Source organism: Euleptes europaea, chromosome 5 (genome assembly GCF_029931775.1).
Source record: "Euleptes europaea isolate rEulEur1 chromosome 5, rEulEur1.hap1, whole genome shotgun sequence".
In the NCBI taxonomy this organism is placed as follows: Eukaryota; Metazoa; Chordata; class Lepidosauria; order Squamata; family Sphaerodactylidae; genus Euleptes; species Euleptes europaea.
In genome coordinates, this window is record NC_079316.1 from 38,148,956 (window position 1) to 38,277,136 (window position 128,181).

At 42.6% G+C, this 128,181-nt stretch overlaps 3 protein-coding genes across 4 annotated transcripts; 1 reads left to right on the forward strand and 2 right to left on the reverse strand.

Annotated features, from left to right (window-relative positions):
- Window positions 1-19,467: 19,467 nt before the first annotated feature.
- On the reverse strand, window positions 19,468-38,450 carry MOGAT1 (monoacylglycerol O-acyltransferase 1). Its single transcript, XM_056849804.1, has 6 exons — window positions 38,331-38,450; window positions 30,088-30,266; window positions 28,922-29,126; window positions 25,428-25,602; window positions 21,816-22,015; window positions 19,468-19,636 (listed from the first exon to the last, which is right to left on the reverse strand). Exons 1-6 carry the CDS (start codon window positions 38,422-38,424, stop codon window positions 19,482-19,484), a joined length of 1,008 nt encoding a protein of 335 aa, XP_056705782.1. The 5' UTR covers window positions 38,425-38,450; the 3' UTR covers window positions 19,468-19,481.
- Window positions 38,451-42,344: 3,894 nt separating this feature from the next.
- FARSB (phenylalanyl-tRNA synthetase subunit beta) lies at window positions 42,345-76,449 on the forward strand. The gene is made up of 17 exons (XM_056849926.1): window positions 42,345-42,425; window positions 44,026-44,081; window positions 45,474-45,628; window positions 47,243-47,315; window positions 47,779-47,894; window positions 49,298-49,448; window positions 51,182-51,290; window positions 53,840-53,910; window positions 54,383-54,444; window positions 54,534-54,585; window positions 56,139-56,200; window positions 58,129-58,336; window positions 58,711-58,791; window positions 60,895-60,987; window positions 61,689-61,806; window positions 63,913-64,065; window positions 76,225-76,449. The coding sequence occupies exons 1-17, from the start codon at window positions 42,368-42,370 to the stop codon at window positions 76,374-76,376; spliced, it is 1,770 nt and encodes a 589-aa protein (XP_056705904.1). The 5' UTR covers window positions 42,345-42,367; the 3' UTR covers window positions 76,377-76,449.
- A 4,508-nt stretch (window positions 76,450-80,957) lies between these two features.
- On the reverse strand, window positions 80,958-102,791 carry SGPP2 (sphingosine-1-phosphate phosphatase 2). Of its 2 annotated transcripts, XM_056849928.1 has the most exons (6): window positions 102,699-102,791; window positions 98,285-98,290; window positions 92,845-92,988; window positions 87,331-87,510; window positions 86,094-86,183; window positions 80,958-81,491 (listed from the first exon to the last, which is right to left on the reverse strand). In XM_056849928.1, the coding sequence occupies exons 1-6, from the start codon at window positions 102,789-102,791 to the stop codon at window positions 80,958-80,960; spliced, it is 1,047 nt and encodes a 348-aa protein (XP_056705906.1). The 2 variants fall into 2 exon arrangements, with proteins under 2 accessions (XP_056705906.1, XP_056705905.1); XM_056849927.1 differs by lacking the exon at window positions 98,285-98,290 and having other exon boundaries at window positions 92,845-93,003.
- Between the last annotated feature and the right edge of the window lie 25,390 nt (window positions 102,792-128,181).

The window sequence follows — 128,181 nt, forward strand, 5'->3', positions numbered from 1 at the left end:
ACAGAAAACTCTGTGGTCAACTGTGTAATTATTTTAATAGTTCTTTTCTGATTGCACTACCCAATGTGCTGTTTGCAGAAAGGTGAGTTTTACATTTAACTTTTAAAAGCTTTGTGTGTGTTTTATTTATACTAGCAAAACGCCCATGACATAGAACGCCTCTCATCTGTTGTGAAGTTTCTCTGTGTGCTCGGCATGCATTGTCCCTCTGCCCCATGAGATTAGGAAACTATGCCAAACCTTATCATGGTTTGTGACAGAAAATGGTGAACTATTAAATTACTTTGCAATCGACAAACTAGTTATTCTAAAATTGACCAGATTTTGGAAAATGTATCCTTAGTGATGGAAAGAAAGCTATATTAATTTTATTACGCAACCATTCTTCTAGGACAGTGATGGCGAACCTTTTAGAGACCGAGTGCCCAAACTGCAACCCAAAACCCACTTATTTATCGCCAAGTGCCAATACGGCAATTTAACCTGAATACTGAGGTTTTAGTTTAGAAAAAACAACTCATACATTCACATAGTTTGCGTCAAAAGAAAACCACAATAACAGAGCTTTCAGTGATGCAAACTTTTACCTTTCAATAAAAAGTTGTTTGTATTTGGCATGCATCTCTCCAGGACTCGTCCTCTGCTCAGCCACCGGACATTATTGCTAGGGTTGCCAGGTCTCCAGCCACCACCTGGAGGTTGGCAGCCCTAGTAGAGAAAGAGAAGGGGGAGGGATGGAGAAAGGAAGGAACTGGGAAAGGAAAGAGAATGAAGGAACTGGGGAGGGAAGGAAGGAAGAAAGAAAGGGGGAGGGACGGAGAAAAAGAAAGAAAGAAAGAAAGAAAGAAAGAAAGAAAGAAAGAAAGAAAGAAAGAGAAAGAAAGAAAGAAAGAAAGAAAGAAAGAAAGAAAGCCTGGAGGAGGAGGCCCCGACTCGTTGCTGCTGGCCTCCCCGGCGCCTGTCAGCTGTTGCGGGGCAAGAGGGGGGGAAGAGGAAGAAGCCAGCCGCGTGTGTGCAATGCAGGAAGCTGATGCGCCGACGCATGCACGGTGGGGGGAGCTCAGCTGAGAGAGGGAGGGGCACAGACGACCCGGGAGGCCTTTTGGAGCCCACCCGCACGTGCCGGCAGAGAGGGCTACGCGTGCCGGAAGTGGCACGCGTGCCATAGGTTCGCCAACATGGTTCTAGGAGTTCCTTCATTTGACAAATGAGTCATCCCTAGAGATAGCTACTAAAAATTGACAAGCCATTTCCATTCTTCTCCAGAGGTGGGATAAAGAAAGAGAGAGCACAACAGGGATAGTTGCGCGTTTTAGTAGAATTCATGGCTTTGCTTCTTCACCCTTTGACCTTTCACCTCTGTCTCTTGGTTATGCCCTGGGAACACGTGAAGCTGCCTTATATAGTCTGTTGGCACCACTATTGTCTGCAGTGCCCAAGGCCTTACCTTTTAGACCACCTGCTATGATATCCTTTTAACTGGAGATGCTGGGGACTGAACCTGAGACCTTCTGCATGCAAAGGTGATGTTCTACAACTGAGCCTCGGCCCCACTCATAACACCACTAATGTCGTTCCTGGATTAGTCAGCTCTGAGCTAGTGTCTGCCATCTAAGGGGTCTTCCTCTTACCAGCTCTGTGCCTTCCAAGAGTTGGCAAGACTAGCTACATTTGCCTAAAGGCTAGGGTTGGCAACCTCCAGGTACTTGCTGGAGATCTCCTGATATTTCAACTGATCTCCAGCCAATAGAGATCAGTTCACCTGGAGAAAATGTCTGCTCTGCCAATTGGACTCTATGGCATTGAAGTCCCACCCCAAACCCCACCCATCTCAGGCTCCACCCCAAAAACCTCCCACCGGTGGCAAAGAGGGACCTGGCAACCCTACTAAAGGCTCACATCTGTGTGTTGTTCTCTAGGGTTAGTATTCACCACCAGCAGCATAAATTCAGCATGGATGCACTGCTTTTGGTCCCTATTGGTTTTACAGCAGTGGTTCCCAACCTTTTTTTGACCAGGGACCACTAGGACTTTTTAGTTCGGTGCAGGGACCCCAAGGTTCAAAATAAAAATTCTGAGAATTTTAAAATAAACTTTAATCATAACTGTTAGTTAAACATTAAACTTAGAATAATATTTGAATATATATATTTTATAATAGAGAACTTTTAATTGAAAATATTAATTTATTAAGGGTTTATAACTTTCTTTCACGGACCTTAATTTAGTTCTCGCGGACCCCTGGTTGGGAACCAGTGTTTTACAGGGTGGACTCTGATCTGGAGAACTGTTTGATTCCCCACTCCTCCGCATGAGTGGCAGAGGCTAATCTGGTGTATTGGATTTGTTTCCCCACTCCTACAGTTGAAGCCAGAGCTAGGTGACCTTGGGCTAGTCACATACTCTCAGCCCCACCTACCTCACAGGGTGTCTGTTGTGGGGAGGGGAAGGGAAGGTGATTGTAAGCCGGTTTGATTCTTCCTTAAGTGGTGGAGAAAGTCAGCATATAAAAACTAACTCTTCTTCAGGGTGGGGTTTATTTTTTTTTTAAAGATGCTCCTTCATGTCTTGGGGATCCCTCCTACCAGCTGTTACACTGAATTCATCTTCTTTGCTAATAAGAGGAGTGATGAAACAATAAAATTACAAATTTTGCATAACATGAAACAAACAGAGCACTGGTGAAACATCAAGTTTTCAAACTTGATTCTGTTTGTAGTACAGAATAGGTGATGGCTTACTCCTAAATGAAGACGGTTTGTTTGTGTCCATGCATGCATATATATGTGGTACACATGCACATGGGCTAGAAGGCAAAATGACCTCATTCCTGCCTTCACTATCAAATGACCCCAGGGTGCAAGGGCAATCTTGACTTTACAGAAAATTTAACTGTCAAATAGCAGTAAATCAAATAACAATATTTCATCGAGTAATTCTTGTAACCTTTCATCCATCAATTGGCCAGAAACCTGTGGGTAACTTTACATTCAGCAGCAGGATCTCCCCCTGAACATGGACTGCCACAAAGGATTACCAGATGAGTGTTTTCCATTTCAGTTGTTTGTATTGTCAGCAACTGTTTATTTCATGAAAAGTTTGCCTATTGCCTTGTGTGTATATATATTTAAAGTAAAAATGTGTGTTGTGTTAAGTGCCGTCAAGTCACAGCCGACTTATGGCGACCCCTTTTTGGGGTTTTCATGGCAAGAGACTAACAGAGGTGGTTTGCCAGTGCCTTCCTCTGCACAGCAACCCTGGTATTCCTTGGTGGTCTCCCATCCAAATACTAACCAGGGCTGACCCTGCTTAGCTTCTGAGATCTGGCGAGATCAGGCTAGCCTGGGCCATCCAGGTCAGGGCTAAAGTAAAAATAATCTATAATTAAATAAAATAACATACCAAGGCCCATTGTGAGACAGATTCCCACTGCATTTTTGGAAACGGTTGTTTTCAGCTGTCTGTGGTCTGTTGTTATGATGTATGTTTTTGTGCTGGGATGAGGTTTTTTAATGTTGGCTTTTAACTGATAACTTTTAATGTTCTGTTTTTATTATCTTTATTTTACAAGCCACCTTGGGCAGGTACCTGGAGAGGTGATATAAAAATGTTGTAAATAACGGACATAAAAATGTTATAAATCAGTAAATAAAGAATAAATACGTTTTCTGAGTATAGTTTAGCCCAGATGCTTATCAATGAGGCTTCTGCATGAAGGCAGAAACCAGATATATGTGAGGGAGCTGGAATTTCTACTCTAATATATCAGTGGGGAAATTTCACTCTAACTCAAGGCATACATGAGGGGCCATTGATTCGGCACTATATGGCCACACTCTGCATAATAGGGATAAGGAAAAGCAGTGATTTTATATGACATAAAAAGGAGTAACTCTAGGTCATATTAATGAATTACAGAGAGGCATTCATCAAGAGATTAGGAAACTGCTGAACCTCAACAGGGTTTATGTCAGCAGATCTCAAACCAATAAATGACTCATGATTGTAATCTATGAACTAGCTGTTCCGAAATGGACCAGAGTAAGCAATTTGAAAAATGTATCAGTGATTGAAAGAAAGCTGCTATATTTATCACAGTACCACCCTGCTTGCAGATTCGTCACTTGACAAGTGAGCAGAGAGATCTCATTGGAAACTGACAACTTGGCTTGGGTTATAGCAGCACCTTAGTCCTATAGTAACAACAAGAGGTTTCTTTTAAGAGACTGAGACATGATATTCATCCAAGATGGCAGCATAACTCCTGAAGTTCAAAAGATAATAACCGAGAAGAAGAGAATGGTCCCGTTCTGCTCCAGGTGGCAGGATGCCGGAGTGGAATGCACCTGGAACAGCACTCTGATTGCATGTTCAGCCATGGAACTGTCCTACCCCCAGGCAGAATTGGGGCTTGGTTTCAAAAGCAAGCACTGGTGGTTAATTAGCAGATCAAAGCAAAGCACCTGAACCAGCAACAACCTTCCCTAGGACTGAGGTTGAAGTTTAAATATCCTAGAGAGAAACAGCCTCACCCACAGTATGTATTGATGCTGGGACATCAAGCTGCGATTACTTTGGGTCCTGATCCTGCAAGAGGCTATAACTGCAAGGGCAGCAGCATGGGCTGCAAGCGCGACACTTTTCCTTCGTATGGCTATGTCTTCATAAGCCTGTCATCTCTGACAATCAAGTTGCTCAGGAAGGGAGCCAGGGGAGCTTTTGGTTTGAAGTCTGGCCCTACATAGCCAAGGGGAAGCTGATCCTGGGACTGGAAGTTCACCTGATCCCTCTGTCAGAGTTCCTCTTGCAGCAGATTCCTCCACTGAGGACTTCAGTTTAGTGGGGTGGATATGTTCCAAGCCCCCAGGGTGTTCATGGGAGTTCCCGGGACATCCTGGTTTTTTTCAGATTATAAGTGTACTCCAGGATCCAGCCCTGGTGGTAGGGTTGCAAGGTCCCTCTTCACCGCCGGCGGGAGGTTTTTAGGATGGAGCCTGAGGAGGGTGGGGTTTGGGGAAGGGAGGGACTTCAATGCCATAGAGTCCAATAGCCAAAGTGGCCATTTTCTCCAGAGGAACTGATCTCTGTCAGCTGCAGATCTCCAGCTAGTACTTGGTTGGCAACCCTATCTGCATCCATGCCTGGGGCCTGACACAGAAAGAGAGGTTGGCCCAAGGTAGAAGCATATATGGGCCTGCAGTGCGGGAAAATATGGTTTCAATGAGCACCCTGAGGCACCAGTTTGGAAGATGAAGGGGTAACCCTCAAACCAGAAGCCTGGGGCCTCAGGGCCTTCAGGGCCCTGGGCAGAAACCCCTTTGGGGGTGCCACTAACCTTGACCTATAGACCTTGTGGCTTGGGGGATTGGACGTGGCTCACCTCCCTCAAGCACCACAGAAGGGCAGGAAAGGTAACGAGCTGTACTCATGTGACAGCTCAGGTCTCTAAGCCAGTGTGGCATCGCCCTAAGACCAGTGATACACAAAACACAGGAGGCCTGACTGTTCTGCATCCCACCAATTGCCCCCACTGCAATTAGCTCTGGGTTTTGGGCTGTGTGTGCTGCAGACCCCTCTTGAGCAATGAAAATAAAGTTGGCCCTTTGATTATCCCAGTTTTGGTGTCGGCTGACCTTATTCGTCATCAGCAGACCACATGATTTAGCTGATGTGTGGCAAAATATAATCCAACTCTATGACATTTACACGTTTTATTCCACTGATTATTATAAATCCTTCCTTCCTCTTAACATTGACAAACTAGATCACAAGCAGGTTTGGGGTTGATTGATTCCATTCCACACAGCTGGGGTGTACATCCCCACAACCTAACATTAACTTAACATGAAGATTAACTGAAGTCGTTATTCAGAACCACTGGAATAGACAGGGTTAGGCAAGAATGACTATTTTCAAGAAAATTTAATGCGATGTTTAGCTTTCTAGGATACCATGATTGTGGTTATCCATGGTTTCTTGATTATAGAATCTAGCATAGGAGCAATAATGAAAAATGGGGAGGGGGCAGAGGAAAGATGTTGCACCATCTCCACAATTAGGTAGACTTTTTCAGTGCACTTACAGGGTTCAGTTACTAGTTGGCTCATTCTTCATATAACAATTCTAGCACAGAGCCTCTGCCTGGAAAAGACTTGACAACACTAATGCATTAAAAATGTATGACCAGCACAATCCTATGTAAAGTTATTCCAGTCTGAACTCAGTGAAATCAATACGTTCATAGAGTGGCTTCCATTCAGATGCAGCGATACAAGTTCATAATCATTCAGGTTGCTAAAATCGAAATGAAGTAAAGGGCAGCGACAGCGGATTAGTTAGTTAATAATATTTGTACATGGAACCAAGGTGAGTCCCAAATTCAATAAAAAGAATCCATCAAACTAAAGCAGACCTAAAACACTAAACTTCTAATTGAACCTCAAATCCCTTATTATACAAACATTAAAAAAAACATTGATTAACACCCTTTCCCACTTTTCCATTTCTCATAGTGCCATATTCTTTCTGTTGGGAGAAATGTGAGTGTTTAAGTTCATAATTAAAAATGGCCATACTGAATTTAACACTTTTTAAAATGATTATTGGCCTGTAGTCCATCAACTGTTTACTCCAAAGCGGTGCTTGAACATTCACATAAACTTCAGTCTGGGAGTGCAAGGAGACCACAGCTTCAGAATAGTAAAAACAATAATAATACAAGAAAAGACTCAGAAATATGAAAATTAATTAAATAATAGCCACACAGTCCCAAACTAAAGCCCAAACCATCCTACCCCATCCAATGAAACCATGGTTAAAAGCCTGTATAAAAAGGAACATTTTGTCTAGATGCCTATAACTAGCATGACTAAGCAGCAAGAGAACCCCTACTGGGAAAGAGCTCCAAAATGACAGCAATTGAATGTTAGTTGATCAGCTTTTGAAGTCGGGAATAATCTTTCTGGTTAAAGCATGGAGAGAGGGACACATTACAATTAAATATACCGTATGTCTGTCATTAGCAGGTTTAGTGGATCTTAGACCTCTTGCCATGAAAATTAAAAAGATTTGTTTAATATCACAATGTTTCCAAAGCACTAACCACATTTTAAGGATGGGAAACGAATCATTATTGGGCTCCATGACAGAATACTGTGTGTGTGTATACACATATATATGTCAGGGCCACAGCTCAGCGGTACAACATCTGCTTTGCATGCAGAAGGTCCCAGGTTCAGTCCCTGACATCTCCAGCTAAAGGGACCAAGCAGTAGGGGATGTAAAAGACCTCTGTCTAAGACCCTGGAGAGCCGCTGCCAGTCTAAATTGACAATACTGACTTTGGTGGACCAAGGGTCTGATTCAGTATAAGGCAGCTTCATATATTCACGTTTAAAGTTGCCGACTAACACTGCACAACCACTTTCAAATAATTAATGGCAGTCTCTTTGATCAAATCTGTTTTGAATTTGGCTGTAAAACTGATTTTTAACAAGTGTATAATATGCAGAAATGTCATGTTTTACCTATGCTTCTGGTCTCTAACTGATGAGCCTGAAATGCCACGGAGACAATATAAGAATTATTCTTGAATTTATCAGTGGGGCGTATTAAAGGTACATTTGTACTTTTCATTAAGTCAAATCTGATCTCGCAGGGTTGGCTCCTGTGCACCACCAGCAGAAGGTGCTGATGGAGGCAAAGCTTTCCTGTCTTCACTTTCTCCAAGAGGTTGCCTGTAAGCATCAAAAAGAGATGTGTGGGCTGGGAGGCGGGGGCTTGCATTCACTAAAAAGCCATGCAAAATCAGTGGCTGCAGTGAGGAGGAGGAAGTGGTTGAACTCACCCTACCTCTTGTGCAAGCGCAGCCTCTAATGCCGGCAGAAGAGTTCTTATGACATCAGAAAGGAGGAACAGGATCTAACTCACTGTCCCCCCCACCCCACCCACAAGCCCCGACATTCTGGCACATGACTTAGAACTTTGGATCATAGCCATGTCGATTAAGCTGCAGTTAAGAACCATTTCCTATATTTTGTGGAGATGATTTACTCTCAGAAGTCGGGAAAACTGTTGGATCTTGCAGCAGGTGGGACTAGGATGGAATTTAGAAACGTTTTTTTGCTGTCAAGTCACAGCTGACTTATAGCAGCCCCTGGTGGGCTTTTGAAGGCCAGAGGCTTCGGAGGTGGTTTCCCATTGCCGGCCTCCACGTCACAACCCTGGTATTCCTTGGAGGTCTCCCATCCAAATACTAGCCAGGGCTGAGAGTGTGTGACTAGCCCAAGGTTACCCAGCAAGCTTTCATGGCGCAAGTGGGGATTTGAACCTGGGTTTCCCAGGTCCTAGTCCAACACCTTAACCACTACACCACGTTGGCTCTCAGAAACATGTTGCAGTTATATATTACATACAGAAGAAGTAGGGTTTTTTTTTTTAAAAAAAATCACATACTATCCCATGCAAGATTAGAAACAGCTGTTCATATGCTCGCGCAGAGAACAGCTGCCTGCTTCTTCTCCCAGACTGTCATCCCGATGAGCCCTTTAATTTCATTGCTTTAGAACATTTCAGTACACAGTTTTTATTCTGCTCAGTGTTTGCGAATGGTTCTAGAGAAGAACACTAACAACAAAGACAGTACAGATTTTTTGCCATAACAGATAGTAACAACAATGTCCTGCGTGGTTTGCTAGAATTTCTATAATGTTATACTGGTACTCTAAAAGGGCAATCCTAAACAGGTCTACTCAGAAGACCAGTTTGTTCAGTGGGGCTTACTCCCAGCAAAGTGTTCATAGTATTTCAGCCTAAACTGCAGTGAATATGCATGAGATGTTTCCCCAGAACTCTGTAAAATTTCTTAAGCTCTGACTGTTCCTGATAACTTTCATCTGTTACAGGCAGTTCCTCTTTCTGTTGTGAACAGAGAATCAAAGAAATGCAAAAGCACTGGTAGTTCTGAAAGATATAAAACCATGAGGTACAAATATGCAGATGTGTATATTGCATCGTAAAAAAATGTAAGAAAATGTGCATCATTAAATCTTCATTTGAAGACTTACCTGGAAAGATTATGTAATCACAGGGCAGTTCTTCCATTTGGTATACAGTACGGGCCAATCTCATATAAGGACACTATTTGTGTGTGTGTGTGTGTGTGTGTGTGTGTGTGTATGAGAGAGAATCTAAACACTTCTGTTGTGTTGAAATAATGTACTGTTAGATTATTTTAAATTCACACCCTGAATTTTGGTTCTTTTCACAATAGCATGGACACAACCGTGATGTGCCTAAGGTTTGAGTTTGTCAGGAAGATATGTTCACAGGGTTCTTGGGAGTTGGTTGTGGCAGATTTAGAAAGAAAAAAAAACCCGGAAAAAGGCCTCTCAGTAGCATTTAGACAGTATGGATTTGTGTTTACTTCTGAGAGACAAAGTTCATTGACAGTTCATAAGGAAACAGGGCAGTTTATCTTGTGAATTTAAGTATGGCCTCTTCCCCATTAACTGTAAGTGAACACTCTTGGGATCAAATGGTCTCATTCCCTAAAACATGGGAACTTCTTTCAACATTACATATATTTGGATTCAAGCAGCATGAAGTGGAATTGTGCTAAGTGTTGGGTTCAGGAGGCACAAGCTCCTCAGATGGAAAGCAGGTTTGGTTTCGGAAGCAGGAAATATCTGAATTTGTTAATCTGCTATTATCAATTAAAATCTGTTTTGCCCAGAGGATTTTGTTTGCTTGCTTCTCTCTTGGTGGGAATTTAATCCTCATTTTCCTTCTTCTACCTCAGCATGCTGCCTGCTTTTATATATTCATTACATCATAACATAAAGAATGCATAGGAGTTCCAAGTGCCCCATGTTGCTAAAGAGCTTATGCAACTAAATTACGGTGCCTGGCTAATCCTACATAATACAGATTAGCACTGTCAAATATTGCTCCGATCAGCCTGCTGTCAGTCTGCTCTTTTAAATAAGACATCCTTCTATCACATCAGTTCTCCCACAAGGCTGATCATACTGCAACAGAAAAACTATAGGAGTTAGAGAAACTGTGATTCAAGCCAGCATATGAATTAGAATTGCCAGCTCTGGGTTGGGAAATATCTGGAGATTTGGGGGCGGAGCCTGAGGAGGTTGGGGTTTGGGGAAGGGAAGGACTTCAATGCCATAGAGTCCAATTGCCAAAGCGACCATTTTCTCCAGGAGAACTGATTCTGTCAGTTGGAGATCAGTTGTAACGGCAGGAGATCTCCAGCTAGCACCTGGAGATTGTGCAACCAAGAAACTGAAAGAAAGTGCTGTAATAGCAGCCAAGCAACGAAACAATACAGCACTAGGCTCTTGCATAGAAAACCATATATTATACAATCCCACTTAAGGTACCAATTACAGGATGCTGTGACAGCACCTATAAAGTGAAAACAAACAAACAAACAAATCCCTCCCGTCAAAGGCAAAGCAAAAGTCTTAAAGGCAATACTGAAAAAACTTGCAGCTTAAGCGTGTAGGGGAATGAAAGAATAGTCCTGGGTAACACAACCCTGCTTGCAGCTGCAGGCTGGTCATGCGCAGTGTGCAGTATCAAACGGAGAAAATTCAATCTCAGTCTTGCCCAAGAAGAGGTTGGTCATGCGCAGTGTGCGTCTCAACTGGAGAAATGTCAATTATGGTTTTGCCAAAAAAATAGAGAGTGGAGTAGGGGAAATCCAAGGTAGGTACGTGGGATCTAGATAACTTCCAACACGTTTCGCTAGAAGGCTTCATCAGCCTGAAAATAGGATGTGCACAACACAAAGAATGAAAATACATATGAATGTAAGGGAACATAGCACGATATACATAGAAATATAAGAATAAATATAAAAGGAGAGAACTTCAGCCGACATATACAAGCTTATACAAACTTACCCATGATTCAGTTAAAGTTACTTAGACTGTGCTAGTTCACAGTGGACCCGCAGGTTCAAACCGCCATTTCTAGGAAATCTGGAAAACTTAGTAAAATTAACTGCTTTTAATGGAAACCATGAACATCCACAGGTGAAACAGATCAAACAACCTTAGAAGTAATTACAAGAGTTAAAGGGACACTTTCGAACCTGACTTCCTTTATAGAGGACACTGTATGTACTTTTCGAATGTAAATGACAGGATTAAAGGAAGCAAGATAGGTCTAATTCAGTATTTAGCCCTTGTGGAGCTAACATTTTACATAAAAATATGAATTTACATTCTTGCTGTAAAAGGCAGCGTTGGATATCTACCCGATTAAATGGATGTGGTTTAAACTGCCAAAGGACGAAAAAGGAAAGATCATTTTCGCTATGGCCCTTCTCCAAAATATTAAGCACGATCCTGGCTGAAACAGGGAATAAAGGAGGCTAAAGCGACCATGCGCTTTCGCCCATACTGGTTTTGAAATCAAGCAGGATAATAATTTTGTTTCACTATTGGCTCTGTGTGTGTGTGTGTCTTGTCTTAAGCCAGTATAATAGCCCCAGGCTACTGTTCACTGACTGAAGAGTTTGCACAGAACACTGAATCAGAGATTTGCATTGCCTTGCTTCGTGACTGCTGAGGATTGCATAACAAATGGATTTTCCACTTTCCAGCACTCCCTAGGCGAGTTGTTTTCCTTCCATCAACTGATGAGCAATGAAAAGATGATGAAAAGGAGAGGTGCCATCTAGTGGAGGTAAAGAAACATGAAGCTGGTATGTTCTGCCGGTAATGGTAGGGAATAGCTCTCTCCTGCATTACTAAGCAAAGTCTACTTGGGGGGAAAACGCATGGTCGCTTTAGCCTCTTTTATTCCCTGTCTCAGTCAGGATTCAGTCAGGATCGAACGCATGCGTTTCCGCTGAACGTGCGTTCGATCCTGGCTGAATCCTGGCTGAAACAGGGAATAAAGGAGGCTAAAGCTACTGTGTGTTTTCGCCCAGAGTCTCTTGTGCACTGTTGCACAACACAGAGAAAATTATACAAAGCCCCAGTTGTAACCAGGTATCTATTCCCCCACTGCAACAGCCACCAGCATCTGCAAGGGCTTCTGCAGAGGGAAGTCTTGTCTCAACAACCTTTCGCAGTTCTTTGAGAAAGTGAACAAACATGTAGATAACATAGACATTATAGACATTATATACTTGAACTTTTGACAAGGTACCTCACCAAAGACTCCTAGTAAACTTAGCAGTCATGGAATAAGAGGACAGGTTCTCTTATGGATTAAAAATGGGTTAAATGGCAGGAAGCAGAGTAGGAATAAATGCATAGTTCTCACAAAGGAGGGAAGTAAGCAGTGGGGTCCAATGACATTGAGTCCACCCTCCAAATCAGTCATTTTTCTCCAGGGGAACTGTAGTCTGGAGATCAACTGTAATATCAGGAGATCTCCAGGCCCCACCTGGAGGTTGACAACCCTTGGGGTGGCCTTGTCCTCTATGCCCTGTTGTTTTCCCTCCAGAGGAACTGTTTGGCCACAGTTGTGAGACAGGATGCTGGACTAGATGGACCACTGGTCTGATCCAGCAGGGCTCTTATGTCCTTATCCTTTGTACATATTACATTTCCGTATATATTACATTGTGTTCGGTGTTTAAGCACCCAAAATAAGACATACCGGTAAGAACTTAAGAAAGGCCCTGCTGGATCAGACCAAGGCCCATCAAGTCCAGCAGTCTGCTCACACAGTGGCCAACCAGGTGCCTCTAGGAAGCCACTAACAAGACAACTGCAGCAGCACCATCCTGCCTGTGTTCCACCGCACCCAAAATAATAGGCATGCTCCTCTGATACTAGAGAGAACAGGTATGCATGACCAGCATCCATTCCAACTAATAGCTATGAATACCCCTTTCCTCCATGAACATGTCCACTCCCCTCTTAAAGCCCTGCAAGCTGGCAGCCATCACCACATCCTGGGGCAGGGAGTTCCACAATTTAACTATGCGTTGTGTGAAAAAATACTTCCTTTTATCTGTTTTGAATCTGTCACCCTCCAGCTTTCGCAGATGACCCCATGTTCTAGTATTATGGGAGAGGGAGAAAAACGTCTCCCTGTCCACTCTCTCCAAACCATGCATAATTTTATAGACCTCTATCATGTCTTCCCTTAGCCGCCTTCTTTCCAAGCTAAACTGCCCTAAGCGTCCTAACCGCTCCCCATAGGACAGTTGCTCTAGTCCCCTAAAGACACCTTTACAAGTTGAATGCATGCATTGTGATGCCTACTAAATCATACCCAACATTTCCACAATGACATTCCACTTTCCCCATTCAATGTATCCTGCACTTAATTTTCAGTGGAATTCTCTCTTATTTATGGAAATATAACAACAGTTAGGATATGAAAAGTGTGTTTCTGCTAACAGTAGGATTTCTGTCCACGGATGATTACTTCCTTACCTCCCTTCTTTTGCTGCAGCCCCAAATACCCCATTGGAAGGAGGTGATGAGGAAATCATTTTCCACAGACGGAGATCCTTCTTTCAGAGGAAATGCTCTATGGTATTCAACCACTGAGTCTCACTCCCTGTCAGTACCAACTACAAGGACAACCTTTATCCAGGACAGCAAGAAATGCATCTATAATAAGGCCACTGCACTTTTTAAGAGTGCATATTTCACAGCAACTGATAGCTATTTGCAAGGTGGAAACGTTTTGTATTATGTTTTCCCTATAAGGGGATACAGCTGAACAGTTTTATGTATATACTACCTGACTTTACCAGGTAGCATTAAATCCACATAATGGGTGGAGAGAGGCTTTTCCAATATTGTGGGTATGTTTGCTGAATGACAACAACCATAGAGGTTTCTAGACCCCAATTCAGGCAAGAATTGATTGATATTCACACCTAATAATATGTATTTCTTTATTACCTTTATTTATATGCCCACCTTTCTCCCAATCGGGACTCAAGACAATTTACATTGTTCGCCTCTCCTCCGTTTTATCCTCACAATAACCCTGTGAGGTAGCTTAGGTTTGTAACTGGCCTAAGGTCAGTAAGAAGGTTTCCTTGGTAGAGTGGGGATTCAAACTGGCATGTCCCAGATTCTAGCCTGACACTCTAACCACTTTGCATGTTGATCCAATTGTTTCCTCGAATGGACTCTTATGTATATTTTGTATCAATTTCATATGATATCAATGTAAAGAGGCCAGATAATAGATGATGATATAACCACTAAAGACCTGAACCACTTGGGTCTAAGATATCTAGTAGACCTCTCTTATGCTCTGAGGTTGGCCAAGGGAACTTTACTGCAGGAACTCCTGATTAGGGAAACCCAAATGGTGGGAATTTATAGAAGAGTTTTCCTGACTCTATGGAGCTTGTTCCCCCATGCAGTGTGAGTGGTTTCCTCACAGGAGATGTTCTGGCATCCTCTGAGAGCACTTTTATTCTGAAAGGCCTTTTTAAGTTAAATGCTTCCCTGGTGTTTTTAAAATGTTTTTAAGATGCTGTGAATTGATTGCTAATCTCATTTTAAATTGAGCTCTTTGTATTATTTTTTACATTTTTCTTTGGTTAGACTCCTTGAGCATTTATTTCGAATGGAAAGCCAGGATATAAATATTCTAAAAATTAATATAATAAAATATATAAAAGGATGGATGGATGTGATATCAATACAAGATAGCTAAAATAATAGATCGACAACCTTCACAACAGCCTTTACTAGATAAGGAAAAGAATCTTCTTGAATAATATTATCAACTCTCACTTCGACAGAAGCACAAAAATGCCATTGAGAACATCAGTTAGTTTACATCTCAGTCATTCAACCAGTCTCTCATTGCAAGTGTATATCATAGTCACCCATGAGACATGAAACATTTTCAGGCCTGCATCCCTCGAGCGAAAGGAGAACCAAGTCCTCATGCTACTTCATAATTGTGTGTGGAACAGGAGAGCAAGCTCCAGTGCTTTTAAGGAATCTTCTTTCTATGTAATATCCTTAGGGCTAAAATGCATGAGATTTGCAATACAAACCTAACCAGAGTTATACCCCTCTAAGTCCATTTAAGTCAATGGGCTTAGAATGGTGTAACACTGCTAGGGATTACACTGTTGGAGTCTAGCACCTGGACTTTTTCTGAATCAAATCAATTTTATTCCATTGCATATACCACAGGATGATTTAACTGATAAGCCTCAGACAACTGTGTTTTCTTTTCAATATTTTCAAAATATTGAGCTACAATAGGAGGATGATACTATGCCACATATTTAAGACTACTTTGAAAGTAGAAAATGTTAATAGCCTTTATCATCTCCTTCCTGTTTTCCAAAATAATAATTCACTTCTTCTACTTCCACAGTAACCAGCTACAATGTTAATCTCCCAATATTAAATTTGAGGGTGCTGTACTACAAACCAGCTGTTCTTTTCATTCATTCTACAAAAAAGACAATATTGCATTATGACCTATGATGGGGCATTCTTCCTGTGTTTTGCTGATTTAGTTTCTCTCAGAATGCTGCATGTATTTCACAAAATAAATACTAGCATTACCAACTCCCAGTTCTTTTGAATAGAACTGAGTTTTATGAAGTGTCTGCAGATTAGCCCATTTGAATGACTGGCAATACAAACAGTATTTCATGGATATCATGTTAAAACTATCATGAAGAGGCACCAACTTCTGGCCTGTCATAGTTTAATCAACCAGTTGCGGAAGAAATAATAACACACAAAGAAAATTCAGTACATGTGAACTATGTTGCTATTCAAGTATTTATTGCTCCTAACCTTCCATTTCTCAGTCATAAATCTGTTGTTGTTTTTTTAAAAAAACATACTATAGTAACCAGGGCTGAAATGAAAGTGAGAAAGACTTTCACAAGACTAAACAGGCTGCAGAAGTGTCCAAACATTAGATGATCCCGAATCTGTTTGGCTGCATCCTGTTGTGACATCATCATGTCTACTGTGTGATCCCTGGCAAAGGGGAAAAAATCCACTAAAGGGGTCTGGGAAAGTTCAGACTTTGAAAGTTGTTGCTTCATAGCAAAAACATTCCACTCAGCCATAAGAGAAACTAAAATTCACATGAACGTTGACTTTTTCTCCAGGGGATCAGAAGTGGAATTATAGCTATGACATGGGTAAGGCTGCAATCCTATGTGTCATTACTTTAAGCCATTGAACTTAATGAGACTTATTTCTGGGTAAGCATGCGTGTATAAGTGGGATGCAAATGATTGCTCAAACATTCATTCTTTTTCCAAGATAGATTTGTGCCAGATATATGATAAACCACATAGGAAACTGTGGACATATCATTTTCTCCCTAAAGAAGTGAGGCATAATGTAGATTCCTTGATATGCGGGGGTTTTCCCCCTTAAGGTTTAAACCTGAATTATAATTACTGAATAAAAATTAAACAAGAACAATTTTACTACTCGGATCAACTAATAATACCACCAAGTATATTCCTGCTGTTGATCCTACAGCTGTTCAGGGAATTGTAGGCATATGGGATAATAGCTGCCCAATGGTGTCCAGAATTCCTATTCTGTCTGTCTGCTTAAACATGTTGAAGAATTGGAGACAGCATACTTGATCGATGCAGAAAAAAATATCCTTCAAAGCTAGTGGTCTCTCCCTTTCGCTCTCCTCTTTCATGGGAAGAAGGAGAGAGTGTCCTAAGGTGGGTTGTTCTTCTTCGGCAGCTTTCAAGAAAAGATTGGGTAAGTATATCAGGGATAACTGTTAGCTGAAGGGTTTACTGCCTGGTGGCAATGAGTGGGCCTATATGACACATGCCCCAGTATCCAAACCATCTCTTGTTCTTGTATGTGCATACTCCTTGAGTACATGGGGAAATAATGTCATGGAATTACCAGAGCTGACATTGACACAAGAGCCAAGAAAGTGGTTTTAAAGAAGGAACTAGGTAGAGAAAAATAAATGCTGATAGTGAGCCAACCTTCTGCACAGAGGAAGAACTGATGCTAGAACATCAGGTCTTAGTTAGCATAACCCTCAGCAAGGTTTCTTTCATCAGCAAAAAAATAAAAATCCAATGTGGATTGGATCAGTGTGCATTCTCTTTCCTTCTCTCTCTCCTGGAGCAGTCCATTCCTGGAGGGAAATAATTGGCATAATTTATTATTTCCACCTTGTTTTTCTTCCTGTCTTGTTTAACATCACAACTTGTGCATGAAAAGTGCAGTCCTAAGCAGAGTGGCATTCTTCTAAACTCATTGACTTCAATGGACTTAGAAAGCTGTAACTTTGCTTAGAATTGCACTGCAAATCTCCTAAACTTAGCAGATGTTCAAATTGCACTGGAATTTCTCCAGATCCAGCCTAACTTCACGAAGCATGCTCCAGCTGTGCGAGACTGGAATTCAAATGACTGGATGGTTAGCTAGTGAGGTTTTCAGCAGCTGTAATTAGGAATTTAGGTTTGTGAAGAAGAAAAAATCCCAAGCTGCTAAATTCTATTGATAGAACACATGACTGATACACAGTCTCTTACATTTGCTTACTTTTCAGGCATTGCTCTAATCATTCTTCCCCCACCCCGCTTTTATGATAGCAAAAAATGTGTTGGGGAGGGGAAGCTAAGATTCTTTAGCTACCACAGCTACCAGAGTCTATGTTTAAAAGATTGTATCTTACAGCTCATACTGTAATCATGACCCATACAATTTGATACCCCTCTCCTTATTAAGACAATTATTTCCTTCCTCCTCAACACTGCTAGATAGCTAAATCTGGCTGGTTATGTGATGATGTCACTAATAATAGGAAGAAAGGATATTTTTAAATGGAAAAAAATGGTGCCAAAGCAAAATCCAATTGGGAAGCCGAAGAATATATCATTGTCTGAATGTTCATGCAACAAACCCCTTTGGGAAGGGGGCAACAGTAGAGCACCTGCTTAGTATGCAGAAAGTCACCAATTCAATCTTTGCCATCTCCAGTTGTGATCTTGGGTAGCAAGTGTCGCGAAAGACCATTCTCTGACAGAGACCCCAGAGAACCTCTGCCAGGCAGTCAACAATACTGACTCATTCAGTATAATACAACTTGTTTTATCTCAGCCCTAACTCCTTTTCTTGACCTTCTCACAAATAGGAAGACGAAGGAAACAGTTCGGGTCTCAGCTGTGTAATTCCTAAACAATTTAATCAAATGTATTAGTAGGCTTCTCGGAGAATGGACCATGCTGGCCAAACATAGTAGCTTTTCCACAGGCTCGACTTACTCCTGATTTTTCTTGGCAGTTGATCCACAAGCATTCAGATTGGTTTTAGCACAGTTCTTCTGTACATCCCTTGGATGCTGCTGTTTGTTTACCATATTTTTCCTCTACTGCTGCTTTATTCTCCTTCCTGCATTAGTCATTTGGATGATCCTAACCAATGAAGGCTTGAAAATGATGAAATCACAACACTATGTAGTCAATCAGATTTAGCTATGTAATTATGATCTTGTGAATAATTGAGAATGAAAGCAGTACTTCCTGTGCAATTCATATTGATGTCCAACACACCACGGATGTACTGCTGATTTCAATCGCCTCCCAGACTTGGAGGGCATATGTAGTACTAAGGCCGGGGTTCCAGGAAAATTCTAGCAGCCTGAAGGCACTTCTCACATGTGAATAGAGAAGCAGATGATTGCCTTCCAGGAGACCTTTTCTGCACAATCATATCTAATAACCTAATGCGCAGAAAGACCTGTCAGGTAATCACCTTTATCATAAACCCATCAACTTCCACAGACATGGCCATAAAACATTCCAAGCCTTTTGTCCTCTAAGGTCTCCACGCGAGCAAGTGAGGAAAATGAGAATGCAGAAAAGCCCAGAGAAAATCCTTCTAAGGGTTAAACTACATGTTACAATTTCTAACAAGTCAGGTCCAGGTTTCCACACAACAGCTCGGAGGAAAGGCCTTTTAAAAGACAGCAGAAGCTTGACTCATCTCAGGGGGAGCAGGGCTCCTGCCTCCCCACCATGCCATTTTCCTGACCCAAAATGGCCTGTGGGGGAGTTATTTGCCCCATTTTAATGGAATAGAATTATTGGAACCAATGTTGTAGAAGGGCATCATTGGATCAACCATGAAAGACGAAGGCATTTTCTAGAAGAGTTTTTCATTCATATATTATCTTATTCAGACTCAAAACAGAAAGCATAATAGTAAAATTTCCAGGGCTGTTTCTAAAGTTTGCGGTATTTTTCAGCACAACAACATTGATTTAGAAAATGAGGGGGGGAAATCTGGATCATGAGCATATACGAGTCCATAAGATCAATTTCATACAAAAAGGAACCACATTTCAAGTATCATCATTGTGGAAACTCTTAGGACTTTTCTTAGCACACATTGAGTCCACTGCACAAGAGAGTCACTCCTGTAAGTTTTTGAAAGGGGAGGGAAGGACAAACGGTTCCTTTAGTCATCAAGGAGTTCTCTTACACCAGATTCTTCCTGTACTTGCATTTAGTCAAAGGTAAGAGATTCATGCTCTGGTATCCCATATTTTTCTTTGTTGCTGTCAAATAGCTTCTGTAGTTCCTGTAGGTATTTTTCATGCAGCTGATCAATCTCTTCAAGGGTGGGATTCAGATTCTGTTTCACAGTGATAGGCTCCCCAACTATAAAGAAATTTTTAATAATGATATAACAGCTATAGTATCATAATATAAGTGTTCTGTTGCAAAGTCAACACTTCAAAATTTTGTTGAAATTGGAATGTTCAGCATTTGTTTTCTGTTGCCTCTTCCACAAAAAACATGTAAACAACAGTCCGTGTTTAAAACCCCCCCCCCCATAACTGGAGGCTTCCAGAACTGCAAGGAACTCCAAGCACTATCCAAAATCTAACTTCTATGCATTGGCAGGACAAAAGTGGACACTGTGAATATAAACCTGCACTTTTCGGTGCCAGTCATGCTGATGCACCCATTTAGATATTATGTTCTGGGCTGAGATTAATACAGAAGAGATTCATTTTTAAATGGTTCCATGTGATCTTTGCACTGTAGAACCACGGAGATGTCCAAGTAACAAAGCTGGCACTGATGCAACTCTGGAAACACTGTAGGGATCAGGGTCACCAATGGATCAGGAGCCATTAACAAAGGAGAGCCGAGTCTATTCAAAAAATACAACACGGCTCCCTGTGATACTTTATTATGCAAATTGGTTTGAAATGCAATATTAATTTGCAAGCAAAGCCAGGCAAGGTCAACAGGGTTTCCAAACTGACTCGCTCAGCTCAAAACAAATTATTTTGCACAGGGAAACCCATTTTTCAAAGAGATTAGTGCTCAGTACATCCCAGGAAACCAAATTCACAAATGTAAAGTACTCCTGATACAGCTGGACTAGAGGTAATTGCCTATTAAGGCTTGAAAGCATTTTACTCGACTAGTAAAACAGGCACAGTTCATTAATAACTCATATCAAGGAAACGTTGCCATCTAAGATTCTTACTTATTCACTGACTGTATGTGTCCATCCGTGTGCTTTTGTAGTTGTGTTTATAAAACAACAGCTTCAATGAAATTTTTGAATCTATTCCACCCTAAAAGGCACTTGGTTGGTTAGTGCCAAAGAAACACATGCATTCCTACTTTTCAGATGCTGATCTTTTGTGATAGCACTCATCCTCTGTTTTACCCCTTGTTCTCCAAGTGCTTTATCCCTATCAATGAAGTTAAACTTTTGTTGCTGTCATATTTTAACAATGATGCAACAGGGTAGATTCTAATTGCTGGAAACGTAGCCTTTCCTTTAATCAAAAGTAGAGTCAATCATTTTTCAGTCTTCCATCCCTTCACTTTTGGCAAATGTCACCAGTCTCCCCCCACAATGCCATTTACATTTAAAAATTATTTACGTAACGGCTTTAGAAAGCCTCAGCTACAAACCTTGCTTGAAAACTGAAAAGAGCACAAGGGAGGGAAGAGTAGGGACACAAGCTTAAGATAAGACACAGTACCTAAAAAAACGTCAGCATTCTCAGACATTATCCCACTAATGCAAGGTCCAGTTCCGACATTACTTTTCCCTCCTCATGGCAGTGCCCTCTCTGGCAAGTTTACTGAAGTAGTACTGAACCAAAAGCAGAGAAAAGGCATTCCATGTTTGCACAGTGGCACCCGGGGAACAGAGGGGGGTGGTATTGGAAAGGGCAACCAGCCATCCCCAGTGCATCACATTAAAGAAAGAGTAGAATTCTACAAAAATCTATGGAAACAAAATACTTCCAGATGTCAGAAGGCTACCAGAGCACTGGATTATAAAAGACTATTATTATTATTATTATTATTGTTGTTGTTGTTGTTATATGACATTAGTTTGTCCCTTCTCATGTTTCAAGGGCATGCCCACTTGGGCTCTATAACGAGTTTAGTGGCTAAGTGGGGATGTGAAGGCTGAAGGCAGCGAGTATCGTCCTCTGTGTAACCCTAGCTCTATAGCAGAGTTATACAGGTAATAAAACATGCATGGAGGTGCATTGTATAAGATGTTCACAACTCAGAACCATCTCAGATGTCAAGAGCTAAATGTAATCACAAAAGCCAAAAATGAGAAAAGGAGGGAGCAGAAGAAATCCACCAAATAGAAGACTAAAAAAAGAGAAACACATTCATTTCAAACATCTTTCTCTTCTAACTTTGGTGTCTAGCCAGTGGTTTCTGCTACAGGCAATGGCTAGTTTGTAGCCACAGATTTGTATATTAGCAGTGCAATTACTCCAGTGTTAGTCCATTGACATCAACAGACATAAGACATGTAGGAAATCAAATGCTGCAGAAAAGAACTTACCAACAGTGTTAATAGGTTTCCTGTAAGGCATCAAGCCAAAGCTATACTGGAAAATGCCTCTGCCGTGAAAGAGAGGCAAAGTAAACCCCACCAGCTTTCGCAGACTCTCCTGCAATGCCCTGAGTCGTGATCCTTTAGGATTTGCGATCTGTTTGAACAGTTCGTTTTCACCAAAAGAAAACACCGGGACAAGTTCAGCCCTGCGGGGGGAGGGGGGAGGGAGGAGAAGCAAATAGTAATGAATCCCCACAGATGCAGCTCACGTAATGTCTTGACAAATATATCAAGTTGAGGTAGCTAAACCTCATTGTTATGTACCGTAATACTTAGTTGCACAAAATTCATAAAATTACATTATTCATATTTCAACATTGTGTCAAACAGTACATTTAAGACTCAGGCCAATCAAAAGAGTAGCAAATCCAGGGCACTCACAAACAAGTCAGGGGCTTCTAGACATTTTGAAGTCTCCCCAGGTATGCAGAAAAGTGTCTTCAAAATTAACTAAAATGAAAGGACCTTCCCTACAGAAAAACAACTTGTCTAATGAAGACAGCATGCCGTGAAAGGCAGTCGAAAGTCAAAAACTGAATCCTGGAGGGGGAGACAGATGTGTGTGTGTATGTGTTTCCGAATCATTTATCCTTCCTCCCTTTGATTTCTCACAGGCTCCCAGTTTGTTTCATTATAATGTCCAACAGGTTGTTTTGTTTAATTCGAGAAGCAACATACTGACTTCCAGGAAGAGCTCAACAGGCAGGTTGACTAGGGCATCCGTTCATACAACTGATTTGCTACATAAGTGCACTATATTTACTGTATAAGATAACATCTCTATAAAATAAAAATCTATGCATGATTAAAATCTCTTGCATCTGTTCTGACTTGGACTCTACGTTAGAAGTAACAAGGTCGGATGGTGCCAGGGTGCTGACTGGGATACTTTTCAGTGTATTCAACCTGAGGATATGGACAGGATCCTTGCAAGTTTGAGGCCTACCACCCATTTGTATGACCCTTGAAATCTGCTTTGGGGGGAGGGGTCTGGCTGATTTGGTCCGAGAGGTAATTAATGGTTCCTTAAGAGCCTTGAAACAGGCTGTGGTGCATTCACTTCTAAAGAAGCCTACCTTGGAACCAGGATATGGTCAGCAATGACTAACCAGTCTGACCACTGTGGTGCACGTCCTGGTTAGATCTAGATTACTGCAATGCAGGTTACGTGGGGCTACTCTTGAAAAATGTCCATAAACTTCACTAGCTGCTGATGCCCAGCTACATCTGTTGATGGAGGGCTGCCCAAATGCTGCCCCAGATGATCTGGCCAGCTGTCTGGAGGCCATGGTGGGGTGGCTGAAACAGAGCCCACTGAAGTTAGATCCATCAAAGATGGAGGTCCTGTGGCTCCACCCACATTCTGAAAAGCTCAGCAGGTGCCAGGGAAAGTAGTGGTGGACGCTGCTATAAAGTCTTTTTCTGGGGAAAGGATGAAGCTTGCTGAAATGAAGAACTAGCCTGGCAGTTTGTTAAAACAATAGAAAATTCAATTCAAGACACTAAATTATAACAGATATTTATTAACAAATAGTTGTCCATAAAATAAGCCCTTCATTAATCATAAAAATCAGTCTTGGATTGTTACACAGACTAACATGTCATCTTGATAGCCTTTTTTCACCCAGAAGGGTGGAATAAATTCAAGAACCAATACATTTTGAAATCAGAAGCAAACAATACACACAGGAAGGAAAAGGTGTGTAGCACTACTATTGGCTAACAGCATTTGTACGTATTACAAATACATAGCAAAGAAGTCAACAAAGAGGAAGTTACAACATACACAGTTTCAAAATGTTGCTTTGCTACTGCAGCATGAAGAAGATCTAATCAGAACGGTTTTTCTAATGGAAGGACCTCTGCTTTCACAGCTCTACCCACATGGAATCGCTTATTTTTATATATGTACAAGCTGAAAGCCACAGAGTTTAAAAGAGTGCTTGAGGGGACTAGAGCTGTTAGATTATCCCCTGTTGAACTACCCCTTGTTAAAGTTGGCAGAGTTTGTCCAGTTCCTTCCAATTGCTTACAGAGGGGATAATTTACAAGGTACATGGGCAGCTTTGTAGAGAACTTCATGGTTTTGACGTTTTGTTCATGGCCATGCCTCTTCAGCTAACTGAGCTCCTTACTCTCCAGTAAGGCCAGTATTGGCAACCTCCACTCCAGCATGCTCCTCACCAGCTAGACTTGGGCCTGTCTGTGTCCTTCCTTTCATCTGCTTTCAGGCACTCGTGCTGTGGTACTGGGCCCCATGAAATGGACTGTGTTTGGTGCTCCTCCCCTTCTGAGAATTGTTTTGAGCATTTCTTTCAGGTATTTCTTCTCATGGGTTTCTGGCAAGTAAGCCAGTTTCTCTCTCTGTCTCTCCCACTCTCACACACATGTGCATACACACCCCGCACACAAAGACTTGCATCGCAACTTTTAATTCCCGTACACGTCTCCCTCAAATTGGAATTCAAAAGTTGGCTTCAATGGGGCATGCTCAGGAACCATCTCGAGCTGCGTCTATACACTGAACACAGAAGGATCTTTGGACCCTTTGTGGGGCCATTTCCCCCCATATGCATATACAGAGTTCCATTTAAGCCCTAGTCTTTGATAAGCACCTTAATTTCTCATGTATTCCTCTCTTCCTTGAGGAAGCTCAGGGTGGCTTACATTTGGCAGATACTTGTCTAGCTTTTATGCTGTAGCAGCAGTATCCACCACCCCCCATTTTAATATTTGGAAATTAATGGAAATATCAGAATCCAGTGACTATCAAAGGTCACTCTCTAGAAAAGGAAGCTATATTTCAAAAAGGATAATTTGTATCTAAATTTCAATATACATGTTCTGTCCAGTTACTAAGACAAGGAGCACTAAGTAAACCACAGATGAACATTTTGTTTGGAGGACAGGAAAGATACACGGGGGAAACAGTAGCATCTGTACGAGACCAGAAAAGACCTCTGTCTTGGGACAAAAGCAAAACTAACTGGTTACAGCTTAGAAAATAAGGTCAGGTGTCACAACTTGCCTTAATCATCACATCCATATACAATCATTATGAATCGTTGGGTTCATTATTAGGATACAGTTTTGTGATCTAGTTGTTATTCTGGACATCTGCATGCCTCCCATTTAGTTCAAACATGATTTCTTCAGGTTCCCAGTTAATATTCTGCGTTAATGTCCCATTTTTCTTAAAATGTGCTGTCATAGGGACATATGACACTACCTTATACCAAGCCAGACCGCTGGAATATCTAGCTGCCCTTTGGCTACTCTGACTGGAACACATCTCCGGGATCTCAGGGAGTGGCAGACCTTTCCCAACACCTGCTGTCTCAGGATCCTTTAACAAGACATACGAAGACAGCAGTCCTAAGTAGCTCTTCTCAAAATCCCACTGACCCCTGTTAAATGGGGCTTAATGTTCTTAGGTTTAGAATTGCAGGGATTGTACCTGGGACAATATGCATACAAAGAATGCGCTCTACCAGTAAGTCACAGTCCCTCTCTACTGCTAAACCACAGCCCTCATCACTAATGTGGTGTGAGACTTACCCATGTTTCAAAGCAATCTCAATGAAACCTTTCTTCTTGAGGATATTAAGAGTTAAGCTTCCAGGACGAGCATCCAAAGATTCTCTTGCCCCTCCAATTACAATCACAGCAATATTTCCTCCTTTTTTATTGCTCAGTACATGTGACACACTCTTCTTAGATGCAGAAACCAGCCCTGAAAAATATTTTTTAAAAGAAGAAGAGTTGGTTTTTGTATTCCTCTACTACTTAAGGCAGAATCAAACTGGCTTACAATCACCTTCTCTTCCCCTCCCACAACAGACACCCTGAGAGAACTCTACAGAGCTTTGACCAGCCCAAGATCACCCAGTTGGCTTCACATGTAGGAGTGGGGAAACCAACCTGGTTCACCAGATTAGCATCTGCCACTCATGTGGAGGAGTGGGGAATTGAACATGGTTCTCCAGATTAGAGTCTACCACTCCAAACCACCACTCTTAACCACTACACCATGCTGGCTCTCTACTACAACACACTGCCATAGCACAACTAACCTCTGTTAAGTAGTGCCTTATATCTATTAATATAAATTATTGCCGACATGCAAATTTTCATAAATATGTCATCAATCTTCAAGTTGAGCATTTGGGCATATCCAGTAAGATTCAGAGTCTAGGCATGACATGACACCTTGATTGCACCACTGAAAACTTGACACACACACCTCCCAAAACCTGCCTGATGAATTCATGTGTTATGGCTGTAAAACCTACAAACAATCTGGAAATGTTTTCACACTATAATTTACTCTTGAAATTTAAAATTTGTCATCTGGGTTTTCTCCCCCAGTTTAGCAGGCAAATCAGAAAGTTTGTGGGGTCGTGGATTTTGTATCCCATTATGCATATTTTACATTGTTTGTTCGCTCTACAAAACTGTGTGAGAACTGAGAACGAATTAAAATGTATCTAAAATCGTGGACAGCCTTCTAGATACAAAAACATTTCTCTAGACATTCAAACTCTCCTAACAGATGGTGAGTTAGTATATTTTGATATGATAGCCTCAGAACTGTCAGTTCCTGATCATGTTCACATTCATTCACTGCTCACAAGTAGAACAATTACTCATTTGTGTCAGGGCAGCAGGAAAATATAGAAACACAGTTCTGTGGTGAGCTATATTTAGACTGTGGAAAATGTTCTGTCAACATAGATGATTAAGTTTCCATCAATGCCAATCCATCTACTTACTGAAAGAACACAACAGTGAAATGTCCATGAAATGCTGGTGGCAGGAAATTTCCTTTTCAATTATTATCCATTTCAGTGAGGTTGATCTTCAGCTTGTTTCTATTTTTATTACAGTCAAGGATGTTCACGTTCAGGGCTGGTTGGTGCTTACACTGGTCCCCATACAAATGTCTCAAGAGCACACTAAGATCATGGCCAGGCAGAGTTAATGCAGAAGAACTATTTGGGAGAACCTCTATGTGAAATCTGTTCCTGTGGCACCATGATTGGTTCACACCAAAATCACTTTTTGAAGTCACTGTGATCATGAAATCACAATAGTTGTGCAAAGACCCCAATGGAGGCTCTGGTTTTCATAACTCTAAGCACTTTCCAGCTGTGAGTCTAGCATAAACTTCAATAGAGTCAAAAGGAACTTTCCTGGAAACCCACATACTTATGATCTACTCCGTATGTAGAAATCTTTACCTCTGATTCTACATTGTGCAATCTTGGTGAGGTGCATGTTCCTAAAAACCACAGGTTTCACTATAGAACAACAAAAGCATGACCCCATGTGGCAAGAAATGAGATTTATTATACGGTGGAGAATTTTAGAGCTCTGTGGATTTGCTGGACAATGTATATCCTAGATCTTACCAAGCTGGAGACATTTGGAAAACATATCCATTGCAAGAGGGGACCCGCAAGAAACTTGCAGGAACAGATATCCCATTCCCTCCGCCTTTGTTTCCCCCTTACTTCTCTCAGTCTCTTACTCTTTCTCCCTCCTGCCACCCCTTTTCTTACTCTCCTCTATGCCTGTCACTTTCTCTTTCTGCCCCATCATTCTTTCTCTTTCTGCCCCCATCACCCTCTCAGCCTCCCACCTGCTTCCTCTCCCCCTCCCATAGCAGCAGCAACAGGAGATCCATTGTAATTCCGGGTGATTTTTAGCCCTCACCTGGAGGTTGGCAACCTTGGTTCCCATGGAGGAAATGGCTACTTTGAAGGGTAGAGTCCATGGCATTATGTGTTTTTGAGGTTTTCCCCTCTTCAAACCCCACCCTCCCCAGGCTCCACCTCTCAAATCTCCGGGAATTTCCCAACCTGGAGTTTGCAACCCTATCTACTTCCCACCCAACCACCAACCTACCTTTATCTGCCCCTCTGTCTTAGGTTTTCCATCTCTTCCCACCCTGCAGCCTCTACCTGGGAAAACCACAGTCTTTCTCCACAGTGGCAACCAGTTATTGGTTTTTTGTTATAAAATACTGCTATGCTTCCCCCACCCCCTTCAGTTCTAAGGTGCACTATTTCTTACTACAATGAAATTACTTTTGCTGGCAACCATCTTCATACAGGTTTCTGTTGCCACGGTGAAGGCATTGCTTATTTCAATGATACTTCACCATTTGAGTTTTAGCATACACATCTATGCAAAGGAAATGAAACAACTATGTTTATCATGGCTTATTCAACAAGATCAATAAATAATATTAGACGTCCATGAGGTCCAGGAATAGACAACCAGGCATGGGTTTGGAAGATTTAAATTCAATCGCTGCTTGAGGAGCACTTATTATGCATACCTGCAAAAGTAAGTTTCAGCCTCAGCTTTCTGTCTGTAAAAAATGTGTCTACGTCACGCAAATACAGAACACATTAGAAAACTGTCAGGCTCCAACAGAGTTGGAACAGAGTTCGAGGCTGTAGCAGCCTCTAACGTTTCCTATTTTATGGGTCTCAACCCAGGAAGAGCCTCAGAATAGGGCAAGGAGGTGATGACTGGATATCTCCTGCTATTATAACTGATCTCCAGGAAACAGAGAGCCTGGAGAAAATGGCCACTTTGGAAGGTGGACTCTACAGCATTATACCTCATTGAAGCCCCTCTTCACCCCCCCAAACCAAACCCTGCCTTCCCCAGGCTCCACCCCACCCCCCCAAATTTCCAGATATTCCCCAACCCAGAGCTGGCAACCCTACAAGGAAGGGAGTTTTGCCTTAACCCTGATCCCTCCTCCCCATGCCAATCCCACAGCTTCATGGGATTGGTCTGGCCCTTCCTCCCTGGCCTTCCCTGGACTGGCCTAATAAAGGATTTCCTGGGAGTGGGCTGACCCCAGCTTCCCCCAATGCCCTCTCTTCAGGGGTGGGCCCTTGAGGAGTGAAGGGAATGTGTGCCAAACCTGCGCACTTTTCAGGTTTGCAGAAAAATCTGTCTTGTATGTTCATAGCTCCAGTCTCTGGATTAAAGTATCCACAAGGTCATGACTAAAGTAAACAATGTCTACTTACCAGCACACAAAATATATTCTCTGAAGAAAGGGCATCTGAACCAGAAAGGCAAGGTGTGAAGGTATGGAGTCATACCGGGGAATAATTCCTTAAAACCTGTATATTCTGTACAAACGTTTCCAAAGGCTCCAGCAACAAGGACGCCATGTGGATGAAATCCAAAGAGGTAGTTTTTGCTTGGATCCAAATCCGAGGTTTTTATGAGCTGAAACAAATGGCCATTAAAATTCTTATGATTTTGTTAATAAACAAGAGAAGAAAGTTATTTCACGTCAGAGAAATGGTGTGGGGAGGAGGTATGAGCCTTCTCTCTTCATATACCACTGTCCCAAACCAAATTAGTCCCATGCACATCTGAGAAGCATAGAACTTTACAACATACCTCTTCACCCAAACCGGGGACATCCCTGGGGAAAACATAATGTATATTTAGGCCCTGCTCCCTCTTGTCTCCTAGCTTGAACTGTTAATAGAAATTGTACTGTCATAATTTTCCTCTTAATATCCACCTTAAACTTCAATTTCAATGTCATATTCCTAGAATAATTCAACCGACTGCAGACAAGTTATGGTAAATACACACCGTTGCTACTCGTCCTATTTTGTGCCACTTGTCATTTTCTCTGATTGTTATTCTTTCTGTACTACTTTCTACACATTAGCAGCCCACATATGCAAAATGTCAGCCCAATAAAAGACAAGGTGGAAAAAAAACAAGGGACAAATGGAGGTTTGTGGTCCTATTTGCAAGTGGACTGTAAGTTCAGGGGACAGGCTGGAGTATCCACTTGCAGGTAAATTTATTCACAGGTAGGTGCTCCCACTTTAGGCACAAATGACAATGTCATGATATTGCAGAAAGGACAATCTTAGGCAGGTCTACACCAAGTACTATTAAACAGGGCTTACTCCCAGGAATGTAGTCTTAGGATTGCACTGTTAGGTCATCTTTAATAAGCTCCCGATTTATCTGAAACTAAACTCAAGTGGATTTCTGACCAGGAAAACAACCCAGGACGCAAACTACAGCAACTTTTGTCACTGGGTTTTGGGACAAATCCTAGTAAAAACAGCTGATGCAGACATACCATGAGTTAGAAATTAGTTTGGTCTCAATTGCCAGCCTGATTGATTTGTCATAAAATACTGCCAAAAGTTTTACTCACTTGAATTGGAAAGTATTCCTTAAAGTACTTCCACACGGTCCAGTTTCTGACCCACTCGGATCTTCTCCCTCCAGTCTGGGGGGTTTCCCAGTCAAGGTAGAGCCAGAGGACATAAAAAACCGAGATGAACCAGTAATCTCCCAGAAGTAAGATGATGAAGATTCCACAGCAACATTGTGCTACAAAAAAGCCACCAAAACTGAAGTGAATATGACAAACATTCTCTCACACGCCTGTCTCAGAGTCAGAGTTTTACCAGTAATTCTATACATGTGCCGAATATGCAAAAAATACATTCCAGTGTCCTACTAGAATGGGCACAAAAACATGTCCTTGCCTTGGGAGCAATAGCTAGCGGCACGGAAGTAAGCATGAACAGCATCCACAGGCCCTGACCCTCATCCCTGCCCCTTTTATTTTCTCTCCAAGCACAGACGCTACAGAGATTGCACCAGGCACACACACACCCCAATCCTGGCAACCTTGCTCTCCCCTTCACAGCTAAGCCAGATAGGGCTGCCACCAAACGCCTGCCACCGCTTGAGGGGGGAAATGCAGCAAAACTCTTTGTCACCCTAATGATGAGACATCACTTCTGGTGCGAACCTGGAAGTGGCATGGTTGCATTGGGGGAAATGCTCTAGGATTCCACTAAAACTGTAGTGTTTCAGTGGAATCCTCGAACATCACCCCGATGCATTGATGTCACTTATGGGTTTAGTGCCACTGGAGCAACGGCATTTTACATGTCCCTGCCCCCTCAAGCCTCCTGCTGGTTGCCCACAGTCAACTGGCAACTGAGGGGGAGAAAGCCCTTTTAGAGCCAAAAAGGGGAGAGGAAACATGGAGGTTAGTTCTTCTTCCCCCTCCTTATGATGTCTGTAGGCACAGTATCCACAGTAACTCTGCTATTACTTCTTTGAGCTGGATCAAAGGGGAAAGAATCAGGAGGCCCACAAGTCATTCTCATGACATCGGTCGAAGCTCCCATTCAACTTGAAGACCTCCTGAATTCTGTCTGGGGGGGAAATCAGCTGCCTAGAGCCCCATGCTGGGGAGGCTACGCTGGAGAGACCCTGACCACCCAGCTGCCACAACAATCTGCGATAGGGTGTTGGAGCAGCTCTCCTTCCAACATCCCTACAGTTGAAGAAGAGTTGTTTTTTTATATACCGCCTGTAATGTATGTGAGTAGCTAGGATCGTAGCAAGGGAAAACCTAGGAGCTTGGGTCCCAGGCGAAGGCTCCTAAACCCTGCTCGCGCTATTGGCCAAGCCAACGCATCCCATTGGCCCTAAGCTGGGTCATGCCATTGGTGACCCGGGGGTTGTTTTCCCCCATCACGGATAATGGGGGGAGCGGCCACCAGGGGCCAGGGGAGCATTTAAGCAGGGCCTGGTTGTACAGTTCTGTACTTCAGTTCTGTACTTCACTACAATAAAGAGTTGTTGTTGGAACTCCGTCTCATCCTCGTGTGTCCTCCCCACGCAGACTTAACACCGCCCTTACCACTTAAGGAAGAATCAAGCCAGCTTACAATCACCTTCCCTTCCCCTCCCCACAACAGACACCCTGTGAGGTAGATGGAGCTGAGAGAGCTCTAAGAGCTGTGACTAGCCCTAGGCCACCCAGCTGGCCTCATGTGTAGGAGAACATGTGCAGCTGGCCTCAAGTGCAGGGGAAACAAATCCAGTTCATCAGATTAGCATCCACCACTCATGTGGAGGAGTGGGGAATCAAACCCAGTTCTCCAGATCAGAATCCACTCCTCTCAACCACTACACCACCCTGAATTCCACCCCACCTCCAAATCCAGTGATCAGGGGTAAGACTGGGAGCCAAAAGGGGCCTGTCCTGCCCCTGCCCTGTCACCTCCATTGGGGGCAAGAGGAGCTTGCCTGCTTGCAACCACTGTCCCACTCAAGGCAGTGACACCTGTGCACACCCACCTGCACATTTATGCCTGCCCTGTCTGAGGCTCAAGCCGCTGGCTTGTTGTGTTGCTGCCTTACACCAGGTGAGTGCTATGGTGGCCTGGAGGCCAAGCCATGATTCTGGGACCCTATCGTGGACTTTGCCCAAGGCCCCAGATCACTAAGATGCAGACGGTGAAAAAAAAAGGAGGATGCAAGGAGAGGACTGACCACAAGACTGACCTGAGGGGGAGGGGAGGTGTGACCAGGAAGGGAGGAGTCAGAGGCAGCTGGGAGAAGTGGGAGTGGGCAGAGGGAAGGGTCCTCAAAACGTCTGGGCGTTATCGCACCCAAGGAGAAAACGTTATGGGAACGGGGTAAGTTTTTAAAGCGTCATTAAACTGTTTTGGGATACAGCGGGCATTATATGGCTCCAAAACGGTTTCATGACTAAAACGGGAAAATGTGGTGCGTGGGGGAAGGAATGCTCCGAGTTTTAAAGGGTTCAGAAACGTTCCCTGGACTGGGTGCAATAAGCCCCCCAGTAGGGTTTTCAAGGTAAAAGACGAACAGAAGTGGTTTGCCATTGCCTTCCTCTGCATTGTGACCCTGGTATTCCTTGGAGGTCTCCCATCCAAATACCAGCTAGGACCAACTCTGCTTAGCTTCTGAGATCTGACAATTTCAAGCTAGCCTGGGCCACCCAGGTCAGGACATCAAGGATTTCCAACTTTTCAGCCACGTGACTGGTGCATTTTTTTCATCTGGTTTAAAAAAAGAAAAACTTGCAAAAGACCTGATATTTATTGGGCAAAACACTATGGGCATCAGCGGTCTCTTGTGTCTGAAGGGGGAAAAAGTCTAATCTTGGAAATGCTAGTCAGTTACTCTTTTATGTGCTGATAACTGCAAAGGGCCAGTCCCTCCAGAAATTAACATGACAGAAGTGGATGGCCTGCCTTTTAGGCAGAGGGGAGGGAATCTTGGGAAGAGGCTTGTTTTTTTTTTTAGGTTGTAAATGTACTGCGTTATTCCTATCCAGTGTGATTCATGCTTGTGGATTTTTTTTAAAGCAGAAAAGAACCACCCACAACTCAGTCTCTGCAACTAGGTATTTTAAAAAGAACTTAAAAAAAGATGTTCAATTATTTCTATGCAGTGTTACCCATGCTCCTCAACCCCCTGCCCAAAAAAAACCAGGGTGGCTGGACAATCTTGAGGACCAATGGAGAACGAGGCGGGGAGGGGGGCTTCAATGTGCCTCAGGTGTGAATGGGAAGCCACAGCTAAAAATGGAGAGAAAATGGATTACTCTGAGCTGTGCGAGATCTCTACTGCAAGAGTGATTGAACACAGAATCATATCAGCAACCGGACAACCGTGAAAAATCGCTGTGATGTGGAACCGTCCCTGGAGAAGCAAGTTAATGCAGCTGCAAGAAAAAGCTTTCTTCCAACCCAGTCTAGCCTGAAAGATAGTCCCTTACCTTGACACCGCCAATCTGGCCACCTGGATCCACACTCACTGTAACATCGAGAGGAGACGACTGTAGTGCACTCTACATAGATCTCCCCTTGAAGTCAAGTTGGAGATTCCAATTGGTGCAAAATGCCACAGCTTGGATATTATCACGACACTAGGCTGAGCATTAGTTTCTGAGATCTGACGAGAACAGGCTAGCCTGGCCTATACAAGTCAGTCTATTAAAAGGTAAAGGTCCCCTGTGCAAGCACCAGGTCATTTCTGACCCATGGGGTGACGTCACATCCCGACGTTTTCTAGGCAGACTTTGTTTGCGGGGTGGTTTGCCAGTGCCTTCCCCAGTCATCTTCCCTTTACCCCCAGCAAGCTGGGTACTCATTTCACCGACCTCGGAAGGATGGAAGGCTGAGTCGACCTTGAGCCGGCTACCTGAAACCGACTTCCGTCGGGATCGAACTCAGGTCATGAGCAGAGCTTTTGACTGCAGTACTGCAGTTTACCACTCTGCGCCACGGGGCTCCTAGTTACAGACAAAAAATATAGAGAGGAGAAAAGCTCCACTCAAGTCACTGTCCTGATACAAAAGCTGTCTCCCGCTCCCCTTCCCCCTGCACTGAGCATTTTCAGTAAACTGATAAGATTATACTGGTTGGATCGAAAAAGGAACACATCTCCCCTGCTCTGGCTCTAATTCCTAATGTAGAATAATAAATGATATAGGACTTGCATTGGTGGCCTGGCCCTTTATCTTACTGGGAAAGTTCCCAGTGGGCCACTGGTGGATAGGAGAAAGCTGAGCTAAGTGGTCCTCGCCACGCTGGTGGCGCTCCAGCCTGGGCCACAGAGATGATGCCCAGTGCCGTTGTTGTCATAGCTGCTCAGGTGTGAGGTGAGCAGATCCTCCAGTACTCTCAGTACTGCAGGGGCTACCTGGCTCAGCTTGCTTCAGGGCTGTTTTAGCATCCCAGTCTGCTCCTGAGTTCTTACAAAAACATTTAATAGAATAGGAAGAAAATCGGTCCTCTTAACTGGCCAAGGAACAGGCATATCCAGTAAAGTGCAGCATATTACAGTAAAGAAAAAACTCTTTTCACTAATTATTCTTAACAGTTTATTTCCTGATGTTTATCTTGCTGTAAGTCCCCCCCCCCCCCCATACATAGTCCAGAAAAGCTCTTTCCTGACCTGAGCAGTAATGACAGGAGAGATGTATTCTATTATCTTTGTTTTCCTAGGCACCAAGCCCCATCATTCATCACTGTCAGCAACATCCCATGTCCTTGATCTTCATCGATGATTAATAAGAAAACAACTGCTAAAATTGCCTGTCTGCTTTGTAAGTAGCCTTTGGCAGAAAACAAAGGGAAAGGTGAGACAGACAAACTGCAAGTCAGAAGTTCAAAGAAAGTGCTGAGGGTATTTGGCTTTGAGCTGATATTAGTCATGGAGAAGCATTTCATAAAGGCATGATCACTGGGAAACTGCAGTTCTGCCTGCTTCCTCTAACCACGTGAGTTGATGGGAACAGGAGCCTCCATTCAATTTTTTATCCACGTCAAGCCTACATCATGTGGCATTCCGCCCAAACATGTGTTAGTTATATTGAAAATGACACAGTCTTTCTGGCAAAAAAACTGTATTTGCAGCGCAGGCTAAGAAACCCAGGCATCACTGTGACTTGAGAAAAAGCCAAAATAATCTTTAATGCATTGTTTAAAATTAGCTACTTAATTGAATATTGACGCTAAATTGGCTTGTTTTGTTTTAAATAGATAAGGGATTCCAAAACTGTGCTATTACCTAAGAAATATATTAAATGTGGTATAGTGGTTAGAGAGTCAGAGTAGGATCTGAGAGACCCAAGTTCAAATCCCCACTCTGCCATGGCATTTTCCATCAGCCTTCATGTCATGGACTGCCCTAGTGTGGGAGGAAGGGTCCTCATTGGAGGAGGATGACCTGCCACCAAGCCTGCCCCGGCAGACACTCCCTGTGAGGTAGATTCCTCAGTGCCTTCCTTAAGGGGACCTTTGCCAGCACTGGCACTGCATCCTAAGCCAGCAGGGTCTTCAAGCAACAAGGCCCCAGCATCAACCTGCCTGCTGGTAGACCAGCCATGATCTGGTGAAGAGCTAAGACTGAGGCTGGGCCCAGACGTGCAAGCCTGGCAGCCTGAAGCCTCCCTCCGCAAAGGAAGCACCAGAAGAAATCAGTGAGTCACTGCAGGATCTGGGCTAGGGTTGCCAACCTCCAGAGTCCACAGCTCCAAACCACCGCTCTTAACCACTACACCTGAGGTGGTCAGGCTGTTCTGGTCCTGGGTCAATGCTAGAGATAGGAGAAAAATCCCTGCCCATATAAGCCCATATAAGGATTGCTTTTGCCCCAGGATCTGCTGTGGCCGGGACAGAGAAGACTTTCTCTCTCCTGTACAAGTGGGTGAGGTTGTTCTTCCCCCAGGAGCTGCTGCCAGGAAGAAAAACTCTTCCTTCTGTTGAATTGGACTGCGCAGGCGGAAATCCTCAATGCACTTAACTAGAACTTCTGTTGAAATCATCATTTAGGAAAGCCTGTAATACATAGGAGGGTCTACCGCTTATCAGCAAACCACAGGCATAGCATCCTGTTGAACAGCACTTTGCAAGAACTTTGCCTGAAGTCTTTATTTACTTACTTCACTTTTCTCCCTAATAGGCACTCAAAGTGGCTTACAACATTCTCCCCTTCAGCATTTTATCCTCACAACCATCCTGTGAAGGAGGTTAGGCTGTTAGTATGTGACTTGCTCATGGTCACCCAGCAGCCTGGACAGCAGATTGGTGATTTGAACCTGGGTCTCCCGGATCCTAGCCTTACAGGTACTATAGCACACTGGCTCTCATGGTGGCAGAGTTATGCATAACTTTCATTCTAATGTTTTGAGGTTGGGTCCACCTGAGGTGTCAGCCATATTGGGGTGGTGCATGCAGATTCAACAAGGTTGGAGACCCCTGATTTCCATGAAGCTGCTGGAAGAGGTCATCCAAAGATTTGGGCTGAGCTGCCACCAGTAGGCAACGATGACACTCGGCTATCCCATGCTTCCATCGGATCCCATGGAGTGTGTGGGAACTGCACCTGGAGGAGGTGTTTGTGAGATTGATGAGGGCTAACAAGCTGAAACTTAGCCCCAAGAAAATGGAGATGCTACTGGTTTGTGTGTGTGTGTGTGTGTGTGGGAGTTTGACCCAGGAATTGGGGTGTTTCCTGCTAGACTCAGGACTCCTGTTGAATGGCAGCAGTGTCCAGGGTACTGCGGAGAGAAGAATGTGTATAGGTGATGCTAATTCAGTTGAGGGGGTAGCAAAGAAGTAAAATTTTTAGTAGGTTTTTGAAACATGCAAATCTTCAAGCCATTTCCATTCATCCTGAAAATGGGTTATAATGTTACAATACAGCCACCCCAATGTAATTTCATCCAGTTCTATTCACACAGTGGCTTCGCAGAAACATAGAGCTGGAAGGGACCTCAAAAGTCATCTAGTCCAACCCCCTGCACAACTCAGAAAATTCACAACTACCTACATCCCCCCTATTCCCCCAGCAACCCCTGCTCTTTGCCCAGAGGAAGGCAACCAACCTCCAGGATCTCTGGCCAGTGCAGCCTGGAGGAAAATTGCTTCCTGACCCCAAAGTGATAGTCAGCACTACCCTCGGCATGTAAGAAAGGGCACAAGAGCTGAGCACTGACTCACCCCTTCCTGCCCTCCCTCTCATAATCTAAGTTCACAGAGTCAGCATTGCTGTCAGATGACATTTAGCCTCTGCTTAAAAACCTCCAAAGGAGAGCCCACCACCGCCTGAGGAAGCCTGTTCCACTGAGGAACCCCTTCAGTAGCACCCACTTTGCTGTTTCCTCTGTGTGCTATAATTGTGTGCGTGTAAAGTGCCGTCAAGTCGCAGCCGACTTATGGCGACCCCTTTTTGGGGTTTTCATGGCAAGAGACTAACAGAGGTGGTTTGCCAGTGCCTTCCTCTGCACAGCAACCCTGGTCTTCCTTGGTGGTCTCCCATCCAAATACTAACCAGGGCTGACTCTGCTTAGCTTCTGAGATCTGACGAGATCAGGCTAGCCTGCTATAATTACGTTGGACAAAATATGGAATTCTTCCTACCTGGAATTTCTGACCACTTTGATAAGGTTGTGCACTTTTTTGAGGGCAAGTGCCCTTTTGCTCAGGGCATACAATCATGTTGCCTGTGTAGGATTGCAGCCCCATCCAACGCCTCTCTTTTTTACTCAGGGGAAGCCCCTAGCCTGCGGACTGCCTCTAAAGTAGTTGTGAACACCCACACGTGAACACATGAAGCTGCCTTATTCTGAATCAGTCAGTCTTGTCTACTCAGACCGGCAGCGGCGCTCCAGGGTCTCAGGCAGGGGTCTTCCACATCACCTACTTGCCCGGCCCCTTTAGCTGGAGTTGCCGGGGACTGAACCTGGGACCTTCTGCGTGCCAAGCAGAGGCTCTACCTCTGAGCCACAGCCCCTTCCCATCAAAAGAAAACAACGCCGCTGCCGATTCTCGCAGGGACGTCAATTTCATGTTCAGTTGGGCTTGCTCCCAAGCAAACGCGACCCGGTCTGATGGAGACCGAGGGCTTCAGCATCGTCGACGGCGTTGCGTTGTTAGCCGCCTTGCGAGGAAGCAAGGCGGGGCATCCGCGTTTGGAAACGAATTAAATCCAACGCACGCGGGGCCGAAACCTGGCTGGACTGAGCAGGGTTGGCTTCCGCAGCACCCCAAGGACCCGTGCATGAAGGCAGGGACGCCCGAGACGGAGCGATGCGCAAGGAGAAAGGCGGGTTACCTAGGGCCAGGAAGGAGAACACCCACTGCGAGACGGCGGCGGTCTGCGCTCTCCTCCGCCAGGGAATGCTGAGCGGCGCGAACTCGACCTTCATGGCGCTTCGGTCCCAGCTCAAGAGCCGAGTGAAAGGGCCAAGCAAGTCCTCCCGCCTTCCTCCAGAGGAAGGAAGCAGGCAGGCAAGGCGGGTCCCAGCCTTCAGGCTTGCCAGTTGCTCAACACCTAGGAGAGCACTAGGGTTGCCAACCTCCAGGTACCAGCTGGAGATCTCCTGCTACTACAACTGATCTCCAGCTGATAGAGATCAGTTCTCCTGGAGAAAATGGCCGCGTTGGCCATTGGACTCTATGCCACTGAAGTCCCTCCCCTGCCCAAACCCCGCCCTCCTCAGGCTCCGTCCTGAAAACCTCCCGCCGGTGGCAAAGAGAGACCTCACAACCCTAGAGAGCACACAAGGGGGGGGGGAAGAGTTCTCCTTCGTTCCTTGTCATTCAACAGGGTGCGAAAGCCTAGCCAAAATCGTTCGGGTACTACTACCAGTACTACAACTAAAGGTAAAGGTTTAGGGTGACCCATGGGGTGACGTCACATTCCGACGTTTCCTAGGCAGACTTTGTTTACGGGGTGGTTTGCCAGTGCCTTCCCCAGTCATCTACACTTTACCTGGGTACTCATTTTACCGACCTCGGAAGGATAGAAGGCTGAGTCAACATTGAGCCAGCTACCTGAAACCAACTTCCATGCGGGTCAAACTCAAGTCGTGAGCAGAGCTTTGGACTGCAGTTCTGCAGCTTACCACTCTGCACCATAGGGCTCATGCCTACTATGACTACTATTATTATTATGGTCCTGCGCCTTTAGACAACTAGGTGAGTCCTGCCCTGGAACTATCTGTTTCATCGCAGAGAGGCAAGACAATTCCTAATAGGTGAAGTTAACTTGCAGTGTTCTGCAGCTACTTTGGGTGGTTTGCAGGAGGCTTCTGAAGTTAGTTCCCGGTTCATTCCTAGTTCACCAACTTCAGCCTCCTGTGGTTCGCAGAAGCGGGTAAGAAGCCTTATCTGTCTTGCACCCGATCCCGCTAGCCTAAGAACACTTTCCTGGGTGGGTATAGGCTTGAGAAGAGTTCTGGATATGAAAATGAGATTTAGCTAAGTAAAAAGGAATGCACATTGGGACACAAAATCCTAACTTCATATACACACTCATGGGGTCTGAACTGGTAGGAGAGTAACCAAGAAAAAGATCTAGCTATTGTGATGGGCAGCTCAATGGAAATGTTAACTTAGTGGGAAGCAGCACTGGAAAAGGTGGATTTTGTGCTAGGGATTATTAGGAAAGGGACTGAAAATAAGATGGCCCTTGTGCAGATCCATAGTGCAGTTGTATCTAGAATACTTTTGCTACTCTCGAGGGGAGAAGGTTTTGTAGCCTTCTTGAGGCTTCTCCCCCCTCCCAAGAGTAGAAAAACCATTTAAGTAATTTCTACCATTACTTTGTTTCAAAAACACTCAAGGTGATTTACAAACAGAATAAAATACAACACATCAGAATGAAATTATCACAATATAAACACAAAACCCAGCAATCATATGATGAGATCAGAAGCAGTAAAAACCAATAAGAACTCAAGTTGTAGAATGTATACAAAACCCGCAGCAGGCATAAAAATAAGCGCAGCAGCAATAAAATCATTAAACAAAACAAAAAACCCTTAAAATGTAGAACATATATAATCAATATCTGCAATTCTGGAAACAACAGGGAGAATGAAATCACAGATCACACTGAATAGTGAAAAGAGGTAGAGGTTGCTTGGTTGGCAAAGATATAGAATTTAGGGTTGTTGCTTTGTTTGTGTTTTTAACTGCTACTTAGTTCTAAGCAACTTTTTTCCAGTTTTCCATGGCGTTTTGGACATGTTGTCTCTCTCTAGGCAGTTAACATCCCTATTTGAACATCAGGCTTAAGTGCACCCAGTTCAACCAAGTTTTTCTTCATAGGTTATGATATAGCTATGGAATTTTTATTTACTGATGTCTATGCTTGCTATGTTATTTACATGTTTTTAAGTTAATGTTCATAAGCCACCTTGAGGGCATTTCAAAGGAAAAGCCAATAATCATTTAAGACAGCTGTCTAATAAAGGTTTCAAGAACTATCACCCACCCAGTCTTTAATGGTCCCTTCATTCTTTATTATTACAGTCCACTACCAGTAGGTACACAAAGGAAACATTAAATACAGAAAGAATAAAATTTATATACAAATGATCTTGATAGAGTCTGTAATGGTCAGAGAATGGTCTGCACTGAAATACTACACCGCATGCACACGCTACATCAAAATGCAGACTGTAGACCAAGACTAGATTAACTCATGCCATCGTATTCCCTATTACTATGTATGGGTGTGAAAGCTGGACAGTGAAGAAAACTGATAGGAAGAAGACAGATTCCTTTGAAATGTGGTGTTGGAGGAGAGTGTTACGGATTCCGTGGACTGCCAAAAAAACAAATCAGTGGTTTCTAGATCAAATCAAGCCTGAACTGACCCTAGAAGCTAAAATGACTAAACTGAGGCTGTCGTATTTTGGTCATGTCATGAGATGACAAGAGTCACTGGAAAAGACAGTCATGCTAGGAAAGGTTGAAGGCAGCAGGAAAAGAGGAAGACCCAACAAGAGATGGATTGACTCAATAAAGGAAGCCACAGACTTTAATTTGCAAGATCTGAGCAAGGCTGTCAAAGGTAGCACATTTTGGAGGACTTTCATTCATAGGGTCGCCATGAGTCGGAAGCGACTTGACGGCACTTAACACACACAGAGAACAATGACATAACAAGCTAATTCACACATTTCAAGTGAACCGGTTTTGCATAAATCAGCTTGCAATCATGCTGGAAACACTTCAGCCGAACTGCTGCCTCCATCACTTGATTGCTGAGCTCACCAGCGTTCACAGCGTCAGTGGAGAAAGCTTATACCACAGGAGCCGCCAGACTCCTTTTTAGTTTTGTGGCAACCGATTGCCATGGCTACCAAGGAGCCTCTACTGCTCTTAGTAAACGAGCCTACTCTTTTCAGCATTTCCACTCTAAACAAGTCCGGGTTCCCACCTAACTTTTATAAGATTTTCACCATAGAGCTAATTCCCAGTGGGTCGCCGTGTTAGTCTGTCTGCAGTAGTAGCAAAGGGCCAGAGTCCAGTAGCACCTTAAAGACTAACAAAAATATTTTCTGGTAGGGTGTGAGCTTTCGTGAGCCACAGCTCTGTTAGTCTGTTTGCAGTAGTACAAAAGGGCAAGAGTCCAGTTGCACCTTCAAAACTAACAAAAATATTTTCTGGTAGGGTGTGAGCTTTCGTGAGCCACAGCTCTGTTAGTCTGTTTGCAGTAGTAGAAAAGGGCAAGAGTAGAAAAGGGCAAGAGTCCAGTTGCACCTTAAAGACTAACAAAAATATTTTCTGGTAGGGTGTGAGCTTTCGTGAGCCTGTGGCTCACGAAAGCTCATACCCTACCAGAAAATATTTTTGTTAGTCTTTAAGGTGCAACTGGACTCTTGCCCTTTTTTACTACCATAGAGATACTAAGGGATAGCGCGACGCCACCCGGCGTCCAGAGCGAATCGCGATCAACACAGGCTTTCCGGTTTTGACCGGAAGTTCTGGTTGCGCGATCACTCTCGCCCTTCTCTATTTCTATGCCAACCCTAGCAAGAGAGTCCTCGGCTGACGCAACGTTCTGGACTTTTAGGTGTCTAACGATTTGCCGGATCCAGCATCATTCCCACTTTCAGCTTGTCGGACTGAGTGCCTCACGAAGACGCGAATTTATTTCCATCTTTCTTGCCACGTTAGGCTCGTGTTTGGGACAGGCCCGCAAAGAGGGAGCTGAAGGCGCCGGGCTGGATCAGGCACCGGGGCGGAGAGCCGTCTTTGGGAACGGAAGGGCCGCCCGGCAGCGGGAGAGCGGGCCTTCCTGGAAGCGCACGCGCAGTGGGTGCGGAAGGCGAACGTCGGCTTTTCTTGCTGCCGGCCATGCCGACTGTCAGCGTGAAGCGGGACTTGCTTTTCCAGGCACTGGGAAGGAGTTACAGTAAGTGAGAAACGGGAGGGGAGCGGCGCGGCCGTGCCGAGGGGGACTGGGCATCCGTGAACCCGCGAAGGCAGAAAAAAGCCCTGGTCTCATGTTGCACTGAATGCATGCGCAACCTGCCTGTAGGTGTGCACACCTGTTTGTAAGAAGGAGCCAGCATGTGTCCATGTTACAGATGAAACCGGGGAGCTGTCCCTAGGTGAATGGGGGAAGGGTGTTAAATCGCGCTTTCAGCTATATGTGCAAGAGTCCAGTAGCACCTTAAAGACTGTCACAAATATTTTCTGGCAGGGTATGAGCTTTCGTGAGCCACAACTCACTTCTTCAGAAAGCTCATAACCTGCCAGAAAATATTTTTGTTAGTCTTTAAGGTGCTACTGGACTCTTGCTCTTCTCTAAAAATATTTTCTGGCAGGGTATGAGCTTTCGTGAGCCACAGCTCACTTCTTCAGAAAGCTCATACCCTGCCAGAAAATATTTTTGTTAGTCTTTAAGGTGCTACTGGACTCTTGCTCTTTTCTACTACTGCAGACAGACTAACACGGCTACCCACTGTGAATTAGCTATATGTGCGTTGAACGTATTGTGACGATTCCTCAGTGCGCACATGAAGAAGAATCGGGAGTACTCTGTACATGGATTGTGCTTGCGTTCACAGTAACTTGTGAACAAGGCTAGAGAAAAGGGCAGGGGGGTTGAGGAAGCTCTCCGGAAGAGGCGGCTTGTGTGGCCAGTGGGGTGGGGGAGCAGCCTGCAATTGACAAGGAAGGGTTTGGGTAAGGACAAATGGGGGGGGGGCTGAAATGCCATGTCTTGGTGGGAAGGGCGCTAAGGCCTTGTTCACTTACGCAGGGAAAAGAGATGGCGAGATAGTGGCAGAGCTGACTGTGCCATCTCAGACTTCACGGAATAGATTCCACATTTGGACATTCCTTTGTATCTTTTATCCTCCTGCAAATAGGAAAGTAGTCCAGCAGGGAGAAAGGTTCTGTTCTTTCTCTTAGCTAGTTCTATAGGTTTTCTACTTGTAGGAGTTTCGTTAGATTTGTAGGGTTTTTGTTATCACGGGAGGTGAAAAAGGAGCCTGGGAATAGAAGGAACCAAAAACACATTAAGATTATTGATTGTCTTATTTATGGTACAGCAAAGAAAGGGGATAGGAGTGTGAAAGGAAGGGAAATAAGAAGGCATCTGTAGTGGAGTACAGGGCACTGGAAGGCAAGGAACAAAATCTCTTGTTGTCCATTCACAATTTAGTAACTATATGCCAAATTATCATGTTGCAAAAGCAAATATAGAGAAGCAAACAATTGCAGTCAATGTCTCTCCTTTGCCCCCTCAGGCAGAAACAACTTTGCTATCATTGTTCTTTACATTAGGATATAACTTATGAATAAATCAATCTTGAAATATAATTTATCCACCGCATTTCTTTAAAAAATGGATAAAATTATATACTTAGACTGCCTCTGTCAATAAAAATATTAGCAGTTTCTCATTTAAAAGCCTTTTTCCCCTAGAAAGGTAGAATGATTTTGACTTACCATATTGCAAATTTTTACATGTGCCCAAATTAACTAATGCCAGAATTTCTTTTCAGCGGATGAAGAATTTGATGAACTTTGCTTTGAGTTTGGCTTGGAGCTTGATGAAATTGTAAGTATTTTTATGTCTGTATCAGCCTGTAAAGCCACAGAAGATATAGCGCAGTAATCCACCTGCTGTCTGTCAAACCTTTGTTCCTAAATATTATAGGATATCATTTTGTGACCTACTTACTGTTATACTGAAGTCTCAGATCAAATATTACAGGATGTTCTTTAAGTTCTTAATGCCCTGTTCAGCTTTTCAGTCACATTTGTTTCCTGCCTCCAACTTCTTGAAGTTTCTGTATTTTTGTTTTTCCTGACAGACTTAGTCAGGGTCTGATATGGCAATGCTACTATCTTTAAGTGAAGACTTAAAAAGGCATGACAGCCCCAAACCAATCTTCTCCTGCTGGTACATTGCCTGTGAGACTAGTCGATATCTTATGCCGTCCCAGTAGAAGGAAAATATGTACAAAATATGACCCAACTCCAAGGAGCTGAGTGCATAGCAATTGACAACCCTGCAGCAACCCACAAATCTTAGAGTAGGATGCATATGATACCCCTGTGACAAGCGTAGATGGAACTAATGCATGCTGATGCCAGCACATCCCCCTGATGACTAGATGCTGCCACAAAACACAGCAAGAGAAGGAACAAAGGAAACACAGCACTGCTCCACCTCAGGGTGGGCTGTGTAATGATCAGTAGAAGCCTAATAGCTCCATAATTGTGAGTTGAATTCTTCTCTTCCTTTCTAGAACACAACTGTGCAGATAGTGAAGGACTGGCCATGGAGAAGCCCTGGCTCAGTGGCAGAGCATCTACTTGGCATGCAGAACATCCAAGGTTCAATCTCCAGCTAAAAGGATCAGGTAGCAGGTGATGAGAGAGACCTACCTGAGACCCTGGAGAGCCGCTGCCACTCAGAGTAGACAGTACTGATTTTGATGGACAAGGGATCTGGTAGTGTAAGACAGCTTTATATGTTCATATATGATGCCTTCCCAGTGCAAGTCCTGTGTTGGAAGACAGCTGAGGACAGGCAGGGGATGGGAACCAATTTCCGTCTACCAAATCCCAATCAAACAGACAAGCTGTGACGCAACCCACACAATTGTTACGCAGTATCAGGCATACTAAAAAGGAGGTGGCATGCATCAAATGGTATATTTTAGACCCTATTAAAAACCACGAATGGACCTTATTTATTATATACTGCTGTTGACAGGCACTGTCTAGATTTTCTGCTTCAGGCATTACATCTCTTGGTCCATCTCTGACTGGTATTAACAAATGTCTTCTGATGTCCATAATTTAAGTTTAAACTGTTTTATTGTATAAACCATGTTGGGGATCTGCTTGTTTCTGTGTGAGAGCATATTTTTTTTTAAATGCAGTTTATTTCTTCATTAATGTATTCTTTTTCCCAAAGCATACCTTTTCTGCTTTATTTCAGACCTCTGAAAAGGAAATAATAAACAAAGAGCAAGGTGATGCAAAGGCAGAGGGTGCATCTCAAATCATTCTCTATAAAATTGATGTTCCTGCTAACCGATATGACCTCCTTTGTTTGGAAGGTCTAGTCAGAGGTCTTCAAGTCTTTAAAGAGAGGTAATGCAGCATCTGGAGATTTTATGTATTAAATGGTTGCTGGCCTGTGTTGATCATAACCTTATTACTAAGCAGTCCAGTGAAACACTTTCTTTTTCTGAAAAGAACTGAACAGTTTTTGTGTATTGTGACAGTAGATGTCTAAGTTTCTTAAGTTGCATCCAGTTGATCTAGAGAAGTAGAACAAAATTGAAAATTTTGAAAATCTTCTGCAACCTCAAATTTGATGCAAATTTGATTCATTTGTCAATCATAGCAAGGTAATATGGTATTCCATGCCCCCCATTGTAATTGTTAGTTGGTTTGCTTTGTAAATTGCAGCAGCTCTTGATGGGGTTGGAGTCATTTTTACAACAGTGTACACAGAATGGAAAAGAGAGAATATAGGACATTATTTACAAAATGATATATTTTCTTAATGTTATTTTCTCTGTACTTTTTGCTGCTATTCTATTCCTCTACTGCCAAAGGAAATTAATTCATAAAGGATTATTTTCATAACAGCTGGTGGCATGCTCAACACAATCCTGAAGGGTTTTTCTTTATTTACTTCACTGGCTTTGGCATCTATTCAACACCAACACCACCCTGCCATAAAGTACGCTTTTTGTTTGGGCGAGAGTTAAGCGAACAAAGCCTTCTAAATGTATTGCAGAAAGAAACAATTACACACACATACTGTTGACACAAATTTCACTTTATTCTCACTTTTCCTAATCTCCATTTGCAAGTTCAAGATTGCTGGAAAGTCAATATTTTATATCTCTGTGATGTGTGTAAATAGTTTTTCTTTGCACTAATTGAATAAACATCTGTTTATTGTTGGTTCTTCTGGCAAAACAGTGTTCTGTAGTTCAAAACATTTTAAAATCTACCACAATTGAAAACATGCATAGGATGCATGACAGTTGCTTTAAATAGTTCAAAGCACATTTTAAGAATCTGGCATAATCCATATAGCATCTTAAAGATTGCTTGGCTCCAGTCCCCTTAGCCTACTTTCTCATGTGAATATGTACATGTTGCAGTCTCTGCATGTATTTACCAAACTGATGGTTGCACTATTAGGTCTGGCAGTGTCCCTCACTTGGTTGGGGAATGTGGAAGGGCTAGAATCTGGTCCCTCCATCAAAGGTTGATCAGCCATGTTGGGGATAGCAACACCAAACAGCTGTTTGTCGAATTGATGTGTATAATTCAGTCAGAAACTATACTGCCTCAGGTGCTGGGATTTGGTTGTGTTATCCTGCATAGCAAACCTTTGCATATGTGGGACTTGATCCAGAAGAAGATCTCCTATATTTAGTTTGAATGTCCACAGTGAAGCATATGGCCCTGCAGAATATTGATGGGTTTTAATTATTAGCTTTAAAGTATACATGCTTTAAAAAGGAATACTTGGTGCTATTAAAATGTTTAATGTACAGTCTAGTCAGTGTCCTATGCATGGAAGAGGTGCCTGACTGGAGGGTAGTTGGTTGGGAGGGGATTTATTGCAACTGAGAACAGTGCATGCGAGAGGGGAATGGGGAGGATCCAGTAGGGATTGTCTCTATCTCTTTTATTTGTGTAAAAAATTACCTTTAATGTTAAACTGAGACCTTACTGTCTTAGGATAAGGGCCCCACGATACAAAAAGATCACGCCACCTCCTGGTGAACTCCAAAGACTTTCCATTACGGAAGAGGTAAGTACATCTATCAGCTAAACCTGAGCTTGATAACTTAGATGAACAAAAAGTGTTTGTCGTAGTTCTTAGAAGGTAGAGCAGGCATTAAAAGCAGTGTCGTTACGCTTTAAATATCATCACTATTTGCATGATTTCATTGTAATCAATAATGCCTTTTTGTGGAGGTAGAAATATTAATTTCTATCGGTTTCTCATAATTTGTTTTGACTCAGTGTTCAAAACTCATATTGCAGTTGATGGTAGGGTAACAGTCTGTGGGCTGAATGGGGCAGTTGGTGTACAGATGTGTGATGCTTTGGGTCCTGGCTAATCTTTAATTGCTGTTGTGTAACTTCCTCTAGAATTCAGTGGTTTGGGGGATTTTGGTTGTGTTACCAAGAGCACCTTTTCTTAGTAATGAGAAGGAATCCCCCCCCCCCGAATTTTCTGTAACCTGAAATTGTATCCATGTACATCCCAGACTGCTCAAGTCCGTCCTTACGCTGTGGCTGCAGTTCTTCGTAACATAAGTTTGACCAAGGACCGCTATGATAGCCTCATTGACCTTCAAGAAAAATTACATCAGAATATATGCAGGTTAGTTGGAAATAATATATGAGATTTCTAAAATCTGACATATCGAACAATGTCTTGCAAATGTAGTGCTTTTAGTGTTGTTGTTCAGGAAAATGTTTTTAAGCAATTTTTAAAAAGTACCCCTCGGCATTTGTAGATTTATAATCACTGATATAGCTAATTCCCAACATGTCCCATCTGGCAATACTTACATCTGTGGATTAAGGCCATGTACAAAGAAAGGACGCTTTCCTGCAAACTTTGGAGAAATTGGTTCAAGAAATAGGGTAGGGGATTTATATTTCTCCCCCAAACAAAGAAACATTGTCTGCTCAAGCACATCCGCTGAGGGCAGCGCCGCATTCCCACTGCCACATCAGCGGAAGTGGACATGCTGCAGCTGGTTGGGCTAGCTGGGAAGTAGTGGGCTTGCCAAACGAATGGAGCGGGAGAATGGAAATACTCTTCCCATCAATCTCTCTGGTCTATGGTTTTCTTATAAAGGGGTTGGGGAGGGAGGAAGAGAGAGTGAAAGATAACTTCTGAAAGAAGGGGTGGGAAGAAAATAAAGGCAAGGGAATGGGATATCCCCTTTCCCAAGAGTTCTCATGGGTCCCCGCTTGTAAATTATATTTAGTGTGGCTTCTGAGGAGGCTTCTTGGCTAAATTTTTTTAACAGCCATATTTTATATTCATTTTACTGTGTATCATGCACAGCTGATTTTAATAGGCCTAGAACATTAAATGATAACAATTTAATATTTTATAAAGGTTCTTTGTATACATTTTCTGTTGGCTCTAATGAGAGTTTCAAGGATGGGTGGAATCTTCTTTGGTCATAGAATCATAGAGTTGGAAGGGACCATACAGGCCATCTATTCCAACCCCCTGCTTAATGCAGGATCAGCCTAGAGCATCCCTGACAAGTGCTTGTGCAGCCTCTGCTTAATGACTGCCAGTGAGGGGGAGCTCACCCTCCAGGTAGCTGATTCCACTGTTGAACAACTCTTACTGTAAAAAAAATTAAAATCCCAATATCCAGCTAGTACCTTTCCTCCAGCAACTGAACCCCGTTATGGTGAGTCCTATCCTCTGTTGCCACCAGGAACAGCTCCCTGCCCTCCTCTAAGTGACACCCCTTCATAAGAGAGCAATCATGTCCCCCTCAACCTCCTCTTCTCCAGACTAAACATTCCCAACTCCCTCAGCCTTTCTTCGTAGAGCTTGTTCTCCAGGCCCCTGATCATCCTTGTCGCTCTCCTCTGCACCTGCTCGATTCTGTCCACATCCTTTTAAAGTGAGGCCTCCAGAACTGCACACAATACTCCAGGTGTGGCCTGACCAGTGCCGTGTACAGCAGAACTATGATGTCTTGTGACTTGGATGTTATGTCTCTGTTTCCTTCTGTCTTGTTTTCTTCTCAGGAAAAGATCGTTAGTAGCAATTGGAACCCATGATTTAGACACTGTCTCTGGTCCTTTTATATATACAGCTAAACCGCCATCTGAAATTAAATTCAAACCCTTGAATCAGGACAAGGAGTATACTGCCTCTGAACTCATGGATCTATACAGGGTAGGTGTCTTTTTATTTTAAAAAATGTCTCCAGAGGGACTACAAATTAAGTTAGTAACACTGTTCGGAGTCATACAACTAGTCTGGCCTTTGGGCTTGTTTCTAAGTGAGCCTACATAGAATACTGGTTTTAAAAGACTGGAGTGCTTTAAAAAAACAAAAGTTCCAGTGGGCACGTAACTGGGTTCTTGGGCGCTCTTCTAGTGACTTCCCAGACTGTAGTATTTTGCGCTGGCACCAAAAGAAATAATGATTGTGATGAGAATAGGGTAGGGGCTAGCAGCCAAACAATTGTGTTAACCAAAACACAGACAACCTTAGTCCCGATATTGCTCCAGTCCATGTTTTTACGCTAACAAATGTTTAAAACTCTTACAGTGCAATCCTAAGGAAAGTTACTCCAGTCTAAGCCCATTCATTTCAAAGGGCTTTGACGGGAGTAACTGCATAGGATTGCACTATTATCTTAAAACTTTCAAACCTTGATCAGATTAATTATTACCTACAGTGCAGTCCTGCTCTGAGTTACTCCATTCCAGACCCATTGAGTAGGTTTGGAGTAACTTTGCATAGGATTGCATGGGTAGATCTACTTGCCTGCTTCTGTTTCCTGTCCTTTTAACTTCACTCCTGTCTCCGTGGTCTTGCAGGTTTGTGTGGCACAAAGAAGGTCATAATTTTGTAGTATGTAAACCCAAGCATTGCCCCAAGCTATCATCAAGCTTCCTTAGTTATCATAAAGTTCCTTAGTTATGGCTTGCTGTGATGTCTGGTATGACTGTTGCTAAGGACATATATAACCCTAGTAAAACAATTATGCTTTAATAAATAAACAAAATATACATTGTTAAAAAGTGTACAAAAATTAAGTATCATACTGACTAAAGTAAGACTACATTTAGATTTAAAAAATCCAATATATCCCCCAGAGAGCTTTACGCATTTCAGGAATCAACTTGCTGGTGGTCCCTGTCTCCAGAAATATCCAGCTGTTCTCAGCCCGGGGCCTTTTTGGCTCTGGCCCCAGACTGGTGGAACTCTCTGTCTACTGAGGCCCAGGCCCTGAAGAATATAGCTCAGCTCCGCAGGGCCAGCAAAACGAAGAGGTTCCACCAGGTTGAGGCAGCAGTGGTTTGCAGATCAGCTGGCCTCCCTCCCTCTTCCTCCCCCCTTCTCCTTTTCCCCTCCTTCCCTCCCCTTTTCTTTCTTTTATTCTCTCTTGTTGGCCACATTTTCTTTTTCCTTGGTTTCTTCTTGTCTCAACTCCTTGGAGGATCTGCAAAATCCTGGGTCATTATTGGTCATCTGTCTACGACTGGTTATAAACCGGCTCACCATTAGGCATAATCAGTATTTTATATAGTAGGCATGACATTAGAATGCCATCGTTTAACTTGAGTTAGTGATTGTAATTTCATTCTAGGTTTTAACTTATATATTGTATTTTGTATGTATATTTGTTGCAAGCCATCCTGAGCTGACTTGGTTGGGAAAGGATGGGGTGTTAATAAAATAAAATAAATTTTAAAATATAGTCCTAACACATTTCAACTCAACAGTCTTTTTCAATGTTCTCTAAAAAATGGTAATGCTTTATAAAAAGTATATAACGGCAAGCTGCTTGGGGGAAGATGGGGGAACATTTTTTCCACCAACTTCTTCCAAGTATTCTACTGCTTGATTCATCCCAATGATAACAATTCAAACATTAATTTATGCTTCATTTATTATAGACGGATAGCCATCTTCGGCATTATCTGCACATTACTGAAAATGAACCACTTTATCCAATTATCTATGATAGCAACGGTGTTGTACTTTCCATGCCACCAATAATTAATGGTAAGGTTGTCCTTTGTTTCTTTGGTCTAACTTTGTTACTGCTATGCCTTGCTTCAAACATTTCACATGGACACACTCGCTGGTTTAATTCATTGTTATGCTCATACTAGTTTGTGCATTACCTGTTAGCTGTGTTCAGAACGTAACAATTGTTTTTCTCTTTGAGGCCTCACAACATGATATGTTGCACATGTGCCCATTATATAGCACTCATAAAAGCTGGGGTTGGCTTCCTGTTGAATGGCAAGCCTAAGTTTGTTGTGATGTAATGTGTGAAGCATTGGTGACAGTTTAATGTTTCGTTACTACTACAACTCAGAATAGTTGAAAATCTGAATTGTAACTTTTGGCTTCTCAAATTGTTTTCAGTTAAACACATGAATGCATCCTGTACAGAATCAGGCCTTGGTTAATCTAGACCAGCATTGTCTACTCTGACTAGCAGCAGCTTTCCTAGGTCTCAGGCAGAGATCTTTCACATCACCTGCTAACTGATCCTTTTTTGAACTGGAGAAGCCAAGGGATTGAACCTGCAACCGTTGTCTTGCAAACAAAATTCTCTAATTCTGGATAGGCAGCTCTACTCATCAGAAGACAGCAGGCAATTTCATTCACTTACCCTTCCTCAGTACAACACACCAACCCATATAGCTATTTCTCCATGTCTCCATTCATTCTCTGCTGTGGCCGCTAACTTGTAGAATGGCCTGCCTGATGAAGTCAGGAATGCTCCCTCTTTCCTGGCATTCTACTGATGAGGTCAGGAATGCTCCCTCTTTCCTGGCATTCTACAAACTATGCAAATGGGTTCTTGTAGGTTATCCGGGCTGTGTAACCGTGGTCTTGGTATTTTCTTTCCTGACGTTTCGCCAGCAGCTGTGGCAGGCATCTTCAGAGGAGTAACACTGAAGGACAGTTACTCCTCTGAAGATGCCTGCCACAGCTGCTGGCGAAACATCAAGAAAGAAAATACCAAGACCACGGTTACACAGCCCGGATAACCTACAAGAACCAATGAACTCTGACCGTGAAAGCCTTCGACAAAACTATGCAAAATTGAATTATTCAGCAGGGCATTTTCATAACAGTAATGGCAGCCCGCTTAGCCCGGTTTGGACCAAGCTTGTTAGGGCCTGGGAGATAAGCAGAGTCAAGCACAGTCAGTACTTAGATGAGAGATCACCAAGGAAGACTGAAGTTGCTACACAGAGGAAGGCAATGGCAAACCACATCTGCTGATCTCATGCCCTGTGGAAGGGGTACCCATGAGTCAGTCAGTGACTTGCTGGCATGTTGTTCTTAATGGGGCTTTATTATAACAGAACTGGTTCAGGAAGAATGCTTTAATAATAAAGGGGAAAGGACTATGGACTGTACTACTGTGTATAGTATGTAATATGTGTTCTATATGCATTATCCTATTACATAATTTCTTGTTTAATGTGTCGTTTTAATACTTGGATCTGTTTCAGCTTTGCTGCAGATTTTAATCCTATCCTAATCCTATTACGTTGCTTATTGACTGCATTGATTTACACTGTTTGATTTGCCTTGAGGCTCAGCAAAGAAGGAGGACTATAAATAATATAAACAAATGTTAGTCCACCAAACCGAGGAATGATCTTTCCAGCTGGTTTAGAAGGGGCGGAAGGCATTGAAAGATATATATGAAAAGAGTATATCCTTTCTATATATGTATGTTTAAATACAGGACACTGAATGGTCAGGTTTTGAGTTTTTTAAAGGGTCAATGTACATGGGAAGGGGCCATGGCTTAGTCGTAGAGCACCTGCTTTGCATGCACAAGGTTCCACGTTCAGTCCCTGGCTTCTCAAGATAAAAAAAGGATCAGTTAGCAAGTGATATGAAAGATCTGTGCTTGAGATCTTGGCAGGCTGCTGCTAGTCAGTTTAGGGAAGAAAAGGGCTTCACTCAGCATTCAGGATTTCACTCAACATAGATATTCCTCTGTGTGGGACCCAAGACCCCAGGAATGATCTTTCCAGGGGCCAGAAGGGGTTGCAGGAACTGAGAGGAATGTGGTACATTTTATATGTAGGTGTTTGGGTTAGACAACACCAGATTTTTATAGGTGGGTGTTTATAGGAATCAGCACCAAATTCTTTTTGTATATGTGCCTGTAGTAGCTTTCTGCTCAGTATCATTAGCACCAATGCACTGAATTCTTCTTTGAGGCCAAAATCCTAAGAACCACATGTCTGACAATATGTATGCAGCTGGCTGAAACCTTTCCTTCCAGCAGCAATTCTGTTTCTGCCCCTTTGTCAGGAGTTGGGTCAGCAGGTGAACAAGAAGCTCTGTTGAGCACATGGTTGTAAATGCCTAAGAGGGCTCCTTTAATCCGGGCATGTTCATGAGGCCTGCTGGCAATTCAGCTTCGAGTGCAGACTGCTCAGTTTGCATGGGGCCTAAACATGTGTCTAAGCATATGGGAAAAACCAAAGGATCGACAATCCTGTCCATGTTAAGTGCTCACCACTTGTGATTATACACAACTTTAAATGTCTTTTTTTTTTTTTTTTTTTTAGGAGACCATACGAAAATAAATCTCAACACCAGAAATGTGTTCATTGAGTGTACAGGTACAGACCTTACCAAAGTAAGTAATTTTGACAATTAAACAAAGTAAAGTGAAAGTAATGTGTATACAGCTGGCCTTTACTACTGTCATCTAGTAATCTCCAGAAATTCATCCTCAGCCAACAAGACATAAGAGCTTAAGTTGATGGTGTAAAATGTTGTAATTCTGAAACCACCACTAATTCTGAAACCACCACTATACTGTTATACTGGGAGTTGAATTCTAGCTTAATTACCCATATATGGGGCATGACATTCAAAACTCTAGACTTCTGGCAACCTTGGAATTGTACTCTTCATTATACGGAATAAATTTAATTGCATTTTAACCATTAGGACAATGATATTTTTCTTCCTGGGGTGTGTTTTTTTTTTCCTGCAGCCTCATACATTGCTTAAGTACCTTATTGGGAGTAACTGTATAATTTTCTAGCTTAAACACCATATACATTTCTTAGACTAATGTGGGTATGTATACTTTCTTTCTTAAGGCAAAAATTGTCCTTGATATCCTAGTCACGATGTTCAGTGAATACTGCCAGAAGCCATTCACGTGAGTCAGTATAATTATTTTTATTGTGAATTTGTACACTGTTACCATATCCTGTATTTTAAGTAGTCTGGTTATTGTTCCTTCCTCAGTGTTGAAGCAACAGAGGTGACTTATCCCAATGGAAAAAGCTACATCTTTCCAGTGAGTACAACAGAAGCAATAGAATGATAACTAATTAAGGGCATCCATGAAATACAAAACTCTTGGGTGGCCTTTTAAGGCATCCTTTAGAAAGGAGTTGAAACTACATGTAACTTCCTGCTTCCTGGCATAAGTGTCTCCTTCAGGTACCACTCTCGGTACCACTCCTCATCCATTCTCTTACAGGCCACAGGGCTTTATTTCTAACTGTTCCTTCACAGCTGTCTGGCCTAAAATCTTCATGTGGGCTTTCTTGTCTTCTTCCTGTACGCTGGAGGTAATTCCCTTTTTCTGGCTCAGGGCACTGAGAGAGTATGTGAGAGAACTATATAATTGCACACAGTTGACACGACCCCAACATGTTGTCTACCTTCTGCAATCCAGATTTTCTGTTTATTTTTTACTTTTATACTGTATTGTCAATTGATTAAAGTGGTATTGAATACAATGCACGCATCCCGAGAAGTATAAATTGCACTAATATACCGGGATTAAGATATCTAAAGAATGGTTGGGATGTGAATCTGTTTTTCACTGGATGGGATCCAGACTAAATTTTCTTTTCTCCTGCCTGTGCTCCCCAGCAATTGATTTAAAGAGACATAGTGTTTTTGGTACTGGAGGGAGTAGATATCCATTATGATTAGTAGCCACTGATAGCCCTGTCCTCCATGAATGTGTCCACTCCCCTTTTATAGCCTTTCATGTTGGTAGCCATGACCACATCCTGTGGCAGTGAGTTGTGTGAAGAAATACTTCCTTTGATCTGTCCTGAATCTCCCATCCTTCAGCCTCAGTGAATGACCCTGGGTTCTAGTATTATGGGAGAGGAAGAAGAATTTCTCCCTGTCCATTCTTTCCATGGTGTGCATAATTTTATAAACCATTATTATGTCTCCCCTTACTTGCTTTTTTTTCGAGGCTGATCAGCCCTAAGCATTTAAACTTATCCTCATAGGGCAGCTGCTCTAGCCCCGGATCATTTGGGTTGCTCCTTTCTGCACATTTTTAAGCTCTACAATATCATTTCTCAAGTTCAGTGACCAGAACCATACACAATATTCCAAGTAAGGTCTCACCATAGATTTGTAGAGGGGCAATATGATAGTGGCAGTTTTATTCTCTATTCCTGTTGTCATTAAGGGCAGCATGGAATCACAACCGCTGCACGCTGGGTTGACAGTCATCAAGTTATCTACTACCACCCCAAGGTCCCTTTCTTGGTCAATTGCTGTCTGCTCAGTTCCCATCAGTGTATATGTGATTATTTGCCCCAATACGCAACACTTTTCACTTGACCACATAGAATCTCATTTGCCATTTGAATGGCTGATAGGTTAGGTGGATTTTGAAAAGGATTAGACTGGTATGTGGAGAATATGCCTCTTAGCAATTCTCAGCCAAAATACCTAAATTTTTGGTTTAAAAGATATATACCTCTGATTTCCAGATACTTGGGTTAAACATCTGGAGACAGCTGCTTCTCTCATGCTATGAAACTATAGTGTTCTTAGAATGCTAACTTGTTAAAGGCACTTCTTCCTCTTTTCCAGGAGTTGGCTTATCGCCGAGAAAAGATAAAGCCTGACATCATGAACAAGAAAATAGGAATTAAGTAAGTTAGCCTCATCTTTCTTTGAGAAGTGCGAGAAGTCTGCGGCTACACCTATGTCACTTTGGGAATACAGATAGGGATGTCAGGATGGAATCCTCCTTTCTGGGAGAGACTGCTTGTACCATACCTTGGCAGACTTTCTTTGGTTCCAAGAGCCGGCCCAAAAATTAGGAACCAGATTCATTTTTCAGACCTCAAGGTTTTACTTTTCAAGGACCATATTTTCTAGTTGCTGTTATCAGAAAACCTAATCCTAAACACTTCACAGTTTTTCATAATTTTATTAAAGCTACGTTTTAGTGTATAAATAGATATGGCATAACTCTGGTCGTCATCACCACCACAAAAAGCTAACCTCCAACCCTAACCAACCTTCTCCCCAATAATTCCATTGTTTCTTTCAGAAGAGTATTGGTGCCAGTATAGAAAGCAACTGGTTAAGAAATGAATTCAACTACCACCCTCGAATGGTGTAAACTTAACATATAAACAAGCAGTGACAAGAGGTTCACCGCAGATCCATGTTTGTCATACAACAAAACATTCTGACGTGAAATGATAAATACTCTTTGTACTTCTGAGGATTGCTGACAGGCGGTGCAATAAAAATCTCGCTGAAAATGCTAAGCCTCGCAATGAAATTTCTAGTCACCATGGCAACCTGGTGCCTGGGATTTGCCAAGCCCTGATTTTGTAGTTTAATTTTAGTCCTCCCTTGCCATGGGCCTTCATTGTTCTCATGGAAATACTGCTGTTTAGCATTTATTGCTGTGCTATAAAACACCTGATTGCCTTGCCTTCCTGGCTTGGGTAGTAGTAGGGAGAGCCCATTGTTCTAGCAGCTAGCAGGAGCTCTGGAGTAGAGCTTTATTCCGCAGTGTACTCAACGTGATGATTAATCCATTCCTGACTGCTGAGTCCATATAATGCTGCCAAAGCTGCATTCTGTAAATCACTACTGAGTCTTGTTCAATGAGGAAGTTACATTTTGGCATCAGTTTCCTTCTCTCTGCTCCCCTTCCATCGTTTCTCATATTTTTTGTTGTTGTTTGGTACAGCATTGTCACCTGGGCATCAGCTGCTTGAAACCATTGCCCTTTTCTTTAAGACAGGATTGTCGTTTGCTGTGTCAATCAATGGAAAAGAAACCACCCACCCCGTTCTTACCCACTGAGGGCATATCGGTTTTAGAAGGCTATGCAAGGAGCGTTGTAAAGGTCAGAGGGAAAGATCCAGGTGAACCTTTCCACAGGTCTAGGGATGTCCACTCACGAAGCACATTTTTCATGCCTCCCTTCTGCTGCAGTAGCCTGAAATTCTCCCTGAAATCCTATTCCTATGGGCATGGGACCCCTAAGAACAGGATTTTGGGGATCATTGCAGGCTTCCATGGAAGTGGAGAGGTAAGAAAAACCCTGTACTCTGTAGGCAGAAGTCCTTGCACCCGCAGAGATGTCTAGTCTGGAACCAAGCCACAACTTTGAAGGAAGGTCTTCACTTTCCCTGATGAAAACTTTCTGCATTAGATCTTGAATGTTTTACATCTCCAAACTTCCTTTTGTGTGAACTTTGTATTCCTTTCTTTGGTGCCCGATATGAACAATATTTTTTTTCCGGGGGAGCAGGAGTTGTAGACTGTTTACCCATATACTAAAGTTATGTCTAAACATTTTGACTTTCTAGAAAACAAATCAGTCTTATGAGTTAGTTCCATGCTAAGTGTCCTAAAAATTAGTGTTGGGCTTCTAGAGACAAATGTTTTATCTCTTCAGGTAATTTATGACTGAGCCTTAACTCTTTTGGAGCAGCAGTTCATAACTAATGCTCCCTTGAAAGTGAAGTCATTGAGCAAATGAAAGGCGATGGCCGTAGAGTAAAATTATCTGAGACTTAAAATATGTTATTATATACTCTTGCTTTTGTTTTAGTGAGACTCCAGCAAGCCTTGCAAAGCTGCTCACCAGGATGTGTTTGAAGTCTCACGTCATAGGGAATGGGAACAATATAGAGGTTGAAATCCCTCCTACAAGGTCTGACATTATCCATGCGTGTGATATCATAGAAGACGCTGCAGTCGCGTATGGCTATAATAACATTCAGATGACTATTCCGAAAACATACACCATAGCTAATCAAGTAAGATTGCACCTTTAAGTAAACAATCTGTATTGTCAGTCGAATGGCTAGAAGTATGCCAGAAGGGTTCCTGGAAGAAAACTGTGTCTTAGAATTAAAACAATATTCTGTGATGTCTTGTTGCATGAGGGGTTTACCAGAGCAAAGATACAAAACAGATGCCCATCTGATCTGAGAAACCCAAAGACCTGCGTTGGATGGGTTTGAAAAGTTTAAACCTGGAGTCCGTATTCAATCCTAATTGGGAATTTCATTTCCTCAAGTCAAGACCAGATGTAGCTAGTTGGCAGGGCTTTTTTAAAAAGTCACCTCCATGATTTTGTGATGGTCATTGAGCTGAATGATTAAATAAAATTGTTTTCTTTTCCCACTAGTTTCCTCTCAATAAACTGACAGAACTCCTGAGACAAGACTTGGCAGCGGCAGGTTTCACTGAAGCACTCACTTTTGCTCTGGTACGTTTAATTAGCAGTTTCTGGGGCTGGATGTTAAAACCTCAGTGGAGGCAGGTGTGTTCACTGGGAAAGCTGCATGTTGATTGCTTTTCTTCGGCCTGGTATGGCCTTGCGCTGGCTGTGGAAAGTAAAGCGGCTTCTGGTTTCTGAGCGCTAAGACCGAGCATGTGCTGACCATGTTTTCTCCTCCCTCCACCTAATCCAATCAGAGAGAACAAAGAATAAAGGGCTTCCCTTATGGGAAGCTTGTGGCTGCCTGGAAAGCAAGCTACCTTCAACTCTGGGAGTGTTAATGACCCAGCAGAACCGGTGCTGGGTGGGAACCTTTTTTTTCTTTCTGAAGGGTCAGTAAGCTTGGCCTTTCCCGCTCTGTCAAAGGCATTAACTCTTGGCTGACCTCCGCATTACCTGCTGAACAGAACAGAGCTCCTAAGTAAAACCAGCTTCTATGATTGGTCTAGTTTGTAATATGGATTCCAAAAGGAGATGGAGCAACATGATATGACTGGTTTAAATTATAAAACTGCAAGTTGAAATTATTAGAAAGAGGAAAACTTTTTCCAGGCAACACTGTGTTCCATTCTGAGTCTTGTTTTTCCTTGATCATAAAAAAGTTTTGAAATGGCTAAAATAATTATTTAGCTGTACAATCAGTGGGTTGGTTCCAGTGCACCGGTTCCATGGGCTCAGGGACTTCTATCTGTACAGTGTGACCTTATGTGGCCTTCTGGACTGTCTCCACTGGGGAGGAGCCAAGAAAGTTCAAGATTCCTGGAAGGGACAACTATAAATGCAAGTGGAGAGCCAGCGTGGTGTAGTGGTTAAGGTGTTGGACTAGGACCTGGGAAACCCAGGTTCACATCCAAACTCATGCCATGGAAGCTTGCTGGGAAACCTTGGGCCAGTCACACACTCTCAGCTCTGACGCTGGCAAGTATTTGGATGGGGCACCTCCAAGGAATACCAGGGGCGTGATGCACAGGCCGGCAATGGCAAACCACCTGACAATGTCTCTTGCCTTGAAAACCCTACGTGGGTTGCCATAAGTTAGCTGTGACTTGACGGCAATAAATAAATACAAGTGTGTGATGTGTGAAGACATGTGGAAGGGAATTCACCCCCTCTTTCTCCCCTCTTGCTCTGGCTTTATCCCCAACTTTCCTGATTATGGGTTTCTTGTTCCCCAGTTCACATTTGTGCGTTTTCCTTCCCACCATTCCACCCCTTCTCCCCCCCCCCTGATCCTTACCATACTCCTCTTTTGCATGCACTTGTAATTATAGTGCTACAAGCACTTATGTGTGTGTTTGCAGAAACAGATTGTCTATCTCTTGGTGCCCTTTGTGGCTCTTTTGATCCATATGGGAGGGTCACCAAGGGGATTGCATATATAGCACCAAGCATAATGGGGTGTTATCCTAGGTTTATAATATGCTTGCACATATTTGATGTATATATCCATTCCATTGTCTTGTCAGTGATTTCTGGATCAAAACGTCAGAGTAACCAACAAAGCAATGTTGCAGATGTCGCAGTGTAATATTAACTCATCCTGTGTAAGGCCTTACATTGGTAGTAGCTGCTCCATCAGCTCATCTTGTTGGCCTGTTGCTTTCTAGTGGGCCGTGTGTAACCTGGTGGTTAAACTCACTGTGTGAAATTTCACAGTTCATTGGTAAAGGCCTTCAATAATCATTAGTAAAGTATATGCCGGGGTCCATTCACTCGAATGTAAGGATAGGGGTTTCATCTCTTAGCTGGGTGATCTACAGCTGTTTGGTGGCCCTGCTGAAGGGAGAAGAAGAAGAGTTGGTTTTTATATGCCGGTTTTCTCTACCTTTAAGAAGTCTCAAACCGGCTTACAATCTCCTTTCCTTCCTCTCCCCCAAGAAGACATCCTGTGAGGTAGGTGGGGCTGAGAGAGCTCAGAGAACTGTGGCTAGCCCAAGGTCACCCAGCTGGCTTCATATGTGGGAGTGGGGGAACCAAACCGGTTCACCAGATTAGAGTCCGCCGCTCTTAACCACTACACTATGCTGGGAGGTTTCGCCATTAAGAATTTTTACACTTAAATTTAACTTGTTTTTCCCCTCTCATTCTTAGTGTTCCCAAGAAGATATTGCCAACAAACTGGGGATCGACATCTCTGCAACAAAAGCAGTGCATATAGCAAATCCAAAAACAGCAGAATTTCAAGTGAGAACCAACAGTTGCATATTCAGTTAACTTCATATAATGTAAAACCTCAATGGTCTGTAACCAATAAATATTTTTTGCTTTCTGGGGGATTTAGGCATGAAATACAGTAATTGGATTTTAATGTAGAGGCCGCCTAGACGTCTCAATACTTGTGGATCAGTTCTGAAGATCTTACCTTGTAACACTGAAAATAAATAGATTCAATAGATTCTCATATTAAATTAATTATATATTAAATGAATTTAATTTATGTAAGATCTCTAGATAATAAAAAGGGCAAATAAAGTATGACATTCCTTACTTATAAGACTAGCACAAGTGTTGCACTGTGCTGGCCGATGGGGGAATTGCTAGAAGAGGAGAGAAATAAAGGGGAAAAAACAAATGTATTTACTATTGGGTATTCTGCTCCCTCCTGTGGTAGCATGTTGTTCTCTGAATTGGGGAAGGTGTAATTTAGACTAACCTGGATAGCCCAGGCTAGCTTGATCTCGGAAACTAAGCAGTGTCATCCCTGGTCAGTATTTAGATGGGAGACCACAAAGGAATGCCAAGATTGTTATGCAGAGGCAGGCAATGGCAACCCACCTCTGAACATCTCTTGCCTTGAAAACCCTAGGAGGTCGGCATAAGATGGCTGGGACTTCAAGGCAAAAAAAAAAAGTTTTCATCTGTACAATTCTGCATTTGACCAACAGGTGGCACGTACTACCCTCTTACCTGGTCTCCTGAAAACTATTGCTGCTAACAGGAAGATGCCTCTACCTCTGAAACTCTTCGAGATCTCTGACATTGTAGTAAAAGACTCCACCAAAGGTAAGAGAATCGAAGCTTAGCACTGATAACCTTTAAAAAATTAAGGACTTTATTGGGTCCAGCATGTTTGTAGCACTTGCTTGCAGAGAATTCCCACGAACTCAGTGGGATTTGGGATTTTGCGTCTCTTGTGCAGGCAATGAGACAGACCATCGGGAGCAAGGGGAGGAAGCTGCATGCCTCCCGCATCACCTTCCAGAGTCTGTCTCTTTGCTCAATCCAAATTATAATCATAGCTTTGAAGTTTGCAAACGCAGACCACTTGTATTCATCCTGATGACGTTTTGCACTGTTTGAGCATGCCCACGTGCATGCATTGGTGGGAGAATGCAAAACAGGGTTCATGAGTGTCCAGGAATCTTCTGCACATGAGCATTTGCCTATTATGGACTGAGTCATTCCCAAGTGTGTGACAATTTTTACCATATTTAAATGATTTTTTTAAAGTGAATAGAGGTGCATTTTTTGTACAGTTCAAGCACTGATATTTTGCTTTGAGTTACCCTTTCCCTGTTGTATCTGCTAGGTATTAATATTTAACTGTCTCCCTAGTTTTCTGGTGTTAAAGCAAATTGATAGGAAGGCATCTTTGTGAGAGGAAGGAGTGAAGATCTGGGAAATGTGTGTTCTGATGGTCATTAAGCGCAATGGGGATCCTAATGGTTCTGCTCACAGGGCTGTTGAGACCCCGCAGTAAGTTCACAACAGATGTTTAAATTCCAAACTCCTTTTGAGAGATATGCCCAATGCAATTTTTCCATTGCTATAGGGCAGCAAACACCAGTTTTATTTCCCAATGCATTTTTTTTGGCCTGTAGAAAGCCATTCTTTGGTGTGGAACAGCATCTTCAGACAAGTCATTTAAGTCTCTACAGTACATATATAATTTATGCTGATCTAACCGCATAATCGCTTTATGGAATGAGACAAAAGGTTTCTCTTTGAGTAGAATGAACTGAGGCTTGTCCAGGAAAGCTCAGCTTAGGTTTGGCAGCAAGTCTGTAGCATAAAATGAATGAACTTCATAATCAAATACAGTATTTTCAAATCTGCCTGTGAATGTGAATCTAGATATATGTGGGGTTAAACAGAGGTTGATGCTTCTCTTTGAGGCCCCGACTACAGCCAGATGAAAGCTCATATGATGGAATGCTCCCCAACTGCGGTGTGTGTGAGAAGATAGCCTTTTCCAAGACACATGCTATTTTTTTGCATGGTGTTAAGTTAGAAAAATAGAGAGAAAGGTGTTTGTACAGCATTTTGTGTAGAGCATTCAGTCATGTGACCTACCCCCCTTCTGCATTTTAAAGTGGTGCAATCCAGCTACAAGTTGACTATGGGGGTTACCGCACTTGTATTCCCAGCGATGTATTAAGAGTTTGAAAACGTTACAAAAAATACTGTTCGCACTTTCTGTGTATTCCCACCAATGTATTAAGAGTTTGAAAACATTATAAAAAATACTGTTCACACTTTGTTTGGCCCCTTTACCATTTATAAGCCGTGGTATCCAAAAACCCTTTTAAAGCGATGTTTTTTATAACGTTTTCAAACTCTTAATACATCGCTGGGAATACAAAGTGTGGTAACCCCCTATGTCAGTGGGAAGTAAAAAGGTAAAAGTAGTCCCCTGTGCAAGCACCGGGTCATTCCTGACCCATGGGGTGATGTCACATCCCAACCTTTACTAGGCAGACTATATTTACGGGGTGGTTTGCCATTGCCTTTCCCAGTCATCTACACTTTACCCCCAGCAACCTGGGTACTCAGTTTACCAACCTCAGAAGGATGGAAGGCTGAGTCAAACTTGAGCCGGCTACCTGAAACCAACTTCTGTTGGGATCGAACTCAGGTCGTGAGCAGAGCTTGGACTGCCATAATGCAGCTTGCCATTCTGCGCCACGGGGCTCTTATCAGTGGGAAGTAGGCCTATGGAAAGAGTATTTTTAAAGGGGGGGGGGGAGTATGGCCGATTCCTCTTTGATCTACCATTGTCAGTATGTAGGTGTAAAGAGAGACTGATGTGAAATAGGATTAAAAAAGACAAAATCCTTAAAAGGCAATGTTGATGAAATTGGTAACTGTAGCTGCCTATTTCTTCTCCAGATGTAGGTGCAAGAAACCACAGGCATCTCTGTGCTGTCTACTATAACAAAAATCCTGGCTTTGAGGTGATTCATGGGCTGCTAGATAGAGTCATGCAGTTGCTGGATGTCCCACCAAGTAAAGAGAACGGATATTACATTAAAGCAACAGAAGGTAAGGGAAACAGGAAATGCATGTGATCTTAACTGCATGTCTGCATTAGACCCAAGTGCAGGCCCGTCCTTAGAAATTAAAAGCTGACCTGGATAGAGTTTCTAGATACTAGTCTTCCATTGCTCAATCCTTGACAGCCTGATTCTTTCTCATTGTCTTCTAAAGAGTGCTCTGATTGACTGTTCCCCAAATTGGCATCAAGTGGCATGATCTTAAATTTTGCGCAGGCTTCTGTAATTCATTGTGGTTACCCAGAGGTGCATAGTACTTAGTTGAGAGTTCCTGTCCTGCACAGATGGGACTTGTAATTGCTGTTGCAACTGGGTTGTGTGCAAGGCTTGAGGGCCGATGTGTAGTGTAGTGATTTAGAAAGTTGGACTGGGGAGGCCTGGGTTCAGATCTCCGAGTTGCACTCTCTCAGCAGAACCCCACAGGATTGGTGTGAGGATAAAAGAGAGAAGAGGAGAAACATGCACAGCTACCATGATCACCTTAGAGAAAGAGTGCAACGGAAACATAATCAATGGCTATAATCACCTGGTGATAATATACAAGGCCTACTGACTGGAGAGTGACCTTACTAGTGTTGCTAGATGCCTGGCACTTTGTCATTGATCAATTCAGTGCCAATGTACCACTTTCCTTGTAGCATTCCAGTTTGTGAGACGGTTGTTCTTCTGCTTTGCACCATGTTACTGGAACTTACGAAGGGTTGACCATGTAGTTTACAATAACATGAAGTCAGTTTCTTGACTTAAAACTGTATGAAATGAAAATGGGCAACATTTTGAGATTATGGGTGACCAGTGTGTTCTGGTTGACATTTCAAATATGTTCTTCCACATGGGCATCTATCAAGAAAGTTATCCTGAACAGGAAAGTTTTAACTAACATACTTTTTTTGAAACAAATTTGCCTGTGTAGTACTCAAGGAAATGTAGAAAGTGATGTATAGTACATTGTTAGGATGTAGGATATCTAACTGGAGCACTTTTAGCCCACCTTCCCCCAGCTATGGACTCAGCAGTATAATCCCATAGTTCAGTCAACGAATCTACTGCAAACCTGTGAATCAAACAACAGACTTCAGTTCAGGAAGTTCAGGGTTAAAACTCTGTACGCTTGGGTATGAAGTCCTTACTCAGTCCTATGTAGGGGTGGTCTGAGTCATTTCAGTAGTCAGATACAGTAAACAGATGCTTTATATCTCTATGTGTTCATTCTTGTTCTGTATATGCCAACCACGGTTATTAGAGTACCTTCTGTTTCAATAAAGCCTAAATATCCATTAAGTTAACCTCGGGGTCACAACCTTTCTCCCCTTGTAGCACCACCTGTGCAATAGTTGCAGATGCTTGAAAATACGGGTGAAATTGTGATGTTCCCCAGACCTTCATACTAGTGTTTAGTGTAACCGGAGCCTTGCAGTGTATTGAGAAAATGAGTTTTGAGTGATGAAGTTTCTGATGGAGGGAACTTGCTGTTTTTGTTTTTTTTAAGTCTTCTGCAAAAAACCCAGATTATGCCTTCTGATATTTATTAATATCATGAAGACTACATTTCTCCTTTGGCTTTTATAAAAAGGTAAATTAGTATGGTTTTTCAGAATGCTGATTAAATTCTACAATGTGGGATCCTAAAGGGTATTAGAATATACCAGTAGTAGTTCCCTGAGGCTGTAGGCTTGGGTGTATTTGATCTTTATACAGTTTCCCACACTCAGAATGTGGCTCTTGGTGCGGAATCCTGAGACTCTTACCCTGCATTAATTTTAATTGTTTTCCGTGATTTAAAACTGTTTAAAACTGGGTAGGCACTGTTTGCCAAAGGAGGGTTGGAACTTTGTGTACTGTATAACCGCAGTCCCTTGATGGCTTCTAGTCACTTTGCCTATTTATGCCCCTGTATTGCTCATTCCTAACCTATACCACCTCTTCTGCTACTGCATTTCTTCTTATAAAGTGAAAGAATCTCTGTTGGATGAACACATAAATGTTTGTACAAAATAAGGGAACTTTTGTTTAAAGGTTGTTTCCCAGCGCATTATTTTCTGTGCTCAGGGCAGACACTTCGGTATTGTTTGTACAATGTCTCAAATGTTTTGCTGTATGTGATCTGTACTTTGAACGTCTTATCTGACATAATTTATTTCAGTCAAAGATGATTGTTAACTCAGAAAATACGTAAATAATCAGAAAATACGTAAATAATCAAACAAGACAAGCTGTATGTTTTTTTGAGCACAAGATGCATACTGCTATTTGTTAGAATTAACAAGAGGGAAACTTGGGAGGGGTAAATTTCATTGCCCCTTCCTTCCCCATTCTCCCAACTTCTTTTTCCTTAAAAGGACAGTTGATATTTCTGGTTGCCTAGCCAACTACACCTGACATTACTAAGGGTCCTGTCTCACTTAAATGTTCTTTCAAATTTCCTGAAGGACTTGGGGACTTTTGCAAAGTATCAGGTGAAAGTTAGTTTGCCTGGTACATTGTAAAGGGCCATCAGTCCTTCAGAAAAGGAAGATTTTAACAAGGACAACAGGCCTTGGATATGTTGCTTCTGCTTGCCCAAGCCCCATCCCCCCAATCATGGCCAAGATTTTGCAGTGGTAGTCTTGCAAGATCTCGGTCATGCTTTAGAAGCATTTTTTTCCAGTTGCAGGGTCTGCGGAGACATCGCTTGTAAGATTTGTTGGGTTTTTAAAAAAAAGCATTTTAAGTGTTCAGATTTTTCAGGAAATGACAGGCAGTTCTCTGAGTTTGCAGAACTATTCTTGCCTTGGATGCCCGCCCCTCCCCATTTGTGGATTTTTAAAAAATCGGCAGTGTGGGGGGAACCATGGGAACTGGATATATGATCATTTTCACTAGTGCAGAATTGTTCTCTTGGTTTATGTGCTATAGCCCTAATATGTTCTCAGATGAGCCAACTTTTCCATCCAGTTGGTTACAACTAGAGCCGTCTAGAGTCCTGCACAGGATCAGCAACCAGCAGGATTTGCCTCTTCTATTTCTGGATGATGACGTTCAAAAAAATGAAAGAGAGAAGAACGATGTAAGGTAGTTTAGGTTCCCGCTAAGGAGAAAGGCAGGGTATAAATGAGATAAATGAATAAATATCAAACCTAACTTTTTTTCTCTTCCTGCACCTCACGCAGTAACATCAAGGGCAAGGGCTGTTCCTGGGCTCCTTATTATATAAATAAATAGATAAATAATATAAATAATATATAATATAAAATACAATCTGCGCCAATTAAAATGCTGCTAGAATTCAGCAGCGTCTTGGACTGATATGAAATCAGATATTAATTTTTTTAAAGACAGCTTTTTTTTTAAAAAGCATTTTCTTGCATTTTGTTCGTGTTCAATCTGCACCAATTAAAATGCTGCCAGAATTCAGCAGCGTCTTGGACTGATATGAAATCAGATATTAATTTTTTCAAAGACAAATCTTTTTTTAAAAAAGCATTTTTTTACATTCTGTTCTTGTTCAAGTTTACCTGCTCCATTCATTGAGTTAGATCCATTCCTCTCCCCTGTCCCTTCACAATATAGCACTTCTTCAAGTACAGTGGGTGGGGGTTTGCAGAGGATCCTCCACCTGACCCTCAAAGAGCATCTTTTCAGGGAGTGGATCATACAAAGGAAAAAAAGGAGGAAACGACACAGATCCATCCCAGAAGCAGAACACCCTTCACAATCCTCTGGAGCCAAGCTGTTTTTGTATATGAAAGAGCAGTTTGATTGAACTTATTTCACCGGGATCCTGTAAGTCAGTGGCACAATGGGGGCTGATATTGCTTGAATATTTTTTTTTTGCGCCCCAGATTGTTCCAGAAGTATTAGCTTTGTTTTCTCTCTGATTTTGTAGTTTGTGCTACTATTTCCAGGATCTTAATGTTCGCGCCTCGCTCCGATAGGTTGTTGCGCTGGCAACATAAGTCGGGCACGCTTGGAAATTAGTCAGTTGTGATGCGCCTTGTTTCTCCTTACTGAGAGGATTGTGTAGCAGTGCTGCCACTCAACAATGTCCTCCTCCTTTCCATTCCTTCCTTCCATTTAATTAAACAGAAGGTGTGGAGCAGTGGATAAAATGTTAACAACGCAGTCAGTCCTAGGGGCAGCTGAGCAGGAAACCAGAGTGTTGTAATAATGATTGGAAAATGGGTCTGACGATTTGTGTTTATGAGCATATGTTTTAAAGCAGCTCTGTGGACTTTAAAATAGAACTTTGCTTTAAATGAAAGTCTCTTTAGCAAACGGCTGGCCAGGCCCATTGATCAAACTGTTCTGAGGCACTGAACCTTCTGAGAAGGTCTCGAGCAGCAAGGAACCCAGGAACAGCCTTTGCCCTTGATGCTACTTGGTACCTTCCTCAATTCCATGCTGCAATCCAGTTTCCTTGCACATCAGTAAAAACACTGTGTGTGTGTGAGAGAGAGAGAGTGCACAAGTGGACATCTCTGTCTTGACATTCACAGAGTGGGGACCAGGAAACCCACCTGTTTTGTTTGTTTTTTCCTTTCTAACTCAAGGGTCCTTTACACAACATAATCCCCATAGTCATGCTCATGCGACTAGTGGTATTAATATATGTTACTGCCAGATTCACATAGATCACAGATTGCAAGCTTTATACTTACCGTAGGACTGCTTGCTGCGTCCCCCTTTATTTTTCATCTTTTGAAGTGCTGAGGATTGGTGAAGTAAGTCAAAAGCAAGCTGTATTTTTTAAAAAAACAGCAAAAATCATGTTGCAGTAATTTAGAAAAAAGCTCCCAACAAAGAAACCAAAATTTGAAACATTTGCATTTGATTTGTCACACTATAATCTATACTTTGTAATGGTTTTTGCGTTACAAATGTGTTGCAGGCCATTTTAGTCAGTTACTATGTAAAGTAGATGAAGGAGTTTTCCATTTTTTATATCAAAAAATCTGTTGACCGAATAGCTAGCATTTCTTAAAGCCAAGGGAATGAACTGCTGAACTTTCAGAATCTTGTGGTAACTCGAGCCCTGCAGGAACAACTGCAGGCGGGTGACCCTGCTCCCGACTGAGAGTCCCGTTGAATCTAACATGAAGGTGATTGTTCAGAGAAAGTGTAGGGGGATTTTTCTGACTTAGTAGGAGACAGAGGAGAGTATAGGCAGGTGGGAAGGCATCAAGTTTGTTATTTATGATTATCCCCCTTTTCAGCCAAAGTTGAGTCTCCACATGACTCACAGGAATAAAAGAACCCAATGCAAATCATATTATTAAAATGTAATACAAATGGCCCCGATGGAGGGGATTCTCAGTAGATCTGGATTCAAGACGTGACTGCAGGATGCCTAGCTTCCTCCCAGCTCCATCAGTGGCAGCTGGAAGTTATGAATTAGTTCTGATGACTGTGTCTATGTGAAGAAGTAACTTAGGGGATCTTAGGAAGAGGTGAGTTTCCCATAAAGTCTTCATTTATTTATGATACCTTTAACCCTCCTTTCTCCAAAAGATTCAAAAGGCTTCTTTTGTCTTATTCCTTAATTAATTTTGGTGTCCTTCAGGATCACTCAGCTGTCACCAGAGATTATTTCAAAAGTTTCACAAGTACAAGAGTGAATGAGAAACACCTGAGATACATCAAAGGCTTAATTGTGTTGAGATCATAAACCAAAACATCAGTTGATATAATATTCCTTTTGTTTTTGAGGAGGGAAAAGGATAGGGTGTGGAAATTGGTGACAACATCAAGAGGTTGGTTGACTCGCTTTACTGTGATTTGTCATCTTTTTTGGGGTTAGGCAGAGGGGTGGATTTAAAGGATTGCCTAAGCCAAGCCAAAATGTCAAGAACTACTAGAAAGCTGGGGTGGGGAGTTTCTATTAGTACAAGATGTACAGTTTTTATGAGATGTCTTCTGTCCTGTCCTTTAAGCCACTGAAGAAGCCTGCTGTACGTAAACATTCTAGAGCCTTTGAATGATGACCACAAATGGTCATCTCTCTCACACAACGGTAGGCGAGTCACCCAGTACTAAGTAAATTAGCCAGATCCATCAATTCCCATTGAAATGAAGTTCATTAATCATCTGTTGGGTCTACTACCACATGTGCTTTCTTTGAGTACAGATCACAATGTCCCTTTATGCCCAAGTGTTCATCCTGTTTTGTGGTGGCTGACTCTGGGAAAACTAACAATAGACTGTGTCAGTAATCTTTTTAAATTCAAATCCATCACTGTAGCTAGGGTTCTCTTATGTTAATGGTGTTGCAGAGATTTTCATTGGATCTTCTTTGTCATCTGTATGTGGACCTTGAAGGTAAAAATATGAACCTCCACATCTGGTGATAAACATCCCTCTTTAGTTACAAGTGCTTGCTGAGGTCTTTATCTTGGTAGACTGATTGTGGACTGATTATAATTAACTGACCATGAAAAGGTGACTTGCGGTTGTTTCTGAATCCATGGTGCAGATTTTGCCTGGGAATCACAATGTTTCTTTTTTGGAGAAAGCGGTCATAATCTATGGATTGAAAATAAAATCACCTACTGTTCTACATTAATTTTTCTGTAGCTTTTGTAACTACTGCTTGATCTATTGGCGATAGCTTCATCAAATTTAATAGAGGGTTGCCACTTGGAAATGACAGATGCTACAAAGTGGGGATTCTTCAAGTGGTCAAATGTTAAAGAGCTAATGCAAATGTAGATGCCCCTTGAATTTTGCATTCCACTTAAAAAAAAAACCCTCTGCTTTAAACATTATAAAATGTAAATGTCTGTGTGCTGAAGGGATTTCAGGCCCCCTGCCTCCAGAATGGGCTAACTGGGAATCCCTCAAGGCAATTTTCCCTCTCTCTCCCCTTCCCTTGTATCTGCATACCTGTGCCACTGATTCAAATTTGCAGTAAAGGATTTTATTCTTTGAAGTTCAATAAAGGGATGAAAGGTTAAAATTGAATGGGGGGATTAAGTTTAAGGTGGTAAATATAGGTACTGTTAACTGTTTCATTTCCAGGATAAACTAACCGTTTAGACAGATGATACTGTCTTGCTCTGATATGCTCTAAAAGTGGTGAATCCATTAAAAAAAAAAAAAGGTCGTTCAGGACTATTTGCAAGTACAGAGTGTAGGATTCTCATGTGCAAAGCCCTACTGAATCATGGAAAAGACTGACAACAAAAGGATCACTTTAGCTCTTGTCTGTGGGATTCAGAGTGGTTATGAATTGTACGTACCTATTTAAGCACAAAATTTAGCAGGTTGTGAACATTTACTGTTAAGATGCTAACTAGTAAAGAAGCTATTTTTCAGAGCAGATGGAAGAAATTTTATGTATTCACTCAAAAAATTTCAAGAACACATGACATCCTGTGCTTGAATCCTGTATTGTTCTGTGTGTACTTCTCTCCAGGTTCTGTGAACTCCACAATGCTCAGAAAGAAGCAGGTGTGGAGTAAAAATATAGGGTCCAGGCCTTGATGTTCTTGCTTTCTAGTAAGCGCAAGACTTTTTTTTTTACTCTTGTTCCAAGTTTAAGCTAGTTGATAATTTGTAATTTGGATGGTTAGTTTACCCCAGACTTCCAGTGACGGGCCAACCGTGGAAGCTTTCTGGTTACTTTCTGGAGAGCCTCCTGTGGAAAGATTGTTGCCGACAGAACTAGCAAACTTATCTGGTGTGGTTGTGATGGTTAAAGTGAGCATTGTATTCCAGTCACAATAGATAGATATTGTTTGTCTCAGCATGTGTTCAAGGGGCAAGGATTTACCAATGGGAAAATGTGACAAAGCGTTCAAGAATCATGTTGGGTATCTAAAGTTTGTTCCTCTCAATTACTTAAGTGTTGATTTCCGATACTTTTTCACATTATAGGGGTGAACTGGCATGGTCTCAAGCTTTATCCCACCTCTGATCCTATATCATTCCTTTAATCTTTTCCCCCCAAACATGGGAAGAAGGGAAGGAACTAGGCAGAAGAAAAAAGCAGTGCAAGATGTTGGAAAGAGAATTCAGCAAGCCCTTTGAAGCTCAATTAACCAGAAAATGTGGTAACGAGTAGGTACACCACTGGATTAGTGACCAAAGAGTTTACTCCCTAAGTAATCAAAGTGGTCCTGCTGTCTGAACACAAAGACAATTATAAGTTCTTAGGGCCATGTTGTAAAAGCTTTAATAACAGAATTACTTGAACCTCAAAGCATTTTGGAAATTGCATTCTTAGTATGAACTGTGATTTTTGTCTGCTTGCATGTGGCTTTCTTAGGATAAAGCAAGAGCATCTCTTCCCACAGTGTATTTGTTTGTCTGAAGGTATTATGAATTTAGTTGTGCCCCACCTTCTACATTACTGATTAGAAACTTTCCGTGATAGTTTCCTCCTTTTAGGTTTCCTTGCAGCCCTTCAGAGTTCTCAAGTAAAATTTGTAACACCTGATGGCATTGAGATGTGATTCGAGCTTGGTTAAAGATGCTTGCTTGCAGAGCAACCTCGGTTGCAATTTTTTTTTTATTGGATTGGACTAGAACTATTCAAGAATAGTTGACTTGAAGTTGTCTGCAGAACCTATAGGACAGTTTAGCATAGTTTTCCAGTAGGAGACTTATCGCAAAAGTGTGCTTGTATATGCTAAAGGCAATTTTTCACATGAGTAAATGCCATCCTACATATTAGTGCAAGAAAAAGGCCTGCTTTTAGTACATGGGTAGCATGCCGCTGGGCTAAAGATCCTTTGTATTGTGAAAGCAAAACTTTTTGCTCAGTTAAGGAGAGTCCTCGGGCTAGGGAAGAATGTTAGGGTTTCTGGGTAGTGTGCGCATCAGGTGCACATCCAACAAGATGTTCCCTTTCCATATTCATCCTGTGCTGGTTCTTGGCCTGTTTCTGACAGGCGGTAATGCTGATTGAACTGTGATAACAACACAGACATTGCAGTATATGTGCATGTTTCTATTTTGAGGAGTGAGAAGGTCGTTTCCTTCACTTCTAGTTAGATTATTACGTGAAAATTCTAGCATGCTCCCTCTCATAAGAAACACTCCCTGAACATAGCAAACAGTGAGCATTGATTTACTTTGTTTAGAGTCTGACTTTCTAGCTGGAACAGAAGTCAGATTACAAAATTTAGAACAATGCAGTACAGAAGAAGAAGAAGACTTGGTTTTTATACCCCACTTTTCTCTACCAAAAGGAGTCTCAAAGCGGTTTACCTTCTCTCCCCCCGCCCCACGCACACAACAGGCACCTTGTGAGGTAGGTGAGGCTGAGAGAGCTCTGAGAGAACTGTAACTAGCCCAAGGTCACCCAGCAGGCTGCATGTGGACGAGTGGGGAATCTAATCTGGTTCTCCACATTAGAGTCTGCTGCTCATGTGGAAGAACGGAGAAGCAAATCCGGTTCTCCAGATTACAGCCAACCCGCTCTTAACCATTACACCATTTCACTACTATTGTATAAGGCTTACAATAAGCCATGTAGTAAGACTGGATTAGGAAACAGTGCAATTAAACTGTATAAAACATGACATAAGAAATTAGAAAGTCTGGCAGCAAGAACAAGATAACACATGCAATAAACAGTACCATAAACCACAGCCCTTGTTGGTTTGCAAAAGCAAATTCCACTTTATTACAGCTCTGTTCTCTTCAAAAAATGTACATCTTCAGTAAAGAAGTTAAACTAAACCTATTCTCAGTAGTATGCTAGCTTTTCATCGACAGAAGAATTTTTATGTGGGGAAGCACATATTTCCCCTCAAGTGGTATAGTTACAGCAGGACTATGCAACGTATTTCCCCCCACCCCTGTCCCTGAATTTTAGCTGAATTCTGGTAAGAAATGTTCCGCTTGCCTTGTACTGGAAATCAGAAGCGAATTGTAGAATGCATGGTTTCCAGCCCATGCCTTTTTCTTACGTTTCCTGAGTGCTTGTTGCTATGCCTGCCTCTACGAGCAAGATTTTCAAAAATGTTTCCCACGTGGAGTCTGACTAGAACCAAGAGACAGATTAAGTGGGTCAGCGACATGTGCAGGAAGTTAGGGTTGTGGCTCCTGTTAATGAAGAGTGCATGATTAACTCCCACACAGACACTTGCATGGAGCCTCGGAGCATGCCAGAACACTGAACTTTGCTGGTGGCATGTTTAGGATTCAAGAAAGCAAAATAACCTTGTGCTGTTTCCTTTGTCAAACCTGGCTTCCTGCAGTAAGAATTGGCAGCACAGTGTTTGAGATGTGGCCAGCAGTTGGGGCTTAGCATTCAGCTGAAACCTGAATTATTATTTTTTTAAAAAAATAAAAGGCCCCCTTTGCTACTCCCGTGACAAATTCCTTACATTGGAATGAGATGACTGCATGCTGCTGTAATTCAGCTTCTCACTGTTTGGCTAAGTGTGCTGCTGCCAGAAGTACATAGTTCAGGTACAGTTTCCCGTTCTTCTGAGATCATTTTAGATACAGTTACGGGATACTTCATGGGTGCTTTTGCTAATAGCTTATTTTGTCTGAATACCCAGCTTGATCCGTGTGTGTTAATGCAACCATTACAGAAATCGTTTTACTTCAGTAGCTCATGAACTTCTGTTGAAGAATATCTGATACTTTTTAAAAAAAAATAGTCATGGCTGTACGTGACTCTGGCCTGCTACACAAATGAGAAGTCTGAAATCTCAGTAATATTTGAGCTATAATGTGCTTCTTGTTAAGCCTGGTGACAATTGGGTCTTTTACCAGAAATATATAGCTTGACAGTTAATGTTAACCCATTGCTTGAGGATGCAGTTTGTCTTGCAGCGGAAGAGTTTCTGAGCAAATGTATTTTCAGAGAATGCTCCTACACAGTGGGAGGGTACTAAAAGCAAAATGTTGATCTGGATTAGTAGCCCGCTTGTTAAATTTAGAGATCCAAGGAATGATTTAAAAAGGACATAAGAAAGGCCATGCTGGATCAGACCAAGGTCCATCAAGTCCAGCAGTCTGTTCATGCAGTGGCCAACCAGGTGCCTCTAGGAAGCCCACAAACAAGACAACTGCAGCACCATTATCCTGCCTATGTTCCACAGCCCCTAATATAATAAGCATGCTCCTCTGATTCTGGAGAGAATAGGTATGCATCATGACGGATATCCATTTTGACTAGTAGCCATGGATAGCCCTGTCCTCCATGAACATGTCCACTCCCCTTTTAAAGCCTTCCAAGTTGGCAGCCATCACCACATCCTGGGACAGGGAGTTGCACAATTTAACTATGTGTTGTGTGAAGAAACGTGGACACACCGTAATTGTGTGTGACTAGTGTCAATTGCCAGCCTAGGAGACTTGGGTTTGTATGCTGCTGCCACCAGTACTTATGTTGGCAGCATAGGGGGCTGCTGGCCTTTGCACAGCTCATCCTGTATGCAGTGCAGGGGACTCTCTCAGTAAGACCTCTAGTAATTGCCAGCTGCTAATTCTGAGACCCAACTGAGCATATCCCCCCTCCCCTACGGCTATGGTGAGATATCCACATCCTGTTTTTGACACAGAAAGTATGTGTTGCTTAATTCTGGAATGGGAAGGGATGTATATACACTGTTTTCTTTGGTGCAGATGATTTGTTTAAAAAGTTTTCTATGTTGTGTGAACATTTCACACAGAAAAAGAAACACCATGATAAAGTCATCGTGATGTCACATGCTAAAAATAGTGTGTGGATTGGGCCTTACCTTTATGGCCATTGTGCCAGTTTCAGGGGATGTGAAGAGGAGCACTGCAGATTTTGAGGGCAAGTGCAGTGGGACATGAGACAACACCACTTCCGTTGCTGTTCAGTAAGGCTCTAATTGTGCCATTATAACTAAAACAGGCACTGAAGGTTGTGCTGTCTCATTAGACAACTAAAGCTTGCTCACACAAAACATTTAGCATTTTTGTTTCACAATATATGATGCAACTTTAACTTGACAATTAACAATGGTTGATGTACTAATTGCTCTTATTCCCATGATTGAAGACAAAGGCTTGCACATACTTAAGCTCTCTTTTTTAGCTTCTTCCTTGTATTATGAACCAATTAGGTTCGATGCAAAACGATTTGTTTGTTGTGACAATCTTTATGCATTTGTTCTTACCCCTTATTGTTTAACTGTTTCATTTAGGAAAAAGCATTCATTTTTCACCTTCCCTTGTCTCTTAGACTCTGCTTTTTTCCCTGGGCGCTGTGCTGAGATATTTGCTAAGGGACACAGCATTGGGAACCTCGGAGTCCTTCACCCTGACGTCGTCACCAAGTTTGAGCTCACCATGCCCTGCTCTGCTCTCGAAATCACAATCGAGTCTTTCTTGTGAACTTCGGATAGCAGCATCCCTTTTCCGTCCACACCATTCTTGTAACCAGCCGGGTTTCTTGGTAACTTTTAGAAACTCCTTCCTACCTTTCAATAGGCCAAGCTTCTTTGGGGCCCTGATTAAAAAAAAGAAATCTTCCATTTCTGCAATAGGGGTGTCTTCAGTAACATAAAGATATAGCTTCTCAAAAACCGCACCCTGAGCAATCCATCTATTAATAAAAATGTTTGAAGCTGAACTTGAGTCTATATAAGCGATTACAGCTGTGTGTAGCCAATCTCATTTCCTTATGTTCATGCAATAAGTGAATTGACTAGCACAAATGTTGAAATGGGAGCAGAACAAAGCGCTGAGTTGCCATTGTTTGAGACTGTCATGTGGTCACCAGGTGGGGAAAAGATGCTAAAGGAATATAATTATTTATACTAAGTAAAGTTACTTCTACAGTAGTTTAAATGTGTATAAGGTGATCTGTATGGGGGGGGGAATCAAAATAAAAGCGAAGTGTTTCTGTATCTATTTGCACCTGGGTTCCTATCCAAAGCTGGTCATGCTCAGGGCCCCATCTGTTTTCTTGTTGGAAGGACAAGCCACGCTTTCCCCCTGCTGCCAAACTCAGAGCAGTTTCGGTCTTATATACAGCTGTACAGGGGCCTGTCATTATATATATTCCCAAAGGAACTCTTGGACTTGAGGTTGTGATGCTAAACTCAGCTTGGGTAATATTTGAACAGTGACAATGCTATTTCTGTTTACCGCAGCCTGAAGAACAGTACTCATGGGTGCTATAATGTGACCGAATGGCAGTAGTCGATGGTTTGGTTGGTACCACTTTTTTTCTTGGTGGTGTCTGTATATATGTTTCACAGCCACACTCAAGACTTGACAAGCCCATGAAGAGAATCTCTTAGAATGTTCTAGAGCTGTTCATATTTCTGGTGTTGACTCAACCCATCCTGTGGGTAGAAGCAGTAGGATGCATGCCTTAAATGGGCTCCTTCCTGCATTGAGTATGGGGGGTTAGACTAGGATCTAGCAGACATTGGTTTTCCTTCTGTTGGAAAACTATATTTGCGAGGTTTTGGCTCTTCACTTTTTAAAAGGTGTCAGTTGTGGTGGGAAACCGCCCAGCACAGATGGTCACTTCCTGTCCTTATTGTGTGTGTGGGAGGAACATCTGCTGGATTTTTGCCAGCATTCTCAAAGATTTACTAAACAGCCATGACCAAACCGTTCCTCCTGCCTTACAGCAACACTTGAGCGTGGTCTGGCTACCCCAATCTCATGCATTGAGAGCCAACGTGGTATAGTGGTTAACAACGGTGGACTCGAATTTGGTGAACTGGGTTGGTTTCCCCACTCCTACACATGAAGCCAGCTGGGTGACCTAGGGCTAGTCACAGTCCTCTGAATTCTCTCAGCCTCGTCTACCTCACAAGGTGTCTGTTGTGGGGAAAGATAGGAGATTGTAATCTGGTTTGATTCTCTTTAAAAGGTAGAGAAAGTTGGCATATAAAAAAAAACTCTTTTTCTTCCATAAGCAACGTGTTTTTGCACAACTGTGGTTGTTGAATGAGTATTCCTTACACCTGTCAGACTTTAATTTGTTCCTGCAATAAGGGGTAGTGATATGTGTGTAACAGGAGCCAAATTTCTGTACACAAGGTAAAATATTAGAATTGCAGAACAATTTTCAGGTTAGTGTCATTCTGAAGGGGTCCACTCGAATAGTTCTTCTGCTTCCACTGGTGTCAGCGTTCTGGGCTGTTCCACTCACCCTTGTATTGACACCATTGTTGTACCACATGTGTACTGGAAAGGAACGAGTTGGGCAAGAATATGTATTTAACATGAACTTTGAGTAAGGCCACTGTCTGACTTCAAGGCAGTGGGCATGGTCCTATGGATTTGCAGTTAGTCTAAACTCGGAACCGGCATGCGTTTTTTAAGTACATTAGGCAGCAGGAAGGGGGAAACAGAGCAAAAATATCCCATTTTTTCTCTTCTACTAGCAGTACTTCTATTACTGCGGCATTTTGCCCATACAAGTCTCAAAAACTCTAGCATCAGCTTTTGGGAGGTTTCAGGTAACTAGGATAAACAAAAAGATCTCCACCGGATTCAGCCTTAAGAGTATAACCTAGGAAGTGCTCAATTCTAATTTCATGTGAATGACAAACTACCTAGCTCCTCTTAAGTGAACTCGTTTCTCTCCTCCATTGGAAAACAGGAAATAAACCCAGTTCTACCTGTCAAAGCTATTAGCAGGATTTTAAAACTAGCCTTACATACTTTTTCATGGCGCACAAGGAGTCTATTTGGCTGGTTTACACAACTTGTTGCAAAAGCCACACTTCAGCTTATAAAGGAGTAAGAACTGATACGTGGCTAGAAAAGATGACAATTCATTGTACAGGAAAAATTCTTACAATCATAGTCCCAAGGAAACACTGCTACATACAAGGCTCTTACCAAAAAAGATATTTGACAAAATAAGCTTTAATAAAAATAGTTTTGGAACATTTGAATAAAGCTAGGACTCATTAGAACACAGTTTGCACTGTACAATTTATAAAATGGTACAAAAATAGAAGTTGCAGGTTGAAGTTTATAAATCTGAGTACATGTGTTCATACAAAATAAAATAGCTAAGATATGAGAAAAAAGCTTTGTAACCAAAAGCACACAAGAAATGCAGATACACTTCAAGCAATTGGAAAGGTGGACACAAAATTAAGGATCTTATATTTACAATATGTTTTTTCCCTTAGTGCAGAGCTATATGGCTTTTCTGCAAACATTGGCTAAAGTCTGTGTTTTGCTGAAATAATAGGAATGTGGGAGAGTGGCACTACACTATATAACTTTTTTAAAAATTCACCCTTTCTCTGAAGAGCTCAGGGCATCATTCATGGTTTTCTGTATCCTCACAAGCTTGTGAAGTCAGTTCAGCCCAAGGTCACCAACTGAGCTTCATAGCTGAGCAGAAACTTGGACTCAGCTCTTCCCATTTATAGTCTGACCCTACTCTCTCCATATTATTCTGCCTCAGTTGTATGGAAGTACCGATGGGTAGGAAAGAGCGATGCTTAACCGATTGTACCCACAAATTCCCCACACCATTACCACAAGGCCGTTTTCCCCAGCCAAGCACACTTCTCAATTCAGTGCACAAACAGAAGAACAAAAATTGCCAGGAAGGGGTCAGCATCCTCTAGTCCCCCCCCCCCCAAAGTAATCCACATTACATCGAGAATACCGATCAGGAGTTCCCAGTGTCTTGAGGCATCTAGTTTTGCCTGAGGCATATATGTTTCTGATACGAAAAGCTTCAGGGCTTTAACCGTCATAAGCCTGTATATTACAGAACATGGGTATCACCCAGCATGTAAAGGTGCCTCAGAAAAATGCAAACACCTCAGCCTGACACAAGTGGAAATACAGGAAAAGAGGGATTTAACATCATATAATACTGAAGCTTTTCCCTTTGAGTCACTGATTTTTTAAATTACTTTCACTTAGATTCCAGTTAATTTCCCTGTCATGTGAGCCTAAACTGTTTACTGAAAGGTTCAAGGTAACTGATATAGTAATATATTTGTTCTCCTACAGTGGGGTTATATTTATGCAAAGTTGAAACCTCAAAATGATTTCTGATCATTCTTAGAATGAATTTTTTTTCATTGGACCTTTGAATCTCTTCTGACTTGAGGAAGAGTTCAGTGAAGAAGTGCGCCTATCCCAGGACTCAAACACATAAGGGCTTTTTGGTTTTGTTTTAAAGCCATTAGGGCAAAAAATAGTCACAGGTTTAGAATCCTTGCTTGAATCTTTAAATGACAGCAGAACACGACCATTTGGCACAGAAACAAAGTGAAGAAATAAAAGGATCAGGACCATTAGTCACAATTTAAAAAAAAAACCCACTCAAAGCCATCATTACATCCACACTTGCTCTCAGTTCCTTAGCCCTAATGCTTCAGAGCCCAGGGCCCAACAGTCACAGAACAGTAGTTGTCTTTACCAGTTTTGGGCGAGTATGTTATGTCTGGAAATCAGAGCACAGCATAACTTTATTAGCCAAAGCATATATCCATGGGACCTCCTGAAGAAGCTTCTTAATCTTTTTTGCTGGCATCACCTAGAATGAAACATTAGCAGTGGCATCTCTTTTTCCTTAGCCCTTTGGCCTCTCATCTTACTGCACTTAACTAAAAGCTTGTAAAACACTAAAAAAAAAACAGAGCGTCCCTCCCTTTAAGGATCCTTTCCAATGCACTGATTTGGTGACCTCTTAATTCTGGTACATCAGCTACAATGTGTAGCTTGAGAAACCCCAAATTTTAGGACAGGGATGACAGCTAAACATCTAGCATGGCAGAGTACTAGGTTGTAGCTCATATAAAGATTTGCTTGAAGACAGCCAAAGTCACCGAAGCAGCAACAGTTTCTTACATCCCACTGCTTTCGTGCCAAATCGCTGCGTATTTCATTAGCACAGAAAGGTCCTTTTGATGCACAACTTGGATTGCGCCCCCATGACTTGGACTGGGTCCCTCCCCCCAAAAAGTAGTACAGTACTTAGCTTAAACCTAAGACCTCATGCAGTAATGGGACAAGTACTGTAGCACTAAGACCAATGCAAGAGTAGGTTATAAACTTATAGGGCACTTCAATTTCTGTTTGCTGTTTGGCTACAGGATCATCAACAGAAACCTTGTACCATGAACACAGTGCTCTAAGTGCCATGCTTTTAACCATCTGCCGGGTGACCACTAGGAAACAAACGCCCACCAAAAACCTTAAAAGCGCCATCAAGACCGTTTCAGCAGTGACTAAAGGACTAACAACTTCTGCTGAATATTTTGCTACGTAGTGATTACTCATCCAATCCCCTATCATGCTCCCTGCTCCAGCGCCCAGAATTGTGGTGGTGTCTGCTCTCGTAGGACTGTAATGATCAAGTCTGGGGTAGTTGTAGCACAAGAGGAGGGGCACGGCAATGTAGAATACGGGGCACCAAGGGCTGGCGAGCATCAGGCCGTCAAGGAAATCCCAGGTCGGATATGTGACCGCAACCAGTAGCCCTGAGATCAGGCTGCCGACAATCACGTCCTGAAAAGAGAGACACGAGGTAAGAGTAAACATAACGCACAGAAACCACTTGCACTGAACACACCATCTTTCTCCCACACTTTAAATCAACTGTTTCCCAGAAGTGCATTCAACAACGTTGCATGCATTTAGCTGCGAAGCATTAACAGTAACTGAAGTAAGCAGAGCCAAATAATTGATTTTAAAGTGTTAATTATTTGGGGGGATTAGCAAGACCATAATTTTTTTAAAAAAATAAGAGGCCACCACCATAAACCAACACAAGCAAGTCAAAACCTCTAAGTACAATCAATGTAATTAGTTAGGAAGAACATTCCAAAGGAAAGGTGCCACCACTGAAAAAACTCAGGCTCTAGTTACTATTTGCCTCACATCCACGTGGACACATATAAAGCAGGCCTTGGGGACAGGATCTTAATCGGCATACTGGACAGGATAATGGAAGATTTACCTCACACTTGATTCATTTGAAACAACTAGGTAAGAACACAGTCTGCTGTTTGTTTGTTTTTGTCTTACATGCTCATAAGTAAAAAGACCAGCTTTTATATAAATCAGCCAGAAGAGAAGTCTCAGAAGCCCCCCTCCCCTTTTAGACTTCCTTAATATCAATAATGAGCCCCATGGTGCAGAGTGGTAAGCTGCAGTACTACAGTCAAAGCTCTGCTCACGCCCTAAGTTCGATCCCGACAAGTCGGTTTCATGTAGCCAGCTCAAGGTTGACTCAGCCTTCCATCCTTCCGAGGCCAATAAAATGAGTATCCAGCTTGCCGGGGGTAAAGGGAAGACGACTGGGGAAGGCAATGGCACGTTGTGATGTTACGTCACCCCATGGGTCAGTAAAGACCTGGTGCTTGCATAGGTGATCTTTAACTTTACCTTTTTAATATCAATAACCTCTTTACTAGAACCCAGGAGGCAGGCATTACCTGTACTTGACCTAGTTAAATTTATAGCCAGCATCATCTTGGTTGCTGTGTGATGTAGTGGTTAAGAACGATGGTTTGAAGCGGTGGACTCTAATCTGGAGAACCGGGTTTGATTCCCCACTCCTCCACATGAGTGGCGGACGCTAATCTGGTGAACAAGGTTTGTTTCCCCACTCCTCCACATGAGGCCAGCTGGGTGATCTTGGGCTAGTCACAGTTCTCAGAGCTCTCTCAGCCCCACCGACCTCACCGGGTGTCTGTTGTGAGGAGGGGAAGGGAAGGTGATTGTAAGCCGGTTTGATTCTTCCTTAAGTGGTAGAGAAAGTTGGCATATAAAATCCAACTCTTCTCCTTGCTTCTACCCTAACCTTTTCATCCATTATTTCCATATTCATTTACTCCTTGAGAACCGAGATGATGTTCCTCCTCAGTCACAGTGGACTGGATCCTATGAATCCCTTTCCTCTAGGGCAAGGAGAGCTGTGTTTCATCAGAACTAGTGGTTTTAGCTTGAGGTGCTAGTCCAGGACCATGACGCACAGGCTCAGCAGGGGTGGCCCAAAAGCAAGCTGAAGCATCACATATGAAGCATACAGTTCCACCTAAAGGGGGGGCATGAAGCACCCTTGGAGGGATAGCGGGGTGGGGCGTGGCTACGGTTAGGCATTTATAATCAGCAACTTGTTGCATTGAATACTGAAGTTCATGGCTCAACACATATCAGAAAAGCAGTGAAATAGACAGGTTTCTGCATACCGGGGTGGGGACTCCACAGCTACGTACAAAAATACTACTGTGATTCTCATAAAACTGGTCTGATGAATGATAAGCATGTTCATTGCTCTCTGACTGCTGAGGGCAGTAGAGAATCACTTAAAGGCCTGGGGGGTGGGGACTGAAGAAGAACAGAAATTGACCCGTTCAGGCCACTTCCCTCTATAGACCCTCAATTTTTGTCACCTTATTTGCATTTTCTTGGATACTGAAGGCAAGCAAAACGACCACTGCTTCCTGAAACAAAACTTCCACTGACTAATTCACTGAAGTGACAACTTTGAGAAATACATTTTAAACAAGTTTAAACAACTGTTTTCTGTCAACACGCATCTTTCCACACCCATAATCTCACCACTTAATTTCATAATTTTTAGAGGATTATCTTTCCTTCATTCACTTTGCACAAGAAGGTTGACATATTAATAAAAAAATGTAGAAACAACCACAAAGGCAGGAACACAGTATGAATTATGCATCTTCCAAATTCAGCACATGCATCTCCAGGCAAAGAAGCCTGTTACTGTAGTAGATAGTTTATTTGCTGCCCTTGGCCAGATAAAACAAGATACATGGACTAAAATGGTCTTACTGACAAAGGTTTACAGTCCGAGTCTTAAGTCACTTAAAAATAATAAAAATAATTAAAAAAATAACATCCAAGTTACAGCTGCCATTTGGACTAAGAGACTACTCTGTGGCAATGAATTTTCATTGCAGCCGTACAAAATTTTGCTACCTGAGAGGTGATTGAGGGATTATCTCCTTGTAGGAGCTTTTCTATCTTTTCTCTTTCCCTGTTGGGTCCCATTCTCAGTATGAGGGGCTCAATAAACTTAGAACTGGGTATAGTATAAAAGTTACAGTTCAGGAGAACATGTTCAGTGGTTTCTAAATCCCCGGATTTGCAGGGGCATAGTCTCTTTGCCCTGGGTATCTTCTTGAATTTCCCCTCTAACATAGCAGAGGGTAAGGCTGCGCACCTAGCCAAGGTAAAAGCCCTCCTATATTTGTTTACCTCTAACGGAGATAGGCTGCCGGTGCAAGGATAAATTTGGAGTGGGGGGAGCCATAAATAGGGGCACTAACTAGATCTACTTGTCGCTCGATATCTTTAACCCTTTGGTTTATAGTTGACTTAGCTTGATCCCACCCTAACTGAAGTCGTGCTAGGGGGGTAAAACCCAGGTTATTTAGTTTGTCTCAATGGCTATTGTTACTGTAGCAAGGATTGAATTCTTAAACAAACAGCCTTAAGCCAGTTTTGTCAAGTTAAAGCTCTATTCATAAGACAAGCAAATGAGCCTTTTGAGAACTTCATTACTGCTCCTGTCAATAGTACTAGAGAATAAAAATTCTAGAGGCTGTGAGCATATTTACAACTCACTGTGGATGTACAAGAGCTTCTTTATTCCAAGCTACTAAAAAACCTCAGGTATCCAAAAAGATGCACAATAATAATAAAACAGAAGAAGAAGGTTGGGGTTTTATACCCCACTTTTTCTCTCCCTGTAAGGAGTCTCAAAGTGGCTTTCAATCACCTTCCCCTCCCCATAACAGGCACCTTGTGAGGTAGGTGGGCTGAGAGAGTTCTGAAAGAACTGTGACTAGCCCAAGGTCACCCAGCAGGCTGCATGTGCAGGAGTGGGGAAGCAAACCCAGTTCACCAGATTTAGAGTCCACGGCTCATGAGGAGGAGTGGGGAATCAAATCTGGTTCTCTAGATTAGAGTCTTAACCACTACACCATGCTGGCTCTCGTGAGCAGCAGATCTGTGATAACAGGGACTCTTTAAGAAAGGAGTAATCTCTTCTATAGAAACTTCAGTACTACTCAGGAGTCCCTTCAGGGAGTGAATACCCAGTGGCTTGGACCCATGGGAATCGTTTCACATACAGAAGGATTTTGATCAGAGAAGTATGAATTTCTCTCCCTTTCCCTCCCAGTATAGCCCAAAATGCTATTCTTGGGAGGACGGGGGACCCTAAGGACAGCTTGAAAGAAGCATTTTGGGCTGCAGCAGGAGAAGGGAGGCAATTCATATACTATAATGTATACGATAAAACTCTAGTAGTTCAGTGTTTTTAATGTTACATCACTTCTAGGTGATGTTCTAGAAATTCCCTCAATCTCTATAGTAAAGACTGCGGAGATTAGGAGAATTCCTAGAAGGACAAGGAGTGACACCACCCCACAAGCTCCACCCTCTCCAAGCACAGCCCCAAAAATCTCTTAGCATTTGCCAGAGCAGGGTTAGCAACCCTATTCTCTCGTTTTTAGAGTTAAATCACACTGCTAGAGATAAACCACTTTGTGACAAAGTTGCATTATTCTTTAAAGACACAGACACCATACTCAGTACAGAAATGAATGGTCTTGAATTTTTTTATAAAATATGCTATTCTACCCACCCACATGCAACATTTTCCAGTGCTGCAGCACTTGCCTCGTCCCCAGCATATTTTGCAGCACAAGGATTTAAAAAAAACTGTCCCATTGTAGAGCCAGACAATTGCTATACTGCAATGTTGTCTTCCAACAAAGATTTCCCATGAGGGAAAGCTACTGACACTGTAGTGCTAAGGAATTGCTCAGTGTGAAAAGGGGGAGGGGAGTTTAAGATTTGGGATGTTCAAGAATTAGCCATTCCCGGTATTTATACAGACAGTGTCAATGCAGGAGGGACAGGGCAGTAGTTAGCTGAAAGGAAGTTAGAAAAGGGACATGGCAGTAGTTAGCTGAAAGGAAGTTAGAAAAAGTTAATTGGGTGTTAACTGGAGGGAGATTTACTATAATATTTTTCAGGCATTTACTTACTATGTACATCAAGGTACAGCAACACAGCAACACAGTAGAAACACAGAAACATATGGTTATGTGCACAAGGAACAGAACTTACCAGCACTGTGTGCATTCCATTGTAAATTCTGCTGAGGCCTACCAGTGTTGAAAATAAGAAGGCTCCCATCAGTCCTAGCTCAAAGGGGTACTGCAGAAATAAAAAGGGGAAAAAACACTTGACAGCATTTACAGCAACCATATGTCACACAATCAGGTAGGCACCAGTCATCATAATTATCAATGGCTGGTCTACATCTAGAATTCAGTCATTTCTAGAATAACAGAAGTTGTGTGAATTAGATCCCCAGACAATCTAGAATGAAAAACCTAGTAGGATGCATTCACATTTTCCTCAGAACTCAATTACTTGCATTCTTAGGACAGGATTTTAAAAAATCAGCTTTACAGCAGAACTGATGTCCAGCAATACAAGCATTTAAAATTTACACTGCATTTACAAGCCTATGCTTGTCACATTCACACCGAACAAATAAAGCTACCTTATATTTAATAAGTCCATTGGTCTACTGATGTCACAACATCTATTACTTATTCCTCCCCCACAAAAAAATAGATATGCTGGGGACTAAGCCCGAGATGTTCCGCATGCAAAGCAGATTTTCTGTCACTGAGCTACAGCCCGTCCCCAATGTGAAACATCCTTAAGAATTATATACAATGAGCGGAGATGGTATTATTCCCTAGCTATATTTGAAACACTGCTATTACGCGTATTCACATAAATGTCTGCTGTCCGAAATTTTACAGTAGAGATAATCTAGACTGCAATGGACATTAAATAAGTAAACAGTAAAATAAACAGAAGTTGACTCTGAAGAGCTCCAAATGAATCTCTTCCATAGTAAATGACTGGATAACAGAATATCAAATGAGATCCAGTATACCATGTGATAGATATTAAAACAACATATTCTAAACTCACAAATATGCAATAAATACACAGTGTTTCTGAAGGAGCCAGACTACTGACAAGGCAAAATCAGTTAGAGGGAATTATTAGGAAAGAGATTAAAAATAAAGCTACCAACATCATGATGCTATCATATAAATTGGGGGTTAGTCTTTTAGGACAGGCCAATTGGTCTTTACGCAATTGGAAATGAGGAAACGAGTAGGACGAAGGCATTTGGGTTATGCCACGCAGAGACATTCAGTTCAAGCTACCAGGAGGCACTATCAACTGAGATGTTTGCCTGAGGTGATGGGGAAGGATGAATACACTAGGCCTCAGTTCCTAGCCACTTAATAGCACGGTTGGGTGACATGGTTCCTACCTTATATTGGTCCACAGTCACAGCAACAAAAGTAAATGAGATGGCTGTTGCCGCCATTGCATGTGTGGATGGCATTCCGTATTCTGCAGTTGTTCTTTTTTCAAGCTTCACAACAGGTGGTGAACAAGGACGAGACCACTTCAGTAGGTCCTTTGAGACTTGGCCGATGTACATAACCACCTGGAGAAAACAAAATGTATTTCAGACATCAAAAAGAAGACACCAAGTTTCCACATTCAAAGTGGTATATTACTCCGGCGGGTCTTGCAAGAATAGGCAATACAAATAATACAAAATGTTGGAGACATTGCAATCAGTAAGGCGAACATATCCATATGTGCTGGTCATGGCCTGTAGTCACAGTTTTAGGAAAAATATTCCTAGAAATAACAAATATTATGCATCAAACCATCCATGCTACACCAGCATTAGTTCTGTTGACAATCTGGGGGGAACAAAATGGAAAAGCAGCATTCGAGGGATTAATAGTGTTTATGTTAATGGCAGCCCATAGGGTAATAGCAAAATGTTGCAAAACTGCAGAATATTTAATACTACATTGTTGGTATTCCGAACGGTGGCAAACAGCTACGGCAGAAAAATTGACACATCAACTTAGAGTAGTCAAAGGTAAAACTAAAATATCAGATTTCTATGAAATGTGGCATGATTTTATTTCATACACGAATCAGAAAGGTATTCAGCATCTAAACCCTTCCTTAGATTATGGAAAAGTAATTAAGTCCAAAATATATGAAGAATTATTTTTTAAAACCCCAATGCCATCAATGAATTCCTCTCTTATCTGTAATTGTAAGATAAACTGGAAAATGTGTTACATACTAAGCCCTCTTCAATAATCTGATTCAACTTTACATATTTTGTTTTTTTAATTATATTGTTTCTATGTTTGTTTTAAGAAAGTTTTGTTACTATTGTTTGTTTGAGTGGTTTTCTGTTTGGAAAATTAATTAAAATTAAAAAAAAAACCAAAGTGGGCCCTTAGAAACTTCCACATCGAGCTCCCCATTGGGAACTCACAGCTGGTGTAGGGTCGCATGTCCCCATGGTGATCATGTGGTATGTGTAACATGTAGTTTGGATCTAAAGTTCACATAATTGCCTACTTTTAATTTCATTAATTTCATTCTCTTGCCTTCCCAAAGTAAGAAAACCATATTGTTTCAAACTGCTTCCCATCAACTCCTTTTTATAAGATACTTACAAAATTCAGTGAAGGTATCAAGAACAGGAGACATGACATCATGCCAAAGAAAGCTATTATTGTTTGGTCCTGATCTACAAGCCACTTCCCCTAGAACAGCCTCACTCATGCACCAGTGAAATCCAGTGATCTATTTGAGGAGTACCCTGAAATTAGGGAGCATGGCTTAAGGACGGCAGACTTTGCCTTTAACGCCTGTAAGAACTGCTTGTTTCAGAAGTGCTACAGTTCCTTTGATGGCCATGGAAAACATGCTGGACTGATCGATGGTGCCTGTAGTAAACTGGGCACTACTTGGGTCACAAGGTCAAGATCAGAGGAAAGGCTAAGTGAGTCTTTTATCATCTCACATCTGCAGATTTTTGGGAAACAGACATTTTTGTGAATGCTCTACTGTCGTAGTTTCCCCTCACATTTTATCCATCCTTTTACAATGTGTTTCACTGGGGGAGGGGCTCTTCTTGCTCAGAAGAAAACTTCACAGGGCTTGAAGTCATTGGAAGTTAAAACAAAACTGGCATCATGTCTACAAAGTGGGGAAAATGAGCTTGCTAGAGTTGTATGTTGCTGGCAGTGACATCAGGGATGGTTCATTTCTCCTTTATCTGGGTGTACATGAGTTCAATAGCTGAAGTCACAAGTGTGGATTTGGTTCTTGCAGTTTTCTAGGTGCAATCCAGAAGTGACTACATTACAGGACTGACAGCGGGGTGGGGAGTAGAACTGAGCTGTTCCATATACAAAGCATTTTATTTTGTGCCACAAATCCATTTACAGCTGGCAATCTAGTTCTCCCACCCCCCAATATATTTCAGCTTTGGTTTTCTGCCAGGTTTTATTTAAAGATATTTTCACATCTTGAACCCTGCAGACAAACTGCAAAGATATTTAAGCACCCGGAAGGGGGAAGTACACTTTGTTTTAAGTAATTTGGATATGTATTTATTAAAGCCTTTTTTTATCTGAGTCTTGTAACTTAGATTTAAAAAATTAGTTCTCCTTTCCACTGCTGAAGCAACAAAATGGAAACAATGGGTTATACAAGACAATTGCAGTCCCCATGCTGCAGATGGATGGAGGCAGTGTTACCAAGAGTTTCCAAAGACCACCTATTGAATTCATGTAAGAAGCAAGATTTGGGACTTCCTCTCTTCTTTAAATTTGGGTTGATCAAAGATGATTTGCAGCCTTCTTTCAGAAGTTCAACCTTGTTTTCAAAGGTGGAAAGTAACAATAATCTCTTTTACTCCAGGAGCTCTAGTTGACAACATTGCCCTAGTCACAGATCTGTGCATCTGTACATCGCCATTCCCCTACAACCCAGAACAGTAGCTGTTATGTGGAGATGTCCCCTTAACCCTGCTAAACTGAGGATCAGGAGTTCAGAAGACAGCTTCTCTTACTATCCTTCACCAGGAGTAACTTCTAAACAACATTGCACAAACATGAACAAGATTCTGTAACTTTCTGCGACATGTTGAGGCAGGTCCTTAATTTTAAACACACAAGTTTAAAAAAACCTTGAATTAAGACAGAAGAAAACCCTTTCACCACAGACCAGTCCAACCGCCAACTGGAAAGAAGCAGATGAAATGGATGTTTACTGACAGTATCTCAAGTAGAGGACATCTAGGTTAGCCATAGAGCATATTGGGAGGCATATAGTAGACTGATCATTCTGTAAAACAGAGGAACTAGTTATAGCATCCCAAACAGCAATGTGTCCCAATATCTGATAATATGGAAAGCCATATGCGCAATTAACCTACATACACTTTGTAAATTACAGCATCCCTATGATAGTCAAACAGAGACCCTCCCACGCCAGCTTTGGCTACTTATGTGTCTGCCTCTTTAAGACTGGCAAGTCTAAATTTAGCTCCTAGTTCTGAAACACTATATCTCAATACATGTGTTAAATATTTCCAGCCCATTAAACATAAAAAGATCACTTTAAAAAGGATGGCTACCATTTCTTCTAGAGAAACTTCCTTATGGACCTAGAACTGTTTCTTAAAGTGATCCGTCAGGAAAAGTGTTTGTTCCCAGGTCTGCTCTGGTAAAGATCTTCTAACTATCAGGGAATGAAGGGAGGGGGTTGCAGCAGGAGAACACATGAAGAACACACTCACACACACCCGGAAAGTTACCATTACTCAATTAGCCCTTCTAAGTTATGTCCTGTGCATTCCAGCAGAGGTCACTACTACACACACACATACAGTAAATGGTAGATTTCTCTGACAATTGGTAGAAGGATTCGCAAATATATGTCTGAATGTGAAGTACAAGAATGAAGACACAGGTAAAGAAATTCTCACTACCACCACTCTGCTTTGTTTCTGGCCAGTCATTCTGGATTGTTTAGTGTCTAATTTTTAAGAACCCTGAAAAATAACAGGGCTAGGATAGGAAACCAGGGATAAAAAACCAGTGTAGTGAACATAAGAACAAACGCTGGCAATTCTGGATTTTAACTTCAAGTTCAGACATACATAACACGTGCACATATACATGCTTCGGATTCAGTCATTAAAGTGGTGGAGTCCTCCTACGAGACATTTCGGTCTTCACAGGCAAAGTGTTTGCCTGAAAGCTTGCATAGAGGTGTTTCAGAAATGTTGGTTCAGGCTTTGGGCCTAGTAAAATCATAGAAGGCCACCCTCTGGGAACTTTATCTCTTTATTAGATTTATATCCCGCCCTATCCCAGCCATGGCCGGGCTTAATAGTTTTGCAGTTTCAGAGAGAGAGAGCAATAAGAGATGGGAGTTAGACACAGGTACAACTGAAATCATTGGGGCCTAGAAACTTCAAAACCAGAGGGAGTTATGCCTCAACATTCCATCTCATTAGCACAAGGAACCCTAGATGGGGGAATTTGGCTTGCTTAATTGTGTCTGCATGCAGCTGCAAAGTACACAGTCACATCTTCAGCAACACACTTGATTGTTTGAGTCACTTGGCTAGCAACACATTTAATTTGTCAACTAGACTCAGGCCAACTGTTGGCATTTTGACATAAAGGAAGATAATTCTTTCTAGTTTTGTACCTCTTCTACTTTTGGACACCTCTTGATACTTGACATATTTGAGCCAGGTTGGGCTTCACATGGCCAGAATACCTGCTCTTGGACTTGGAAACTTTGCTTGGATGCTGTGTCTCAGTCTGATCAAGTAACATCTGGATTAGAGAACCAAAGCTTGTATATTAGGGTAGGTATTTATATTTTACTACTGTCTCCTTGCTGTTCACTGCTCTTATATTTGTATATTCCTGAATATGTCTTTCAATAAACCTTATTAATTATATCCTGTGGTGTTCTTTAGGTTTGGGGGCTTCAATCTAAATCCAATACTTTTGCCTTTATTGGCTACAGCTACCAAAGTAATTGTTTTTGGAACTCAACATGCACGTGTCCCACCTTGCATGGAAGACTTCTTGATTGACACACAGAAGGGCTAGAGATTCTGTCCCTTGGTCTCTGGCGAGAGGGTTAGTAAAGGGATTGGTGGTTGCTTGTTACCCTGAGGTTGTGAGGATTCACTCCCCAGCATTTTGTGGTGTCTTACTTGACCTGTCACCTTAAGTCTCTTGATATTTTTGACAGAGGCAGAAGGAAATCATCACATCTTTCCCATAAAGTTGTTTTCCAAACAAGTGTCACATGAGCAGTTAAGCTGTTTATAAGTTCTCTGCCCACATGTCTTTGACCCAATGCAGCGATGCAAAAAAGCAGACTTCCCAAACAAGATTAAACATGAATCCAGTGGCACCTTAAAGATTCACAACATTTATTCCAGCATAAACTTTCCTGAGCACAGAGCTCACTTCAGATGCATGCAGTACATATCCATATGCAGACCCGTTTGCTCTTAAAGTAACAAGCCAAAATGGTTGGAGTGGGAATTAGTTAGAGAGCAGCCAGCATAAAACAAGATCCAATCCATAGAGTAATCAATCTACTCAGAGTGGGTGAGCTGATATGCAGAGCAGGTTTCACATAAAATCAGATCTATCCAAGGGAAGTAAGGCTAAAATATAATGCCCATATCCAATTAGAAGAGTACAGAGACATGTGGGGAGAAGGGGCTCAGACCTTCCCCACCCCATACTGTTTTCCCGACCTGACATGGCCCTGGAGAGCAACTATCTGCCCCTCGGGGGAAGCTGACATAGTCATATCCTTTTAAGAAAAAACAGTCTTGCACTTTAGGTTGTTTTCTTCTAGAAATGCAAAACATTATATATAGGTCAATATACACAGTGATAATCACACCAATACTTACACACCACATAATTATGAGCCTTCTAGCAACATACGGGTGAATGTTCCAGTAACTGAATGGGAGGAATGTAATGTAGAAAACTTCTTGGCCCACCGCAGATGAAATCCAGAACAGGTAGTAGTAGAAGTAATTTGTTACAATATACTCATGTGAATGGTCCTAGGAGATAAATTTTTATGTTAGTACATTTTGATAAAAAGAAGTCCCTGTTACGCTCAAACTGTTCCAATACCATCTAGAGCTCCATTAAGTATTTTGCTATACAAGTATCCTCTGTTTGCTATGAAGCTTAAAAAAGAATGTTCAGTTTCTCAGACAGGTGTTTTAAATGGTACAGGCGGCCCAGCACCAGGGGGTTACCGCACTTGTATACCCAGCGATGTATTAAGAGTTTGAAAATGTTATTTAAAAATACTGTTTGCACTTTCTATGTATTCCCACCGATGTATTAAGAGTTTGAAAATGTTATAAAAAATACTGTTCGCACTTTGTTTGGCCCCTTTAGCCGTGAAGACGTTTTCCAACCATTTATTAGCCCTAGTATCCAAAACCCTTTTAAAGCAATGTTTTTAATAACATTTTCAAACTCTTAATACATCGCTGGGAATACAAAGTGCGGTAACCGCCCCCCCCCCCCAGTTAGGTTTCTTCCCCAGGTACATTGGTGAGTCACAGATGTACTGTGGAAACTCCAGGCTTCCCAGGGGACCCAATCCAGACTGGGACCATGACCCATGGGGAGAAGGGCTTTAGATCTTCCCCTGATCATTTTCCCAACCTGAAGTGGCTCCAGAAAGGTGCTAATAGCCTCAGTGTGGAAACTGAGCTGTTGCCTATCAGTACAGGTGCAGCCCACAATGGGACAAATAGTTAACTCTTCAAGGCCATTTCAGGTCAGGAAAACAGGGAAAGTCCTCCCCCCTCACACACACAATCCAAATCAAGCCCCTGCATGCCTGAAACTCTGACAGCATGCTGACCCAACTCTAGGATGTACCCAGACAAAGTTTAACATGTAGTTAGGCTTAGAGATACAGTATATACCCTCCCTAGCTTAGTAAGCAAAACGTTAAAATATGGCATTCTACTGAATTCCTCATAAAGAGCAGAGTTAGAATAATAGAATCATAGATTTGGAAGGGACCACCAGGGCCATCAAGTCCAACCCCCTGCACAATGCAGGAAATTCACAACTACCTCCCCCCTCCACACCCCTAGTGACCAGAAGATGGCCAAGATGCCCTTTAACAACTTCCTTACCATGTACCAGAATTTAATATTTTTAAATAGATTTCAAACTTGATTTGCTTTGTTACTTGAAGATATCATCCACTGTCTATGTCACAGACAATTGTTCTGTGCCAACTGTTCTGTACATTATTATCATAATGTAATAAAATGAATTTTTACCTTCTTCACATTAAAAGAACTGCACTGTTCACAGAATATCATGAGCCCACAATCCAATGAATGCCCTGGCATGCATTCAAAGACTTGTGTATATGTAGCTGAGGGCAGAGAATGGGCTTATTTAAAAAAGAGAGCAAAAGCTTTCCCACTTTTCTTCTAGTGAAAGGGGGCACTGAACTGGTTACTGTCTCTTAGGCACTTGCTTCTTCAACAGCAGCCAATGAATGGCAGGCCTTCTTAAGGCAGTACAGGCTGTTGCAAAGGCAGATGCAAACTCTTTTCTCAGTAATTAGACTAGCTGACAGAACACACACCTAGTGCCCCATGTGCAATTCAAGAATAGGATGTTAACTGTCAGTACTGGAAATTAATATAGCTTATTACTGCGAATCTCCAAGTAGCATCTTGCAGGCCCTATTTGAAGACAAAATGTTGCATGAGGAACTTAAGTTGCTTGCAAGAGTAACATCACTGATAGTTGCAGCAAGTGATCCATGCTACAGCCTTGCTCTTTAGAACTATACAAGTGGGGACCCGAGAAACCTGAAGGGAAGGGGCATTCCCCTTCCTTTACTTCCTTCCCTCTCCCCCTTCTCTATCAATGTTCCCCCTCTCTTTCTGCCCCACACCTTATCAATCTTCCCTCACCCCCTTCTCCTTTCACCCCTTTTATGTTAGTGTCTCCCCCTTTCTCTCCCCTGCCCCCTTCTCTGGCAGTCCTCTCACTCCCCCCTTCTCCCCTCATCCCTTGTATGTCAATCTCCCTCCTCTCTCAACCCCACCCCTTCACAGACAATGCCGCCTCTTCCCCACTTCTTCTCTCAATCTCCCTTCCTTTCTCCACCCCACCCCTTCTCAGACAACCCCCCCCTTCTTTCACGCCATTTTGGGAGCTGCAGCAGCTGTGGGTATGGAGGTTCACAACATGATGTCAACTGTTTTGGTGGTAAGTTATTCTAAAAGTTATGGATCACTTAGCAGGGGGGAAGCTCAGTTAGGCTTAAGAAGAGAACCCTAGGATTAAAGCTAGGGAGGAAGACAAAAGATTGGTCATATTTATGAATGCACTGTGCAAGTCTGAATGAGCATGTTTACTAGCAAGGTAACATTTTCTTCCCATTTCCTATATAGGACAATTTATTTTAAGCATAAAAATTGTTTATTTTTCTCTTTCAATTCCAACAATAGTCATCTTAATCAAGATTCATGTTTCTACTCATGCTTAGGCACCTGGACATGAGCAAGGAGTTGTTCAGATGTGTCCCATCGTATTTGGATGTGTACTTTTTACATGATTACACAACTTTCTTAGTTGCAGCCTGTCTGCTGCTACTGTTAGCCCCCTAACTGCCCCAGCAACCTGGTACACCATTGAAGTGTATAGGACCAAGACTAACGGGAGAAGCAGGGCACTGCTCCACAAAAGCGTATTAAGATTCCAGGGCTCTGGACTCCATCTTTGTGAACTGTGCATAGTCTTGACAGCTGTCAGGCAGTCATGGGTCATTTGCATTTCCCTGACCTTGAGGTGTGAAAGGCTGAGAACAATAAGGAGTAAGTAGCCTCCCTTGCATACTTAATGAAGCACTCCAAGCAGACACCTGGAACTGATAGGGAGAACCTTTAATCCCATCAGCAATCAGATGCTATTTAGAAAGTTCTGACTAGCCCCTTTGCATATCTGATACACACCCTCCAGCCTCATCCTGCATGCAGAAAAGATTAAATCAGCCATCTCCTGCTTCACTCACAGCCAGCGTGCCATAGTAGTTAAGAGTGGTGGTTAGGAATGGTGGACTCTAATCTAGAGAACCAGGTTTGATTCCCCACTCCTCCACATGAGTGGTGGACTCTAATCTGATGAACCAGGTTGGTTTCCCCACTCCTACACATGACGCAAACTGGGTGGCCTTGGACAAGTTAGTTTTCTTAGAGCTCTCTCAGCCCCACCTATCTCACAGGATGTCTGTTGTGGGGAAGGGAAGGTGATTGTAAGCCCGTTTGATTCTCCCTTAAGTGGCAGAGAAAGTCAGCATATAAAAACCAACTCTCCTTCTTCCTAGGAAATGTCTCAGTCATCCCCGCGTATTTGAAAATTTATACTAAAGTCATCAGCACAGGTATTCTGGAACATCCTGACATGTCCAAGATACTAGAGAAGTAATTAGAATCTTTGCCCCTGGTGAATCTTTTGTTTGTCAGTTACATTGTGCAGCCTCAGGGCTCATTTTTGCTAAGTATTGGCCCTCTCACCATTCATAGTGTGTGCGTTTCTGGATCCAACACCCACCCCTTATGTTCATGTAAGGTTCTTTTCCTGTTATTTCCGAGAGACGCTGGTTCATTTCGCTCCCTTCTTAAGTGTTGCTTTCAAGGGACATCTACTTCTTCTGGACTGGTAAATATCATCTCAACCCTCATATCCTTGTGTCCAACCCCTCCTACTGGTTTTTTTCTTAGGTTCTTGTGTGAATCGGGTGTGTGATTCTGCTGTGTATGTTTGAACTATTTTTTTTTAAAAAACGCAATGCTTCATTAAGAGTTTTCTAAAAGGGGCTCACCTCCATCAACGCTCGCTAAAAAGACCCTGTACCCCACCCCTCGCAAGTCCAGTTTTCTGTGCTAATTCCCCCCAACTTAAATGGAGACTGCCTAATTGGGGTAACACTACTGCCACAGCTGCTGATACCACTAACTCGTCCAATTTTTATGACACAAATGGTAAAAAGCAAACAAGAAAAAAAACTGTTTGAGATTTCTGAACTGCAATTTACGACTTCAGACAGCTCTGTGCCTTCAATTATCTGAACAATGAGCCCAGCTACTCCTGCTATCAGTTCTCACGATCAAGTGTCATACAGATGTGGCTGAGCACACAGGCACTAGAAGCAGTCAATGCAATCTACTTGGTGTTGGTCATTTAATGGACACATCAGACTGAAAGCACAAAGAGGAGACAAAAGGAAGGAAGCCCGTGCTTTCTAATTCCATCACCTTAATTATTTAACCATGTCCCTAGAGGACACCTTGCTCTCAGTTACTGTTAAAGATTTCATTTGCAGACTGGGCAAAAGCAGCCTCAACATGGCTCTGTGGCAGAAGCGTTTACTGTACAGGTGGAAAGCTGCTTGAAGTGACCTTCAACAGCAACTGCCAAGACACTCTGATTGGAAGCTCATATCGGATTCCACAGAGGAAGTTGGAGAACGGAAAGTTCACCTGGCAATAACATTTGTGCCAAAGTTCACAGCATGCCTCCTTTCTGTACAATCTACTTATGATACATGACTTTTAAATACAAGGGAAATGTAAAAGTTTAAAGATGCTTTTTTGGAACTGAACTGTAAACACGCTGTATTGTGTGTGGCAGTATGAAGCATAGAATAATCCCAGAGTACTCAAACTGACCACATTAACAGTTGTATACTGCATTGTGTTCTTAGCGCTACCTGGATCCTTCAGTCTTGCTCTCACTGAATTGACAATACTGATCTTAATGGGTCAATGATTTGATTCAGTATAAAGTTCCATCTTGAACACATGATGTTGCAAGTAGAAAAGTTCAGACCACAAAAAAGACTATGTGCAAAAATTAAAGTAGTATATTAACTCTACCCAGAAGATAGTGGATGTAGCATGGGGTGGTCACAATTTTAATGGCCACTTGAGGACTTACCATAGGCATTTGACTGCCACTACTGAGGGCAGGATGGAGAACTAGGTTACTCTCTGATGGGACTCAGCATGGTCTAACCACGAGACTGAGCTGTCAACCAGGAACTCCTTGCTCTGCCATGACCTCCAAAGAGATTCTCAGGCAAGTCTCTGTGAGGCACCCTTCCTTCACACCTGTACCTTAGCCTCACTGAAAAACCCCTCCCCAAGAACATTTTCTATTGACCTTTCACTGTATCTTCTAAATTCCACTAACAGTAAGCTAATGTTGGTCTGAAAACCAAGACAAAATAATTTTTAAAAATTCAGCATTAAAATGTTCCAAATAAATGTAAAATTATTTTGAAAATACTACTTTCTTCTCTTCTGAAAGTAAGGGACTATAAGCAGAGAACGGGGCAGGTTGTCTGGAGAAATGGCATAAGTCTCTCTCTCCCCTCCCCCAGAAATAAATAACTCAAAGTCAAGCACCTTCTAGAAGCCCCACCTTAACAACTACAATTATCTCTCTTTATAAATAATAATTATTATTATGATTATTTACATAATCTTAAAAGCTTTCCTTTCCCCTATTAAAAAGGAGTCTTTGAACAATCCCCTCTAAAGAAATAAATACCTCAAAGTCATGCACTTTCTAGAAGCCCTACCTTAACAACAATGATCTCTTTCATTATTATTATTTCCATAGCTTTCAAAGCTTTTCTTTCCCCTATTAAAAAGGGTTTTTTGAACAATCCTTTCATATGTGGTGAAAAAACTGTACCAGGATCTTGTAAAGTTTCAGGTCTTTCGCAATACATCTCATCCTTTCTAACGCCTCTAGATGTTTTCATCTTAGAGGCTGATGAGGAATTATCTACAATTATGAGGCACATGAGTACTATGCTTTTTTGAAGCTGCAGCAAAGAACCAATGATGATATATTATACCTGGCAGGCAACATCAAAACTCTGGAAAGTTTTCATAATTGATCAGCAAAAGTCCAGGCATCCATTTCAAGGGCTGAATATCGATACTAGTAATAGTGACATGCAATTTTAATTCCATCATAGAGTCCTCACCTGGCACAACAGCAATATTAATCACTGTTCTTTCAAAGGGCTCAAGGTGGTATATTTGGGGTTCTATTTTATTTCCTTTTCTTCAAAAAGTGGTGCAACAGCAAGGCTGCAGGTCCCCTTATTGGCACAAAACTTCCACATGGAACGCACAGCGCATGCATCAAACAGTCCGTTCAGAGATAGTACTTCTAGACAGCTGACATTTCTAAACTCACAGTTCTTTCCCTTGTAAAGAGAGGTTTCATCAGTGTTACATGCTAAATAATTTGTAAGCCTCTCCATCTAAAAATGGACATGCTTAGCCAAGAAACATGATGACTTTGATACTTGAAGTACATTTAATAATTGAGCATCTCAACCAGTTACAAATTGCATTCCAGAAGCAGAAGCAGCTCTAATTATGTCAACAGCAGAAATTAGAATTAAGAGTTACTTCTGAAAAAGGTCAAGGCACTGAAGCATATGGTTCTCATGTGCCTCACAATCCCACAGAAGATCGTCAAAGATTCTCCCTTAGTGGAAATCATGAAGGGCAGACATGAAGGATCTAGAAAAGATTATTAAGTGTAAGGATGTGTTACTGGTGATCAAGATCAAAATAATTTATACCATAGTATTTCCCATTACTATGTACGAGTGTGAAAGTTGGACAATGAAGAAAGCTTACAGGAAGAAATTTGATTCCATTTGAAATATGATGTTGGAGGAGAGTTTTACGAATACTATGGACCGCCAAAAAGACAAATAATTGGTTTTAGATAGGGCTGTCGATTCGGTTCGGCCCAAACCGAAAAACAGCCGAATTTCCCCCATTTCGGCGGTTTTTAGTTCGGGACGAACCGAACTAAAAAATGGCAGGAAAACGGGGGAGCCGAATTCAGCGAGTTCGGGAGTTCATGAATAAATTCGGCAAATTCGGGGCGCAGCAGCATAACCGTCAGTAAACAGCATTCTCCCCCGGACAATCGGTGGCCAAGCTGGGTCTTCTTCTGGCCAATCAGTCAGGATTGAGTACTGGTGGAATCAGCTGCTGCGTGGCCCGGCCGGGGAGAGAAAGAGAGAGAAATCCTCGTGGAGGGGTGTGTGTGCACATTCGCTCCTTTCCATGGCTGCAGGGGGCGCATTTTTGGGGGTAGAGACCCCAAACTTTCCGCAGAGCTTCAGATGACCCTTCTTAAGAGACCCCCCAAGTTTTGTAAACATTGGGTCAGGGGGTCCCGCGATATGGGCTCCACCCCTTTTCCCTCCCCCCTTTTCCATTTCCGTGGCTGCAGGGGGTGCTTTTGGGGGGTGCAGCCCCCAAACTTTCAGCATAGCTTCAGACAAGTCTTCTTAAGAGACCCCCCAAGTTTTGTAAAGATGGGTTCAGTGGGGGCAGAAACATGGGCTCCCCCCTTTTCTCTTTCTGTGGCTGCAGGGGGCACATTTTTGGGGGTGCAACCCCCAAACATTCAGCATAGCTTCAGACAAGCCTTCTTAAGAGACCCCCCAAGTTTTGTAAACATTGGGTCAGGGGGTCCCGAGATATGGGCTTTCCCCTTTTCCCTATTGGGATGAATGGATCACCCGATCCTGTATGCATCTCCAGAGCGGCAAATCCAAGGCAAAACCTCCCGTGCTTAAATAGAATCGTATTGGATTACCCATTCCTCCCAGCCCCTCCTGATGGAACAGAAGACAGCCACAGTAAGACCCCTTTGGGGGCTTTAATCTATATTTTGTCTCCTGAGTGTGTGTGTGTGTGTGGGGAAAGCAGAGTCTGTGTGTGTTTGGGGAGGGAGCAGTTTCTGTGGGTGGGGGGGGGAGAAGCCAAAGGGGGCTTTCACCCATTCTGCCTGGGGGGGGTGTGCCCCCTTGAGTCTCTATTTTGATGCTTGCCCAAAACTGGTTTTCAAATGGTGACTTAAAGAATGCATTTGCCTGGTCCCGACTCGAGTCCGATGCAAAAGGGGAAATTCCACCCCCTCCTGCTCATTATGCATAGCTAGCTGCCTCTGCCCCTTTCCATGGTTTGCAAACTCCCAGGTGTCAGGTGTTGCTTTGCATGGTTGCAAACGTGTTGCTTTGCATGGTTGTGTTGCTTTGCAGTTGTGTTGCTTTGCAGTTGTGTTGCTTTGCAAACTACTTCGCACCTGCCCCGCCCTTGCTCCCCGCAGCTCAGCTGTTTGTCGAGGCTGTGAGCTTTGTGCGTGGGCGGCAAGCTCTGCTCATAGATGCACATTAAGGGTGGGGGGACCCCTTTCGGGGCCCATATCTCAGCCCCCCCTGACCCAATCTTTACAAAACTTGGGGGGTCTTGCAAGAAGGGTCCTTTGAAGCTCCGCTGAAAGTTTGGGACCTCTATCCCCAAAAATGCCCCCCCCGGAGCCGCGGAAAGGTGCGTTGTGTTTTTAATGGCTTTATTCAGCCAAATTTTATTCCCGAACTTTGAATTCGCGCCGAATTGCACGGACCCGAAGCGGGGGAGTTCGGACCGGCATATCCCGAATCCAGACGGGCCGAATTCAGCCGAATCCGAATTATACTAATTCACCTGCCTCCAGGAGATACAAACGCATGGGAGGTTTTGCCTTGGACTTGCCACTCTCTAAATGCACATCCCCCCCGCCCGCCAAATTCTCACAACTCAACAGTAAGCCCCCATGCAGAGTATTAAGACTTCAGATGGGGGAAATGGGCATCTAAAGAGCGGCCAACCCAAGGCAAAACCTCCCATGCGTTTTCGCCCTGGGAGTACTGGTGGGGCGAGGCAAGAGCATGGAGAATCAGAACGGGGGCGGTTGTGGGAGAATGGGAGGCATGGACAATATATTGTGAAAATGAATTAAAGCTGGGAAGGCTTGAAGGGTATGTCTTGATCTAATTCAACTGAGTAAAGTAGAAAAATTAGTAAGGGTATTGATTTAGATTACAAAAATTGTAATTAGATTTATATACGAAGTATTACAATGAATTAGAATTTTAACGCAAAGGGGTGTGTGTGTGTAAAGTGCTTTCAAGTCGCAGCCGACTTATGGCGACCCCTTTTGGGGTTTTCAAGGCAAGAGACTATCAGAGGTGGTTTGCCAGTGCCTTCCTCTGCACAGCAACCCTGGTCTTCCTTGGTGGTCCCCCATCCAAATACTAACCAGGGCTGACCCTGCTTAGCTTCTGAGATCTGACGAGATCAGGCTAGCCTGGGCCATCCAGGTCAGGGCTAATGCAAAGGGGACAATAAAGTTATCAAATAGATAGAGGAGGAGAGAGGGGAAGTCAATGAAATATTAGAATCAACTAGTCATTTGGATAAGAAAAGTAATGTTTATATCGTATAACAATGTTATTGAATGATGCAAATTATTGCGATATATAAAAAAATTAAATACGAGGATCAGAACGGGGGCTGGAGGGAGTTTCCCTAGGCACTGAAAGCATTTGCCTTGCACAACTCCCCTTGATCACCTCGTTGCGGGGGTTGGGTTGGGTTGGTGCAAGTTCCAAAGGGCTGAGAGCCTCAGCGGGCTAAGTGGCCCACGCGCCAAGCACGGGGAGGCCCCTTCCCCACTTGCCCTGGGGAGGCCCCTTCCCCACTTCCTCCCGCCGCCCGTCTCCCCTCGTCGTTACCTTCCGACCGGCGATGGGGCGGCCGATGCAGGCGGCGCAGCCTGCCGGAGGGCGGCGCTCGGCCGAGGCATCCCAAGCCCTCGGCAGGTGGCCGCCGCTGCCCACCCCTTGCGCACAGGGCCCGGGGAAGAGGCCGCAGCAGCGCTGGAAGCGAGCGACCAGCTGCGGATCCTGGAGGCCGCGCGCCGGCCGGGCCATCCCGCGGCTGCGAGCGAGGAGCGAGCCGACGCGGCCCGCCGGCCGAGCGCGCCTGCGAAGGCGCCCGGCGGGGAAGGAAGGCAGGAAGGAAGGGCGGGGCTTCGCAGGTGGACAGGTGCGGCCCCGCCCACGCCCAGGTGAAGCCGCCGGGCCGCGTGGCGCTGGGCCCTTGCTTCAGGGCCGGGCTGGCGAGGCGCCCCAGGCCTGGTCTGCTTGTCTCCCGTTGGGACGGACCCGAGCCCCCGGCTTCCTTTCCGGATGCCGTTCAGACAAATCCCGGGGAGGAGGGTCCAAAGGGTGTCTTTCTTTTTTGAACTTGATAACTTTGTAACGATGAGTGTATGAACTAGAATATGCACTCGATACTCTTTTGTATCTTTTTTTGTTTTCTTTTTATTATTGTAACTGTTTTGTTTTATGTTATAAAAATAAAAGAAAATTATATAAAAAAAGAAAAGAAAGAGGAGGCATGTGGGATATCAGCTTCTTTGAATTTATGAAGAAAAAGCAAGAATAGTATGCATGAAATATTATGCTGAGAGGGGAGCAGAAGATCTCCTCAGATTGCTGCTAAGTGCAGACAAAGATATACTTAAGCGTATTTTAAGTGCCACTTTCATCGATATCTCAAATCTCCTAAATGTCTCAAGAAATTTACAGTGCAATCCTAAACATAGGGCGCTTTCACACATGCCGAATAATGCACTTTCAATGCACTTGAACAATCGTTTGCAAATGGATTTTGCCATTTCACACAGGCTGTTACCGCTCTAGGTATCCCCAGCGATGGGGGTTACCGCACTTGAATTCCCAGCGATGTATTAAGAGTTTGAAAATGTTATAAAAAATACTGTTCGCACTTTATTTGGCCCCTTTAGCTGTGAAGACGTCTTCCAACCATTTATAAGCCGTGGTATCCAAAAACCCTTTTAAAGCGATGTTTTTTATAACATTTTCAAACTCTTAATACATCGCTGGGAATACAAAGTGCGGTAACAGCGCTAGTATTAAGAGTTTGAAAATGTTACAAAAACATCGCTTTGAAAGGGTTTTTGGATGCCACAGCTAAAAAATGGTTGGAAGACTTCACAGCTAAAGGGGCCAAACAAAGTGTGAACAGTATTTTTTAAAACAGTTTCAAACTCCTAATGCATTGGTGGGAATACATTGAAAGTGCGAACAGAATTTTTTAATAACATTTCCAAACTCTTGATACATCGCTGGGAATACCTAGTGCGGTAACAGCCACAGTAAAATCCAGCTTCAAAATGCATTGAAAGTGAATCGAAAGTGAATTTCTGCATGTGCAGAAATGCAGAGTTACACCCATTTAACTCCATACAGGTCAATGGCCTTGGAAGAGTTCCACTCCGCTTAGGATGTTAAGGCAGCGTATAAAACAGCTCTGTTTATCATTATGCCTGTTAATTTAGCTGGCTGAACGAGAATAATCTGGGGTTGACTTAAAGACCAAAAGATTTATTGTGTCATAAGCTTTTGTGGACTAGAGCCCATGGGACATGAATTGCACCCTTCATTGGCAGATATATTTACAAGGCTGTAGAGGAAAACCGTTGTAAAAGGTGGAGCCAAAAAAAAAAAAAACCTGCTAAGAAAAAATGGCCATTCAGAACAGCAGGGAGCGATAGTATTCCTAGCACTATGCTCTACTTCTGTTGCTGATTGGGATAAACTGCTGTTTCCTATTGGAACTGCAAATGCTATTCTGTTTGTCTCCCAGCCTATTTTAGGCTCTGCTGTACCTTTATCTGGAGCTAAACAAGACTGCAATGCAGAGGTACCCATTTACAGAATGCAGCTGTCAGCACAGCACAGTGCTCTGATTTCTAGGCTGCTGTCTTTGAATGACTTTATACTGCACAGTCCATTGGGGTATTGTCCTTTGCTTGGAAGCTCAGAGTTATATGCTAATTGTGCTGAAGGATACCCTGAGGATATCTAGTCCAACCCAGCCACATTCAAATCAGTTGTCCCAAGGCAAGCTCATACACACATCATTCTTTGCTAATTAAACCAACATAAATCAGACCACAAGCAGGGGAATGAGTCAAGATGCCTGAAGACCAGATAGTTTCAATTAACTCAAACGTTATCCTAGATCAAACAAGTTGTCTACAGGCTCAAGGAGATTGCAGAGGTATGTAATTATTACTAATAAAGCTTGATTAAAAAGCTTGTTAAAAGCCATCATGCACAAATGCCATTTCCTGTTTTCCATTTTCTGGGAAAGCCATGGACCAGATACCTTGTGAATGCTTCTCCTAGAAATCTCAACAAACTTAGCTCTCGTTTTCTTTGTAAATAGACCTGTTGCCTCTCAATCCATTTGTGAAATTGAGGGCTTGTGGAAATCAAAGCGCATTGGTGTGCCGGCAGCTATGCTCTGAAGGTCCAGTGTGTCTGGAGGCACACAGGTGCCGTTCCACTGCTGAAGTAAAGCAGTAAAAAGCTGCTGCCAGTTCTGCGATGCCCAGCTTCACTGTCTCCCTGCTCTGTAGCAGCTCAGAGTGCAGTGCCCCCCCCCACAAGGAAGGGAGGAAGAGATGGCCACCAACTCTGCCACTCCAACTCTGGGGGGGAAGGGGGAGCAGCAGACTGGACTAGGGTGCAAAATGGACAGAGAGAAACACATGCGCAGAAACTGAGATGGACATATATGGTTAAACCGTATTGCAGACTAAGAATAAGCCTGGGTTCCAGCTCTGAATTTTTTAAGGATGTAATTGTACAGAACACATCCATGCCATCTTCCTGTTGCTTTCCCTCATTCACTCCTTCTCCGCCTAAGACCAATGTCAACATCCTCTGTCTCCCTTCCTTCCCCTTTCCCATTTGCATCTCAGCTGCAACCATTGGTCAAGTAGAATGTGCTAGAAAATACAGTTTCCTGTGCTGGTCATGGTTCCTAGGCCTGGTCTCTAGAGACATGGCATACTCCCCCCCCCCCAATGAATAAATGAATAAATAAATAAGCTATGAAAATTACCCTCCTCCTCCCTGTTTACCAGTAAAGTGACAATTATCCCACCTACTCAGTAGATGGGCTAAAAATGACCAAATCCATAATTTTTCATATATAATAATACAGGGGATGCCCATGCCAGTTACAAAAAGAAGCAAAATCAAGCCATCCACAGGCAAGGCTATATTCTTCAAGTTTGCAGGGAAAATGTAAATGGAATATATAAATTAACTAGAAGCAAAAAATTTAAAAACCCAAATACCCTGATTATTTGAGCGTACTCCAAGGGACAAGGAATATTGAGGGCAGTTGAGAGTCATTTAAAGGGAAAACCACAGAAGAATATGGGGAAATTAACTTGTTCAAGCCCCAGAAAGCTTATATAATCCTGAAGGGAAAATTTGCCTGTATATCTGGGAAGGGAAGAGAATTGCCAAATTGTTTGTATTCGCCCCCCCTTTGTGATTTTTTTGCCAGCCCCCAGCTTGTTTCCTGTAACACCATAGTTCATAATCAAGTCCTATCTGGAAGGATGTGAAGTGGAGCAACTCATTAATAAAGCAGATGTTTTTAAATACTAGAGTGATTTCTTAGATATGAAGAAAAAATCAGTTTCTAAATTTAAAAAGAAGACCCCCCCCCCATCAGTGGCATGATAAGGGCTGAGCATTCTCAGTGCCTTGGGAATTCAAAAGAAGGAGCAGTTGACCGTCAGTTAAGGCAGAAGGTGGGAACGGTGGGAAATGGGGAAATTGGCCTCTGAGAGTTTGTAGTATTTTGAGGGAAGACATTTGGGGCTGGGGGGAAGTCACCACATGTGAATCCTCAAAGCACTCCAGTTTAATTGATTTTCATCCTTTAAAAGTTGGTTTAATTAGGATTCTCCCATCAACAGCACAGATATTTTGCTTTATGTTGCATTAGTTTAATAGGCCATTGGGAACGGACTACTTCTGTGTATGCAAATATTATGCAAGAGATTTTATGAAGTCTTTGAGGTCACACAGTGAGTGCAATGGCTGGTTGGGAACACTTACCTTGAAACGAGAGTCTTGCTGCCTTTCTCTTTTACACAATAACAACTTTTAGATGATATAATTCTGATTAGCATCCTCAAATCAAAATCTTCCCTGGGGTCACAACTGTAATGTTGCAACGTAGTGAAAACAGGGTAAGCCGTTTCAGGAGATTATACTATCATCCTTAATTACATAACTGATAATTAAGTCCTGAAGGGCAATTTGGGCAGAGCAACTAGCAATATTAGATAAATCCTACTAAGAAACATGGAGCAGTTGCGACTCCATTTTCTTTTCACTCCTTTCCTTGTAAAGGCAATGTTATGTCATTTTATGCATCGTTATGTATTTCCATGCTTCTGTCTGATGGAGATGGAATAATGTACAAAACAAGGACACCCCATCAAATGTTGTGTTTAGCTGCACATGCCCAGGAAGAGACAACAGAGTGGCAGCAGCTTTCTTGTAACATCGACTCCGCCCCTTTAAAATTCTTGCTAACTCTCTGTTGGGAGCAAAGCTTGGACTCTCAGGAGGGCAGCTTTCTATTTAGGCTCTTCATTGAGTTCAGAGTCTTGCTTGAGTAATTTGCATTGCTCCTCGCCTGAGACAGCACCAACAGCTCTCTCAGGTCTTTCCCGGATGTAGCTTCCTGCTTTCTTCTGCAGGGCTTGCATCACAAGACATTCTCCTCCAATCCTTATTAAGCACTTCATTCATTTGCAGTTTTGCTCAAATACGTCCTCTTTTGACTTCTGAGACTTCATTAGCTCAAGCCATCCTGAACCCCCTTGCCAGAGAAAACAGAAATAGGTTGCTGGTAGATAGAACAGTTTCGTCTAGATAAATTTGTGTGGCTAAGGCAGAGGTTGACTGGGATGGGCAAAAGCTGGAGACCAGATGTTTGTGCATTCACTGCTCATGTTGCTGTTGAGACATTAATTATTGATGGTTCTATCTAGATGAATAAGTTCAGTTCTGGTCCTGGATACCCACTAGTACACAACAAAACATTTTAAAGATAAAATAAATGCTGCTGAAATGGTTCAGGGGTTTGCTGCACTGGGTTTTTGCCTCATCTACTCAACCAAGTCCCAATAGTCAACAGAACCGACGTCAACAAGGACATGTACCTCAAATACAGCCTTAGGGAAACTGCACAAGAAGAGGAGGAGGAAACTGCTCAACAGGGGAGACCTGTTGAGTGACTCCCTCAACATGACTGCCTGCCAACTGACATGACTTGATACTAACAATTATGAGTCTTTAATCTCTACAATAAAGTTGATCTTGAAACACAGAAGTAGCAAGATCCTGATCAGCCCTTGTAGCGGGTTCATCATCTCCAGTGTGAATCATTTCAATGCAAGCAAAGTTGCTCCATGCAACCATGAAAAAGTAGCCTTCGGGCCAATGTTATGTGTATGAAATGCTACTGCCGCTGATGGCAAGTGGAGAGTTCTCCTCTCCATTTCATTCTTTGTGCAAATTCCTACTGATCAGTTATGGGTGGGCTTTGTTAATGAGAAGAACTTCAAATACATATAGTTGCTCAGGGTGAGAAAATGAAGGCACTGTCTCTTTTAAAAGCTCTCCCTCCCTAGAAGCTAAAATGACTAAAGTGAGGCTATCTCACACTGTGAGAGGACATGGCTCATTGGAAAAGACAATAAAGCTAGGGAAAGGAGGGCTGTAGGAAAAGAGGAAGACACAACTTGAGATGGATTGAATCAGTAAAGGAAGACATGGCCTTCAGTTTGCAAGACGTGAGCAAGGTTGTTCATTAATTCATACGATTGGCATAAGTCACAAAAGATATCGCATATCACACCCCTACACTCTGAACAGAAGCTAGGCAACTACCGGCAGCAACAGCTGTGTGAGTTTTTACCCTTCAAGGGAGGTGGAAGCTGGTTCCATCCTCTTCCACCAAGGTGGAGATTCTCTACCCATATACTGAGAAAACAAAGGGCTTAACCAAATGCAACATATTTTCACATGTACAAGTTCATTTTTTTCATAAGTGCTGAATCCATCTGGTTAGTCCTGAACCTGTTGCCATTATGGAACATCTATCTACCATCAGTTAGCAACTAAGAGGTCAAAGTGCTGCTACCACCACGATCACCTTCATCAAGTGTGCCCTCTTGTGCTGCAGCCATCCTTTTGGTGGGCAGGGTTGTCATGTCTCCCCAAAGAGAAACAAACCAGCATTGTAGAGATTTTTTATGTATCACTAAATAAATGGAAGTTACCTATCAACTAGCTTCAAAACTGACCTAAACAGAATTTTAGAGGTTACTTTACATAAGCATATAACACGTTTGGCTTTTGAGATCTGTATTAAGAACTTAGGGATACTGTTGAACCAGATCTTACAAAGAAATAGGACAGTGCTATTGCTATTGCTCAGAACATCTTCTTTCAGCTACATTTAGCTTTAAAGGGTTGCCCTTTTATTGGACACAGCTAAACTACAGTGATCCATACTCTTGTGACCTCAGTACTAGATTACTGCAGTACACTGCATGGGGCAGCCCTTGAAGATGACTTAAAAACTACAGTTGGTACAGATTACAGTGGCACATCTCCTAATGGGATTGCACAGGTTTACAGTATTTCTGGGTCCAGTTCAAAGTGCTAGTGTTGACCATTAAAATCCTTTATGGTTTGGTACCCATGTTCTTGAAGAACCGCCTCTCCCATATGAGCCTGGACAAACCTGACAAGCCTCACATTGAGGCCTATTTTCTCACCCTAAGAGACGGTAAGTCAGTGACTTCTTGGACCAGCATGTTCTTGGTGGCAACGTATGCTTGTGGAACAGGCTGCCAAGTGGTGCGAGGGCTGCCCCATCTCTTTTACAGACCAGAAGACAGTTGTAAGGCAATGCTGCCTTGGGACTGAATTCAAATTTTAAAAGGTAAAAGTACCCTGTGCAAGCACCGGGTCATTCCTGGAGTGACGTCACCATGGAGTGACGTCACCATGGAGTGACGTCACATCCCGACGTTTATTTACAGGGTGGTTTGCCAGTGCCTTCCCAAGTCATCTTCCCTTTACCCCCAGCAAGCTGGGTACTCATTTTACTGACCTCATAAGGATGGAAGGCTGATTCAACCTTGAGCCTGAAACCGACTTCCGTTGGGATTGAACTCAGGTCGTGAGCAGACCTTGGACTGCAGTACTGCAGCTTTCCCCTCTGCGCCACGGGGCTCCTAATTCACATTTACTTTGCCCTTTATTGGATTGTAAGATGTTGGTTTTATTTCTGTTGATTATGTAACTGAATTTTAACTATGGGGTATTAGATTTGCATATGGAAATTACTTTGAGCATATATGGTAATGTGGTATAAATATATATTTAAGAACACTGCCAATTTTTTTCCAGCTGTCCTTCAGGGGATTGCTGTCTTGTTGCACTTTTTCCACCTAAAATCAGCCATTTATTTGGTTAATCAGGTTATTACAGTTCAGCCATGCAACAGCACTAAATCTATCAATTTTACAAAAGATTAGCAGGCAAATTCTAATTCATATTTAATTAATGTTCTTGCTCTGCAAGAGAGGCTGCATGTTCTGTCTGTTTACCTGGAAAAGACTATTTCGTTTCTTGTGCTAGATCTACACTTGTATTCAGGTCCCCACCCATTCTCAGTCACCTGGATACAAAAAAAAAATACATTCCCATTCAGGCTGCTCTTTCACCCGGTTTCTTTGCACAAGGAAGAAACAGATCAAACAAGAGGGTAGAAGGCTACCAGAGGAACAACATTCTCTTCCTTGATGAAATGAGATTTTAAAATACACCAATAGTTGAACTATGGGGGCCTCCAGATGACACATGAAAAAGAAAGGAATTATTTAAACGAATGCTGTATAAGGCATGTTAAGAGCTAATGCTCTGTCACATGCCTCTGTGTGTGTATGTGTGCGTCATTCCCCTATCACTGCAGTTGATGTTGTTCATTTAAATGAAACAAGGAAGTGCATGCTTGCCCCTTAAATAAATCCAGTGCTGAGACCTCCATCGCTAGCTGGATTGATATTTAAAGGCTTTGCAGTACTCACTATTACTGCTGCTCTCTGGCTCCATCAAACAAGGCTTGGAGATAGGAATCTCACCTTCCCTGGGCTGTTTGTTATGGCAAAATTGAAAAGAAAGGCCTGCACCTGGCACACTATGATTAAAAGTACTACACATAACAAAGTATTGAGTTCCAAAGCCTGACCTGAAGCTAGATTGGATCCAGTGGTGTTTCGAATAATGACTAAGACCCCCCCCCCAATATGTGGTTACTATTCCAAAAATCGCAATAACAACCTGGAACCGTGATTTTTGTGTACATTTTCGGTTTGGGAATTTTGGGACGTATACCCCTACTGGAAACTGTTCTACAAATTGAGGTCTATTGTATTACTTATTGCCTGGTCCTTTTAACTGGAGATGACAGGGATTGAACCCAAATAATTTTGCAAGCAAAGCAGAGGCTGTATCACCGAGCCATGGCCTCTCCACTGAAGTGACATGCGTGTTCTTTGAAAGGTCCACAATGCCCTGCAAGAGGATGGATGAGAAGTTTCTACAGTTGCCATACTCATTGACCCTCCCACTGGGGGAGCAAATAGGCAGGTGCATGCCATCAGTGGCGCCCATGCAGTGAGGGAAACCCAGTCAACTGAATCCATCCATTACCTGATAGGACATGAAGCATTTCATTTCACACAGTTTTGCCACATACAGCAACACAAGTTTAAACCCACAGTGCCACATAATGACTCCCATTGCATTGAATCTTATATCAGCATGGTGTACTGGTTAAGAGCAGTGGTTAGGAGTGGTGGATTCTAATCTGGAGAACCGGGTTTGATTCCCCACTCCTGCACATGAGTGGTGGAGGGTAATCTGATCAACTGGGTTGGTTTCCCCACTCCTACACATGAAGCCAGCTGAATGACCTTGGGCTAGTCACAGCTTTCTTCAGGCTCTCTCAGCCCCACCTACCTCACAGGGTGTCTGTTGTGGGGAGGGGAAGGGAAGGTGATTGTAACCGGGTTTGATTCTTCCTTAAGTGGTAGAGAAAGTTGTCATATGAAAACCAACTGCTCATCCTCCTCCTCCTCCTCCTCTTCTTCTTTTGGAACACATTAGTGATACAACATCATCATTAAAAAAAATTAAGACAAAGGGTTCACCTTAGCCATCTCTTGACTCAGGCATACAGTCTTGCTATACAACTCAATCTCGATAGCGAAGCAGACTGCCATGGCTATCTCCCCAACTGCAGAAGTCCAACACTGAACTGTTCCTGGACCTCCCTGTATGTATTCATGTTGGCCAGATACCAGATGGCAATCAGTATGCGCTTCTCCACTGGAATGGACTCACGCATGGTGTCCCTCTGCCACGGTAAGCATCCTTTTAATGCCTCTCAAGTTTGGCAAATGTCTGCTTGGTCATGCAGAAATTATAGAGCCACTGCTTATCACCTCATAATCCAAGCATGAAATTCTCCCACCAGTCCGTGCTCCTTGGGTACACCCAATAATGATGGGGCACAGGCACACCAGCAAGGGCATACAAACACACCTTTGCTACATGCATGTGCTGAGCCATCGCTGTCCAGCACAGTTCCCCATCTCACTCTTGCCCTTGTCCTACAAGTCATTTCATATAATGCTTTGCTTCTCACCCGCATCTGATAAATGAAACTATAGTACAGAGCTTGGGAGTTTCTCAGTCAGAGACGTATTATGTGCATTGTCTAAATAAAAAAAAATCTTTAAAAAATTATTAAACAATACAATAGGAGCAATATACAAATATGTATATATATCAGACACAACATATGTAAAATGTAGTAAGAACTGGGTTCCAAATTAGAGAACGCACTAGAAAAACTGGACCAGAATTACAAAACTGAAGAGCCAGGCAATGAAGTGATATAATCTATAAAACGAGCAAGACAGTAAACACGGCCTAAAGCTTCTGCAAAATTACAGAAGTGTGGGAACATTTTTCCCTTTCCAATTCTAGATTTTTTTTAACTTAATGAAAACGTATGCTCACATATAGATTCTCGCAATGGCTTACAAAAGATTAAAATGAAAAACTACCACATTTAAAACATTAAAATTGAAAACTAAACAGAAATGAAAGCCATCACCAAATGGTCTGCATGTAAAAGTAAAAAGAAAGAAAAGTGTGCATTTTACTTCATAGCAATGTCTCTTAAATAATGAAATTTTAGAAATTAACAGTAAGTTGGGTTTATTAACAGCGCTAATGAGGGTAGTTATGATGGTAAACATCAAGTAGTTGGATTTAAACATGCAAGATCAATATTATGGATAGTAGTAATCGCAGTGTAATTCATATTATTTGATTGTTTTTCTGTATTCTGCATATTTTTGTATTAATGTTTTTGTATTTTACTTCATGTATCTCTTTGCTGTATCGTTTCTGTATCTTTTTGTATTGATAATTACAATTAAAAAATTAAAATTAAAAAATGGAATTTAGTAAAAGCACATCATGTTACCTCTGGGCATCTGAAAGGGTGGATTTAAGTAGCTAAAGAGCCCTCAAAAACTCTTCAGGCTCCATCGCAGTGTTGTTGAACATTTGAAAAGTGGAATAGAAATGGGGAAATTCGCTCATCGCCAAATGGCAATCTGTGAGTAAGTGCAAATCAGAGAATCTCCGGTCCCACTGGTGACCCTTCCCCCCAAAAAAACCATCCCACCCAATTATAAAATATTTAAATTCCATGTGACATATCAGTGCAGTATTGCTAGAGCACAAGCACAGAGTCCCCTCTGACAATAGCAGTGATGACGCTCAAGGAAGCGGTCAATTAATGTTACTCAGAGTATTGCTAGTATCTTGCATTGTATCGCTAGTATCTTGCACTGAAAACAAAAAAGGGGGGTGTTGGGTACCTGTCTCTGCTGTGGCCCTAGACTGTGATCCCAATGCTTTGGGAAAGTCTCTGTGTGCATGGGACCTTGGCAGGGCTCCTGCAATGGCTTCAAGCTTGTCAGGAGGTGCTGATGGGGTACAGGGTTCCTCAGATGTTTCCTGGTCTGCTGGCTCTCTGGGGGTGGAGTCCAGACCTGATAGCTTGGGAAGGATCACAGGGTCCACCTGCAGAGTGTTCAGAGGGGTCTGCATCTTGGAGATCTGAGGACATGAGACGGATTTTTCATTGTCCAAATACTCTTCCTCAGTGGAAATGGAACAGGCCATGACACAAGCTATTATTATGCGCAACAGTATCTTGGCTGGATCAAAATGTTGTGAATAATAGCAATGGAACTGACTGTGCCTGGCCATCTCTCTCTGGACTTTTCCTTTGTACCAGGATGATGCAACTTGTACCAGGATGACATACCATCTTGGTGATCTGGTGGAAGTCAGCACAGATTTGTCCCCAACAGGTTCTGCCAGACCAACCTTGTTTCCTTCTTTGATTAAGTGATGAGCTTGTGGATTGTGGGAACGATAGTTAATGTTTTTTACCTGGATTTCAGTAAAGATTTTGACAGGGTTCTCCATGATGTTCTGATGGGTAAACTAGAGAACTGCTGACTGGACTCTAGAAGAGTTAGGTGGATAGGGAACTGGTTGGAGAGCCACACCCAAAGAGTAGTTGTCAATGGCATTGCATTTGATTGGAGGAAGGTGTCCAGTGGGGTGCCACAGGGTTCAGTTCTGGGCCTGGTACTTGTCATATTTTTATAAATAGTCTGGATGAGGGAGGGGAGGGACTAATTAAATTTGCAGATTACACCACATTGGTAGGAGTAACAAACACACCAGAGGACAGAGATAGAATTGAACACTCAGGCAAAGTGGGTGGATGTGAACAAGATGCAATTCAACATGAATAAAGGCAGAGTTCTAAATCTGGGTTACAAAAATGAGAAGAATGTATACTGGATGGGGGATACACTTCTGGGTAGCAGTGTATGTGAACAAGACCTGGGGTATGGGTGGACTGTAAGCTAAATATGAGCAGCCAGTGTGATGCAGTTGCAAAAAGGGCTAATGCAGTCTTAGGGTGTATCAACAGAGGCATAACAATTAAATCACAAGATATCATAGTTCTGCTGTACACCAGGTAGCCGGCTCAAGGTTGACTCAGCCTTCCATCCTTATGAGGTCGGTAAAATGAATACCCAGCTTGCTGGGGGTAAAGGGGAGATGACTGGGGAAGGCACTGGCAAACCACCCCGTAAACAAAGTCTGCCTAGGAAACATCGGGATGTGACGTCACCCCATGGGTCAGGAATGACCCGGTGCTTGCACAGGGGACCTTTACCTTTACACCACACGGGTCAGCAGCACCTGGAGTACTGTGTGCAATTCTGGAGGCCTCACTTTAAAATGGAGGTGGACAGAATGGAGCGGGTGCAGAGAAGAGGGGATTGGACTAAATGGCCTGTATGGCCCCTTCCATCTCTATGATTCTATGATGCTGTGAGTTAGCTGGCCAATACATTTCAGGACTGAACTTTAATCATGCAAAGTGGTCTGCTCCTGCCTATTCACCTGCTCAATTCACCACCCTCTATCCTGAAAATGCACTTCACAACAATTCTCAGACAAGGGTTTTCTAGATCCCCTTGAGTATCACAAGACAAATAGACTGGTTACAAACCAAAGGAATATTAACTAAGGCCAGCAAGATGGAGGCAGGATGGTCATGGCAACTGGAGGGCCTGGCAGATGATGATAGTGTGTACTGTGGGCTTTATTCATTAACAACGCAAAAAAATTAGGTGCAAACCTGATGAGGCAATACTTCACACCTCAAACCTTGGCCTGCTATTATATTACTATTGCAATATAAACTCTTAAAATCATTATAAACTATCATAAAAAATGGAGGACTAGAAGGAATGCTGAAGGATGTAAAATGATTTAGGAGAAACATAACTTAGGGGTTGGGTTTTTTTAATAAATGAGAGAAATGTAATATATAAAATAATTGGGAGAAAGAATAGTGTGACGTACTCTATTATTGATGCTTCCTATTGAGTATAATTTTTGAAAAATGAGTCCTCAGTGCATTATCTGTTTGCACTGCAATATGTCTTTATTAGTTTCTCATTTATTGTCCTCAGTTGCAGTTTCCCTACACTCAAGCTGCCATATTTTTAACCTTGGAAAATGTAATTCTTCCTGGACATACCATGTTTATTGATATGGAAAATGTGGCTGGCTGCTCAAGTGTTATAGATGCCAATTGAATTATATTTGTGAAGTTTATTAAAATTATGAATGGAGATCGCTCCATAGAAAGGGGAGGAAAGGATCTTCCAGGTAAGGTGATGATGATGCCTCAGGTAAACCATAGTCATAATCAGTGCCGGCATCATCAATGGGTGTGTCACGGTCTCTGACATAATGATGGTATTTTGTGTACATGTGCAGAATTAATTCCATGTAGAGCTTGAACACAACATACAAACTGAACCACAAACTGCAGAGGTTTGTGTAATGAAAAGCCTGGCAACAGCTTGCAAAATGCAAATGTCCTTAAAACAGGCTGACTGAATTCTCTCAAGGTCTGAATTCTTTCAAGAGCTAACTAACTTACCCTGGTCTTGTCCTTGAAGGGGGAAGAACAGAGTCATTCTTCACTATCTGCCAGAAAGGTGTATCTGAAATTACCCTTCCTGATTCAGCTGCCAGCTGTCAGCTGCTCATATCTCAAGAGCAGAAAAGTCCTGCTATCCTCAAACCTTGAGAAGGTCTACTCAAAGACCTCAAGGCTATAAGTGCAGTAAGCTTCTTGTTTTCTGTAATCTTGCTGAAGGCTATGTTTCCTACTGACCAGATGGTTACATGTTACAATGTGAGCAATAATTGTGTTTTATGATTTATATAGTTATATATTGTATTGTAGATTTCTAAATAGTCTCATTTAATGCGTATTGTACTGAAGATGAGAATGGTATGAAAATTGAGTATATGGACTGATCATGGAGCTCAGAAATGATTGTTTATACTTTAAGCAAAATAGACTGAAAGGAAAGGAAGCCCATATTTGGTCATGGGGAGAAGCTAATAACCTGAACAGATGCAACTGTACATTATTGCACTGCTCATGTTATCTGAAAGTGGGGAGGATGATATCCCTCCTGATGGTAAAATCAACACTCTTAATGAGTCTGAAACAATATAAATACAGCCACAGTAAGCCCAGAGAATCAGAACCTTCCAAAGGCTCTCAAGAAAAGGCTGACTGGTATGTATGGCTTAAATACATTACTCTAGACTTTATGAATTAGATACTTTGAATTGAATCAGAATAATTTGACAGGCAAAAAAAAATCTTTGTACTCAATTGGGGCCCTCAAGGTAACAAACAGTTTAAAAAATAATCACTTAAAATACATATGTATAAAACCAACAATTAAAGATTTGGATTGTGATATTTTTGGAAGACTAAATTAGCAGCATCAAAGATGTAATTCTTGGTTTTAAAAAATGAGTGATACTTATAAAGTTCTGGACGAAAGATCTAAAAGCCCCGATAAACCCAGATGTTCGGGCATCCATGTTAAGAAGTGGTTTAAAATTTTCTGTAAACCTCTCTGCCAAAGAAAATTTAATAAAAACGCTATACCAGTGGTACACATCAAAATTTTGTATAATCTCTTTATTGTGTGGGTGTGTGGGAAGTGCCGTCAAGTCGCAGCTGACTTATGGCGACCCCTTTTGGGGTTTTCATGGCAAGAGACTAACAGAGGTGGTTTGACAGTGCCTTCCTCTGCACAGCAACCCTGGTATTCCTTGGTGGTCCCCCATCCACACACTAACCAGGGCTGACCCTGCTTAGCTTCTGAGATCTGACGAGATCAGGCTAGCCTGGGCTTAGACTAAGCAAACTGAAATGGAAAAGGGAGTGGTTGAAAAAGTAGAGCTACAGGGGAGGGGCCAAATGGGAAGGGTGTGGTTAGAGGCAACGGGGCTGTACCAGAGGGGAAAGAGGGCCCAGTTATACTCTATCACCCATGCAAACCTGGAACCAGCCTTGGTCATAAATGCCCACATAGAGATATATTGGTGCAACCCTTGCTCCTTTGGCAGTCACACAACCAACTGATGTTAGTTGTCTCAGAGGAATGGGAAAAATCCCAGCCTGCTATTGCCTCAAGACGTTGCTTGTATCTGGAGGAGCCGAGATGTTTACAAGTTGACTCTGTCTATGGGAGGCGCTTAGTCATTGGTGCCAATGTTATAAGTTATCCCTACAGTCCATATAGAAGAATTTGATTTGTTTTGGACACAGCTGCCCTGATTCAGCTGCTGAAATCAGTTGTTTCATTATTGCAACTATAAGTCTCAATAGCAACAATAAAAGAGAAAAATGCAAGTTCAGAAATATTGCCAGAGTATTCAGAAACATTACTAAACACGTTTAATAAAATAACTCATCTAAGAATTTGTGATACAGCTTAGCCACGGAAACAACAAACGTGGATGTTGTGAGCTGTGCGATCTAACACCAACAAGGGAAACAAACTTATTTCCTGTCATGGAAGCCAGCAGCTGAGTGTAATCAAAATGCAAGGTTGCTCTGCAGAGGAAGGCACTGGCAAACCACCTCTGTTAATCTCTTGCCTTGAAAACCCCATAAGGGGTCGCCATAAGTCGGCTGTGACTTGACGGTACTTTACACACATATAATAGAGTAGATCTTTTACAAGTGATCATGTTACATTATCATGATGGGTAAATGTTAGTTAACTAATTAATAAATGATAATTTTATACTGATTGTTATTACTGTTCTGTTGTAACCTACCTTTGAGCAACATGTAAATGCACTTGGGATGGGGTGTAAATGTAATAGCAAAAAGGATCATATATTGGCAATGTCCATTGTTCTTTTTTTTAAAAGAATCTATTTGCTCAACAACGAAGATGTCTTTTAAACAGCCGCTACTTTCTGTTGTATTTTTAAAATATCTCCTCAATTTACAGAGTTAAACTAAATATTTAAGGAACGTTTAAGAAGATAAGCATGACAAGTGGAAAGTAAATATTTTTTGGTACCTGAAAATAATAGTTTACAATGAAAGTACTTCCTTATCCACACTAGATAATGGTTTATACTTCTGCCTCGGGCATCAACACAGCTTGTTTAAATTCCAGAACTAAGGCTGATCAATTAAGATGTAATAATCCATCTTAGTTTTCAGATGCCAAGTTCAGCCACGCAAGACTGGCAGAATGCACGTTTTGTTTTGACTTGTAAACTGTCTAAAAAAACCCTCAAATTACATAAAATCTTCTGGTATGCCAACACTTTTTGTAAAACCTCTCTTACAACAAGTACCTAATGAACCTTCTAATAAAGAACCAGGGTTTATTTTCTAAGGCATACGCTTACATAGGGTGTACTCATTAGGGCAGAAGGGGCATATGATTGACATGGGGGGAACCACCATATAAATCAGGGGTCCCATGGGCTGCCTGTCACAAAGCTTCAGGAGCAGTCCAAGATATGCACCAGCAGGGAATCATAGAATCATCTGCCAGCGTTACACTCCAGTCAGGGGGAGAGGAAGTGTAATACACATTCAACTTTTACTTTTTAAAAACACACCAACATGAAGAACACCTTCAGAAGTAAAATCACTTCAGTACTAAAGTCTGTTTCTTCCCTCTCAATTCCTAGATAGGTAGGCTGCCTTTCCCTTCCTCCTTCCTGGGCAGGGGAGAGAAGCTGGGATAGGGCAGAGTCCCTTTTCCACTGTGTACCCGCCCCCCAGTCCACAGCTGCTAGATGTAATACCCTGCCATCCAAGGGCATGTGGTTCTCCGTACTGGAATTCAGAAATGGCAGGAGAATGATGAATCCAGAAGACAAGAAGAAAGAGAAGATGAGGGGAGGGGAGGAAGAAGAAGAAGAAGAGTAGGAGTAGGAGCTGGTTTTTATATGCTGACTTTCTCCACCACTTAAGGAAGAATCAAACCCGCTTACAATCACCTTCCCTTCTCCTCCCCACAACAGACACCCTGTGAGGTAGGTGAGGCTGAGAGAACTCTAAGAGAGCTGTGACTAGCCCAAGGTCACCCAGCTGGCTTCATGTGTAGGAGTGGGGAAACCAGCCCGGTTCACCAGATTAGCATCCGCCGCTCATGTGGAGGAGTGGAATCAAACCCGGTTCTCCAGATTAGAGTCCACCACCCCTAATCACCGCGGCGCTGTTAACCACTACACCACACTGGCTCTCAAGCAAGGCCTGTGGCAATTCAGTCTCATGGTCTTTGGTTTATGCGGTGCTCCTCCTGGGTTTGAGAGTCTGGTGAAATGGGTGCTGCATGGTCTACCCTCTCAACCTTGTTGTATCTGGATGATAACAAAAGAACCTATAAAATAGTTGATAGAAATGGACACATTTGCAAATAGTCCATAATGTTAATGACACCAATTTAAAGATGAGCCCCACAATGTGAGTTACTTGTGGTGGGGGAGTAACCTACTTGAGGAATACTTACAGCCCAAAATGTGTATTAAGGTCTGTTATAACTGAGTCTGCACTGTGTACTGGCTCACACATTATTTTATTTATTTATTTATTTGGACTTTTATCCCGCCCTCATCCCCGGCCCAGGACTTTTGATGGTTGGCAAGAGCCACAGTCACAGGAAGAGGCTTCCAAGCCAAGTGACAAGACAATCTATAGTGAAGCCATAGACACATGGCTCCAATATGGCTGCCCAGCAGGCCCTCAGCACTTTGATCTGGTAGAGAGCAATCTGGTACTTTGTGGGTTTTTCTGTTCCATTTGACAATACCATTTTATCTCCAAGATGCAAGAGGACACCAAGAAACACGTCGGTAGGTTCCACAGTGCCCCTTTGCACTATCTTAGGGATCACTGATATAAGATCACATGGGGGGAACTTCGGTGAAAGAGGATCTGGTATTATATTGCAATCCTAGGAATCCAAAGCTGGATAGGCTTTCAGAAGTAACAGAAAGATAAATGAAGTGGTAATGAAGACATGTTTTGGTAATATGTGAATAATAAGTGATTAATCTTCTTGAATGTTTTGATATATTTTTTTTAAGTAATGTATTCACTGTTTTTTTTTCTAGGCAAGAAAAAGCTTGTTGCAGCTATCTGGAACAAAGCCGGGCTTTGGCCGGGAAGAGCGGGGTAACAAATTGAAATAATAAATAAATAAATATAATTTCCTTTCCTCAGAGAATTACAGGATTGACGTCTGATTGATGTGAATGGCCTTGGCCTAAGTAGATTGGAGACAGAGTTTATGTTAAAAGAATGGTAACATCTCTTAATGACTGTGGATGTTTTCTCAATGGGCATTAACTGATGGCTCTGATCAAGTGCCCATCAGAACTTAGGTGAGGTGGCTCTCCCAGCTGGACTGTGTAAAGAAAAACAATTTTGGGTTGGAAAAAGAAAACTAGAGAAGCAGATACACACTGATGTGAACTGGCTGAGGCATCTCTTTCGCTCTCACTCTCTGTGATCTGATGCTAGCAGATCTGCTGCCCTGTGGTGAAGCCTCTTTGCTTCCCCCTGTCATCAGGTATATTTATACATTAAGCAAACATTTCAGAAAAGCACCGTCTCCAGGGCTCTCTCTCTGAAGAGAGCTAGCCCAACTGTCCCTAAATCCTTTTTATTTGATACAATAAAAAGATATATGTAATAAGAATATACATACCATAATAAGTACAAGGCCAACACGCCTACCCAAACCATAAAAACCCTGAGAAATTAAGAACTCATAGAGTGATGCAAGTTCCATTGTCTATACAACTCTCAATTATTACCTTTGACTTGCTAATAGAAAAACAATCATTATACTAGAGTTACTATGACCTTTACATGATATGATGTGGTTGTTTATTATCAAATCTTTATAGGTGTTAGTAGTAGTCAATTCCTGCTTTCTTAAGTGGGAAAAAAGCAAAAACATGCTTATTTATCTTTTTTAACTACAGAGGTTAATGGAAAATTTGGGGTTCTAGCCTACTTTTAACTTGATCCCATGTGCTGAGTACAACATTTACAATCATCATATTGTCAGTATTATTGCAGTGTCTTTTATTTGGTTTCTTTATGCATGGCCATAGTTTCAATGGGACCATAACAAAATTTTGTTCAATACATATTGGCTACTTTTCTCCTTTATCGGTTATCCATTCTTTCATCCAACTCAATCTGGCTGCTTGACAAATACAATGCTGTCCAGAACAGCAGTGTAGCAGCATCTAGAGGTCATAAACATCATAGCAAGACATTGAAACCCTCCTATTCTACAGAATGCTTAGGTATGCAATCATAGACCGGATAACAGGAGTCTCATTTATCTGTTCACCCACAGATGTACGAAAGAACTGTGCTCAAACCGATTCCAACGCTTGTGGATCAACTGTCAGGAAAATCAGGAGTAATTCAAGCGTCCAGAAAAGCCCTCTACATTGTTTTGCTTTATTGAAACAGATCCCCCCACAAGCTAGTTTTATCTCTTAAAGAAAAAAGAGAGAGAAGCATAATCTCTTTCCCTTCCGGGGCTAATAGTGCAGGGGGTGGAGAGGTCAGTCAGTGAAAGTATATGAGGGGAAAGGTTAAAGCTGTCCCTGCAATTCAACCCTGACTGGAATTTAGGTACGGAGTAGTTGCTCTTTCCCATTAAAAATGCTTGGCAGATCCATTCTTGGATCTCACAACATCCTGTGTAGCTTGGTTCACAGTGCCCACAGGTCCCTGGCTCAAACTTGGCAGACTCCAAGCCAGACAGGCAAATAAAGGTTTGTTGATCCTTCTATTTATTTATCCTGCTGGAATACCTCTGAGGTTAATAAATCCTCAGTAATCATGTCAGGAGAATATATGTGTGTGTGTCCTAGGTGAATAAAAACGGAGAGAAGAATTCCATGCCTTCTTGAGGTGTTGATCCTGGAAGGGCCATAACCCAGACTTTTCCAGGATCATGTACCTCCTGTACTCTGGGTAGGAAGAGAAGGCCATCCTTCTCTACACCTTTTATAAACATCTACACATATTGTGCTGAAGACCATGGGTTGACTCATAAGAACATAAGAATGAAAGAAAAGCCATGCTGGATCAGTCCAAGGCCCATCAAGTCCAGCAGTCTGTTCACACAGTGGCCAACCAGGTGCCTCTACAAAGCCCACAAACAAGACTGCAGCATTATCCTGCCTGTGTTCCCCTTGCATCTAATACAATAGACATGCTTTTCTGAGACTGTAGGGAATAGGTATGCACCATGACTAGTATTCATTTTGACTAGTAGCCATGGATAGCTCTAATCTCCATGAACATGTCCACTTCCCTCTTAAAGCCTTTCAAATTGGCAGCCATCACCACATCCTGGGGCAGGGAGTTCCATAATTTAACTATGCATTGTGTGAAGAACCCTTGCACATTGGGTTGGGGAGAGGGGAAGAGGCAAATCTTATATCTGGAAATGAAGGTGGATGGGTTACTTCTTACCTACTTGCCTAGCCCATTAAGGCTCTAGGATCAACACCACTAGTCCCTGTGGTCCTTCATCTCCCAAGCACTTGTAATTCGGAGTGGAAAAGATTTCCAAAGTTTTCTAGCAGAACAGGAGTACCCCTCCTCCCTCTGGTATTTCCCTATCAAAATGATCACATGATCAGGAGAAGAGGCATTACTTCCTCAGTTCTCTCCATGCTGCTATCAGAGACCCCAAGAAACTAAGGTTCCAGAGAGTTCACAGTGAGGCAGGAAGGAGGGTGTTACCCGAAATGCTCTTTAATTGGGGAAATTAGCTGAGCAATCGGAAACTATGTATTTATAAAGCGAGATCAACCAACTATACCAGAGCCCATTAACTGTGACCTTAAGAATAAAGACAGACAAGGGATTTCCGAATTAAAAGTGTTTATGTTGTTTCTTTCATTCGGTGGTGCAACACAAACATACACAGAATCTAAGAATTCAAAAGGTAGTAGAATACAGACAGATGCCCATTTGGCAGGGATCGTTGGTGGGGTAATATTTACCATTCTTGAAGAGGAGATGTCCAAGTTCCCGTAGACTAAGATAGCAGAAAATAAGAGCAAAGGCGGGGGCAAGGGGTTCCCGTAGACTTGGCCAGCAAGGCGGGAGGGAGCATGGTCAGGCTGCGCAAAAACCAAACCAACAGAGTAACGACGCGGAAGCCAGGAAAGACTAAGGTAACATTATGGGCTGGGGGCACCCCAGATATACTGTTTTTCTGGGGGCGGGGAGAGGATTTACCCCTCCTAGGTTCCCAGGTGACAAAAGGTGACAAAAGAATTAATCTTTGGCTGCCGGGGTGGGGTAGTGAGAATTTGGAAATCTATTCTGATTCCAATGGCTTGCACACCCCGGGAGGAACCGGGAGGTCTCTGCTGAAGTGATTAACGTTCTAAAACAAAAGGCGTGATCTCTGCAAACATCTTGGGATCGCTGCTGCATGGCTGGAGGAACGACTCATTGCTGAGATCAGGATCGCTGCTGATTGCCCATTAAGCTGCTGATGTTGCAATGGGGAAAGGGGGGTGTTGGCACTGACTATGTGACTGTCTGCTTTCCACGACATGGCTGTGGCTAGAACAGAGTCTGCACAGGAACATGGAGTCTCTCAGGTTCACTGGAGGTTGCCCTTGCTTCTGCTTCCTAGCTGCCGGCTGCACGGAGCTTGCAGGAGCGGCCGTGTCAGTTTCAACGGAATGCGCAGCAGCCGTCCCAGGAGCGTTTGGGGCGGGCGCACGGCTGGAACAGTAGTTGTGTGCCTGCATATCGGGTTGCCAGGTCCAGTCCGGGAGTTTAGGCGGCCCGTATGCTTACAAGGGAGTGTGCCAGCAGAGAAGACCAATTGACGAACAACACTTACAGGTAAGTGCAACCCTGTTTTCATCATCATGACTTCTGTGCAGTCTCACATTGGGAGACGAGCAAGCTCACTGAGTGAAGGAGGTGAGTGTGAAGTCCTCAAAGGAAGAGACCATGGAGGACCGCCTTTCCAACAGTTGTTTGGGATACCATATTGACATTCACCCAGAGCTGCTTTATAAAGGAGCAGGGACCTGTCTACAAGCATCCCAACAAAAATACTTCCAGGAAAGTGGCAAGGAAAAACAGCACTCTGGTGGAGAGAGGTGTGATACGTAAAGTGGCATTGAGCAGTCATGCACATGAGACAGAGTATGATAGCCTCAACCAAGCCACGAAGACGTGCGAGGATGCTGGCCAGTCCTTTTCAGAGCCTGAAAGACCAATACAAGGCAGTATTAGGGCCCTAGCAGACAACAAACCAAGAAAAGGTACATTTAAGGAATGTAAGGTGTGCACAGGTGTTTGGCGTCAAAAACAAATATAAGGAAGGATAGTGTTGTGAGACATGAGGACTGAGAGACAATCCCTGGGAATCCTGGCCAGGGCAGCAGACACCCTAATATTGTGAAACTTCATGAATGGAGGAGGCATAGGTTAGAACCCACAATGTCTTCATTCCACTTAGAGGTGCAAGATATGGTAGTGAAGGGGTGGCGCTTGCCACTCAGAAAAATCTGAGACTACTGCTACAATACCAGAAAGGGGCTGATCAAAACTACCAAAGAGTGTATGTCCTCATTTTCAGCTTAGTAAAAAAACAGTCGCCTGTAGCCTGCTTTTTGAAGACAAGTGGTCTTCTCGACACTGAAATGCTGAACCTTTGACGGAACTGAGGGTGATCGTCCATGTAAATTCAAGTAGAAAGAGTCATTCAGCAACCTAATTACAAAGGAGCAAGTCACTTGTGGCTCCTCTGAATACATGGATTTCTTTTGGCATTTTCTCATAACTATTGGATCAGCAGCAGATAATGAGCTCCAGAAGGCATCCTAAAAAAGCACCTTCAAACATATCTGGATTTCTTCATGCTTTGTCCAGCTAATGAAATGTTTCCAATTTTTGAGAAAGAGAGATTGGATGGCTACTGACAACAGTTTACGCACAAGATGGCTGCTTGTGAATTTACCAGGGGGCTTGTAAAGACAAAAGGGGGGGGGCTTGCAGGAGGATGCATACAACTATATAAATAGCAAATGATTTGGTAGATGTTACCATGTCACACTACTCCATTTACCTAGCTAGTTGCAGGGACTTGATGTGCTTTGAGTTGCCATGTGGGGCAGCTACTCAGATGGGTGCATACATTCTGAGGTGATTTGATTATCTGAGGTGATTTGATTATCTGAGGTGATTTGATGACCCCACATCTTGAGTTAGAAACATTTTATATGCTTTGTGTCAGTTTCTAAACAGTGCTTGACTTACACTGAATTATAAAGTAGCATTAGAAAATTAGGTTCATTTGAAAGGAATTTCTCAAAGACCATTTTCTCCCAGGATGGTAAAGAAGTCAGTGGGAAGACATCCTCCTTTATTGCTGTAATCAAAGCAGAGTTTTACATATTTGATAAGTATTATAATTAATACTCTTCACACGTTCCTAACTCTTCTCTCAGCAGTGGTACAATCAATTTCCCCATTACCTCCCACAGAATTAAGCCCTCGCTTTACTATGATTATTTTGAAACGTGACACAATTGAGTTTGCAAGACCGCTTGTCTTTTAATCCCCATTCAGGTCAACATAAATATGACCTGCTGCTGATATAATAAGCTTCTCAGTTTTGAACATGGTGGCATCAAAATCACCACAAGACAGCAAGTTTCTTCCACTTGTCCTGAACTCAGTTGCCTCAGGACTGGCAGCCCATATATGTATTGAGGTACCCCTTACAATTCTCTTAAGGGTCTCTGAACTGACAGATGGAAGCTTCAGAAAAAAGCTGATGTAGTGGTTAAGAGTGTTGGGCTAGAACTGGAAAAGCCTGGGTTCAAATCAATCTTCAGTCATGAAAATCACTGCGTGTAGGGCTGTTGGAAAAAAAAATTCGGTATAGTTCGGATTCAGCCGAATTCGGCCCATCTGGATTCGGGATATGCCGAAGTCCGAACTCCCCCACTTCGGGTCCGTGCAATTCGGCGCGAATTCAAAGTTCGGGAAAGAAATTCGGCCAAATAAAGCCATTAAAAACACAAACGCACCTTTCTGCGGCTCCGGGGGGGGGGCATTTTTTGGGGTAGAGGTCCCAAACTTTCAGCGGAGCTTCAAAGGACCCTTCTTGCAAGACCCCCCAAGTTTTGTAAAGATTGGGTCGGGGGGGTTGAGATATGGGCCCCGAAAGGGGTCCCCCCACCCTTAATGTGCATCTCTGAGCAGAGCTTGCCGCCCATGCACAAAGCTCCCAGCCCCGACAAACAGCTGAGTTGCAGGGAGCAAGGGCGGGGCAGGTGCAAAGAAGTTTGCAAAGCAACACAACTGCAAAGCAACACAACTGCAAAGCAACACAACCATGCAAAGCAACACATTTGCAACCATGCAAAGCAACACCTGACACCTGGGAGTTTGCAAACCATGGAAAGGGACAGAGGAAGCTAGCTATGAATAATGGGCGGGGCAGGTGCGAAGAAGTTTGCAAAGCAACACAACTGCAAAGCAACACAACCATGCAAAACAACACGTTTGCAACCATGCAAAGCAACACCTGACACCTGGGAGTTTGCAAACCATGGAAAGGGACAGAGGCAGCTAGCTATGCATAATGAGCAGGAGGGGGTGGAATTTCCCCTTTTGCATCAGACTCGGGACCAGGCAAATGCATTCTTTAAGTCACCATTTGAAAACCAGTTTTGAGCAAGCATCAAAATAGACCTAACCGATCTTATGAATGAGGGAAAACCTGAGGACATACAACTGAAGCCCCCCTCAAACCAGGGAGAGAGAGACTCGAGGGGGCACCCCCCCCAGGCAGAACAGGTGAAAGCCCCCTTTGGCTTCCCCCCCCACCCACAGAAACTGCTTCCTCCCCCCCCCCACACACACACACTACTTCCCCACACACACACACAGAGGAGAAAAATTATAGATTAAAGCCCCCAAAGGGGTCTTACTGTCTTCTGTTCCATCAGGAGGGGCTGGGAGGACTGGGTAATCCAATACAATTCTATTTAAGCATGGGAGGTTTTGCCTTGGATTTGCCGCTCTGGAGATGCATACAGGATCGGGTGATCAGTTCATCCCAATAGGGAAAAGGGGAAAGCCCATATCTCGGGACCCCCTGACCCGATGTTTACAAAACTTGGGGGGTCTCTTAAGAAGGCTCGTCTAAAGCTATGCTGAATGTTTGCGGGCTGCACCCCCAAAAAAGCGCCCCCTGCAGCCACGGAAATGGAAAAGGGGGGAGGGAAAAGGGGTGGAGCCCATATCTCGGGACCCCCTGACCCAATGTTTACAAAACTTGGGGTGTCTCTTAAGAAGGCT

Bases quoted from the DNA above. Each gene is read 5' to 3' on its own strand.
- FARSB (XM_056849926.1), top strand. From the start codon at position 42,368: ATGCCGACTGTCAGCGTGAAGCGGGACTTGCTTTTCCAGGCACTGGGA. The intron at 49,449-51,181 runs GTAGGTGTCTTT...CATTTATTATAG, and splicing joins AACTCATGGATCTATACAGG to ACGGATAGCCATCTTCGGCA. The intron at 54,445-54,533 runs GTGAGTCAGTAT...TTCCTTCCTCAG, and splicing joins TACTGCCAGAAGCCATTCAC to TGTTGAAGCAACAGAGGTGA.
- SGPP2 (XM_056849927.1), bottom strand. From the start codon at position 102,791: ATGGCCCGGCCGGCGCGCGGCCTCCAGGATCCGCAGCTGGTCGCTCGC. The intron at 87,511-92,844 runs GTAAGTATTGGT...TGTTTTCTCCAG, and splicing joins GGCTCATAATTATGTGGTGT to GTGGTTATGTACATCGGCCA. The intron at 81,492-86,093 runs GTAAGTTCTGTT...CTCTCTTTTCAG, and splicing joins ATGGAATGCACACAGTGCTG to GACGTGATTGTCGGCAGCCT.
- MOGAT1 (XM_056849804.1), bottom strand. From the start codon at position 38,424: ATGAAGGTCGAGTTCGCGCCGCTCAGCATTCCCTGGCGGAGGAGAGCG. The intron at 30,267-38,330 runs GTAACCCGCCTT...GCTTTTTTGTAG, and splicing joins GTTCTCCTTCCTGGCCCTAG to CACAATGTTGCTGTGGAATC. The intron at 22,016-25,427 runs GTAAGTCTCACA...CTCCCCCCGCAG, and splicing joins GAGATTGCTTTGAAACATGG to GGCTGAACTTGTCCCGGTGT.